We start from the raw sequence: 142636 nt of genomic DNA, 5'->3' as shown, positions 1-142636 counted from the left end.
GCCCACTTCTCCAGAGTCTTCAGGTCTTGTTGAATTTCACCGCTATCTTCTTGGGTGTTTGCCACTCCTCCCAATTTGATATCATCAGCAAATTTAATGAGCAGCCCCTCCACTCCTTCATCCAGATCATTGATAAAAATATTGAAAAGTACCGGGCCCAAAACTGAGCACTGTGGCACCCCACTGGACACCTCCCTCCAATCTGATGAAACGCCGTTGACCACCACTCTTTGAGTGTGGTCCTCCAACCAGTTCCCTATCCACCGAACTGTCCTATAGTCCAGTCCGCAGTCTTCCAGTTTGCCCATCAGAATGTCATGGGGGACCTTATCAAAAGCTTTGCTGATAAGGTTCCCCATGACATTCTAAGGTGGCTACCTACTTGAAACTTCGTTCTATGATTGGTCTGACAAGATCTGTTGGGAACAAAACCAAGTTGACTTCCCCAGATCACTAAGCAGTCCTTCAGATCTTTATAGATCGATCCCTTTAAAATATGCTCTAATATCTTCCCAGCAACAGAAGTCAGACTGACCGGCCTGTAGTCTCCCGGGTCATCCTTCCTCCCTTTCTTAAAGATTGGGATAACATTCGCTCTTCTCCAATCTTGTGGCACATCCCCAGTCCTCCAGGAGGCCTTGAAGATGATGGACAGGGGTTCTGCAAGTTCTCTGGAAAGTTCTTTCAGCACTCTTGGGTGCACCCCATCCGGCCCAGGGGATTTGTATTCATCCAGTGCAGCCAGATGCCTCTCCACTACCTCCACTACCTGAGTGTCAATTAGCCACTCAGGTGTCCTGCCACATTTTCTACTATCTCTAGATGTGCCTGAGTTCTTCAGGGAGAAAACAGAGGCAAAAAAGTCATTAAGCCTGCCTGCTTTTTCTCTGTCCTGCATCAGAGTTTCTCCATCTACTCCCAACAGTGGTCCAATTGCCTCTTTTACCTTGCGTTTGCTTCTCACATATCTGTAGAAGTTTTTCTTATTGTAGCAAGCCCTCCTGGCCAGACCCAGCTCGTACTGAGCTTTGGCCTCTCTGATGGCTGATCTGCAGTACCTAGTAACCCTCATAGATCCAGAGGAGTTACTTGATTCTCGAAAGCTTATGCTACAATAAAATTGGTTAGTCTTAAAGGTGCTACTGGACTCTTTTTGATTTTAGTAACCCTCATATACTCCTCTTTAGAGGTCTGTCCTTCTTTCCATTTCCTGAACATTTCCTTTTTCTCCCTTAGCTTATTCTGGAGCTCTCTGTGCATCCACATCGGTTTCTTGGAGCCCTTACCATGTTTCCGTCTTGCTGGGATAGTGAGGGCTTGAGCTTGCAAAAGCTCATGTTTGAAAAAGGCCCACCCTTCACCTGCTCCTTTCTCTTCCAGCACACTCCCCCACAGAACGACTCTCATCAAGCCTCTGAGTTCATCGAAGTTGGCCCTACGAAAATCTCACCTATGAGTCTGGCTACGAACTTCCTTGGCCCCCCACAGCAACTGGAATTCAAGAAGGACATGGTCACTTCCCCCTAAGGTCCCCACCACCTCACCTTCACCCAGCTGAGATCAAGAGAGGAGCAGGTCTCAATGCCCACCTCCCAACTTCACCCCCCAGAATCAAGAGTAGACATGGGCTTGATCGGGGGGAAACCCCCAAACACGCTGTTCATAGTTCGTTGCTGTCAATGAACACGAACAGACGAACAATAACAAACATGTCTCATTAACGAACATGTTTGGTGTTCGTTGTTTTTGGTGGCCAGAACGGCCCCTGTTGCACTTAGGAGCCCATATTCACAGGGAGTGTTCTGCAGGCTCTCCTCCAGCCATCACCCAAGTTTGGTCATGATTGCAATACGGATCTTGGACTTATACATTCCCAAATCTGACACCCCCAGGAAACTCCCATTTGATATAATTGGAGCCACCAGTTGACTTTGGCCCTGTGTACAAGCAGTGGACTTGAAGGCGGGCTGCCTCCCCTCTAGGGGGCGGGTGCTGTTGCCACTCGCCAGCAGCACCCCCCTTGCGCCCACCCACTAGGCCTCAGAGAGCTTGATATTTCTGGCGTAGGCCAGAAGGAGGGTGATGTCGGCGGCTGCCGGGCCTGGTGGGCTCGGGGAGGTGGTGGGATTCCACCTCCCCTCTAGGGGGCAGTGTGTGTGGCCGCTTGCTGACGGCACTCCCCATGTGCCTGCCCGCCAGGCCTCAGAGAGCTTGATATTTCTGGCATAGGCTAGAAGGAGGGTGATGTCGGCGGCTGCCGGGCCTGGCAGACTCGGGGAGGTGGTGGCATGCCACCTCCCCTCTAGGGGGCAAACAGTATTGCCGCTTGCCAGCAGCACTCCCTATGTGCCCGCCCACCAGGCCTCAGATAACTTGATATTTCTGGCGTAGGTTGGAATGAGGGTGATGTCGGTGGCCCCCAGGCCTGGAGGGCTCGGGGAGGTGGTGGTGTGCCACCTCCCCTCTAGGGGGTGGGGTGTGTGGCTGCTTGCCGGCGGCACCCCCATGTGCCCACCTGCCAGGCCTCCCCAAGGCTACTTTCCACCTCAGTATAAAGGTATGGTATCGACAGGTTTCTCAATAGACAGGTGCGTAGCTGTATATATGTATAGGATAGAGGGATGATTCGGTTTCGTTTTCTCAGCCATGCCGGACGCTCCTCTCGGCTGGTCCGGGAGGAAACAACCGGGCACCCTGACCGGGCGGCTGATCCGCAAGGATTAGCCCCCAGGACTCCCAGGGAGGGAGCCAGGGTCCGGGACGCGGCGGGAAGAACTCCCCGAAATCAATGCGGGGGGGGGAATTGCCCGTTTGTCCCTATGGAGGCCGGCAGATGTGCGCGGCGCCTCGAGTGCCGCCGGGCAACGAGAAACGGCAAGTAAAAGAAACAGGCGGAAGCCTGTAAACAAGCGAATCCCTTCTGTTCTACAAGCGTTTGTGAAGGAGAGGTTGATCTGAAGAAGACTCGCTCTTCCCCTTCGTGGAGTTCCAGAATTTTGTTGGTGCCCCCCCCCCCAAAATGGCAGCAAAGAAGCAAAGTCCCGCTCTCGGTAAGTCAATCTCGTCTACCTTGCAGAAAGGGGAGTCGCTCGAAGAGTTGGTGCGCAGGGCGGTGGTGGAAGCCATAAAACCCTTTGTTGACAAGCTGAACGAAACTGATCAAAGGGTGGGCTTAATTGAAAGCGAGGTGAAAACCATTAAGGCAGCAGCGGGGGGGGGCAGAAAAGTCTGCTCTGGAAAGTGCGTCACTTGTGAAGGCTACAAAAAAGGAGCTGAAGTTGGTGGAGAACCAGCTGATCGGGCTACAGGTGGAACGAACGCAGACAATTTTGCGTCTCCAAAACGTGAAAGAGGAGGAAAATGAGGATCTGTGGGATTTGGTCTCGGAACTACTGGCGACACCCGCGAGGACGACTAAAGAAGAGGTTAAAAGCGCCATTTTGGAGGTCCGTCGGGCTTCTTCAAAATATGCAACAAAGCGACAGTTGCCTCGTGAGATCATTATTGACTTTTCAACTAAAAAGATTCGGGACACCATCCTATATAACTCATACAATGCGGATTTGGACTTTATGGGTTTGAAAGTCAAGATTTTGAAGGACGTTCCATTTCTAGTCCGGAAACGGCGTTTTAAATATAAAAAGTTTGCAGCTCTTCTGAGGGACCATGGAATAAAGTACAAATGGTTATTCCCGGAAGGAATATGGTTCAGATATAAAGATCAGGCCTATAAGATATTATCAGAAGATCAACTAAAGGATTTTGAGAATAAAAACCCAGAACTCTGCTGCACCAAGAACGAAGAAAAGGAGGAGCCGGAGGGGGGGGGGGGAGGAGAGCATCGCAACAGCAGTTGCACAGAGAGAATTGCGTCCGGGACCTAGAAGGGGGAGGAAAGTTTAATCAGAATTTGAAATGTTTATTTTCTGTATGATTAACCACTCCATCATTATTCTATGGAGCTATTTTTGTATTATGACAGTATGAAGGGAAACATTGAAGTGTAGTGTTTAGTGTTTGTAGTTCATTCCCCCCCCTTTTTCTTTTTCCACCCCCCTTTGTCCCTTCCCTCTCCCCTTTCCTTGTGATAGTCTGGTGTAGTGTTTTGTAGTTATGAAAAATAAAAAAATTTATAAAAAAAAAAAAAAAGGATAGAGGGATGCATGGATACACTGAATACCTGTATTGGATTGACAGGAGAGACAGATACCGTGTACAGGGATATTGGGGACACAGGTGGATTGCATAAATATCTGCGTTATTCCATCATTAGAAAGTTGGAAGGAAAGAACCAAGGGTGGGAGGTGGGGTCCGCCCCTAACATGTAGAAGCGGAGGCTCACGTGCTGGCCATTGAGGTGGAGGAGGATGCCTTCCCCCATGCTGTGGGGGAGGCCTCGGTTCCCCTAGGAAAGGGGATTGTGGGCATACAGGTACGTGCCCTTGTAGGGAGCTGTTGGCTGCCCCCTGCATCACCCACCGACCTGCCTTCACACAGCAGTCTATTCAGCTTCAGCACCCTATGGAAGACGGCAGTCCCACAGAATCCACACCACTCAGTGACACCTCACCTGTGTAGGCAGTAAGCAGTGTAGGCTGCCGCCAGCATTACCCAGCATTACCCTCCTTCCTGCCTTCGTGGAAAGGATGGGATGGACAGGACAGGAGAAGTCGCAGGGCGGGGTCGGGGCTGTTCCAGAGAGGGAGAGGTCGAAAGGGACCGGGTACTTGTATGGGAGAGGAGGACAGAGGCTTCCTAGCCGCATTGCAAAGCAGGACCAGGAGGACCCCAAAATTTGTGAGCCATGAGCCGAGAAACCCACTGAGCTTCTCTTCGGCAGCAGTGAACATCACTCAACTTCCAGCCTTCGCGGAACGGATGGGATGGACAGGACAGGAGAGGTCGCAGGTTGGGGTTGGGGCAGTTCCAGAGAGGGAGAGGTCGAAAGAGGGACTGGGTACTTGTATGGGAGAGGAGGACAGAGGCTTCCTGGCCGCATTGTAAAGCAGGACCGGGAAGGAAGACCGCCAACATCCACCATGAAGGATTACGCAGACTGCTCCGGGAGAGGCTTGTCCGCCCCTCCTCTGTCGAAGTGGAGGATGTTGCCAGCATCACTCACCTTCCTGCCTTCGCGGAAAGGAAGTGGGACCCATTCCCCCCATGTACAGCAAGTTCTGGAGAATGGGGCGGACAGCCCGGTGGCAAGTATATGTGTGGAAATAAGAGGAGGAAGGACAAAGGGTATTGTGGTTGGAGTCTGCTACAGACCGCCTGACCAGCGAGAAGAAACGGATGCTGCCCTCCTTGAACAGATTGATAGAGTATCCAGACGTAAGAACCCTTTAATTATGGGTGACTTCAACTTCCCCGAAGTGTGCTGGGAGACAAGCTCAGCAAAGCGACAAGAATCATGCAACTTCCTGACCTGCCTGGACGATAACTTCCTTTTCCAAATGGTGGAGGAAGCTACAAGGGGCTCGGCCATACTAGACTTGATATTAACCAACAGGGAAGAATTGGTAGATGAGGAGAAGGTGGTGGGGACCTTAGGGGGAAGTGACCATGTCCTCCTTGAATTCCAGTTGCTGTGGGGAGCCAAGGAAGTTCATAGCCCGACTCGTAGGTTAGATTTTCGTAGGGCCAACTTCGATGAACTCACAGGCTTGATGAGAGTCATTCCGTGGGGGAGTGTGCTGGAAGGGAAAGGAGCGAGTGAAGGGTGGGCCATTCTCAAACACGAGCTTTTGCAAGCTCAAGCCCTCACTATCCCAGCAAGACGGAAACATGGTAAGGGCTCCAAGAAACCGATGTGGATGCACAGAGAGCTCCAGAATAAGCTAAGGGAGAAAAAGGAAATGTTCAGGAAATGGAAAGAAGGACAGACCTCTAAAGAGGAGTATATGAGGGTTACTAGGTACTGCAGATCAGCCATCAGAGAGGCCAAAGCTCAGTACGAGCTGGGTCTGGCCAGGAGGGCTCGCTACAACAAGAAAAACTTCTACAGATATGTGAGAAGCAAACGCAAGGTAAAAGAGGCAATTGGACCACTGTTGGGAGTAGATGGAGAAACTCTGATGCAGGACAGAGAAAAAGCAGACAGGCTTAATGACTTTTTTGCCTCTGTTTTCTCCCTGAAGAACTCAGGCACATCTAGAGATAGTAGAAAATGTGGCAGGACACCTGAGTGGCTAATTGACATTGACAGAGAGGTAGTGGAGAGGCATCAGGCTGCATTGGATGAATACAAATCCCCTGGGCCGGATGGGGTGCACCCAAGAGTGCTCAAAGAACTTTCTAGAGGACTTGCAGAGCCTCTGTCCATCATCTTCAAGGCCTCCTGGAGGACTGGGGATGTGCCACAAGATTGGAGAAGAGCGAATGTTGTCCCAATCTTTAAGAAAGGGAAGAAGGATGACCAGGGAAACTACAGACCAGTCAGTCTGACTTCTGTTGCTAGGAAGATATTAGAACAGATTTTAAAGGGATCAATCTGTAAGCATCTGAAGGACCACTCAGTGATCCGGGGAAGCCAACTTGGTTTTGTCTCTAACAGATCTTGCCAGACCAACCTGGTTTCCTTCTTTGATCGAGTGACCAGCTTACTGGATCGTGGGAACTCTGTCGACAGGATTTACCTGGATTTCAGTAAAGCTTTTGATAAGGTTCCCCATGACATTCTGATGGGTAAACTGGAAGACTGTGGACTGGACTATAGGACAGTTCGGTGGATAGGGAACTGGTTGGAAGACCACACCAAAGAGTGGTGGTCAATGGCGTTTCATCAGATTGGAGGGAGGTGTCCAGTGGTGTGCCAGAGGGCTCGGTTTTGGGCCCGGTACTTTTCAATATTTTTATCAGTGATCTGGATGAAGGGGTAAATGGGCTACTCACTAAATTTGCTGATGATATCAAATTGGGAGGAGTGGCAAACACCCAAGAAGATAGCGGTGAAATTCAACAAGACCTGAAGACTCTGGAGAAGTGGGCAGTTGTGAACAGGATGTGATTCAACAAAGACAAGTGCACAGTATTACATCTGGGCCACAAAAATGTGAAGCACAAATACAGGATGGGGGATACCCTTCTGTGTAGTAACGTATGCAAAAGAGATCTTGGAGTAAGAGTGGACTGTAAACTAAATTTGAGCAGCCAGTGTGATGAGGTGGCAAAAAAGACTCAGTCTTTAAAAGGGCCATTGCATTGAAATCGCAGGAGGATATGGTCCTTGTCTATACTGCCTTGGTTAGGCCGCACCTGGAGTATTGTGTGCAGTTCTGGAGGCCTCACTTCAAAAAGGATGTGGACAAAATCGAGAGGGTGCAGAGGAGAGCGACGAGGATGATCAGGGGTCTGGAGACTGAGCTCTACGAGGAAAGGCTGAGGGCCTTGGGAATGTTTCGTTTGGAGAAGAGGAGGTTGAGGGGGGACATGATTGCTCTCTTTAAATATTTGAAAGGCTGTCATTTGGAGGAGGGCAAAGAGCTGTTCCAGTTGGCAGCAGAGGGTAGGACGCGAAGCAATGGGCTAAAACTACATGCACAAAGGTACCGGCTGGATATTAGGAAAAACTTTTTCACGGTCAGAGTAGTTCAAAAGTGGAATCAGCTGCCTAGGGAGGTGGTGAGCTCCCCCTCACTGGCAGTTTTCAAGAAGAGGCTGGATGAATATTTGTCAGGGATGCTTTAGGCTCATCGTGCATTGGGAGGGGGTTGGACTAGATGGTCTGTATGGCCCCTTCCAACGCTGTGATTCTGTGATTCTGTAATACCCACTCCCTCTTCAACCTGCAGGAATCAGGCATGGAGCAGGTGGCAATGCCTGCCCCCCTTCACGCAGTCGGGATCAGACACTGAACAGGCAGCAATACCCACCCCCCATCACCCAAACAGAATCAGGCGCAGAGCAGGAGACAATGCCCACCCACCCACCCCCCTTCACCCAGCTGGGATCAGTCACAGAGGCGGCGGCAATGCTCGCTTCCCTGCTCTCCCCTGTCTAGAGCCTGTTGCATTTTTTCCCACTATGGGCTTTGTTACTAGTCAAATATAAACCAGCATCCCATAAAGCCCATTTCTATAAAAGCAACCGCAGTGTGTCAACAAAAGCTGTAAAAGCAAGAAAAACATAAGGAGCCAGTCAGAGCCACCAACCTTGACCCTGCATGCAAACATTTCAAGCTCCCATTGCTGGGAGACTGGGCTCAGGTTGCTGGCTCTGGAAACCCAAAGGGAAGAAGGGAGAGCATTGCCCTGGGAGCCTGAGATCATGTCATGTACTGCCCCCTCCAACTCTGGCACAGCGAGAAGTGCCAGTTATGAGGTATATGATTTGGGGCAGGACAGGAAATTGAGGAGGTACATTTTCTTGGACAGACTGCACAAGACTGCACATTGTTTCTCAAAAAGGACATGGTGGAGCCAGGGAAAAGTACAGAAGATGATGAAGATGTAAGGGTTCAGGGATCTCCACTTCTACTTGCATCTGACGAAGGGGGCTTGACTCCTGACAGTTTAGACCCTGGAAATCTCATTGGTCTTTAAGGTGCTACTGGACTCCCGTCTTGCTCTTCAAGATGATTACAAGGTTGGAGTACGTTTCCTATGAGGAGAGTCTGAAGAGTCGGGGACTTTTCAGTTTAGAAAAGAAATGACTAAGGAGAAACCTGGTAGAAGTTTATAAAATTATGCATGGGATAGAGAGGGTGGACAGAGAGAACTTTTTCTCCCTCTCCTGAAACATGAGAACTCAAGGGCACCCTGTGAAAGGCACTAGATTCAGGACAGACTAAATACTTCTTTACTCAATAAGTGATTAAAATCTGGAATTTGCTATATAATGATGGCCCCAGGAACAGAGGGCTTTCAAAAGGGAATAGACAGGTTCATGGAGCCACAGTGCCTAAAGGGAACGTCCGTATTCAGAGGCAGTACACCTCTGAATAGCCGTGCCGGGAGGAGGCAACTTCAGGGGAAAGGCTTTGGTTTCTCTGCCTTGTTGTTGGCTCTCCAGAGTAACTGAGTGACACGGGATGCTGGACTAAATGGACCACTGTTCTGATCCAGCAGGGCTCTTCAATGTTCATACCTCCAAAGGGAGAAGGGAAGTCTACGGAATGGTAGTTAATTATAGTAGGAAGTTCAAGATGGGTAGCCGCAGGGCTTTTTTTCAGCAGGAACGCAGTGGAACGGAGTTCTGGAACCTCTTGAGAATGGTCACATGGCTGGTGGCCCCGCCCCCTGATCTCCAGACAGAGGGGAGTTGAGATTGCCCTACGCGCCGCTTGGCGGCGCGTAGGGCAATCTCAACTCCCCTCTGTCTGGAGATCAGGGGGCGGGGCCACCAGCCATGTGACCATTTTCTCCGAGGGCAACCCCCTGAGTTCCACCACCTCTTTTCCCAGAAAAAAAGCCCTGGGTAGCCGTGTTAGTCTGTCTGTAGCAGTAGAAAAGAGCAGGAGTCCAGTAGCACTTATAAGGCTAACAAAATTCGTGGTAGGGTAGGAGCTTTCGTGAGTCACAGCTCCTTCACAAATTTTGTTAGTCTTGTAAGTGCTACTGGGCTCTTGCTCTTTTCTACAATTATAGTGGCAGTTACAATTCATTTTCACTTTTTAAATGTTCAGAGTTGTCCATACGTTCTCCACAGCCCTCCTGCAATGCAGGTCAGCGTTATTCAATGGAACACTGCGGAGAGGGGCAGAGGTGGGGGCTTCCTTAGAGGGTTCATTGGTGAGACGAACTTTGAATTGGGGACAAAGATCAGAGTGCTTTTGGTGTGGGGGGGGGACACATCTGGTTCCGCAGCATGTCTTGATTTCAAAATCTGGCCCCAGAACCAATCCTCTGGGCACTGCATGTAGCCCCTGGTACCAGTTCCGCTGAATGCCTGGGAGCACCATTCCTCCAGCCATGCTGAAGGGCTCATGCAGAAGAGCTCCGCTCTGGCCCCTTGTGATTAGTCACAGAGGCAGTGAAGGGGTGCAGTTATGCCCTCTCTCATGCAAAGCCTCACAGGCCTCGGTCCGCCTGGCAGGGGAGCTTTGGAAGCCTCCCTTCTGATCCCTTCCCTGAATTGCAGCACCACAAATAGCGAGCAGTCTGGGCTCTGTGCCGCCTCCTAATGTCCTGGTGAGGCCAGGCTTTCCTTTCTGGGTGCTGAGACTTCGGGCACAAAGAGCGAAGGAAGGATACGCTCTTGCTCCCGACAGAGCTGGCATGACGGAGGGGTCTGATTGCGGCCTCACTCTCTCCTTGTGAAGGCAGGCAAGGCACGCGATGCTGAGGCCTGGCACTGGATTGTAACCCACGGTTGGAACATAAGGCACCTGCTCCCCACCCCCCACCCCCCACGGTTTTTATAGAGTTATAATGGCTCTATTATCACCTTTCTTATGCAACTCAATAAAGTCTCTTTTTTGCACATAGTCATGAAAAGAAAACTGATCTACTCAGAATGGCACCAAAAATTTAAAGCATCTGGTAAATATCCTAATGAATGCTCCAAACACTTTACGCATGAAAAAAGTTAGCTCTCTCAAAGGCCTAATAAGCACGTTAAGAATACCTTTGATGTCAGCAACCTGAAAAATACTCCAGAGGTCCCTCAATGAATCCTCAGAGGCCCTCAATGAATCAAGCGCAATTCTGAGCAAGAAAGGTTCAACAAATAATTACAAATGTATAAAACCGAAAAGGGTGCCATTTTCAAAACAGACGCCTTAAGGTTTGACTCCTATAACAGTCTATGAAATTCTTCATCGGCAATGAATTAAAGACCTGCCCAGGTTACAATTCAGAATTAAATGCTACCGCTGTGATTGGCCTTCTGGAATGGGAGCTGCTGCCATCAGTGGCCCGTTCCTTTGATCCAAGGAGCTTGCTGCTGACACAAGAGGAGACCTGTCCTGTGCCACGGGGAGGATCCTGGCCCCAGGGATGCAGCTGGCAGGGCAGATACAAGCGGTGGAGCGTTTGAGATGGAGAAACCAATCCTCGTGGTTTAAATGTCTGTGCTTGATGTTTATCAATGCGTTGAAGTGTGCGCAGATAGAGAAAGCCCTTCTCTCCTGCCTGCAGTTACTTCCTGCTGGGGCCACAATGAGCTGAGAGAAGGAACTGGCCACTAAGGAAAGCATCAAATATATGGTTGTTGTGGATTTTCCGGGCTGTACAGCCGTGGTCCTGGCGTTGTAGTTCCTGACGTTCCGCCAGCAGCTGTGACTGGCATGCCTGTCTGTGACTGTCACAGCTGCCAGCAAAACGTCAGGAACTACAACGCCAGGACCACGGCTGTACAGCCCGGAAAATCCACAACAATCATCGTTCTCCGGCCGTGAAAGCCTTCGACAATACATCAAATATATGTTTAATACCAAGAATTTTCAGAATCATAGAATCATAGGGTTGGAAGGTACCTCTAGGGTCATCTAGTCCAACCCCCTGCACAATGCAGGAAATTCAAAACTATCTCCCCTCCCCACAGCCCTAGTGACCCCTGATCCATGCCCAGAAGATGACAAAACACCTCCAGGATCCCTAGCCAAACTGGCCTGGGGACAACTGCTTCCTGACCCCAGGGTGGTGATTGGCCTTACCCTGGGAATGTAAAAAGGGGCCATGAGAACTAAGCACTGATGCAACCCTTCCTGCCCTCCCCCTCGTGATCTGCCCAGGTTCACAGAATCAGCATTGCTGTCATGTGGCCATCTGGTCTCTGCCTAAAAACCTCCAAAGAAGGAGAGCCCACCACCTCCCGAGGAAGCCTGTTCCACTGAGGGACTGCTCTAACTGTCAGGAAGGTCTTCCTAAAGTTTAGGTGAAAACTTTGATTTAGTTTCAGTCCATTGGTTCTGGTCTGACCTTCTGGGGCAACGGAAAACAACTCTGTGCCATCCTCTATATGACAGCCCTTCAAATACTTCAAGATGGTTGTCATATCACCTCTCAGTCTCCTCCTCTCCAAGCTAAACATACCGAGCTCCTTCACTACCCAAATTTACATTTTATGCCCATCTCTCTCTATCTCTGTCTGAGAAAGTATTTAGTTAATGATCTCTTCAGCACATACCTCAAAAAGCAGAGGGTTTTATTGAAAATGAAGTGCCTCACGATGCCTGTCCTGCCCTTTAGCTTCCATAGGCCCAGGGAGCAAGCCATTGGTCAGGTGCTTGTATCACTGGCTAAAATACGTGGCCTGGTAATGGCTGGATTGTGCATGCCTGGTTGTCCGTCTTTCACTCCAGCACATTCCCAGGGTGATCATACTTATTTATGAGACATTACAGTAGTGCTTTTTATGCGGTCCCTATGAATTTCCAGAATTTTTCCAAATGACCTGAAGAGGGGCTGTGGCACAGTGGCAGAGCATCTGCTTGGCATTCAGAAGGTCCCAGGTTCAATTCCTGGCAGCATCTCCAGTTAACAGGATCTGGTAACAGGTGACGTGAAAGATCTCTGCCCGAGACCCTGGAAAGTGGCTGCCCGCCTGAGTACATAAGACTGGCTGCGATGGGCCAAGGGTCTGATTCAAGACAAGGAAGTTTTATGTGCCCGTGTGATACTGTCCCCATGGCCTCCGTTTCCACATCTGATCTCACTAGAAGATGCAGCAGGAAATGCCAAGGCATGCTACATTTTTAAGAGCAAGGATGCATTGAATGTGTTGAATATGACAAACTTTTTACACTTCTCTTCCTTGCCTGGAACAATCGTCCTTGCCTGGAACAATCGTCCTTCTCTGATCCTGGACTGACTCCAGTCTATCCCACGCTGCACTTCAAGGATAAAAAGAAGGGTCAGACAAATACCCCACACACTTGTGGAAAATTGGAGAGAAGTGACACAGACATTTTGAGACCGTGACAAGGAAACTCTAAAATGTTAGTAAAGCGCAGCATTGAATGCTCATCAAAGGCTCTGCAGATGTTGACAGTTTTGACGAGAGTTTTCAGCCGCTGAAGAATTAAAGCCAGTAGCGCAGGAACCCCAGCTCCATCCTTTGATTCCTTGCATCGAACTCTCCCCCTATGCGTTAATTTGTGATGTGTGTCTTTGTAAACTTGTAAATGTTCATTGCTTATCTGCCTCATCTAACCATTGTACTTTGGTCTTTCTTGAAAAGCTAGATTGATTCTTTCATAGAGTATTTAAGAGGAGTTTCTCCTCAAAACAGATTTGCTTGGGGAAATTACAAGTACCAATACTAACCACAACTTCTATCAGTGCCTAACAGTGAAAAGCTATGGACCATTTTAAAATAGAAGGGGGTGCCCCTACGCCTGATTGTTTTGATGCCCGACCTGCTCTCTGGATATGAGGCTACTGTTTGGACAGAATATGGGAAACAGAATGGTTTCCTACTGGCAAACATGTCAGACTAGTAACAAAGCCCGCTGTGGGGAAAAATTCAACAGGCTCTAGAAAGGGGAGGGCAGGCAGGCGGGCATTGCCTTCTCCTCTGTGACTGATCCCAGCCAGGTGAAGTATTGCCTCTTGCTCCAGGCTGGATTCCAGCCAGGTGAAAGGGTGCAGGCACTGCAACCTGCTCTGCACCTGATCCCGTCCAGGAGAAGGGGGGCAGGTATTCCATCTGCTCTGCTCCTGATCCCAGCTAGGTGAAGGTGTGGGGAGGGCACGGCCACCTGCTCCACACCTGATCCTGTTTGCGTGAAGGGGTGGGTGGGCATTGGCACCTGCTCCATGCTTGATCTTGGCCAGGTGAAGGGGGCAGGCATTGCCACCTGCTCCGCTCCTGATCCCACCTGGGTGAAGGGGGGGCATTACCTCCTGCTCTGCATTTGATCCCAGCTGGGTGAAGGGGGGCAGGCATTGCCAGCTGTTCCGAGCCAGGTGAAGGGGGGAGGGCATTGCCACCTGCTCCACACCAGAACCAGCTGGGTGAAGGGGGGCAAGCATTGCCAGCTGCTTTGGGTCTGATCCTGGCCGAGTGAAGGGGGGCATTGCTGCCTGCTCCAGACCTGATCCCAGCCAGGTGAAGGGGGGCATTGACGCCTACACCATGCCTGATCCTGGCCAGGTGAAGGCGGGGGTGGGCATTGCCCCCTCCTCTGTTCCTGATTCCTGCTGAGTGAAGGGGGTAGGCATTGCCTCCAGCTCCACGCCTGATGCAGGCCGAGTGAAGCTGGGGGGCAGGCTTTGCCATGTGCTCCATGTCTGATCCCAGCCGAGTGAAGGGGGGAAGGCATTGCCTCATGCTCTGCTCCTAATCCCGGCCGGTGAAGGGGAAAGCAGGCATTGCCTCCTGCTCCACATCTGATACAAGCTGGGTGAAGGGGGGGCAGGCATTACCACCTACTCTGCTCCTGATCCCGGCCAGGTGAAGGGGGCGGGCATTGCCTCCTTCTCCATGCCTGACTCCGGCTGAGTGAAGTGGGGGGGCAGGCTTTGCCATGTGCTCCATGTCTGATCCTGGCCGAGTGAAGGGGGGCAGGCATTGCCTCATGCTCTGCTCCTAATCCCGGCCGGTGAAGGGGAAAGCAGGCTGAAGGGGGGGACGGGCATTGCCACTTACTCCACTCCTGATCTCAGCTGGGTGAAGGGGGGTGGGCATTGCCACCTGCTTCGCTCCTGATCCCGGCCAGGTAAAGAGGGGTTGGACATTGCTTTCTGCTCCATACCTGATCCCGACTGGGTGAAGGTGGGGGGGGGGGCGGGCATTGCCATCTTCTCTGCTCCTGATCCTGTCCAGGTGAAGAGTGGGTGGTCATTGCCTCCTGCTTTGCGCCAGAATCCATCCAGGTGAAGGGGATGAGCATTGCTGCCTGCTCCATGTCTGTTGCTGTTGGGTTTTGACCGTGTCTGATCCTGGCTGAGTGAAGCGGTTGGGCATTGCGGCCTGCTCTGCACCTGATCCCTGCTGGGTGAACGGGGTAGTGTGCATTGCCTCCTGTTCCACGCATGATCCCAGCCTGGGGAAAGCAGCGGGTGGGCATTACCACCTGCTCCACTCCTGATGCCAGCTGGGTGAAAGGGGAGTGGGCATTGCCACCTGTTCCATGTCTGATACCTGCCTGGGCTTCCCACTGCAGCATGCTCTTGGTGGGATGGGCTGCCTCTTCTGGCCTTCCCTCTAGAGCACCACCCTCTGGTAGCACACCGGAGTAGGAAGTGAGTTGTCTGGAACATGGTTAGCCTTTTATATAGTAGGATAAGGTTGTATATTATCTGCCTGTCTATTCAATCTATATGCAAAATGTATCATGAGAAAATCTGAATTATATTTAGAGGAAAGTGGAGTGAAAATTGGTGGAAGGAATGTTAACAAATTGAGGCATGCAGATGACACCACATTACTGGCAGAAAATACAAATGAAGATTAAAGGAGAAAGTACCAGAGCAGGCTTACAGCTGAATATCAAGAAGACAAAAGTAAAGGCAGCTGACAATGAAGAAAGTGAAATTGTTAGAGAGTTTCTATTTCTGGGCTCAATTATCAACCAAAAGAGAGACTGCAACCACAAAATCAGAAGGAGATTAAGACTTGGAAGGGCAAAAACGAAGGAACTAGAAAAGACTCTTAAATGGCTGGGGATCAAGATCAAGATAATTCACACTGCAGTATTCTTTGTTACTATGTACTGATGTGAATGTTGGACAAAGAAGACAGCTGAGAGGCAGAAAATTGATTCATTTGAAATGTGGTGTTAGGGGACAGTTTTTTGATCTAGAACCCACAAATAAGTGGGTTCTAGATCAAATCAGGCCTGAATTCTCCCTAGAAGCTGAAATGACTAAACTGAGGCTATCATAGATCAGCCATTTTCACACAGCCATGTGCCTGGAAGATTGTGCGAAACTCATGGTATAAAAGCGTCTTCCTAGCGCAATTTCCTGGAATGATCCCATTTAATGGCGCTTTTGCTGATGTCATCGACTCATTAAACAGGATCGTGCTAGGAAGACGCTTCATGCCACGAGTTTGTGCAATCTCCTGGGGCGCGTGTGAAAACAGCCCATGAGAAGACAAGACTCTCTGGAAAAGTCAATAATGCATAGTGTGTGGGGTGGAATAGATGACACTTCCAGCTCTATATTTCTAAGGCAGACATTGATAAGTCGTCTTGGAGGTGAGTAGACATTGTCTGCATAGTTGATCATTGGTGTAATGGACCACACAACCGGTTATCAGACTAAATAGTTCTTTGTTTAATGTATGTCACTGCTGCATATGATATACGTGTGTATGTGTTTATTATAATCTTGGTATCTATTTCTGTTCATTCCGTTTACTTTTTGAGAGGCTCCCAGTGAATAAATATTAAACATGACATGTTAAACAATGCAAAGTACAGTGTTATGTGCATAGTACAGCTTCCTGGGCTAATCTGTTATGATGTAGCCCTATTTCCTTTATAAAAATGCACTCCTGAACAATTCTGTTTTACAAAGTATCTGTCCCAACCAGGGCTTTTTTTCAGCAGGAACGCGGTGGAACGGAGTTCTGGAACCTCTTGAAAATGGTCACATGGCTGGTGGCCCCGCCCCCTGATCTCCAGACAGAGGGGAGTTGAGATTGCGGAGGGCCATCTCAACTCCCCTCTGTCTGGAGATCAGGGGGTGGGGCCACCAGCCATGTGACCATTTTCTCCTAGGGCAACCCACTGAGTTCCACCACCTCTTTCCCCAGAAAAAAAGCCCTGGTCCCAACTAACCATACCCGGTTATGCAGTCCTCCCCCAGCACTGCACAGGTTGTTTCTGGAGGGGTTGCTTCAACTTGCTATTATCCTTCAACTTCTGCAAACTATCTGTACAAACTATAGCTGGTGTTGACTGTATGCTCCTCTCTTTGGGAACTAAGGATAGGCTGGGCATTCTACTTGTTTACTGGCTGCCCAGTTCCCCAGCAAAACCCTTTCTGAGCTGGCAGAGGAGGTTTCAGACACTGGACTGGAGACACCTAGGCTGACTGGAAGTGGGTGACTTCCACATCCATTATCTACTGATGGCAAGGGTGAATATGGCACCGCAGTTCTGCAATAAGGAGGGACCCATTACAATGGTTCACCCCCAGAAGCTCCAGGATCCTTCTGGATTCCAAAATGATCGGGGGAGGGGGGTTAGTATTCGAAACGCATGCTCTGCTGAGGCTGCAGTGGGAGCTTGGAAAGCAAGGCTCCTCAGAATCACTGACTTGGGGCGGGGTGGCGGGGCTGGCAGTGAATCATTGGAGTGGTTCCTCCAATCAAGTGAGCACTCCTGGACTCTGTCCAAGATGAGGACGGGACCAGGTTCTAGTTCCTTGAAGCTGCTGGTGTCTGACCTGGTAACCATGGTAATGCCAGCAGGATGGCTGGCAGGTTTGGCTTTGCTGGCTGGGCTCGGCAACAAGCAGTTGCAACAAACCCTTCGGTGCTCTTCCTCTTTTTCTTCTCAGGCTTGGAGGCTGCTGAATGAGCCTTTGTGCTACAACTTTTGCCTCCTGCAGAGATCTTTTGGGAACCAAAACCAATGCCTGACACTGGTTTCAAAAGAGATTGTATTGATACATTCAGCTTTGATCCTATCAGTACTGGTGTAACTGGTCTCCGTGCACTGGACCGGGAGAGACATGGTTGCCAATAACAATGTTCATTCCAAAAGTGACTCTCCAAAGCTGTGAGGAATAGTTTGTACGTGCTTATTTCATCCAATTTTGGTATTTTCATGCAGTGCACAGCACCACCTCAGGAGTCGTGGATGCCTGCCATACGGTGTTCCAATCGTGCCTACCCTCATCATCAGCTGCCACGAACCCTTTATTTGTTCTCTTTTATACACAGCCAAGGAGCACTGTGCATTTAATTGGAGTCCTCAGCCCCTTCCCTAGCTTTGGAGCCTATCTGTTGCCCCCACCTCACCTGGGGATCAACTGTCTGGACCTCCTCTCAGTGGCCTGGTGGGAGCATCTCTGCTCCTTCCTCAACTGAGCCACCTGCGGATAAGTCTTCCTGTGGCCATCCTCAGTAGCCACCTCTCCCTGCAGTCCTCCTTCCCCTCTCCTCTATCAGGTTGCAGTCTAGGGGAGGGGAGGATATGCTAGCCCAATACCACCGGCATTGTTGGTAAGATTCCACATGACATTTTCCTCTCGGGCACAGAGAAGTATGACTGTGTTGTAAAGTTTGCCACCACAAGGTCTCGCGGCCTTCCAAGGGGGAGGCTGCACTTTTTCAGAACTTCTGCTATGAAGGCCTGATCCACATACCTGCCTGCAGCCACAATGCTGCACTAGTTAGCCATGGTACAGGCTACAGTTCATTTTTAGACTAGGATTTTTTCTTCTTCTACAATAAAATGCTGTGAATGGAATCTACCTCAATAAACTGTAAATGCTATCTTTTCTACAATTTAATTGCCTGAGGATTAATTACTGCACGTTGGGAAAAACACTTCTGACTGGGTCAGTCTGCAACCAAATGTCTTCATTCAAACATATATAAGTATTTTATTAAATAGAAAATGATGCATATGACAACTATAAAGAAAAACTGAGATGTTATATTAAAAACAATCCTAGTTGCCTAACAGCCCAATCCTAAGCAGAGGTACTCCAGTCTAAGACCACTGATTTCAATGGAGTACCTCTGTTTAGGATTGGGCTGTAAGTCAATGATTTATAAAATAAAACAATTATTTCTAAAAAAAAATCAGATTACTAACTGTGAAGACTGAAGTACAAGAACAAAAACACAAGGCATATCTGTGAACAGTAACATGAACAAGAAGATAATTATCGCAAGGCGAGAGCCCGTTAATCTCTCCACCATTTGAATGGAATGTTTCTGTTTAGGTTCATTTAGTGCTTACCATCTCTTTTAAGAACATTGTAACAATTTTTTTACTTAAAATACTGCATCTACAATTCTGCTGTTATCCTCTTCTGGAAAAAGTCAAAGGAAAACATACCAGGAGAAATTAAATGTGTACCCCTAAAACAATCTCAGAGGGGGTTTTGCAGTCAAAAATATATTGTTAAAGAAATAAAAACATACAGTTAAACAACAACACTAAATTATTGTTCGTTTGTCTTCTTCTGTAAGAAAAAAACATCACCCCTCCGCCCACACTCCTCAAGGGCAGTGAAAGAGCTCCAGGTGCTTCTGGGATTTCCAGCAAGGACCTAGCCCAATTCTAACAGGTTTCCCAAACCACAACACCCTCCTTGGCCACGGCCCCTTCCCCTGAATGCTGGGTCCAACCTTTTATTTATTCAGTTGACTGCACATGAGAATAAGAGCAGGAATTTAAAAGACATTTAATACAGTCATTTGAGATGCTTTGGCATTTAGTTAAATTCCTGCACAGAGAGAGGTACCCAGTGGCACCTCACAAAAGATCTCTGTCACGGTGGGCAAGGGATTACTTCTGCCACTGGCAAGCCTGTAGGAAGCTAGTGGATCAAGGGAGCTGAGCCACAGGAAGAAGTTCCACCTCTGATGACCCACCCCTCGTATCCCATCCTACCTTCTCTCAAGGCTGGAAAAGGAAAGGAATGGGGACTACCTGTCCAGACCTCCAGTGAGGCTGGATGTGTGTCTGGGAATCCCAGTCCTAACTATGCTGACCTGTAAGGCCCCTACGCCTCATTATGCCTGTGCCCAAAGGCGTGTCACCAGACCCCAGTGGTCCCTTTCCCCCCCCCCGCCAAGAGGATGCAACTTTGCAAGGAAAAGTTGTTGCTTCTCCACTTCAAACTCAGCTCTTATTCAGCTCTTCTCCCCCTAGAGTTCTGAACACGTGTTAGCCTCATGAAAACTATTCTGCTGCAGGCATGCGCTTAAGATGAGCAGTTAGGTCTCAGGCCAAGGCCTTTCACTGGGGCTTCCATCAAAGTAAACACGTTGTACCCATAGGATGTTTCACTTGTTAATTTGTTTCACCATCAAAATCTGCGAGAGCTCTCTCTAACCAACTACAGGCAGCATTTTTCCTATTTTCCTATTTCATCAGTTGTTTTACTAGGTTTCCAGATTCAGGATCAAGCTAGGCAAAGGTGGAGATTATGGGTGTCCTAGTGTCTTTAAAATGCTAACTTTTAGGGCAGTGTGTATGTGTATGTGTGTGTGTGTGGGGGGGGGCATAATTGATCCACTGCACCATTTTACCTACAAAAATCATCCCCTCTCTCCAGGTGCCTTTTCCCCTTCTAACGGTAACAGAGGTATGGGCCCCAGGGGAGGTTCAGTATGCCAAAGGACGGAAGAATTAAATCCTCTTTCCCCTTCTCAGGTGGCTCCAATCCTGGCACCCAACTTTTAGCCTGACAACGTGCTAGGAAGGTCCCATCATCTCCCGGTCTGTTTTGACTGTCAGACTGGTTTTACATGTGATGAAATTAATCCAGAATCGATTCTGCTTGGTGGCTTGGCTTCCATAACTACATCTGTGAGGCCTAAAAGCAATGACCACAACAGGACTTTACGAGACCAGCCGGTCAAGTAATGATGACGCCCTTGAAACCTGAAAGGGGGTTGCTTCAGGCTTGTTGCTTTGATGCATCGCAGCTACTATTCTGTTGGCAAGACATGGATTTTTATTACATTATACCTATAATTTTTAAAAGGATGGGTGGCTATGTCAAAACTCTTTCTCTTCTGCATAGAGAGGGCAGGCAATGCTGCCATTCAGTCAGCCGCTCCAAGAAGCTTTCTTAACTCTGCTGCTCTGTCTTCCATGTGCTGAACGTTCCAATGGCCCTGCCTTTGGCTGGCCTGTAATTTATTCACCTGGCAATGCAAACGTTTTAGGATAGCTCCACACCTTTTATTCTCCACCTGTTAAAGTAAGAATAGAATAACTGAGAACAACTGAATACAAAATGTAACATTTTGAATTTCACAGACTATTAAAAACTTCAAATTAAAGCCACACATCTAAAATTTAAAGTGGAACAAAAATGGTATCAATACATGGACACATGCAGTTTATTAACAATGTGGGCAGTTGCTCCTTCAGTTTTTGTTCTGATACTAATAGTAGTTTGATGGGCTTGACATCTGGCATTACTAATTCTTCAGCGGCTGTCTTTAAATGGACTTTTCAGATTGATGTATCCCAATGAATTACTGTTATAAATAATTCTAGGATTTCTAAATATTTTCCAGTCACCTCTGTAGCCCCATAATGGGAATGCCAATGCTGGGAGGGGCCACAGGTGTTCACATGTAGGGACATGGCCCATGGATGAAGCTACCAAGGACCCAACCCCTGGCAGCTGTACAGGACATGGTGAGAGAAAAGGAAGCCAAGCGGTCTACGCATTCTAAGGACCTCTCACCCTTCATCTTCATCTCAGTCAGCAGCTTCCTGAACACACTGGCCTAAAAAGCTAAAAAAGCAGCTGGCATTCCAGAGTGGAGTCTTCAAAAGAAGATTTTTGGGAATCTCCCTACCGTCTCTGATCAGGGAAATGAAATCTCTTCAGCATGGCCTACAAGGCCTGTGCAGCATCAGACCAGCCCTCAAGGCTCCTAGGATTAAGGCTTCATGTTTAACTTTTTTAAAATATATATATTTGATTAAAATAGTTTTAAAAACAAGTAAAAATTAAAAAGAAACAAGAAGAAAGCAAAAAACAAAGAAGAAAAAAGAAAAGAAAACATGCACAGGAAAAACTTTCAAATTTCTCTATGACAAACATTGGCATAATTCACTCTTGTACTCTTGTTATCAGAATAAAGCTTCTCATTTTTCTATACTCCTCCCCCCCCCCTTATGCTTTATTTAAAAAAAAAGAGTACAAAGGTATCTGAATGTTTTTTCCTGCCCTTTAAGACTCCCTGTACAAATAAAAAATAAGAGTAAAGGTTTCCAGTGTTAAATGATAAGCAATGATAGGTGACTATCATGAACATGACTAGCAATGAACATGGTGACTATATTGTGCTGCACAACAGTTACCACAGTTTTCTTATATTTATGTCTGTGGGATAAGATTTATATTATTGGGGTTATGATTGATCACATGCAGAGACGAGTGTTTATAATGAATTGTCCATTTTTCACAATGCTGTACCAGGGCTGTATCAGCTGTACCAGGGCTAGGCACATGTTCTAGTCAACAAGCTGAAGCTCACCTCAATTTCCTTTCGTAGACAAACTTGAACATTTTTTTCATCTTGGAGTATATTCTCCTTTCCACTGACATCTTCTTTCAATGCATTAATTTCCTTTTCTAAACACACAATTTCATTCTATAAAAGATGAAAGAATAATAGACAATGATTATTTCTATGTATTGTCGAAGGCTTTCACGGCCGGAGAACGATGGTTGTTGTGGGTTTTCCGGGCTGTATTGCCGTGGTCTTGGCATTGTAGTTCCTGACGTTTCGCCAGCAGCTGTGGCTGGCATCTTCAGAGGTGTAGCACCAAAAGACAGAGATCTCTCAGTGTCACAGTGTGGAAAAGATGTAGGTCATTTGTATCTACTCAGGAGGGGTGGGGTTGAGCTGAGTCATCCTGTGTGAGTTTCCCAGGGTGTGGAATGCTAATAGCGGGAGGCTTCACTGTATCCTGAGGAGGTTCTTTTGCATATGGATTGGTACTTGATGTGCTAATCTTCTCTGCAGGGCTATTGTCGGGGATAGAATGTTTTGTTAGCCCGGTGTTTTTCAGAACTGGAAACCATGCTCTGTTCATTCTTAAGGTTTCTTCTTTCCTGTTGAAGTTTTGCTTATGCTTGTGAATTTCAATGGCTTCCCTGTGCAGTCTGACAAAGTAGTTGGAAGTGTTGTCCAGTATTTTGGTGTCCTGGAATAAGATACTGTGCCCTGTTTGAGTTAGGCTATGTTCAGCCACTGCTGATTTTTCAGGTTGTCCAAGTCTGCAGTGTCTTTCATGTTCTTTTATTCTCGTCTGGATGCTACGCTTTGTGGTCCCGATGTAAACTTGTCCACAGCTGCAGGGTATACGGTATACTCCTGCAGAGGTGAGGGGGTCTCTACTGTCTTTTGCTGATCGTAGCATCTGTTGTATTTTTCGGGTGGGTCTGAATACTGCTTGAAGGTTATGCTTTTTCATAAGTTTTCCCATCTGATCAGTAATTCCTTTGATATATGGCAAAAACACTTTTCCTGTAGGAGACTGTTTTTCCTTGGTTGTTTGATTCATCCTGGGTTTGATTGCTCTTCGGATTTCATTTCTGGAGTAGCCATTTGCCTGAAGTGCGTGGTTTAGATGGTTAATTTCCTCATTGAGAAAGTGCGGCTCACATATCCGTCTTGAACGATCCACTAATGTTTTCATTATGCCTCTTTTCTGTCGGGGGTGGTGAAAAAACAGCTCTAGAATCAGCACCCCACAAACCTAGTGTATGGTTCCGGTTTGTGGATGATACATTTATCATTTGGAGCCATGGGGAGGAAGAATTGATGGGGTTTTTGAATCATCTCAACAACATCCACCTGAACATACAATTCACAATGAAGAAAGAAATCGAGGGAAAACTCCCATTTCTGGATACCTTGGTCATCCGCAAAGCAAACTTTCAGTTAGGTCACAAGGTCTACAGGAAACCAACTCACACTGATCGGTACTCACACAAAAACTCCAATCACCACCCAAAACATCACCAAAATACTGGACAACACTTCCAACTACTTTGTCAGACTGCACAGGGAAGCCATTGAAATTCACAAGCATAAGCAAAACTTCAACAGGAAAGAAGAAACCTTAAGAATGAACAGAGCATGGTTTCCAGTTCTGAAAAACACCAGGCTAACAAAACAACAATAGCCCTGCAGAGAAGATTAGCACATCAAGTACCAATCCATATGCAAAAGAACCTCCTCAGGATACAGTGAAGCCTCCCGCCATTAGCATTCCACACCCTGGGAAACTCACACAGGATGACTCAGCTCAACCCCACCCCTCCTGAGAAGATACAAATGACCTACATCTTTTCCACACTGGGAAACTGAGAGATCTCTGTCTTTTGGTGCTACACCTCTGAAGATGCCAGCCACAGCTGCTGGCGAAACGTCAGGAACTACAATGCCAAGACCACGGCAATACAGCCCGGAAAACCCACAACAACCAATGATTATTTCTACAAACGTTTCTAAAAAAACTGATCATCTTTATTTAGGCAGAGGTTAGGGCTGGCCAAAAATAGCTTCAACTGTTTAAAAGACAAAAAAACACACTCCCAGGTGTTTCTCTAAAATGACAATAGAGAAGTGGGGGGGGGGAAGTAGAGAAAAAAGAAAAGTTATATTCCATACATCATAACCAAACACACAGCCCTGAAAGGAAACCTATTTTTGGCAAAAACAAGCACTGTAGCACATCCCTGCTGGTAATAAACACATCTGGTTTCTCTCTCGGCCCACCAGCCCAGAATCAGAAAGCAGAGCAAAGGAACACGTATCTGTGGGAGCCTCAGCTGCACTCATCCAGCATTCACCTGAGACCGTAGAAGAGGGGGAAGAGTGTCTGTTAGCCATTTTACTGGCGTTTCACTAATAAAAAGAAGTACAGATACAGAAATGCTGACAGGAGAACTATTTTGAAATTCATTCATTTATATATATAAATCAGATTTCCCCCCCTTTGTTCACAACTGCAAGAAGCTAATATGGAAGATGACTAGCAGTTAGAAAAGCTCATCAAATAGAATACAATAAAACATGCACCCTTTTCAGAATGGATGGACTCAATCCATGAAGGGGGGCGGGGACTGGGATAATGGCAACAGACAAAACTCCCCCTCTCCCATCAGGCTTTAGGACACTAAAATACTGGACAACACTTCCAACTACTTTGTCAGATTGCACAGGGAAGCCATTGAAATTCATAAGCATAAGCACAACTTCAACAGGAAAGAAGAGACTTTAAGAATGAATAGAGCATGGTTTCCAGTCCTGAAAAACACCAGGCTAACAAAATTCTCTACATCTTATAATAGCCCTGCAAATAAGATTAGCATATCAAGCACCAATCCATATGCAAAATAACAGGATACAGTGAAGCATTAGTATTCCATTAGCATTCCACACCCTGGGAAACTCTTACAGGATGACACAACCCAAACCCACCTTCCTGAGTAGATATAAATTACCTGCTAACATCATCTCCACAGTTGGACACGGAGAGATCTCTGTCTTTCGGTGCAACACCTCTGAAGATGCCAGTCACAGCTGCTGGCAAAACATCAGGAACTACAATGCCAAGACCACGGCGATACAGCCTGGAAAATCCACAACAACCATAGTTCTCCGGCTGTGAAAGCCTTTGACAAAATATGTGTACTCCTCCCTTCCTCTGAGGAGCTCAAGGCAGCATGCCTGCTGGTCTTTTCTCCATATTCTCAACTATGGCTGATGCAGCCAATGCCAGAGTTAACCAGGAAGCACCAAGGGGAATGGGTTGCCTTTAAATGGCTGTCAGTCTTAGGGTGGCAGCCCCTGGCAGGGCCGGATCTACGGTTGCCAGCACCCAGGGCAACCATAGTCAGGCTAGTTGTGCACGCGCATAGCATGCACGTGCTCCTGGCGCTGCGTGGTGACATCACTCCTGTGATGTCATCACGCTGGGGCACCCCCCCCCCACACGGCAAGCAGGCTGTCCCAGCGCACCGCAGAGCTGGCGGCAGCGCTGAAAATAAAGTTAATCAAACCATCCATTTGTTCTAAAGTCCTTTCAAAGTTCAAGCATCCGTGTAGTCCTTGCCGTGCTAAAAATAGACTGCACTTAAGAACTGCTTTGCCGTTCCTTGTTGAGTGACTCTGGTGGTATTTATTGTGGCCCCTGATGAAATTGTGGCTAGATGAAACAAGCTGAATGATCCCATCTTGCCGGCTGCTTGTTGGTTTAACCTGGGACCGGGCTGGCTCCTGGGATACATCTACGAATAAGAACTGATTCAGAGGATTATCGTCCACCTATTAGGCTCCACACTTCCTACTACTACGTTGTCAACAGCTTTTGGACTACATGGACGCTTGAACTTTGAAAGGACTTTAGAACAAATGGACCGTTTGATTAACTTTATTTTCAGTGCTGTGCTTTCAGTCTCGGGGGGCTCGGTCTTTTGAAATTGACTAAGACTGGTCTCTGTATTTATTCAACTACGATGGTTGTTTGATTTCTTGTTTGGAGTTATATTTCATTGTTTAGCAACTTAGAATTACACTGTGCTTTTTCATTTTGTTATTATTTCATTGGTTTATTTCCCCTGGGCTATTGTTGGTTGTCTGCTTCTAATACCAGCTGTGTTAAGGTGGGGTGGGCATTGCCACCTACTCTGCTCCCAATACCAGCTGGGTGATGGCAGGAGTGTGCATTGCCACCTGCTCCCATCCTGCTCCTGGCCTGGGCTTCCCACCATGGCATGTTTTCTGGAGGGACATGGTGCCTTGCCTAGACTTCCCCCCCATGGCAGCGCCCTCTGGTGGTGCACCAGGGTATAAAGAGAGTTGTCTGAAATACGCTTACTCAATTATATAGTAGGATGCATAAAATACAGTATTTAACTTTGGCATTATATCAGTATAAGATGTAGAACACAACAATGGCAATGGATGCTTATAACTCTCTCAGTATAAGATCCAGAACACAACAATGGCATGGATGCTTGCATATATGACAATGGCTGCAGAACTAATCCAAGCCAGTGACGAGCAGTGTGGCCTTACAGCAAGGGACTGCCGCACAGTCCTTTTGATCAGAATATCAGGTGGCAATTTAAGTCAACTTCTCCTGGGCTGCTGCACTCATATAAAATATTTCATCACCATCATCTACAGCATTTTCCACCTGATGCGGAGTTGCACCCTTCTAAGTTCTTTGGATCCCAGGGAAGATTTCCACTGGTGCAGCAAGTCCACATGTAAGTGCTAAAATAACTCCTCATCGCTATCTATTTGCAACAAGTAATTGTATTCCCACTATCTTTTCTGTGCACCAAGACCCAACAGAAGGAACTTCTTTCAATAATATTTCAAAAAGAAATTAAATAAAATCATGTTAACTGTCTGTTTTACATCCCACTGCTCCACAGAGGATCATGGAGTTGGAAGGGACCTCCAGGGTCATCTAGTCCAACCCCCTGCACAATGCAAGAAATTCAAAACTACCTCCCCTCTCCACAGCCCCAACTCCTGCTCCATGCCTCATAGGACTTGGTCTCCAGACCCCTCACCGTCTTCGTTGACCTGCTCTATGTCAGACTGTGGCTAGATAATGTCCTTCCTACAGATTCTCCTTTACAAGCAAACAAGAGTCCATTGTTTGAATAAGGAAACTTTACTGCAGAAATAGTTCATTATAGTCCACTGGCCTGAATAGAAGATTCAGGATGGTACAAGAGCATTGTTACCAATGAAGAGAAAAGCATGAGGTACAAAGTAACAGTTCCCAGCTGAACCAGCCTCCCCCCATAGTTCTCAAAACAACAGCTTTCAGACTTGGGAAGCTGGACATTTCCAAGGCCAATCTTGGGTGGAACGTTGATAGACAAAACATTCCCTTTCGGTGAGAAGTCTGCTTGGGAACATGTGCACCTGTGGAGAAAGCACTTAAACACTAGAAGCATTAGAAAATGGAGTCAGTACAGCTCATATACACACTGAACCTGACATTCTGCCCCCTTTAAAATAAATCCCCCCCAGGTTTATATGGGTAGCGAGTATGAAAAGCTTTAGTTAATCTAGGGGCATGAACATGTACAGAATTCACCCACTCATCGAACCCAGAGTCAAAGTCCTTCCATCTGATGAGGTAAAACAGCTGATTGCGTTTGATTTTAGAGTCCAAAATCTGTTGTACCTCGTAGTGTATTTGGTCATCTATCAAAGTAGGGATAGGTGGAGCTTTGACGTGCCATCTATCATCTGTTGGAGCTTTCTTCAGCAGGCTGACATGGAAGGTGTCGTGGACATGGCGAAGATTTTTGGGTAAATTTACAGCAACAGTCACTTTGTTAATTACTTTGCGTACTGGAAAAGGTCCGAGAAATTTCAATGCCAGTTTGCGGCTGAGTTGGGCTAGCTTTAAATTTTTGGTGGATATATAAACATGATCTCCTGGTTGCAAATCCCATTCGGCCGCACGATGGCGATCTGCGTATTTTTTGTAATCCTGCTTGGCTTTCTCTAGGTGTTGTTTAATGAGAGTCCATTGCTGGGTTGCCTCCTTCCACCATGAAGACACATCTGGCAAAGTCGGTGCGGAGGAAGGGGGGGCGTCTAATGGAAAAGGATTGAAATGGGCCCCATATACAACTTTAAACGGGGCTTCTCCTGTGGATGCATGTACACTGTTGTTGTATGAAAACTCTGCCAGAGGGAGGAGGTCTACCCAGTTGTCTTGTTGGAAATTGATGTAACAACGAAGGAATTGCTCTAGAATTTGATTAGTTTTTTCCGACTGCCCGTCGGTTTGTGAGTGGTGGCTTGAACTGATTCCCTGTTCAATATTCAACATCTGCAAAAGCTCCCGCCAGAAGTTGGCAACGAACTGTCCGCCGCGATCCGAAATCACCTTGGACGGAAAAGAATGTAATTTCACAATGTGTTTCAGAAATAGGTCTGCCAGTTTTCGAGCGGTGGGTATAGTGGTACATGGGATGAAATGAGCTTGCTTAGAAAATAGATCCACTACCACTAAAATGCAGTTGTGTCCCTTGGACACTGGTAAATCAGTGATAAAATCCATGGATATCGTTTCCCAGGGTCTACTGGGCGTTTCCAGGGGTTGTAACAGACCCGGCGGCTTTCCTTTTCGGGTTTTGGCGCTGAGGCAAATGGGGCAGGAGGCTACGTACTGGGAAATGTCTTTGCGCATGCCCGGCCACCAGAACTACCGTTGTATTAAATGTAGCGTTTTTAGGTAACCATAGTGTCCTGCGGTGGGGGCATCATGACACCGCTGTAAAACCTCTTTCCGCATACTGTCGGGTACATAAAAGCGATTTCCCGATAACCACTCCCCTTGCGGAGATTGATTTAGTTTGGATTTGGGTGCTTTCTCCCCCTCCTTCTCCACCTCAGCTTTAAGTTTCGATTTCCATTCTTGGGAGCTGTGCGGAAGGTGCTGAAGTGTGCGGCTGCGTGTAGTTACCACGCCTCCTAATTGCGTAGGCGAGAAGACTGTATCTATAGTCTCCTCCCGTTTGCTTTTGTGTTGGGGCATGCGCGATAGGGCGTCTGCAAGAAAATTGGTTTTGCCCGGTAGGTAGTTCAAAGTGAAATTGAATTTGGAGAAAAATTCGGCCCACCGTAATTGTTTGGCATTAAGTCGGCGGGGACTTCGGAGGGCTTCCAAATTTTTATGGTCTGTCCAAACTTCGAATGGGTGGCGTGCCCCCTCTAGCCAATGCCGCCAATTTGTGAGGGCTGCCTTTACTGCAAAGGCTTCCTTCTCCCACACATTCCAATTTCTTTCTGCCTCAGAAAACTTTCTCGATAGGAATGCACAAGGTCGAAGCTTCCCGTCCTCCCCCTTCTGCAATAATACGCCTCCAATTGCAGTATCGCTGGCGTCGACCTGCACTATGAAGGGGTAGTTTTCATTAGGGTGACGGAGAATGGGTTCTGTTATGAATTGCATCTACAGGCATTCAAAGGCCATTTGGCAATCGGGTGTCCACAGCAATTTGGAGCTGGGCCTTTTCGCCTGATCCCCTTTGTCTTTGGTTTTTAATAGTTCCGTCAGGGGAAGTGCTATTTGCGCAAAATTCGCAATGAATTCCCGGTAAAAATTGGCAAATCCCAAGAAAGATTACAGTTCTTTACGGGTAGTGGGAGTTTGCCATTCTCGGATCGCCTGTATTTCGGCTGGATCCATTTTCAAGCCGTCTTGGGATATACAGTAACCAAGGTAAGTGAGTTCCGTCTTATGGAATTCGCATTTAGACAATTTAATAGGCAGTTTATTATTCATTAGGGTTGCCAGGACTTTTTTGACCAATTGTATATGGTCTTCCTCCGATTCTGAATAAATTAACACATCATCTAAATACACCACCACTCCTTTATACAGAAATTCATGTAGCACTTCATTTATCATGGACATAAAGACAGACGGTGCTCCCGTTAAGCCAAAAGGCATAACTAAGTATTCATACTGTCCAAGGGATGTATTAAAAGCGGTTTTCCCCTCGTCCCCGGCTTTGATACGAACATGGAAGTAAGCATCTTTCAAATCTAATTTTGTAAAGATCTTACCTTGGGCCACGACGTTGAGAAGATCCTGGACGAGCGGGATGGGGTAGGCGTTGTTGGTTGCAACAGCATTAAGTCCTCTAAAGTCTGTGCATAGTCGGAGTCCTCCGTCTTTCTTCTTTACGAAGAGAACTGGTGCCGCATGGGGACTATTGGCTGGACGAATGAATCCTCTTTGGAGATTGGTGTCAATGAACTTTCTGAGTTCCTCTCTTTCCTGGAGACTCATAGGGTAGAGTTGGCCTTTGGGCAGCGAGGCTCCGGGTAAGATCTCTACCGCACAATCGGTCCGTCTGTGCGGGGGTAGGGTATCGGCTTCTTCTTCGGAGAAGGCCGGTAAGTAAGTCCAATAAGGTTCAGGTATCTGGTTTATTTTCTCCTGTGTAAGGAGGGCCTTTTCGGTGTGGGTCGGATTGGTACCCCAATTTTGATCCCAGCGATGGTTTTCGCAGTTGGTGTGACTGAAGGTGACGCTTCCTTCAGCCCAATTTATGTAGGGGTTGTGCTCGCATAGCCACTTACTGCCCAGGATTAACGGGTATTTGGCAGTGGTACTAATAACAAAAGATCTTCTTTCCCAGTGTTGGCCCATGCCCGTCACCACCGGGATTGTTTCAGTGGTGACAGGGTTCATATTGGTGCCATCCATTTGCTCGAAGATGACTGGGTTTTTCAACTCCCGCACTGGTAATACCAGTCCATTAACCAGGGCGGGGGCAATGATGTCTCTAGAGCAGCCTGAGTCAATGAGGGCTTGTACACGGATATGCATCTTCCTCTCAGGGTTCAACAAAGTCACTGGTATAAACAGTATGGACCCTTGTGGCCGGTCCCTTGTTGGGGCGGACCGAGGGTGGATCTGCCGTTTGGGTCCCTTTACGACAGATCCATTTCGTTTCCCGACTGGAGACTCTCTGGATTCTCCTCTCCATTCAAGGCAGTAGGGTCGTACTCCATGAGTTCCTCTACCTCTAACCCTCTGTCGGGGACATTTCGTTGAGAAGTGCCGCGACCCCTGCCCGATCTGGGAACGGGTGTTGGGCGTTGAGATGGGGGAAACGGAGCAGGGGTTGGACGCCGTAATTGGAGCGGAGGTCTCTGCACAGGCCGGTATGGACATTGCGCTGCGAAGTGACCGCCTTGCCCGCATTGCAAGCACAAGCCTTGTTGCCATCTAGCATCTCTCGCTCCTCGAGTAGCATATCCAGTGCCCCGTCCTCCCTTTTGCAAAGTTAGAGGTCGTCTTTGTGCCGATTGTTGTTGCTGTTCAACTAATCGGACTTCTAATATACGATTCTCAACCTCACAAATTAATTGAATCCATCCCAACAGCGTAGGAGGATTGTCTTGCATGAGTGCTCTGTCCAAAAGTTTCGGGTTTAGCCCTTGTTTGAACAACATTATTTTAGTGGATTCCTCACATCTGGGGCATTTGGCAGCTAGTTGTCGGAATTTTGTAACATAGTCTCTGGCCGACATGCCGCCCTGCTTAATAGCTTGTAGTTCAGTTCGGGCTCTAGTTTCTTCTAACGGGTCTTCGTATTGCGCCCTTATAGCATCCACCAACCCTTGTAAGGTATTAAGTTCGGGGGCCCCAACATTATACAGTCCTACATACCAGTCTGCTGCTTTGCCTTGAAGTCGGGATCCGAGATGTTCGATCTGGCTGGCCTCGTTTCCGAATAGATGTCCCCATCGATTGAAGAACTGCACCACTTGTACCAGAAAAAATCCCAACTTGGAGGGATCTCCGTCAAAAGTGGCTTCCAGTTTCACCCAGCCCATCGGGAGATCTTGCCGTGGAACTGGGGTGGTGGTGGGGTAGTAGTCCATCAGGATGGATAGTTGCGTCTGTGGCGTGATAGGAGGTTGCTGGGGAGGTGGGGGTGGTTGGGGCCAGGGTTGTGGCTGCGGCAATGGTTGCCCGGACCCCCCTGGCTGCGGATGTAGATGCGGGATCGATGGAATTGGTGGCGGTCTCACCGGCTGAACTGGCGGTGGCCGTATCGGTTGGGTTGGGGGTGGCCGAACAGGTTGGGCCGGAGGTGGTCGCTGGGGTGCGGGTCGGAGCGGTTGAAGTGGGAGAGGCCTTACCGGTTGATCTGGAGTTGGCCTTATAGGCTGCGGTGGCGGTATTTGTTGAGGTCGGAGCGGAAGGGGCCGCTGCGGTGAGGGCCTGATAGGTGCCGGACCACGCGGGCTTGCCCCTCCCGGCGTCGCCAGTCTCGGACCTGGAAGTAGTCCTCTGGGTATGGTCTGCAGAGGTTGATCCCCCCCCGGAGGATGTTGCACGGGGGTTGTTGTTGGCGTTGGGTGTGGCGTCCCCCCCTTTGGAGGAGCTGGCCGTTCTTCTTGCTGATCCGGTTGGAGAATTACCGGAGAAGCCGGGGGGGGGGGGTATTACCGAAGTAGTTGCTCCCGTCGGGCGGACTGGTTCATCTCCGCCCGCTCCCGGGACCTCTGTCGGAGTATCTCCAGGGCCGGAATCTTTAGGGACTTCTGTCGGAGTATCTCCAGGGCAGGAATCTTCCTCTTCCTCTGAGTCAGATGTAGACCCCTCAGGATCGTCTGGGCACAGGTTATCGGAGCAGGAATCCCCTTCACCTCCTGTCCCTTGTTCGTCCGTGGTGGCCGGTCGAGATGGGGCAGACTCCCGCGGGTTGGAGATAACACTTTGGAGGGTAGCTATTTGTAGAGCCATTTCTTCGGGTGATGGCCTCTCTCCATTCCCCGCTACCATTACTGAGAGTAAATGTATGGCATGAGCTAGGCTTTCTTCCATATCGGCTAACCTAGCTTCTAGTAATTGAACTCTACTTGGACCCTGTTGGTCCGTCGGTCTTTCACTCAGTGTCGTAGAGTCTCCTGCGGTGGTGGCCACCGGGGTACTCGGCCTCCATGGTGGAGGGTCTCCTTGATCGTCTTGCGACCTCGCTGCTAGAATTCCTTTGGCCAATCCCGTAACTGCGGAAATGCCGGAATCCACAGCCAGGGTACGACTTTGCATTTGTACCCAACGTTGTTCAGAAATCTCTGGTTGTCCCGTCCACGGGGTGACTTCCGAATAGTCCCAGCTTAGGACACCGCGGCGGGACGTTTCCCATTCCATCTGTTCGGTCGTCCTGTTCCAAAATAGCCATGGTTGGCTGCTGTCCTGCTCGGGGACAGTCTCTAGGCTTCGGCGCCCATCCAAAGTTAACGGATGAAACATCCCGCTGGCCCTGCGTTCTCTCGTTTCCCGAGGCCTGGGTCCCCACTCCGAGGGTGTAGGCGCCGAGAACAGTGGGATGGTGATGGCCTTCGGCTTTTCACCCTCACTGTCGAGATCGATGAGAGGAGGGGTGGTAGTCGAAGCTCCGGTCCCCTCCAGTGCAGGGCCTTGAGGTTGCAACTGTTGATCGCCGGGAGAAGCATACGGATCAAACAAAGGATCCCTGTCCGGGACTGCTTTGGATTCCGATGAGCCCGGCTTAGACATGATTGGTAACAAAAATGTCAGACTGTGGCTAGATAATGTCCTTCCTACAGATTCTCCTTTACAAGCAAACAAGAGTCCATTGTTTGAATAAGGAAACTTTACTGCAGAAATAGTTCATTATAGTCCACTGGCCTGAATAGAAGATTCAGGATGGTACAAGAGCATTGTTACCAATGAAGAGAAAAGCATGAGGTACAAAGTAACAGTTCCCAGCTGAACCAGCCTCCCCCCATAGTTCTCAAAACAACAGCTTTCAGACTTGGGAAGCTGGACATTTCCAAGGCCAATCTTGGGTGGAACGTTGATAGACAAAACATTCCCTTTCGGTGAGAAGTCTGCTTGGGAACATGTGCACCTGTGGAGAAAGCACTTAAACACTAGAAGCATTAGAAAATGGAGTCAGTACAGCTCATATACACACTGAACCTGACACTCTAGACGCGTTCTAGCTTTTCTATTGTGGTCTATTCTGAAATTGTGGTGCCCAAAACTGAACGCAATATTCTAAGTGAGGTCTAACCAGAGCAGAGTAGAGCTATACCATCACTTTGTGTGATCTGGACACTATGCTTCTGTTGATACAGCCCAAAAATGCATTTGCCTTTTTAGCTACCACATCCCACTGCTGACTCATGTTCAGTGTATGGTCTACTAAGACCCCTAGATCTTTTTCACACATACTATTGCCAAGACAATTCTCCCCCGTCCTATAATTATGCCCTTAGGACTTCGTTTCATTTAAAGAAACTAGGTGCCGATCCTAGGCTGTAACTTTCATCCCTCATCACGTTTTCTATTATTGCCATGTTGAGCACCATTTCCCTCACAGAAGACTGAGGAAAAGTAGGAATTGAGCAGTTCTGCCCTCTCTTCATTGCCTGTTACAATTTCACTTTCCTGTCCTTGCAAGGGGCCTACCATGTGCTTGCTCTTTTTCTTGCTTTGAACATAAGCAAAGAACCCTTTTTTGTTGTTTTTAGTATTTCTTGCTAGCCTAAGCTCATACTGAGCTTTAGGTTTCCCAACACTCTCCCTAGAAGCGCTGGTTATTTGTTTATATTCATCCTTGGTTATAATGCCCACCGTCCATTTCCTAAATAAGCCTTTTTTTGTTTCTCAACTCTTTAGAATCTGTTTATGGAGCCACCTTGGCTTCTTTAGGCTCCTCCAATTTTTCCTTCTCATAGAAATCGTTTCAATATTTCACCTTTAAGAAACTCCCACTCCTCTTGAACTCCCTTCTCTTTAAGTATTTCCTGACCACGGGATTCCACCCAACATAACTTTAAGTTTGTTAAAATTTGATTTTCTGAAGTTCAACCTGTATGTCTGACCACGTAAAGCTTTTCTCTCCCCCAAGACGGTAATTTCCAAAATTACACGGTCACCACCACCCCCCAGGGTGCCCATGACTTTCACCTCTTCAACTAGTTCTTCCCTGTTGGTGAGAATCAGGTCCCAGTTAGCAGAACCCCTTGGTTCTTTCTCCACTTTCTGAAAAATGAAGTTCTCAGCAAGACAAGTCGGGAATTTATTTGACCTTTCATTTTTAACAGAGTTAGGCTTCCAACAGATATCCAGGTAATTGAAATCTCCCGTGACCGCTGCGTCCCATCTCTTTGTGAACTTTGTCATTTGTTCCAGGAGTGTCTCACCCAAGTCCTCTGCTTGGTTTGGTGGTCCATAGCAGACCCCCCCCCACCATAGTATCACTATTATTTCTTATTCCTTTTATTTTTACCCAGAGACTCTCAACTCAACTTCCATGCTCAGATACACGTATTTCCTCACATGTATATACCTCCTTTACATACTCTTCCCCCCACCCCTTTTTATTTGTCTATCCCTTCTGAACAAGCTGTATCCCTCAATCCTAGTATTCCAATTGTGTCATCCCACCAAGTTTCAGTAATGCCTATTATGTCATAGTCCCCTTCCTGTATTAGGACTTCAAGTTCCTCCTGCTTGTTTCTCATGCTACATGCATTATTGTTGAAACATCGGAAGCCGTGAGTTATGTGCCCTGAGGTTTTTGTTTCTGGGCTTACCTGCGAGTTAATGTTTCTTAGCATATGCGCTGCTTCCCACAAGTCTTTAGTGTTCTCATATCCAGTTATAGGCTTTCAATTGTCTCTCCCCCCCATAGGATTTAGTTTAAAGCCCTCCTTACCTGGTTTGCAAGGCTCTTACCAAACACATCTTTTCCTACCCTCATGATGTGCAAACCATCTCTTGATACAACAACTTCACACATATGCACATGGCTGTTTCATTAAAAAGCTATATGCAGCCCTCGCCTTGTTGCTTGAGCAAGTGGGACTGCCCTAACTACATTTCCCTTTCTTCTCACGCACTGCTGGGTCCAGCCCCGTCAGCTGTACTACTGCTTAGGATTGCACTGTCAGTGTTTAGAGGGGTTCACAAACATTCCTACAGTACTCTGTCCTGCTATCAAATATATCTTCCAGTGAAGATGCTCTGGGACAACCAACATCTTGACACAAAAGATAAAAACAGTTGTAAAGGCAAACTCACTGTACCTGAACTGAGTCAAGAGAATTTCCTTCGGGATTCTGAAGAGCAGACATTAACTCCTCCTTCTTGGCAATCAGCTCTTTGACGGTGGCTCTTTTGTTAGCAACCTCAACCATAAGTGGCCATTTGCTTTCTACCTCCCCAAATCGGTCTTTGTGAGCTAAGATGTTCTTATTGTAGGCCTCATTTCTTAGCAACATAATTTTAAACTCTTCTTGCAACATTTCTGTGTCAAACTTCAGTGTTAAGTTCTCAGCATACAAGGCTTTAGTCTGAGTTTGCAGAGTTTCACAGTGATGGTTTGTAGCTGTTACGGCTTCATCTTGATGACAAATTTGGCTTTCTATTGCCTTTGTTTCTGCTACCAATGTATTTGTATGGGTCTCAAGGTCCCGAAGCTGAGCCTAGAAAGAAAACACAGGAACATTCAATGGGGTTTTTTGGGTACAGACCACCAACCTATTTACACAACATGGCTGATATTAAGTTAACAGGGTTTTAAAATATCGTAACAAAACAAAATTTTTACCCTATTGTTCTTAGCCTTTGGAAAGTTATAGCACAGTAGAAAGAAAGGTCATTTGGATCTACACACCCTCTACTGGAAAAGGTCTTGGCTCTCTGGAGCCCAGACTCTGGAGCTATAAAGTGTTTCAAAAGAATTGTAAAGAGTTTCAAAAAGGGAACATTATCGGTGCAGTTCTAAGCAGAGCTACACCCTTCGGAGCGCAGCGGCATTTGCAGCCAAAACAAACAGGAGTTTTGTGGCACTTTTTTTTTTTTGGAAACATCCAAATTTAATACAAGAAATTTAAAGACGCATTTTATTCCGCCAGAAGCTCCCGTAGGCGGGTGCAATGAGGGAATTCTCACTAGTCAGAAGTATGAATAAAAACAAAGAACAAAGTTGGGGGGTACGATATCCTGGAAGTACAAGTTTTCTTAAATACCTCCTGCACAGAGAGGATCTACATGGTGCATTTGAAAAATGAAGAGAGGCAGTGCAGTGTAGGGGTTAGAGTGCTGGGTTAGGGTCTGAGGTTAAGACCCATACTCTACTAGAGAATCTGAGGTTCTACTACGTGGTGGGTAACCTTGGGGCAGTCACACACTGTCAGTACAAACTACCTCACAGAGTGGTTGTTGTGAAGATAAAATGGAGCAGAGGAGAATGAAAGCTGCTTTGGGTCCCCCCACCCTACACACTGTGGGGAGAAAGGCAGGGTATAAATGAAACAAACAAGAATTGGGCCTTTTCCACAACAGCTTCTGCAGGAATAAAACGTTATTAGTCTTTAAGGCACCACCAGATTCCTGATTATTTTTGCTGCTGACTGTCTTGCGAAAGCCTGAGGGGAGTCTTCTAAGCAGCCTGCCACGGGGCACACACAGGCACCCGACGCTCCAAGGTGAAGAAGGAATTCCACTGGGCATTCCCAGCAGCTCTGAATAAACAGCCACGTCTCTGGGCTCTCATTGGGAAGTGGCTCTCAAAACAAAAGGCCTAGCATACAGGTTTCGGCCCGGGTCTTCCTTCTAATGACCAGCCTCAGGAACAAACTCACATTACCTGCAGCTGTCCAAGGATGGCCTTGCTTTTTCCTATCTCAGAGGCCTGTGTCTGCTGTTGCAATGCTACTTGCTTTACAACTTCAGCTAATGAGGAGGGGTCAGGCTTAGCCATGGCGAGAGACCAGGGCCCCAGGAATCGGCCTGGAGACACAGTATTACCAAATACTCGTGGTTAGGGCTCTTCCCCTTCAACCTCCAGTGTAAACACGGGAATTGTGTATTTGTCCCCAGCCAACTAATTTTTGATAATAAAAAGCTTTGTTTTTTAAAAAAGATCATGTAAGCCTTCAAAAATTGTGGGTTTTTTTCAGTCTTTGCCCTGTTTTCTCTTGTGCAGCAGTGAGGCCTGGCCTGGAAATGCTGCCCTCTAGAAAGAGGCCCATTTATGGTGAGAGGCCAGGTGAGGCGTTGCCTGGCAACAGGAGGAGAAAGGGGGAGAATGGCCTCCAGCGGGCGGGCGGGGGGGGGGCAGGCAGCGTTTTTCCCTGAGGGGAAGGAGGAATCTTGCTATGGGGGCTCCGCAGCTGACAGCCTGTGGAGCAGCCAGAAGGGCCATTGGCAGGAGAGAGGCCATCTTCCGGTGCCCCTTTGCCTTCCCCCAGGAGCCGCCATCTTCTCCCACTGCCTGTCACCCAATACCTCCTTTTCCCCATCCATGCGCAGGAAGATGGGGCAGGTATGGGGGGGTGCAAGAAGCTTTCCTTTGTGGGGTTTCTTCCACCCCTCATTTCTTAGAAACCGAGAATTGCCCCCATCTCTCCCTCAGCTGCATTTAATTTATTGGATTTATACTCCACCCTCCCCACAACGCGGGCTCAGGGCAGAACAGCCACAAGGACTGCGTAGACCAGCTTTCCGCATGGAGATGGCAGTGGTGGTCCTGACCAGCAATATCTTGTTGAGATTCTATTTTGGAAGAGATGGGTGTCGTCGTGTGGTGGCCGTTGCCTGGCATTTATGTGGCAGTGGCTGCAGGGAACACCTTGGGCAAGTCTTGTGTGGTCACCAGCAGGCAATTAGTGTGGAGGCTGCCCCTGGGCAAGCTGGGGGGGGGACCGCACAGCCCGCTCTGGGCAAAGCATATGGCAACCACTGCCAAGCCCAAACTGGGCAAGGCACGTAGTGGTTGCTCTCTGCCACAGCCCTGACAAGCCTTGCACTGGTGTGATGGCTGCTACAATGCCCAACTTTGGCAAGTCTTGCGGAGTTCCTCGCCAGGCACTTTGTATAGTTGCCACTGCCAGGCACAACCTGGGCAAGTTGTGCTGCAGCAGCCCTCTAGCAACTCCCTCCTCTTCCCAAACTCCACAAGCAGCCACTGAGTCAAGCCTGCGCAAAAGACCTTCTCAGCGTATCTCTAACAAACATGGGCCTGCCACAGGAACAGTAAACGTTGTCCGAAAGACAAGATTGGCAAAAGAAGTATTTTGGCACTACGGCTGCGTTTCATTCCATTGGTAGACTGGCCATTTCCAGTGGAAGCCACAAGGTGGCGCCCCTGCACTTGGTACTCTTCGCAAGCCCCGGGGGCCGCCCGATGACCGGCTCCTCGTAAGAGAAAGAACAGATACGACGGACGGCCCCAAAGACGAAGAAGCGGGTCTTCGAGCCAATCAGGCCGGAAACCTCCCTAGAAGCTAAAATGGAACCACTTGCAGCGCTTGGGTCGGACTTTGATAGCACGTTTCGGGAGTTGCGAATTCACGGGGGGGGGGGGGCAGTACATTGGAAACGGCAGCGGGCACACGCACCCCCCCCCCCACACACACAGACACCATCACCCGCACACGGAGAGGGGAGGGAGGGGAGCCGCTCTCCGCAGCCGGACCGGGGAAGGGGGGGGGGGCTGCTGCTCTCCACTGCCCGGCCTCAGAGGGCGCCTGGGCGGGGGCAGAGGGGGCGCGTCGCCCCGGCCGGCCCAGGGCAGCCCGCGCTCGTCGGCTCTGCGAAGCGAAGCGCGGCCGGGCTGCTTAGTCCTCGGAGGAAGGCCGGGCCAGGCCAGGCCAGGCGGAGGCGGCAGCGCCCGGGCCCCGCAGAGCCCAGCAGGGGCGGCCAGGCGGAGGCGGCGCCCGGACGGCGCTTCCGCACGCGCGGCTCGGCCCCCGCCTCTGCCCCGCGCAGTCCTCGGCCAGCCGCCGCCCGGGCGCACCCGCTGCACCCGCCCGCCCGCCCCGGGAGGGAGCCTCGTGGCGGCTCCGGCGCGCCCGGCGGCGCCTTCCGGGTTGGGCCGGGCTAGGCTGGGCGGCCAGAGGCGGGGAGTTCCGCTGGGGCCGAGAGCGGCGGCTGAGCGGGTGAGGACCGGGCCGGGCCGGGCCGCCTGCCGCTCGCGAGGCTGGAGGGGCGCCGCCACCCTTCCCGTTGCGGCCGGGCTCGGAGCGAGGGGGCGGCGGGGGCAGCTCGGCTGCTGGCCCGGAGGAAGGGAGCGGGCGGGGCGGGGCGGGGCGGGGGGGGGGCAAGGCGGCGGGCCGGCCCGAGAGGAACGTCGCTCCGTGCGCCGCCCCTCCGCCTGCGCTCAGGCCGGCCGGCCGGCCGGCCGTCTGGCTGCCTCCCGCCTGCCCCGCGCGGGCCTCGGCTGGGGCTTCCCCGCGAGCCGGCTGGACGCGCCTCCGCTCGGCCGGCAGCATTTCCCGCCGGGCGGCGCCGCGCGCAGGTGTGCCCACCTCAGGCCTGGGCGGCCCTTTTCGGCACGCGAAGCGCCTGGCAACGAGGAGCGGGCGCGCAAGTGGAGCCCCCTGGCTCTTTAAAAAGAATAGGAGAATTGCTGCCAGCGCGCGGAGGCGGAGGCGGAGGCGGCCTTCTTCGCTGAGAGCCAAGGCAGGTTACACCCTGCAAGGGAAGATACAATAACGAACCACGCTCCGGAGCTTCGGTGAAGCAGACAGAGAGACCGCAGGGTGATGGTCGCAGAAAATTCAAAAACGAGCATAAAGCCAAAGCAATCTCTCTCAACCCAGCAGCAGAACTGATTTGCATGGCTTGTAAATAGCGGGTTGGATCCTGTGACGCTCCTCTGCTACATTTTCCCCCCGAGAGAGAAAGGCTGCCCTATGGAAATGGGGGGCTCTTTTCCTCTTGGTGGAGAAAGGCTTCCTTTGGGGGGGGCGGGGAATCTTTATTAAAGGAAATCCTTCCGTGTTCAATGTTGGAGAAAGACTTCTCAGAAGACAGTCACGGGATACATATATGCAGAGGAGTTAGCCGTGTTAGTCTGTGGTAGCAAAATATAAAAGAGTCCAGTAGCACCTTTAAGACTAACCAATTTTATTGTAGCATAAGCTTTCGAGAATCACAGTTCTCTTCGTCAGATGCATGGTCCATATAGTTCACCTTTGGAAGTTGGCATTAATGAATGTCGGGGTGTGTGTGGAGGGGGTTGGTTTGCTTATTAATTAAAACACATTTACAAAACCGGATTACATGTGAGCTGTAATACAATATTGAGCAAAATTTCAATTGCATGTAAAGCAGATGTATTTTAAAAAATAACGCTAAACGGGTTTTCTGCTCTGAAAGGGGCAGTTAGCCCCCTCTAGCACTTCAGCGAAGAAAAATCCCACTGCAAGGACCGAGCAGGCCTCCGCTTCTTTAAGTGCATGATAGATATTTCAGAACTCCTGTATAGGAGCTTTGAAGTGTAATGGAAACAGTTTTGAGGCTTGCTGCTTCTCTTGGATTAAGATTTCCCCCTGTTGGAAGACTCAACAGTGCTTTAAAAATGAGCCTTTTTAGCGTCGGCTAGTAAAATTAATCTGTTTGGTACTTCTTCGATTTGCCTCTTGATTCTTTGCCTCGTGTAAGCAGGGTAACTCTGCTGGCATTTCATTGAAAACCATATAATATTTAGAAGATGCGTTCTTGTTCTTTTTTTCCTTGCAGAGGCTACTTGGACGTCTTCAAGTGTTTTTTCAGTGACTTAGAATATGGCAAAGGCAGTACTGATAGATCTGACGAGCGAAGAACCAGACCCTTGGAATAATTGGAGCCAGGAATCAGTGATCAAGACCCTGGAGGCTGTTAGGAAGGCGGACAACGGCCAAGTCCCATTTGTGTGCCTTATGTGTTGCCAACCCCTTCCCAGCGGAAGGAACGGCGAAGATGTGTTGCATTCGGTAGTGCAGGACCTCCATTGCCCAGAGCAAGGGCGGGAGGTTGTGTGTGCAGAGAGCACAGTGGCTGCTTTGTATGCTGTCAAACAAAAGCTGGATGAAAAAGACATCAGCCACGTTCAAGTGCTCTTGCCCTCACAACGAAAAGCCGTAATGAGAGCATTTGTTAATGAGCTTTTCACCAGCGTTTATCAGTTTGAGTTTGGTGATCTACACGTGAATTTTGAAGCAAGCAAAATCAGACAACCCTCAGGATCTCACGGTGAATTTCTGCCACCACTGACAGACCAAGATCTGGGAAGGATTCAGAGTGAAATCAAAATATACCTGCAGAGTCTTCCTGCTCTGAAAGGGGAACTGAGAATTCTCAGATCTGTGCTGATTCCAGGTAACGTGGCCATCGGAAAGATTATTAGTGCTTCATGCTCTTCTTCGGGGGGCTAATTTTTCAGTATTTGGCCCACGTTCAGATTGTACAACAAATCTGTCAAGACGGGTGCACCACCCTGGCACGACTCCCTCCCTCCTGCAGAGAGTGACTGAAAGCTTCCTGGTCTGGGGGGGGCGGGGTCATGGATCAAACTGCAGCTTGTTGAGTTGTCCAAATGCAGGCCCCCCCCCTCCCGGGCAGACTGGAGGGAGCTGCCGCCTCCTGCACCAGGATTCCAAGCCTGCCTCCCCCACCCCCAGTGGGCTGCTTGGGCTGGTGCCTGCATTTGGCTGTCACTGCAAACTGGAGCTGGATTCAGGGCTTCCTAAACAAGAACACTGAACGGAAGGAGGGACTCGTGTGGCCTGCCTCAACAAGCACTGAAGGCCCACCACAGGGACACAGAACTGTGTTGCGCTCTCTGAATGTGGCCAGAGATTGGCTGGTGTTGATGGCGAAGTGGAGGTGAAATCCTGAATACCAAGTTCAGGTGAAAGGCGGGGGCATGTGGCTTCCTTTGAAGCAATTGCTAAATGATGCCAGTTCAGTTCTTAAGCAGCATAAATGGTAAGAGCAGCGAACACATGTTAGGCACAGGCATGCTTGCACTCTGACTGTAACTACCCATGTCGGTAGAAAGCCATCTTAGAACTTGCCCTCGTTCCCACCCATGTGTCCTTGCTTGACTTACACGGTAGCTGAGGTCTGATAGAATTTGGTGTCTTTGGGCAAATACTGTGATTAGAGCGGGCTGAGAAAGGCAATGGCTCTGATTGCAGAGGAGCCAAAGGCGTAAGAGGATTCTTGCTCCAAAACGGGCCATGTTTCCTTCCATCCCTCTTTTCTGAGAAAAATAAAGGTGACCCTTTCTTGGCCAAAGAATGGGGAATGCTGGGCAAAGTTTTATGTTCCGCAACTGCTGTTCTGCCTCAGTGATTTTTCTTTAAACTTGTGCTGGCAGTAACGTTCGGTCGGTGCATGTTTTGTTTTTTTTTATTTCCCCCAGATCATATCTTCCTGCATGGGTTCACTACAAGAACAGGCGGCATCTCATATATCCCAACTCTGAGCTCTTTCAATCTTTTCAGTAGTTCCAAGAGGCGTGACCCACCAGTTGTGGTCCAGGAGAACCTTCGCAGGTTAGCGGTTGCTGCTGGATTCGACCCCAAGGTGTATCATAGTGTTAAGGTAAAACAAAGAGTACTTACCTGTGTGGCTCTTAAAAGCTTCAGGAGCCTTTCAGGTCCGGAATGGCTAGCCGACTTGCAGCCTCAGTGAGAGCCCTGCTCCTTTCAGGGGTTGAGGGCTTTGTGGAATGACAGGCCCCCGAGGCCATGGCATCCTTCCCTTCTGACCTTTAGCAAGCACAGTCCATCCCATGGCCGCCAACGCCATTTTAAAAGCAGTTGTAGTCGGGGCTTTTTTTCTGGGGAAAGAGGTGGTGGAACTCAGTGGGTTGCCCTCGGAGAAAATGGCCACATGGCTGGTGGCCCCGCCCCCTGATCTCCAGACAGAGGGGAGTTGAGATTGCCTTCCGCGCCACTGGAGCAGCGCAGAAGGAAATCTCAACTCTCCTCTGTCTGGAGATCAGGGAGCGGGGCCACCAGCCATGTGACCATTTTCAAGAGGTGCAGGAACTCCGTCCCCCCACGTTCCAGCTGAAAAAAAGCCCTGGTTGTAGTTATCAGGATCTCGTTTGAGTGCAACACCTCTTGTTCCCACCTGCAACATTTCAGGTGACAAAACGCAGAGGGGGGGGGCTAGTTTGGCATCTGAAAAGACACGGGGAGAGCAAGAGCTCCTGGGGCCACTGCAGAATCTGCAGGTGAGCTGGATCAGGGCCCCGCAGAAATGTTTGGCACCTCCTTGTTTTGGAACTGGAATGTCGAAGGAGCATTTCCAGTCTGTGGATCGTTGTTTCGTTTTCCGTACTAGTTGACATACTCTGATTAAGAGCTTGGTGGACTCAGTTTTTGTGGTCTGAAATAGCTCTGTTGATACTTGGTCTGCTCCAGGAGATTTGTTTCTCCCAGTTGCTTTCAGTGTCACTTTCACTTTTTAAGATTTCAGGTTCTTTGCCCAAAGATTCTCCTTTGAAGGAATTTGCCACCCTGTCATCTCTACAGTTCTTCAGTATGTTGCTTCTATCTTTCTTTGTTCCTTGACCATGCGTGCTTACATTTCAGGGTGAATGAAATAGTTCACCAAGAAACCATGGATTGTAGCATTTCAGTGTGTCTCAGCAGGGACTGTCCCAGCAGTGGCATTCTCCTAGGTGAGAGAAGAGGATAAGATATTTCTGCCAAGGTAGAACTGACCACCAGTGTGTTTTGTAGGTTCTTGTATAAAGAAAAGATATCCCCCCCTCCCAAATCTTCCCAATTTAATTGGGGCGTACAGTTGGTCAAGATTTGAGTAGCTAAGTTTGAGTAGCCTAAATAATTCAGGACTGAAAACTGTTGGTGAAAGAATATGGAAGATTTTGAGGCATACGGAACAATAAGGCAGCTGATTCTTAGCTCCCTGAACAGCACCGTTGCATAGTAAAGGACAGGAATCTTTCAGAGCAGTAGCAGGCAGATCACAAAACATTTAGCACCTGTGCATGGGACAGAAACTTCAGTGCGGAGAGACTTACAGGAATTACTGAAGAAGCCAAACATCTCCTGGTCTTCTGACACCCAGTCGTGACGGACCTTTCTTGCCACCCCTCCAGAGAGTGGCAGCCCAGCTGCCCCAGGCTTGCCTCTCTGTGCGAAGGCCTTTTTTTCTTGAAGGACTGGAGGGAGGAGGTGGTTTTTACCCTTGAAGAAACAGCGAAGGGCAGGGGGGGGGGTCAGAAATGGGCTGGCTTTGTCAGTGAATTCTGTAAGATCCACTGACCAGGCCTAACCATCGGGGATGCAGAAGGGCAGCGGCGGCCTTTGTGCTGGGTGCACCAACGTGGTCTAGGCTGCTATGGGGGAGGGCTATTAGTGTGTACAGGAGAGTCCTTCCTCCTATGAGAGCCAGTTTGGTGCAGTGGTTAAGAGTGCGGGACTGTAATCTGGAGAACCGGGTTTGATTCCCCACTCCTCCGCTTGAAGCCAGCTGGGTGACCTTGGGTCAGTCACAGCGCTCTCAGAGCTCTCTCAGCCCCAACCACCCCACAGGGTGTTCATTGTTGTGGGGATAATAGTGACATACTTTGTTAACCGCTCTGAGTGGGTGTTAAGTCACCCTGAAGGGCAGTATATAAATTGAATGTTGTTGTTGTTATTAATATTATTATATGTGGCAGTGACACGGTGGTGAGGTGGGGAGAGGAGAAGTGGGCGTTTCCTGGCTCACACTGCTGCTGTTCTGCTCCGTCAGCCCCTGTAACTACTTGAGAGAGAGTTCAAGTCCGTTGGTGCCGAGCAGAGGCTCCATAGATCAAGTGCCATCCAACAGAATGTGTCGTTCGTTCACACTTTTAATCTGTTTTGCACCTCAGGAGCGCAGCCACTCTCTGCCCTGCCAGCCCCTAGAGGCACCCACTGCCTCCTGGGGCTGACACAGCCTGTTGGAGCTGAGGAAGAGTCTTCCCTTGGGGGGCAGGACTGAAATAGTGAATTTCCTGTCCTGATGCTGCCCGATCCACCACAGGGAGGAGGAAATGCCACTCTTGCGGTTTGTGGCTTTGCATGGCATGCTGGGGCACATGCACAGCTCAGCAACTGCAGCCAGTCCTTAACACCCCGATCCCGGAAGAGATTTTTCTCCTGGATGCTGAACTCCCAGATTTCTAAATTAATGACTAGAGGCAGTTTTATCCATATGGAATGCCATCTGTGTAACACTTACAAATGGTGCCAGTTACAAGAAGTTGTGCGTGCTCATCATCGCGTCTGATGTCGTTAACACGACAGCAAATGTAACCCTTCTTACTATCCCGAGAAGCAGCTGCCTGCGCCCTCTGACTTCCCGTCCCTTGACAGTTGACTGGGCCCCCACCTGCTTTGGTTGTCTGTGGGTGAGCATTTCTTCTGGTTTTAAGAACACACCGGAGAGGCTTTCTGGGTAGGAGTTTGAGGCGCCCTGTGCTCGGCAGAGCTCTCGGCTTGCCGGTGGTGTTGCATAGGGTGTGTTAAATCTTGGCTTGATCTCAACAGGTCAACCATGCCAGCGATGTTTGGGTCATGGGGAAAGCCCAGCCGAAGAGCTATGATGGGATAGTGACGGATCAGAGAGGGGTGGCCATTGCCGCTCCTGGAGCCGACTGCATCCCCGTGCTTTGTGCTGATCCTGTCAGAAAAGCCTGCGGTGCTGCTCATTCAGGTAACGTCCCTCGGTTTTGCAAAGGATCAATTGCCACCCGTTTCCTTGGATTGTCTCTCCTTTCACAATGCTGCCTTCAGTTAGGTATGCCGTTGTCCTTTCTGTCAAGCGCGGCATCCTCTGTCCTGTTTCCCACCCACTTCTCTGCCCCTGCTGCAGGTCTCTCTCTCTGCTCATGCTTTTCCTGGGGGTCCCCGGCATTCTGGGGGGTCGCTCCGGGCTGCAGCAGGAGAAAGCAAAGAAATGCTGTTCCGCGGATGGAAATCCCTTCCATCAGTGGAGATTTCTCGTGGCCTCTGAAAGTGCCAGCGCTTGGGGATACCCGCCCTTGTCCCTCTCCGTAACTAAGATCAGCCATTGGGGAGGGAGGCGCTTACCCCTCTGTGGCTGCTTTTCAGTCTGAGGAAAACCTTGCGAGTGCCAGCTATGGGCCTCCCATGGAGAAGGCCATTTCTCTCCAATCCTAGGCGTGTGCGAACTCTTTCAAGTCCCATTGAAGTCAGTGCCAGGAGACGACCTCAGGCATTGCTTGGCTCTCTCCTATTGACTTCCTGGGGCTGAAACAAGCTGCGCTTTGGCTGGATGGCGTCTAGTTAATTGAGGAACTAAAACAGTTCCATCGCTTAGGCCTGGGTAAGTCCTCCAGGAAGTTGTGGCCTCAACCGGGAGGCAGAGAAAAGGCCCACACTTGGGTGTAACAGGCACAGAAGGGCTGCACAAGCCGTTTCTCTCCCTGGCTGACCTGTGGGAAGGGGGCCCAGGCAGGCGGCCCCCTGTGCTCGTTTTCACAGCAGGAGTGCGGCAGAGCCAGCGGGCAGCGTGGGTGCCAGGGTGCCAGGGCTGTGCCCAGTGGCCCTGAACTGCAGAATACCCACGCAGGACAGCTAGCTGTTAGAGATATGATGCTTGCTTTCCTATCAATCCTAAATTTCCTTCACTGTTTTAAAAAATATATCTGTAACTATAATTTAGCATATAAAATTAAGTTGTGTGGCATCCTCATGAAATTTAGAAGCCTTTAGAAGCATAAGTGCCTTTGTTTTCTGCAAGCAAAAAATATTACCCAGTTTTGATTGAAGGAGAAAGACAGCTGAGTGAAGAAGAGCAAAAATGAGGAGGAGGGGGGGGAATTCCCCTTCCCCCAGGATTCCTGGCAGTTGTTGCTTGTAATTACGCAATGATGTAAAAATGCCATGCTGCACATTTTGAGTAAAACTTTTATCTTAAAAAGCATTTTATTGATCCCACTAGAAAATGTTTCACAGGAGTTTTTTTTTTAGTGCTCCTCAAAATTTCCTGATTTTCCCACTGGAACGGTTCAACAAAAGTCTTGGGGGAGGGCTGTGTTTGGGCCCTTTCATCTCTGTGCCTAAATCCCTTGAAGTTGTACAGTTTATCCCAGCATACCCTGAAGCGAGAACTGCTCCGCCTGTGGTTTTGTATTTGGTTGTTAAACCCTAGAAACCATCCGGTTCTTTTTCTCCCCTGCTTCTCAGGCTGGCAAGGCACGTTGCTGGGCGTCTCTGTGGCTACTGTTAACGCCATGGTGGCGGAGTACGGCTGTCAGGTGAAAGATATACTTGTAGTATTGGGGCCATCGGTTGGTCCCTGTTGTTTTACACTACCGCAAGAATCGGCAAAAGAATTTCACAGGATTGATCCAAAATGTGTAAGACATTTGGAATCCCCCAAACCCTCCGTTGACATCAGAAGGGCAACACGGTAAGGCTGGTGTGTTTGAAAATGCAGTTTATTACTCAAAGTGCTGTAGAATGTGGGGAGGTGCCTAACCATCTGGGGCGGGGGGGGCGACCGAGGAAGGGGGATCTGGAGGCTGCCTTCCCCGGATGATTCTGTGCCTGGGGGGGAACAGGGCTCTCTGCTGGTGGGAACGGCTGGGAGCAACACGGAAGAGGGTTTCTGCTACTCCTGTGTTCCATCACGGCCCTCGGGAGAGCCAGTTTGGTGTAGTGGTTAGGAGTAGCAGGACTCTAGCCTGGAGAACCGGGTTTGATTCCCCACTCCTCCTCCACTTGAAGCCAGCTGGGTGGCCTTGGATTGGTAAGAGCTCCTCCAAAGCGCTCTCAGCCCCACACGCCTCACAGGGTGATTGTTGTGAGGATAATAATACTAATAACAACACACTTTGTAAACTGCTGAGTGTGGCATTAAGTTGTCCTGAAGGGTGGTATATAAATCACGTGTTGTTAGAGCTGACTAGAGAAACCTCTCAGATTTAACATTTCGGTGCCAAGGTACAGCCATAGGGACGCTCTCATGTGCTGCCCCCGCCCCCCCCCCCCCCCGGTAAGGAACATCCTCCCACTGGAGATGGACAGTCCAGAGCCGTGGAAGAGTTTGTTTCATTCTCCTGAAGCCTGCTTAGTTCTCCTCAGGTTCTTAGGGGGTGGGGCAGGGGTGTTCATTTCGGTTAATTTACACGTATGTCTGTCTCCATGTACATGGGGAGTTCCCCGGGTAGAGGAGACCCCCCCCCTGTCTACGAGTGATCTGATTTCGTTGCTTTCATTATCATAAAAGGGAGGGACGGCCATTTAACTGTTCTCTCCAGTGGGATGGATCCTTCCAGCTTTCCATTGGCCCAGAAGAGAGAAGGAGCCGCTTTGGACCTTTAGAAGGGCTGTGCCGGGGAGGGGGGACAAAAGGTCACAGGGGGGGATGACACTGTGGTCATGGGTGGAGGGACCACCCCTCTTCCCTCTTAGGCCAGTGAAAAACCTTGTCGGATTTAACACATTGATGATAATTGTTTTCACCCAAGAGTTGACCTGTGAAATTTTGATTCTTAACTCTCTAATCTCTTCGCTGGGGACCTGGAGTGATCTCTTCTTGTCAGGTGACTGGCAGAGCTTTTTTCTAGTGGCTTCTCTCAAAGCCCCTCAAAGCATTTTGTTGTGTGTTTCCAAGACTGCAAGTTATAAAGTATTGAGCAAGGTGTGGACAGAAGCAGTATTTCAGCATAGAGAACCGTTCTGGGCTGGTGGTTGAGACCGCCTCAGTTTAAATCCTCATTCTGCCACAAAGCTCCTAGGGTGACACGTGGAATAATCTTCCTCAGAGGGATGCTCAAATAAAACTGGGGAGGAAAAACCATGTATGCCCCCCCCTTCAGTTCCCCAAGGGAGGGGTGGCATCAAAGGTGGGACAGATAGAAGACAGTCATGAGAGACGCTGACACGGCCCGGCCTTCTCCTCCCCCCCCCCCTCTTTAGGGTCCTCCTGGAGGCTGGAGGGATTCTGCCTCAGAACATTCAAGACGGTTCTGTGACGGACCCGAAACGAAACCTCACACTCTGCACGGCCTGCCACCCTGAAAAGTTCTACTCGCATGTACGTGACGGTGAAAACTTTGGGACGCAGATTGGTTTTATTTCCATTAAAGACTGATTGTTCTCCATAGCCTTGTATATTAATCTGCAGAAACCGGGGGGGGGGGGGAGAGAGGGGGTGCTGGGTCTCTCTGCGTGTGCTGGGGACTCTCTGAGGATCACTTAAGGTTCCCAGCAAAAATCCTCCACTGACTCTCAGGAAATCACAGGCCCCCTAGTTGCAGAAAGGCCCTTAGCTGGAAGCCACAGCCCACCCAGCCTCCAGCGCTGGGAGCCGAGGGCGGCCACTCCCTTGGGTGGTTTGGACAGCTCTGCTGCTGGGCGAGTGGCAGGAGCCACTTTTGTGAAGAAGAGGGATGCGAGGACAGAGGAACTGCAGTTTTCAGTCGGTTTAGCCTGAGACTCGATCTGGGTAAAGAAGAGTTTCCCCTGAAGCTCATTTGTATCCACACCAGCACTCGCCTGGGTCTTCCCACTGTCTCTGGACAGATCATTGCCGCTTGCCAGTTCACTGTCCTGTATTGAGTGAAGTCTGTTCTTGTTCATGAGTGCTCCTGTCGCAAAAAGTCTTTGGGGGGGGCCCCCCGCTGGAACACATCTGCGTGTACAGAGCAGCTCCCCCCAAGGCCTCTCCTTCCTGCTCCCTCTGCAGTAAAGTTTGTTTGAAAGGGACCCACTATTGGTTATTAGTTAGCGGAGTGCAGAATTTGCGCAGTGGACATAGTAAGCACACATCCCCATGTTTAGCTCTGCAGAAATACTTGGTTACATTGGCAAGAAAATAAAGAGCAGCCGTCTCACTGCATCTTGCTGGTGAGACCCGGAGCTGACAGAGAGAGCCGAGCTGAACGCAGATGGTCACATCGTGGACTGCAATACAGAACTGAACCAAGAGCAATAAACCTGAGTGGATGTTTCTAGCTCATTGCCCCCCCCCCCAAATAAACTGGTTGCCCAATAGTGAATCTCACATCATCTTCATTTAGCATCAAGATTCCCCTTTCTATGCTGGGAAACTTAACTAGGCAGCTAAATGGCCCTATGCAAATAAGTTTACGAAGTATCCCAATAACAGTTTAACACTTTCATGACTGAACGAAGAATACTTGCTAATTCCCAACATAAACACGCTGGAGCAGTGTTCTGCAGCATGCTCTTTCCAGGCCCTTGAAGTCACCTTGGAAACTCCAGTTGGTATGTAATGCCAGCTGGGTGGGATGTGTGTCTAGGACACCCATTCTGCAATTATCACCCCCCCCCCCCCCCGGGTTTTGGTTTTGTGTATTTGTATTACGTTTTTATTGAATTGTTTTAAATGCTGTTTTCATGTTTTCATATTTGCTGCCTTGGGAACCTATTACATTGATTACTGATCAGTTACTGGGATCAGTTCACGTTCCTGGTTATCATGTACAGAGCCTTCCAGAGGTGCCAAACTGCAAATGGGCACAGATGCATTCTCTGTGCATTCACTTCTGTCAAGTTGCAGATTGGGTAAAACACAATTGTTCAGGAATACAGAGATCAGAATGGCAGCATAAGGGAGATTGTTTTTATAAGGGAATACTGCATTGTCTTGTACATTTGTAATTTGCTTGCTGCAGTGTTTATGGTATGTCATACCATAAGAGAGATTTCTGTTTGCACATGTCTGTAATCCTAGTCCTCTTTCATTCTTACTGGATGTCTTGTGCTGTTCACTGAATTGTTTTCTCTATTTTTTGTAATCCTCATGAAGTTATAAATGAAGTTAATAAAATGGTGGAGAGCTGGCTTCTGATGAATGGCAGCCATGCCACTCCTTTGGGAAGGTTGGGGTCTGGAGCCAAGCAGCAGCATCTCTTCCTAGGGAATTCTTAAACCGGTATGTTCTTCCAGAGGAGCAGTTGTGCGGTACGGCTTTTCTGGGTATCTGCATAGCATTCTTATTAAACTGCGGTGTGGAATATTACCAAAGCTGTAAAGGTGCAAGCACCGAGTCATTACTGACCCATGGGGTAATGACGCATCACGACGTTTTCTTGGCAGACTTTTGTTACAGGGTGGTTTGCCGTTGCCTTCCCCAGTCCTCTACACTTTACCGACTTCAGAAGGATGGGAGGCTGAGAGCCGAAACAGACGTGATGAGAAACCTAGGTTCAACTCATGTTCTCTTACCTCAAGGTTTGTCGGGAAGTGTAGGCGTCCTTGCAGCTTAACATTTGACATTTACAGAGCAGCAGGGAGGGAAGTGCAGGCGACGGCGAGCTATGCAGCTCCGAGCTGCGCGGCTTCAGGTGGGGGCCAGGCGAGCGAGGGGGAAGATGCAGCGATGCCCTCGCCCAGCCCCCGCAGAGCAATGCCAGGCTGCACAGGGAGAGCAGGAGGAAAGGCTCCCAGAGCATTGCTGCATCTCTCCCCCTCCCTGCTTGCCTGGCCCCCACCTGAAGCTGCGTGGCTCGGAGCGGCATAGCTCGCCGTCGCTCTGCGGGGACTGGGCAAGGGGTGGGTGGAGCGATGGTCCATGCGATCGGGGTAAAGGCAGAGCACGCCGGGCTATGCAGCTCTGGGCCATGTGGCTTTGGGCAGGGGCCAGGCGAGCGAGGGGGGGAGATGCTCTGGGCGCCTTTCCTCCCGGCTCTCCCAGTGCAGCCAGGTGTCGCTCTGCAGGGGCCAGGCCGGGTGAGGGGGGGAGATGAAGCGATACTCCATGTAAGCAGGGAAGGGAAGATGCTGCAATGCACCTCGAGAGCAGGAGGAAAGGCGCCCCACGCTTGTACTTCTCTCCCTGCTGCTCTGTAAATGCTAAACTTTAACCTGCAAGGACGCCTACACTTCCCGACAAACCTTGGGGTAAGAGAACACGAGTTGAACCTAGGTTTCTCATCACGTCTGTTTTGGCTCTGACTCAACCTTGAGCTGGTTATCTGAGCCTGGCTTCCGCCAGGCTCAAACTCAGGTCATAAGCAGAGCTTGGGCTGCAGTACTGCATCTTACCACTCTGCGCGACAGGGCTCTAACCTGGACTTAACTAAAATAATATGAATTGCACCTCTGTAACTGGAAGATTTTAAAGAAAAAGGGACTGACAATTCCATGGGTCTCCACATACCTGCGTTCCCTACCCCCCCCCCCAACATGGAACATCCCGGACCCTACCGCAGCAGCAGCCCTGGCTGCCCAGCTCACCTGCTGTGTCCTCCACCACCACTGCTTCTGTTTTAGCAACAGCTGGTTGCACCTTCCAGTAATGGCACTGCCAGGGGCACCTGCCTGGACCCAGATCATGCCACCCATATTTTGATGTAGACTTTGATTTGCCTTGTTCCTGCCCTTTATTGCCACTTCTTTATTGATGACATTTTTGTTAGCTAGCAACAAGGGGAGGAAGCTCTTGAGAGATCCCCAGGATCTCCCCAGCTTTCACTCCACCCTCAGCTTGACCGTGGATCAATCCATGCAGCAAGTACATTTTCTGGCTGCTTCTGCACAAACGCTTGGATGCAGGCATCACTTCACAAGGGGAACCCCCTGGCTGCCTTCGACGTCTGCGTGCCTCCAGCTACCCTCTGAAGGGTGCCCAGCAATCCCTTGTCTCTGGTACATTCTCGTCTGTTCCAGTTCTCAGAGTCTCCCTGGGAGGAGTTCTAAGAGGTATCCTTGGGGTAACGATGTGCATGCAAAGCAGCAGAAAGGAAATCACAACAGACCTCCCCAGGGCTTGTGATGAGACAAGCCTTGCCAGGGCCTTCCTCCGTTATGATGGGGAATGTGGACCCTGGCATTTGGGGGCAGCCCAGCCTTCCTCCGGACCATGTGCTCATAGCCGCCCTCCTGAGCAGCGCTAGAAAAACATGACCCTTTTCCTCAACCAACTCCTGAAGGTTTTTCCCCCTGTGCTTTGCCTCTCCCTGCAGGACCCCCCCCCCTTTTCCTGGCTTCAGGAGGGTCTACGTTCCCCTTGGCCACCTGAGGCCCTGCGGCTTAGGAGTGGCACCGGGCTGCCCAGGGTCATGTGTGTTTCTGGGAGGGAGTGGCCTAAACCAGCTCATTTCTCGGCTTCCCTTCTGTCCACCAAGGAGCACCGTACAGCCTCTGTGCCTGCACAGAGTGCAAATTCAGCAATTACTCTGGCGTTATATTTTGGTTCTAGATTCTGGGGATAAAAGGCTTTTCACTACAGCAGGCGCACACACCTCACTGCTCAGCCCAGCGCAGCCCGTCATGCACGACCGTCAGCCTCTCCTGGAGAAGGGTGTTTCTCTCAGCCTTTGGGTGGGGGTCTTTCCTTGCTCACAGGCAGCCCCCAACCTAAAGTGCATCACTGAACACATGCACTCGGGGACCTGGCAGCAATCCCTGGTCAAATTTTACCCCTGAGGAACATGATCACAGGCCCTAATCAGCTATACTATCTCAGACTCATCCACTTGCTTACCAAACAGGGCCGATTCCAGACGGCCCTCCGCATCCCGAAACGTTGCACAAAACTCGCGCGAGAAAACGCGATATTTCACAACGCGCAACATTTCGGGATGCAGAGGGCCGTCTGAAATCGGCCCAGGGTAAGATACGGTGTCAGCGTTGGGCAAACCGTCTGAACGCAAAAGGATAATAAAATCTGACGTTTAAAAGATCGCAGTCCTCAAAACCAGTGGGTGTAACTTGCTCCCTGCTTAATAGGGGCCTGAGGTTCCTAACTTCCTGTAGCTGCTATCTTACATATCCCACCCACCCCTTACAGATGTTAATTAATCACTTCTATATCTCTGTAACTTACTAGTGTATCTGCTTAGCTCGTTTCATCCCACATTAGGTTTTACATTTTGCTCACAGTGTGTCATACCTATTTTGAAACATTCTTGGATTGGACCATATTTTCTACTGGCTCCTTTGTACCATCCTGTGCTCCTTTTCTTTGTGTACATAAATCAGCTTGATGGATTTTACACTCTGATGCACCTGATGAAGTGAGCTCTAACTTGTGAATGGCTAATTCTGGAATCAGTATTGTTAGTCTTTAAGGCAAGACTAATGAGGCTCCTGTTTTATTCATTCCATTTTGTTCTTGATCCAATCATGCTTGGAGTTAATCCACTGAGTGTTACTATGTAATTAAAAATGCTATCTACGTAATGCTAGCTGGACAAAAAAGGCCTTCTGTGCCTTCAAATGATTGCTGTCTTATGGTTTGAGTCCTGTTGCACCTTAGAGAGCAACAAGATTTCCAGGGTATGAGCTTTTGAGAGTCAGAACTCCCTCGAATCCTGCTGTTTTACTGAAGAACAAACATGGCTATCCACCTAAAACCAGCCTACATTGTGTAGTCTATTTACTCGGGTACAATCTTCCATGGAAGTTTGCGGGGTGACCTTGGGCGAGCCTCACCCTCTCAGTCTAACCTACCTGACAGGGTGTATTGTCGAAGGCTTTCACGGCCGGAGAACGATGGTTGTTGGGGGTTTTCCGGGCTGTATTGCCGTGGTCTTGGCATTGTAGTTCCTGACGTTTCGCCAGCAGCTGTGGCTGGCATCTTCAGAGGTGTAGCACCAAAAGACAGAGATCTCTCAGTGTCACAGCGTGGAAAAGATGTTGGCAGGTCATTTGTATCTACTCAGGAGGGGTGGGGTTGAGCTGAGTCATCCTGTAAGAGTTTCCCAGGGTGTGGAATGCTAATGGCGGGAGGCTTCCCTGTATCCTGAGGAGGTCCTTTTGCATATGGATTGGTGCTTGATGTGCTAATCTTCTCTGCAGGGCTATTGTCGGGTGTGGAGTGTTTTGTTGGCCTGGTGTTTTTCAGAACTGGAGCCCATGCTCTGTTCATTCTTAAGGTTTCTTCTTTCCTGTTGAAGTTTTGCTTATGCTTGTGAATTTCAATGGCTTCCCTGTGCAGTCTGACAAAGTAGTTGGAAGTGTTGTCCAGTATTTTGGTGTCCTGGAATAAGATACCTGTGCCCTGTTTGAGTTAGGCTATGTTCAGCCACTGCTGATTTTTCAGGCTGTCCAAGTCTGCAGTGTCTTTCATGTTCTTTTATTCTTGTCTGGATGCTACGCTTTGTGGTCCCGATGTAAACTTGTCCACAGCTGCAGAGTATACGGTATACTCCTGCAGAGGTGAGGGGGTCTCTGCTGTCTTTTGCTGATCGTAGCATCTGTTGTATTTTTTGGGTGGGTCTGAATACTGCTTGAAGGTTGTGCTTTTTCATAAGCTTTCCCATCTGATCAGTAATTCCTTTGATATATGGCAAAAACACTTTTCCTGTAGGTGACTGTTTTTCCTTGGTTGTTTGATTCATCCTGGGTTTGATTGCTCTTCGGATTTCATTTCTGGAGTAGCCATTTGCCTGAAGTGCGTGGTTTAGATGATTAATTTCCTCATTGAGAAAGCACGGCTCACATATCCGTCTTGCACGATCCACTAATGTTTTCATTATGCCTCTTTTCTGTCGGGGGTGGTGATTGGAGTTTTTGTGTAAGTACCGATCAGTATGAGTTGGTTTCCTGTAGACCTTGTGACCTAACTGAAAGTTTGCTTTGCGGATGACCAAGGTATCCAGGAATGAGAGTTTTCCCTCACTTTCTTTCTCCATTGTGAATTGTATGTTCAGGTGGATGTTGTTGAGATGATTCAAAAACTCCATCAATTCTTCCTCCCCATGGCTCCAAATGATGAATGTATCATCCACAAACCGGAACCATACACTGGGTTTGTGGGGTGCTGATTCTAGAGCTGTTTTTTCAAAATGTTCCATGTAGAAGTTTGCTATAACTGGGCTGAGTGGGCTCCCCATGGCCACCCCATCCATCTGTTCATAGAATTCGTTGTCCCATTGGAAGAAACTGGTTGTCAGACAATGATGGAATAAGGCTGTTACATCCTCTGGGAAAATCTGATTAATCAGTGCAATAGTGTCTTTTACTGGAACCTTGGTAAACAGGGATACGACATCAACACCCTGACAGGGATACGACATCAACACCCTGACAGGGTGTTGATGTGAGGATAAAATGGAGGAGCGGAGAATGATGTAGGCTGATTTGGGCCCCCGGGAGGGAGAAAGGCAGGGTATAAATGCAATAAATACATACATTCCAAATTAGGCGTTCAGAAGATGATAAAGAGCAGGTTGTGAAAGCTTCCCCATGCGGTCAACTAGAAGCAATTCTTACATGCCACAGGTGACCAGGAGGATGAGAATGGCAAATCTTGGTTTTGCAAAGCTTTAGCAGGCCTTGAGATCAGTCGCTTGTAACACCCTGGTAGTGAAATAAGCAACAAAGTCTGGTGATTTTTGAACTTCAGATTAATTGGTTTGGGTCAACATACCTTCAATTTTATTTTAATTTTATGAGAAAGAGAGAAAACCTCCAAACTCGTGTTATCTTTTAAATATTTTCTGTTCAATCACTGGGCCTAGAAAATTATTAAAGAAAAAAAGCATTGATCAGGGTCCACGCAAGAGCCACTGGCCTACAAAGTAGTCAGGTTTCCCACGGCTAGGCAGGGCACAAGAGGCCGTGTCTTCTGCAACTAAATTAGGCTCGATTTTTTTTTTGAAGCTCTGAAGTAAAATAGTCATAGGAGTACCAACAATATTTTTGTCTGTAAATATAGCAAGTTCGCTAGGCCAGACGGGATGCAGACACGTGGTCTGGGTATGTGCGTAGTCTCAGGCACAGAAATGGATTTCATGTGGTGCTGCTCTGTAAATCAATTTAGCTGAGCTTAGTAATGACATCATTTGAAAGTCGTCGATTTTACAACCCGTTTTTATTAAGCTCCCTCTTTTCTTAGTAGGTCCCCCAAGTGTGTGTGTGTGTGTATTTGAATATTGATCAAAATGGGTCGCTGTGTTCATCTGTCTAGCAGTAGAAAAGGCACAACACTCAATAAATGAGCTTGGACCAATGCATTATTCCTAAACACAGATGAGAGATTTCAGAATCAAATGGAAGATGGCATAAATATTGGCCAGGAAGAAGAGTCTTGAAACCAGCGGATTTCAAGCTGGCAAGCTCGTAGTCTTCACGTCAATTGCCTTCATGTTAATTGCTGCTGCTCTACTTTGAAGATGCCGGAAGACTGACGGTGGCGTTCTTCTTGTTCCTGATCAAAGAAAAGACTGAGTCAGGATTATAAATTCTATGTATTGGTTTATGAATGTTGAAATGAAATGACTATTATTTTCACACTGTGCGCTTATCACTTGTAATAATTGTATAACTAATAATGAATAATTGATTGTCTATGACTGTCTCCCTGGGGATTTCCCTCTTCTAATCTTCTAGCAGTAGTAAAGAGCAAGAGTCCAGTAGCACCTATAACACTAACGAACAGGGCTTTTTTTCAGCGGGAACGCGGTGGAACGGAGTTCCGGAACCTCTTGAAAATGGTCACATGGCCGGTGGCCCCGCCTCCTGATCTCCAGACAGAGGGGAGTTTAGACTGGCGCGGAGGGCAATCTAAACTCTGTCTGGAGATCAGGGGGCGGGGCCACCAGCCATGTGACCCTTTTCACCAAGGGCGATTTAAACTTTAAAAAACTCCCCCCCTTGTTCCTGCTGACCCAAAGTGATATCATTGTGCAGTCTTGAGTTCCACCACTGAGTTCCACCACCTCTTTTCCCAGAAAAAAAGCCCTGCTAATAAAACTTGTGGTAGGAGCTTTTGTGAGCCACAGCTCACTTCTTCAGATGTCTGAAGATATCCTACCACAAGAGAGCAGTGGCTCACGTCTCATACTCTACCACAAATGTTGTTAGTCTTATAAGTGCTTCTGGATTCTTGCTCTTTTTCTGTGTGAATATTGCAGCTGTATTGCCGGTGGCTGATGTCAGACTTATGAGACAATATGACTCCATGTCTCCCTGGTGCTGAATTTGCTGCTATCAGTCATAGGGGACTCCTTTGGCTCCTTATCTTGTTCCTCCCTTTTGGGAAGAAACCACCATTGGTACCACAGTGGTGGTTTCTGTTTTGCACCTGGGTCATGTGGAGGAAGCCCAGGGATCTCTTGACTGAGCTGGGATTTGAATCTGGCACTCTTTCTCCCCCGATGCCTGCTTTGCACTTACTGGTCCAGAATGGTTTTAGAAACTGGAGACCAAGGAGAGGCAACGAGATCTGTCGTGGTCATGACTCACGGAGCCGTGACTTCCGTATGTCCCCATCTGGAATGACATCCTGGTGAAAAGGCCGATACCCAAGAGTCACTTCCTGCAGGAGAGGCCCCGCAAGAGGGAAAAAAGGCCAGTCGTCATCACTTGTAGCCCAAACACTCCTCATTCCCCTCTTCCAAGGGGCAGAGATCTCTTTGTCGCAGTCTTGTACACATGACAGTTGGTTCATCTACCTCCAGTCTACCACGCTGGACAGATACCCAATACCCAAATCCAACTTGTGAAGAGCCCGTTCTAGATCCGTAGAGAGATTGGGGAAGAACACTGGGAGGACTGCCTTTTGTTGCAAATGAAATTTGGAGACAACTTTCGGTAAAAACTCTAAATTAGTATAGAATGACCTTGTCGAAAAACTGAAGGAATGGAGGGTCTGAACAGAGAGTTCCTATCTCTCCTACCCTCCTCAGGGAGGTTATCGCAACCAGTACAGCTACCTTCCAGTGCCTCCAAATTGAGTTGTCGAAACCGGTGCCGGCCTAGGTGGTGTTTCAGGAGGAGATCGAAGGAATGACTGCCGCTGCATGGAGCTAGACCGCGAAGAGGGAGTAGGGGGTGTGCTGGAGACAGGGAGAGTCCCTGGTGTTTCTGATGCAGAGGACTGGGATGATGCTCCAAACCCCACCCATTCCTCCTCAGATCCCTCCGCAAACAGTTTCATCAGGTCCACTCCTGGCAGCGTAGGAGAGACCACTTCTGCCTCCGCCACAGCCTCCGGGGACGGATCAGTAGTGCGAGACTCTGCTGCTGGACAGACCTCCCCCCCCCCAGGACTGCTGCTGCCGGCCTCCAACAGGCCACACATTCTGCCCTTTTTCCCACCACGATTAGTCTTGCCTAGCAAGGAAAACGTCATAGTGGTGTAGTAAAACAAAGGCCAAAACGGAGAGGAACCACTGTGGACAATGGAGGACAAACTCGACAGTGAGAGAGTGAGGCAGTAAGAAGCGGCCCTGATGCTGGGGTTGGGTGTGTTGAGCCCCAAAACCACCTCCACTCAGTCACTGTCCCCAGCTGGACAAGGGCTCTAAATAAAAAAACAACAGTGTGGGTGCTGATGGTGTGTGCAGCAGAGACAGTGGAGTGACACTGTGCAGGTGTGTGAATTTGCAAGCAGAAAAGACTCCTGCCCCCCCAAAGCACCTCCAACAGGCACTGTCCCCAGCTGGAAAGGGGCTCCAAATAAATAAAACTGTGTGTGTGCTGATGGTGTGCGTGTGCACAGTAAAGGTGAGCTGCACTGTCAACGCGTGCAAGTGGGGAGCCTGCAGGCAGTAAAGCTACCCGTGCAGATGTGAGTCAGCGGGCAGCCCCCCAAACCACCTCCACTAGACACTGTCCCCAGCTGGAAAGAGACTCACAATAAATTAAAACAGTATGTGCGCTGATGGTGTGCACAGCAGAGTCAGTGGAGCAACCCTGTGCAGGTGTGAGACAGAGCACCAGAGCCCCCCAAAACACCACCCAGTCACTGGCACTGGCTGCAGAGGTGCACAAAAGAAAACTAAAGGGCACTAAAGGGGTGTGCAGAAAAAGGGAAAACTGCACTACACTCACACAAGTGCACAGAGAGCTAACAGAAAAGTCAGGCACCCTGGGGCGGGGGGACCCGCAAGACAAACCAGAAGTGAGACCCTCCAATAAGCAGAGAAAAAGTGAAATAAAAGCAGATAAAGTGAAGCGCCCTGGGTGGGGGAGGCCACAAACCCCCAGAAACCAAAGCCTCCAAAAAGCCGAGGAGAAAAATAAAAGCAAATAGAAACCTTGGTCAAGCAAGACCACAGTTCTACCCAAAGGCCTAACACTAGGCTGGTGGGCGGGGGGGAGGTGAAAAGCTAAGACTAGGATGGGGGAGGAAGAAAGGAAAAAAGCACCCTTTCCCCAAACATCCCCCCTGTCCCCAGTAAGAAAGGCAGCAAGAGAAAAGAAAAGAGGCTTTTCAGCCCCTTTTCCAGCAGCCAGAAGTGCAGGCCAAAGATCCCTCCCAGTTCCCTACACTACAGCCAGCAAGCTCTCCGTCCTCTCCCTCTCCCACTCTGGAGAAACGGATACCAGGAATCACATGGCTTCCCCTATTAATGGAAAAAGCCAAGAAGATTGAACAACACAGTAGTACTCTGGTTGGCAGAAAAACCTGCCTAACATGGTTTTGGAAGGAAGAGATTGTTGTTACCATGGCTGCTGAAGGCCCAGCTCCTCAGTTGCCTTAGAGATTCAAACCCTCCCTCCCCTTTCCCTGGTTGGATGGGCCAGAGTGGGAGCTCTCTAGTTGGCAGGAACAGCTGCCAATCAAGCCTGGAGGCCTCAGATTGGGGGCAACCCAAAGACTGCCACTGTTGCCTGGGTGAGGGAGTGTTTTGGCACCAAAAGTGTCCGAACCGCCCACGGAATGGTAAGAAAAGTCCGTTTGGTTCAGAAAAATGTGATCCCACGGAACGCGTGGTTCTTTGAATACGAACCAGCCGTTCCATCCGGAATTTTGTTCTGTGGTTCGTTTTGTGCCCATCTCTAGTAGAGATTGATGCCCAAGAGTCCACAAAGAGGGCCAGCCTGTCCCTAAATAGACAGTGTTGATGGGTGGTTAGTCAAAAGAGAGGTTTCTGGCTCTGTCCTGGATTTGGGGAGCTCAGTTGCGGCTGTCTCGTTTGGTGTTTCCACGAGGGTAGTTGGAACACAGCTTATGTTGGTAGGATGGGTAGGGTTGATATAAGTACCTCAAGCGGTGCTGGTAAGACTGGCGACCCTAGTAGCGTTGCTTGAAGGGGTACTGCCACAGCTCATTTGGAGGGGGAACGCACAGGAACAGCGTTCTGGTAGAGCTAAAAAGTGGTCACGTGAGTTTTAGCCCCACCCACGATTCCTTTTCCTCCCCTCTGCCTCCCCTCGAAAGGAGGGTAAGCTGCTTCAATTCATTCTGCTGCTTTATTTTCATTCGTGACTCGAGAGAGAGAGAGTGAATGAGTGAGTGCAAGCTGGGCTACTCAGCCTGGATCTCCAAAAGAGGGTAAACTGCTTCAATTCATTCTGCTGCTTTATTTTCATTCGTGACTCATGAGAGAGAGAGAGTGAATGAGTGAGTGTAAGCTGGGCTACTCGGCCTGGATCTCCAAAAGAGGGTAAGCTGCTTCAATTCATTCTGCTGCTTTATTTTCATTCGTGACTCGAGAGAGAGAGAGTGAATGAGTGAGTGCAAGCTGGGCTACTCGGCCTGGATCTCCAAAAGAGGGTAAGCTGCTTCAATTCATTCTGCTGCTTTATTTTCATTCGTGACTCGAGAGAGAGAGAGTGAATGAGTGAGTGCAAGCTGGGCTACTCGGCCTGGATCTCCAAAAGAGGGTAAGCTGCTTCAATTCATTCTGCTGCTTTATTTTCATTCGTGACTCGAGAGAGAGAGAGTGAATGAGTGAGTGTAAGCTTGGCTACTGGGCTTGGATCTCCAAAAGAGGGTAAGCTGCTTCAATTCATTCTGCTGCTTTATTTTCATTTGTGACTAGTGAGTGCGTCGGTGCAGGTAGGGCTGTTGGGGCTGGCACTCCAGAGGAGGGTAAGCTGCTTTGAGTTCATTCTGCTTTATTTTCAGGAAATATTTGGAGATTTTTGGGGAAAGGGGCCTGAGGGTTGGGTGTTGCCTTCTGACATACTTCCGGTGATGGCAGGGTGTGTGGCAAATGCTAATGAGATATGCTAATGAGTTATGCTAATGAGTTCCTGCAGGGTTTTTTTTACGAAATGACCCCTGGGTACTGTTGTTGTTGCTGGTGTTCGGGGGCAATGAACCCTAGTGATTGTGCCATTTGCTGACTTTTTCGTCATTTGCTGAAGGGATTCATCAGTACGCTTGGAGAACAGTGATGACCCTTCAGAAGGGAAATCCTCAATTTTGTTATGTTTCTCCTGAGGCAGGGCTGTTGAACGTAATCATGATTGGCGATGAAGGACTATAGCTGAGGCCATCGCCCTGGCCGAGCAGTCTGCGACATGCTTGCCCACAGACATCTGCTGCTTGGCAAGCCTCGTGGCCTCCCCTTGAAGCGCCTTAATGAGTGCCCTTCTTTCTGCTGGTAGGTCCTGGGTATAATTCAACAGGCGGTCCCACAGGAAAAGGTTGTACAAACCCATGATGGCTTGATAGTTCACGATTCGCAACTCTAGGGCTGCAGAGGAATACATTTTTCATCCAAGAGCATCTAGCTTGCACCCCTCCTTATTCACTGGGGATGAGTGCGAACTGTAGTGGTGTCTAGATTGCACCTCCTCAGTGACGAGAGATGAAGGGCGTGGATGCGTGGATAGGAAAGCACAATCCTTCTGCTGCAGCTTGTATGCATTTTCAATCTTGCATGATGTAGCAGGGAATGAAGCTGGTTTGTCCCAAACTGTGTGCGCAATGTCCAGGAGATCTTCCCCAGGTGAAAATGCAACTGAGGCTGGAGAGTTGGAATAGAGCGCTTGGAACATTTTGCTCTTGGGTTTCAGAGTGGCAGAAGTCACATCCAGATAGTACACGTCATCTGGAGCATTTGTTCAGAAAATGCAAGAATCTTCATTTGGGGAGACAGATGTGGTGTCTCCTACTGCCTCCTCTGGGGAAGGAGCTGATGCTGGATCCAACACCACCTCGGAGTGGTGAGAAGCTGCAGCCTCACCTTCATCAAAGTACTTAGACAGGGCAGGGGAACGACCACGGAACCGAGAAGAACCTGTTCCGATTCGGGAGCAGTGGAACCGGTGTTGTGCTCATCGGAACCGAAGACAGAACCGATGGGGCAAAGAGCAGCGCAAACTGTAGCCATACGAGGAAGTCCTGCCAATTTGGGATCTGCTGAGGAGGCGCACTCTGAAAGGCAGGGAACGAAGTTTGAGTAGCTGAAGGCGGGTGACAGGTCGAGGACGAGAAAGCTATCGGTTCTGAAGAGATTGCGCCCAGAGTTGACAGCGGGCACGGAACCAAGCCCAGATCCAGCGAGAAAGATTGGTGAATCTCCCTGGTAGGGCTCACACTCTCCTCCTCCCTGTGCAGCGGGGGGAGGGGTAAGTGGAGGTGATGGTGTCGCTAGTGGTTGAAGAATCTCTTCCTCAATAATAAGTGATGGAGCAGAAGACGAGGAATGGGGTGACAGTGCGAAGGCATCGATGCTGACTTCCGAAGATGCTTCATCTTAGCTTTGCATTTTTTTGCCGGGGATTCCGACATAGCTCGATCCCCGTGGAAGGATGAGCGGCGTTTCTTAGATTCTGATTTTGACTGTGCACCCTGGGATGGAACCAAGGGCCTCGTAGGGTCTGATGTGGGCTCGGGTGTCAGATCTTGTGTAGCGATCTTAGAGCTGGGATGGTCGTGCCCGGAGTGCAACTTCGGATGCTGCTCGGCTGACTGGGATGTATTCGTCTTGTCAGAGGCTGTAAGGGACAATTCCCATAGTGCCGCTTTTAAACATGCAGCCCGATTGTTTCTGGCCTTGGGGGTAAACTGCTTACAGTGCTGGCAGGCCCTCACATTATGGCCCTCACCAAGGCAACGCAGGCAAAGTTCGTGCTCATCCGAGCGCAGCATTTTCATCCCACAGGGAGTACATTTTTTGAATAAAGCTTTCTGAGATGTTGTAGACATCGCAATCTTGATAAAAGACAGAGAAATGGAGAGAAACTGGGGAGAGAGAGAGAGAGAGAGACAGACAGACAGACAGACAGAAGAACCTTTTTCAGCGGTGGCAAGAAAGGTACTGAAGGAAGAAGGTGTCAGGACTGTGGCCCACAGCACTTCCATCTTGCATTCTCGTTTGCTGTACTTTTCCAGTATTGTCTTTCTGCGCAGGTTCACAGGAGCAGCTTTGGTCCCCAAGACAGCCTTATCTGGGATGGCTGGCCGCGGCGACCTTGGAGCAGTTACTTTCGCATTCCCAGTGTCTGTACTAACTGGGCAGGCAAGGGCGGAGGTGGACTGGAGGGTTTGATATACTGCGACAAGCCATTAACACGTCATTCTCAACAAGAGTTCTGCGTACAGCCAACGCTTCTTTCAGCCTTCGGATTATCTATGGACACTTGTACCTACTGAATGTATATGCTCTCAATAAAGAACCTTTGACTCAAGAGACCTTGGATTTCTTGCTGCAAGGGGTGGGAGATGAAATCAGGGTATCCTGCTTTCCCTAGACTGACAGAAGGATCGCTCCGCCCAGCAACACTGTTTTCGGCTGGAATGCTCCGCGCAGGCGTGTTGCTGTGGAGGAGCACCCTCTAGCATCCGAGAGCTTGAAAAATCTTTCCAACGGCTGGCCTGCGCTGTCCCAATGTGGGACTGCACTGAAGACCGACGACGAACATGAATTTAACAAGACAAATTGATTAAAATTGTAATGCAAACTGAATTTTCTGGACTTCATTTATTTTATTTTTATTTATTTTCTATTCTTATTCCACCCTCCCCACATTTCCAGCAGGCTCAGGGCGGATTACAAAATTTGACATCTTTAAAATACCATCCGTGTTCTGAGGTTTAGTTTGCTTTTTAAATTCCAACAGCTCTTGAATAAAAACACAATTGAAAAGGTTTTGTTTAGCAAGAGGAATTACATTCTCATTCCTACGGCAGCCACTTATTGCCCATGAGATTTCATTATGTCAAGTATTATGAATATTAGGGGCAATGTTGTGTAGCGGTTAGAGTGTTGGACTGAGGTCTGGGGGCTCAGGTTCAGTCCCCACCCTGCTGTGGAAACTCACTGGGTGGCCTTTGGCCAGTCACGCTCTTACTCTAACCTACATCATAGGGTTTCTGTGAGGATAACAACAACATTCAATTTATATACCGCCCTTCAGGATGATTTAACACCCACTCTGAGCAGTTTACAAAGTATGTCATTATTATCCCCACAACAATCACCCTGTGAGGTGGGCGGGGCTGAGAGAGCTAGAAGCTGTGACTGACTCAAGGTCACCCAGCTGGCTTCAAGCGGAGGAGTAGTGGGGAATCAAACCCGGTTCTCCATATTAAGAGTCTCACACTCTTAACCACTACACCAAACTGGGTAAGTGGAAGAAAGGAGAATGATGTAAGCCATGTTGGGTCCCCATTGGGAAGTAATTTTTTTTACAAAGCCAACAGAAGCTAGGTCTCAGCCTATCTGCTAAGCACATGACCTGGTTCACAGCTGCAAATGTTGTGCTGGATCAAACTAAGGTTCTTCTAATCCAGAAATGTATTTCCCACCCTGGCTGGGCAGCCAGCTGACTCTGGGAGCTCACACCCTCCCCCTTTGGCTTCCAGGAGGCACAGAATTTTGAGAGAGCTAAGAGTTGAAGGCGGAGGAGAAATTGGCCCCCACAAGCCTGAGACCTTCCAGAAAGGGGCAATTACAGGAAAGGGGGGGCGAGCGATGATTTCAGTGCCTAGATCCCCTGGCTGACGCTTAGCTTATCATCAGTAACAACCATTGTAAGATCCATCACCCATGAATTATCTGATTTCTAAAGGTGGTGGGCACCCCAGTTTATGACAATGAACAAATGGGGATCAGCAAGGCTTTGAGGGGTGGAGGAAGGCCTTCTTGGTCATGACACCGAAACTCTGGCACTCTCCCCCCAGGGAGATTTGGCTCTTCCACAGCCATCTTCTGCCAGCAGGTGAAGACCTTTTTGTTTCGTTCAGCATTCCCTCTGCGATCCCTCCTCCCTGTTCAGTGTTTAAAAGTGTTGTTTTTATATCTTTGTATGTATTTTCGTGCTGGTTTTAATTATTTGTTCATTTTAATGGCTCTAAAATGTGGTTTTATTATGCATGTTTTAATTTGTAAGCCTCCTTACAATTTATGATGTGTGTCATGTGCCATCAATGAATTAAAGTTTGTATCTATTATTTATATACTTTATATATGTACTGCCTTTTTCCACAATGGGAAGCCAGAAGCAGTTTACATCATTCTCCTTGTCTCCATATTAACATCACAACAACCCTGAGAGGTGGGTTAGGTTGAGCGTGTGTGACTGGATCAAAGACTAAGTAAGCTTCCATAGTACAGTGATGATTTGAACCTGGGTCTCCCATATCCTACTCTGGAACTCTAACCACTACACTACACTGGCTTTTATGGGAAAGGATACTGTTGAACAGTGGCAAACAGCCAAGCCTGGGTGAGTCATGCAAGTCATGTAGTACCAAGTGACCCAGTAGCTGCTTCTAAGCCTGGACCCGAAGAGTCCTCTCTCAAAGCTCTGGAATGGCCCCTGACCCCTCCCCCTGCCTTTTCCTGACAGAAACCAACCTTGGAATACTGGCTAAACTGTCATGGTTGCAAAACATCAACTACTGAGGGTATCTAGTTAAAAGCTGCAGATGCTCAGTTGAGTTTTTAAAAACTATTTTTGTGTGGGGAGGTACCATTTCAGATTTTTCTGCAAAAGGGCAATTTTCAGGTATGTCAGAACTGTCTTGTTCATTCATGGTTCCCATTTCTGGCCTTAAGCATCCACAGATCAGTCTTACTTGGCTATTAGTATATGTACCACCAGTGAATTATGCATCAAGTGAAGTTGTGCTCTTCTTTTGAACCCACCACTGCCAGTTATAGCAAATTAATGTCAACAATTTAACTTGAGTATATTTTACTATTGTGCCTTTCTCTAGTGTAAGAGATTATGGTAAATGTATTAGGCACATTAATCTGTTTTGGTCTACTGTCTTTTGACAGTTCTGGTCAAGTCAAACAATATTGCTGGCATCCCACTTCCTTTCGACTTGCTGTTTGGGGGAAATTCCTATACAGTTCTCATGTTCATTGAGGATATAGATTTAGGTGATCTCTCACACGTGCCTTCTCCATCATTAGGACCATTCATTCAATGTTGGTTCCACACCTACCTGGAACGGCCACTCCACTTTAATGAAGAATTGGACCATTATGGGGAGCGGGGCCAGTTGTGGACCATTTGCTATGGTTGGAGAAGAATCCATGGCGCCCCCCCACCCCCCCCGTCTTCAAAAAATGTTCTCCACCTGAGATCTTGGAGAGTTGCTATCAGGCAGAGAAGACAAGACTGACCTTAAGAGGCAGCGGCTTCACCTGTTCCCTGCTAACTCATCCTTCTTCCTGGACTGGTCCCCTATAAAATGCTGGCGCAACTCCAGGATCTTCAAGGCGCACAGTGAATGTGTTTTTTTTGCGATTGTGCTCTTATTCCTCTCAGTGTAATTCTCCTGTGCTCATAAATCAATTTAATCCACACACCAATAATTGTATAGCCACTTTGCAGTGAAAAGCCATTTTCCTTTTTATGGTATAATTGCAACTGTGCTCTTACAAAAAAAATGCTGCAGGTGGAATTGCCAGTGGGGCTCCCACAACAATACAACCCTGTCTGTTCCCTATGGAATATTTCTGTTCCTCTCTGTGGCTCTATCAAGGATGGGGCTCTAAGAGAGCTAGCTCCTTTCCTGGACAGAAGCAGGGTGGAGGAGGAGGTGCCCGCCCCCCCTTTCCTCTCCTTGGTGCAGCCACCTGTGCTTTTCATGCAGCTGCCCACTGGGGGAACAAGTAGGCAAGAAAAAGCAGTCTTCTGCTCAGTGTCAGACTCGTGTGGGGGTGTGGAGGTGTGTGGGGGGTTTGGCAGGGAAAACTAAAGTGCTCCTTTTCACTTTGCAGTAAAATTGAACTTATAATTAATTTTTACTGTCACAGGTGCTAGTGGACGTCATCTGTTTTACACTGTATGCATACATAAAGGATAGACGTGTCAATAGCTTTTAGATAGAGCAGCTAAGCAGAATTTTCATGTCCACTGACAGTATACCTTTCATGCTAGAGGCAGAGGCTGGTCACAGCTGGAAAAGGAACGCTGGATGTTTCTGTATTGACAACCCAAATCTGGAGAAATTCAGATGTTTTCCCAACTAGAAAGCCTGCCTTTAAACACAGTGTTATAGGCAAGATAGTTACCTCTACTGTTCCCTATTAATACAACTGCTCTGTGCGTGTGCGCACATGCACTCTGTGGGGCTCTATATTCCCAATGCAGCGCTACTGTACTGAGCAAGGATCTTTTACATGCATAGGAAGTATAGTAGTAGTACAGGACTTTGCAACTTTCCCTATCCCAATGGGTATCAAAATTACGTTTTGTGTTTTTGGAAAACTGGTAGGTTTAGTGCCCTGACCTGGATAGCTCAGGTGAGCCTGATCTTGTCAGATCTCAGAAGTTACTATAAAACAAAAGGAAGCTCCCTTAGCAACAACCTGAGTAATCAAAGTGGAAACCCACAACTAAGGGATACAGTCAGTCAGGTTCTGAAATTCTAGTGCATTAAAGTGGCGCAGTGCAATGAATAAATAGCAATACTGTTATAAGCATATCAAATCACATAAACAAGCCATGTGCAATAAACAGCTCAAAATCGGCCAATCTCTGCTTTGAACTCTGATATGAACTTGATTGCACCATTGGATATTTCTGTATTGGCCGATTTTGAGCTGTTTATTGCACATTGATTATGTGATTTGATATGCTTATAACAGTATTGTTAATTATTTATTCATTGCACTGCGCCACTTTAATGCACTAGAATTTCAGAACCTGACTGACTGTATCCCTTAGTTGTGGGTTTCCACTTTGATTACTCAGATCTCAGAAGTTAAGCAGGATTGGCGTGGGGGGACCTCCAACAAGTGACCCAGAAGCTGCTTCTAAGCCTGGACCCGATGGGTCCTCTCTCAAAGCTCTGGAAAGGCCCCTGACACCTCTCCCTGCCTTTTCCTGACAGAAACCAACCCTGGAATACTGGCTAAACTGTCATGGTTGCATAACAACTGGGAGACCTCCAAGAGAGACTAGGATTGCAGAGGCAGGCAATGGCAAACCACCTGTGTTAGTCTCTTGCCATGAAAACCCCGCCAGGAGTCGTCGTAAATCAGCTATGAATTGAGGGCACTCTCAAACCCCAGCAGTTTTCCTATTACAATCCCCTGGCTCTGCAAGGAATGCTTCCCTAATCGGATCCTAAGATTTATGCCAGCATAAACACTCAGATAGGCGTGTGCTAAAACAAAGGTCTTACTCTGGCAATGGTGAGTAGTAATACTAGCTTATGTTGTGGAGTTGAGTGACCTCAAAGCTTTCAAACATGAGTACCAAAAGCACTGACATTTTGGAATTTTGTGTGTGTGCAAAAACTCCCTTCTTTACCATCTCTTTTCCTGAGCCCCACCCCACCCCTCCCCGATCAGAGGAGTTCATGGCCATTTTTGCAAGGCTGTATTTCCACCGCATTCTACAGGTTTTCGGCATCCTCTGCCACAGAAAGCCGGCCGCTGCAATGGCGACACCTGGAACCCTTGGCAACCTGTCTCCACCCCATGGCTTGTTGTTTCAAGGGTTGCACCAAAGGAATGTACATCAAGTTCTTTGAACACTCCAAAGCACTATGCAAAAGCTAAACATTGTTTATTATTACTTCCATTACCTGAAACCTAATCCATGTATACACCTGAATGATGCATTCGCAAGATGTAGCAGCCAATCTGTTTGGGGCCACTGAGCTCAAAGGGGTCCACCTGAGAACTAAGACTTTTTGGTTGAGAAGGAACAGCTGCAGCTGGGGAGGGTAGTTTCCTAGCAGCGGAAAGCTGCGATTTACATGACAGGGCTAAAGAAGGCAGCAAGATTTCAGAAAGACTGCTAGTGGCGGCACTGGCCGTTCTGGTTTTATTCACATTCTGCGTCCAATCCAGTAAAATGTGCTCCTTTGTTTATAAAAGCAACAATGTTTGAATATTCTCCAACCATGGCATAGAGCAGAAAGTAGCAGTTGTCTTCAAACTATTTCTAATCAACATATGATGCTTTATTGGGACTCAAGAAGTGCAATAGTTAAATATACCGATGTTTTACAATTTATTTCTTCCTCAAAGAACATGCGCAGAAATGTATGCATACTACTATACAGATGATATGCAAAAAATTCATAGCAAGAAAACATTTTTGAAGTTTGCTCATGTAGACCGATTATTTCCTGGAGTGTTTGGTCAGCCCAGCTTGAATTTGAACTGGTTCTGACAGCAAGGTATTCAGTTCCAAGACAGTTTTCAGAGCTTGCACAAACAACCATCAGCCAGTTTCTTCAGAGCTGTGTGGGTGCAAATCTAATTCACGTAGCATCAAAAATAAAATAAAAAACCCTCCCCAAACTTGTTCAGTTCACCCTTTGGAATCCACTCTATACAATTTACGGAGTAGTTACAATCCCTATTTTACAAAGTAATTACACTAAATACACAAATATACATTAAGCAAAGAAACCTTCATTTTGATGCTCCTATATATGTCACAGTCAAGGCGTCACCTACCTGCTCTCCTCCTAGGAATACAATCCTGGCGCACAGCCTTAGCTACCGGAAACTATTCAAGCACCGCCGCACGTTCAGGTGGCAGGAGGCGCGCCTCCGCTCCTCTCCTCCCCCCCCCCCCCCCGCCCTTCTCAAGGTCCATCTCAGCAGCTGCCGCCCGGAGGCTCCTTGCGGGGGTGCCGAGGGGGGTCTTCATGCCCAGCCCCAGCCTTCTTCCTTCCACCGCTCCGGGAGAGGCAGCGGGAGGCGGGTCCGGGCTCCCGCAGCGCCGGCAGACCCCGCCGCCCCCGCCCCCGCCGGCGCAGCTGCCACGCCGGGCAGGGCAGGGCAGGGCAAGGCAGGGCATCCAGGGCGGGAGGCCATGCAGCAAGGCGGCGTCGGCTTAGGCGGAGGGCCCGGGGGGCTGGGGGGCGGGCGGCGAGGGGGCGGCCTGGAGCTGGGCCTGGAGCTGGGCCAGCTGCTCGGGGCTGGCCAGGGTCTTCAGCAGCGCGTTCTCCTGCTCCAGCTGGCTGTTCTTCTCCACCAGCTCCTTGATCTGCTCCTTCAGCACCTCCACCTCCTCGCGCACGGCGTACATCAGGTGGCTCTTCACCAGGTCCTGCCGGAGGGAGGGGGGGGAGGGGGGGAGAGGCCCCCGCAGCGTTAGGGGAGCCGCCGCACGCCACGCCCCGCCCCGCCTGCCCGCCCTGCGCTGCACCGCTCGAGGGACGCCGGCCGGGCCGGGCCGGGCGGGGCTGCCGCAGTGCCCGGTGACGTCAGGCGGGCCCGGCCAATCGGCGGCCGCGCTATTTCTGGCCGGCGCGGGTTTGCCTAGCAACAGCGGGGAGGGCGGCCGCCCCCGCCCCAGGAGCCCCCCGCCCGCCCGCCCGCGCGCCCCACCTACCATGGCCTGCTCGATCTTGTTGTCGATGGCGACGACGCTGGCGGCGGAGGAGCTGCAAGACACAAGCGGGAGAGAAGGGCGTTAGCGGCCGGCGGACAAAGGCGGGGGCGGCGGCGGGGCACCTGCGCCGCGCCCGCCTTTACCTCCCGTCGCCGAGCCTCGGGGCGGAGCTGTCGGCGCCCAGCAGGGCGGACAGGAAGGAGATGGGGAAGTGCCGCAGCCGGCAGACGCCCAGCTCCATCGCCCCGCCGCCGGCGCCGCGGCCCGGGATGCAGGGCCGGCAGGGAGCGCGCCAGCCAGCCAGCCAGCCAGCGAGCGGGGCCGGGCGGGGCGGGGCTGCGGCGGCCGCGCGGTCTCCGCCCAGCCCGGCGCCCGCGGCGCCCCAGCCGGCTGCAAGAGGCACGCGGAGAGCGGCGCCCGCGCCCATTGGCTGCCGCCGCCGCCGCCTGGCCCCGCCCCCCGCCCTCCTCCCGGCCGCGCAGGGCGCACAAGGCGGCGGGTCCGCCGCCGCAGCAGCAGCAGCAGCGCCGCGCCCCTCCCCGGGCAGCCCCTGCTCCGCCACGGCCGCGCAGGGCCCAGGCCGGACATCGCCGCAATGACCGGATTCCTCTCCGCTCCCGCAGCAGCAGCAGCAGCAGCAGCAGGCGGCTCGCAAGGCGCTTGTTCTGCTGCCCGGCCCGAAAGCCCAGCTGCTCCCACCAGGACAGCGCTGCGGCCAAGCCAGCCCCTGCTCCGGCCCAAGGCGAGCCAGCAGCACCAACCTTTAGGCGTTACATCGAAGGCTGCGTCTCTTGAGGGTATGTCTAGTGCAGGCAAGACCTGCCAATCGTCTACAGCTCACTACCCAGAACTTGCTTTGTAAATCACCCACAGGATCTCCTTCAGAGACCAGAACTGTCCAAAGGGTTCGCAACAAAGTTCTCCTGCTTTGGGAAATAGCCGCACTCCCCACCAGCGGGCGAGCACCGACCACACCTGTCAAAAGAGGCCCCAACCTCGTCTATCCAGACATCTGGCCTCAACCAGGCACAATTCAGCCACAGGCAAGCCCCTCCGGTCCAGCAGTCTAACCAGGCACGCTTAGGAATAAGCCCCACAGAACTCAACACTCATGGCTTCCGATTAAGCCTGCACTGGAGGTGAAGGGGAGACATGCCACCACCCAGCAAGCCCATTCACAAGAATGCAGACATCTGGAAACGAAATTGTGGAATCACTAATGCTGCAACCCCTTCATTTATATCCCTGCTGGGGACCCAAGGCAGTTTACGCCGTTCGCCTCCCATTTATCCTCACAACCACCCTGGGAGGTTGGTTAAGCTGGGAGTGTGCAACTGGCCCAGGGTCACCCAGCAACCTTCCACAGTAGACTGGGATTCAAACCCAGATCTCTCAGATCCGAGTCCAGCACCTGAACTGCCACTTTATGGGTGGGACTCTCAACAGAAAAGCACAAAAGAAAACAAAGGCACAGAGCAAAGGGTGCGTTGCAATCCAGCAGCTCCAATGTGGATAGGGAGCGGCCAGCTTGCAACATAGTTCAGAACCATCAGTTTACCTGAGACCCAGTAGCACTGGTTAAGAGGTACCACCTAAGAGGGTGCCCTCCCACAGCGCTGGCTCAGCAGCTGCAGAAAAGCCTCCATCGCAGGCCTGGTGGCGGTAGACTCCGTGCATCCTTTTCAAGCCCCACTTGTGATCCCTAAGCAATTCCCAATCCTCATTTTAGATCCCCGACAGCAGGGAAAGTGCATGGCTTTGCAGACCAGATGGACTGGATTCATATCCCAGGTCAGCCAATCCTGTACACTTGATGGCTGCCTCAGCTTTTCTTCTATAAAATGGAAGTCTGCCTTCCAGAGATGCTCTGAAGGGAACAGACAATATGGACACTGCCAGGAATTCATGCAAATCACAGCCAGATGCTTCCTAGCAGCACGACAACAGTGTGCAGTGGGGTTGCGCAGCTCAGCATTAGCACAGTGATGTACTCCAAGGACGGCCTTCATTCTCTTGTGGGAACTCAGCCAGACAGGCCCAGAAGTGAGCCACAGCTGCCTCTCCCCTCCCACCCCTACGGGACCACTTTTATAGCCTTTTATCCTGAATCTTCTGTAGCGGACATTGCAGTAGAAGTGGGGAGATCTCCAGTCTGATCTACAAGGAGACTTGTGGGGTGCTGAAGGCTTTTCTGGAAAACATCATCCAGGATGCTGTAAATGAGCACACCGAGAGGAAAACCACAACTGCCATGGATGCGGTCTATGCTTTGAAGCGCCAAGGCCCAACTCTGCAAGGGCCAAATCTTTTTGCTACAAAGTGTAACGGCAACAGGAGTCTTTTGTTTAGCCCTGCAGAGAGAGGGGGGGTGTACCTTTCCTGGCCCCAGGAAGGCAGGAAACTCCCTGTCCAGATGTGCACTGGAAGGGCAACCCCCCCCTCTTTTCTAATCCCCATGTACACACCATGGTAGCAAAGGACAAGGAAATACAGGCTGAAAGGAGGGGCGAGCAGACACACGGCGTCCTGCATCTCTGTTAACAGAATAAAGGAATCAAGGCAATGAGGAAAAGAGAAAGTAACCAACAGGCACCGCTTGCACGCATACTCCATTCTAGATGGGACCTCTGGTTGTACACCGGATGCTATGCGGTGGTTCGAGTTGCATGGGCAGTTCTAAATGCTGCTAATAACAGGGATGAATGCTGGGGCACGGAATTACATAACATCTGTGAGAAACTGTCAGGCTTAAAAAAAGACATCCAGGGGAATTGCACCCAACTCTCCACAATTCTCCCTGGACACACAGGAACTCCTCTGGAAGCATCCCCGCAGTCAAGAAAGCCAAAATACCCACGGGTGCAATGCCAGGCGTAGTCCGAGGCACCAGGTCTTCCCCTCCCCTGTAGACAACCCCAAATTCAGCCAACTTTATCCTCTGCCCAATTAGCAGTTCTGCACACCTTGAAAATGACAGGACTGAAGGCCAAGTAAAAGACTGCCTAGTTTTGAATCAAGAAAGTGTTGTCTTCTCATACACCCCTCCAATTTATACTACAGTGACCAGTACAGGCTATTTTTAATGGTTCGATTGGGGCAGGAGGAGAGACGAGCTGTGGCTAACTTCTGTGCCTATCTGTCTGGGTTCCCACCACAACAGAATCTCTCATGCCTGTGGTGGCAACATAGTTAATGCGAGTGGCATTTAAACAGGATTGGAACACAAAAGTGGATAGCGACTCTCCTACAAGGGAGGAAGAGGAAGAGAATGAGAGCTGGGAAGCACAAGAGCCAGTTTGGTGTAGCAGTTAAGAGCACGGAACTCTAATCTGGAGAGCCGGGTTTGATTCCCCACTCCTCCCCTTGAAGCCAGCTGGGTGACCTTGGGCTAGTCATGGCTCTCTCGCAGCTCTCTCAGCCCCACCCACCTCACAGGGTGATTGTTGTTGTGGGGATAACAACAACATACTTTGTAAACTGCTCTGCATGGGAGTTAAGTCATCCTGAGGGTGGTATATAAATCAAATGTTATTATTAAGAGCAAGCCTCTGCGTAAGGAGCAAAATGGCCCTGAGTGTGTTGCTCAGTAAGGCCATGCAAAAAAAGAGTGAACATGTTGTATTAACTGTTCAGGCACCTGTGTTTTGTGGTCGCGTGAGGTTACTTTGCAAGAGGCTCCTGAAAAGCATACCAAGTTTAGCAGAGGATCCTGCTTCCGAAGGCCTGAGAGCCACTGCCAGATGGACTATGGCTGCAACTGACCTTGCTGCAGTAGAACTGTCAGGCAATCCTGTGGCCACCAGGGAGACCCCTGAAGGAGAAGCAGAACCTACCTGGAACACACCTGCGACACAGGGACATAGGGGAAAGCTCAGTTTTACGGGATGTGGGCTAGACAAGTTAATTACGAGCATCATTCACCACCTCTTCCCTCAACAGTCCATTCCTCCTCCCTGTGCCTGGGCTTCCAGAGCAACACCAAGGGAAGCCCCTTCATCGCTCTCCACTCTTGCCTCTAAGCTGCTGCCCATTCCCCCAGAGAAAGGACCCCTCCTCTCCCGATCCATCACGGCCAGCTGCCCCTCCTTCAAGGCATCCCGGAGCCACCACAGCTGCTTCATGGCCTACTTCGTGACCCTTCCTCTTCCACAACCGTGAGTTCTCCAAGGGCTTGGCAGGCTGCTAGCCAGCAGAAGCTTCCACCTCAAGGTGAAAGGTCACTCATGGTATAGCCAGAAAATCAACGTATGCACCTCCTTAAAAGCAAACCACCCCACAAAACAGGGGTGCCTTTCTGAGCCCCGCTCTCCAGTTAGCCGCATATAAGCAAGCCCCCCGGTTTGCCAGCTGCCCGCCTCATCCAGGTGAGACCAGCGACAGCCTCGCAGGGAAGCTACCAAGGCACATGCATCTCAGCTGAAGGCTGGGACCGGCTCCCCCCCATGTCACACGGCTGTGCCTCGACTCGCGCAGGGACGGGTCTGTTTAACAAGAAGCCTCAGCTGTGGGCCAGAACGGAGGCGGTTGCAGACAAGAACAATCCTCTGCTACGGACTGCCTGGGCTTCTCGCATCTGGGAACGAAAGCACTGGGGGCAGCTCCCAAGCCCCCCTCCCCGCTTTCTAAGCACCAGCAGCTCCCCTCCTGCAGGAAGTGCCCGCAACAACGGACTTCCCTGGGCTTCAGTGGCCGGGCAGCACAAAAAAAAAAGAGCAGCTGTGATGGCGAGTGACCGCCCCAGCCCCTCCCTCTGTAGGGGCGGCCGTGAGGCAGGACTGGGGGAGGGGGACTCCCAGACACACGCACGCACACACACACACACTGACGCCGGACTCCTTGCCCGGCTTTAAGCCCACGGGAGACACTCTAAGACGTCTGTCCGCAGATCTGCGTTTACAGCTTCCCACCCACTCTGCTGATTCTTCCCCACTGGCGTGCCTGGAAGAACAAGTGCTCGGGAGCCCAGTAAGCAACTCCACCGTAGGAAAGGAGAACGTTGCAGAGAGAGACGACGCGCTCAGAATGACAGTAATCGGTGCTTAAGATTTAGCAATTTTACTTCTCACAACGAAGAAGGGAAACTAGCAACCTCATGTCTACTGTATAGGTGAGATTCAGAAAGAGGGCCGGTGATCACCAAAAATCCATTCTACAAGGGTTGTGGGTCAAAGCTGCAGTTTGGACTAGAACTCTTTGCATATTCGTGCCTATTGCTTGCTAGAGGTAAATTATTTCCTTGCTAGAGACAAATTATACAGCATTAGAATTGTAATCTATACCATTAAAACATGCATGATTTATAGCTTCGTCAATTCAGCCATTATTCTCCTTGAAAATTTTAAAAGTGCAAACTTGGCTCCAGCTAGTTATTTCCTCTGCTAAAGGGAGCAACTCCAGACAGACATTGTTTTAACAAAATGATGCTGCTGGCCTTACTTTCAACGGACAACATTAACTGGGTTCTTTTAAGGACCGCCTAGCATTCAACAGACATGGTTTTACAGTTAGTTACCTCTTAAGATGCTGCTCCAGCTCCAAAAAGACTTTCATGGCTCTTTGCGGAGGCCTTCTCCCTGGAGGGCTGCTGGCTACATTGAGCTCCCTTCCGTATTTATCAATTAATTCTTGCCCAACCAGGCACAAAAAGAAACATGGAAGAGTTTTCAGAAAGAACACATTTAACATTAGCAGTACAACCTTAATAAGACAGCACTTTTAGAAGCCTGGTTTTATTAAAGAAAAACAATAATAAAACAATCGCAGCTGGCAGCTGAGCTGGTGCTTCTCTTCAAAGTTTGCCAAGCGTAATACCGGAGGGTTATAGACAACACAAGTAAGAACAGGCAATGACATCACAGAGTCTGAGATCATGTGATGTCCTGTTACATAAAGCATCAAAAGAGATTAAAATCTTCCTGTTCAGGATTTCACCTCCCCTTAGCTACATGTAGAATCTCACTGAAGTACCAATTCTCACCTCCCATTGTGACGAGTCATTTTGTTCTCTCTCCAATGCAAAAAACAAATGCTAACCATTCGTGGTTGCCGTATTCCATGGAATGGGGAGGTCTCTCTCCAGAGCACTGCTGATGCTCCCCTTTGAACAGAGTCGCCCCCAATTTCAGAGTTCTTCAGCCGTCCAACGTTAATCTTCAGTCAGCCACAGGGAGCTGGAGGAATGCAGAGCGCTGGGCCCGCTGTGCAGGGAAGGGTCAGGGCCTTGCTCTCAGCTAAAAAGACAAGGCAGCCTCCTCGGATCCGATGCCCATCTCAGTCAACTCAAAGACAGGCAAGATTCCCCCGCCAACATTTCTCCTATAATAATTAGCAGAGTGTCCACCTTAAAGCAGTTTCAGAAACTTCAGACCAGAAGCAGCAAACGACGACGTTTATTTTCACAGATTCCCTGCTGACAGTAAGATTTGTTTGTAGTTTACTAATCAGTTAACGATCCAATTAAAATGTGTTCCACTGAAGCTTTCATACCATCTCCCCAATGAATATGGCAGGTATCAGTTGGGACCTCATCTTAATGCACTTTGCCTAAAACTGGAACTAGAGAACCCCAAGAGGAACCACGGGGTAAGGACGAATGTGCAAGAGGGTGCCCTTTCATCTGAAGTGTCCCAGGTTTCAGAGCAGCACAAAAACATGCAATGTGATGCACTCCTTTTCGCTATTATGTTCTATTTAGGGGGAAGAGAGCCATGGGGCCCGCTTTCTACAGCAGATGCACTGCTGTGCCGGGCTGTGCCATGTAAACCTAAGTCTAAATCAAATCATATCCACGCTGGAAAGTGGTAACAAGCTGCATTAACAAAAAAACAGGGCTGCACTTATGTGTAACTGTTGTTCATGGAGGTCTTCTGTGCAGGCACACATGGGGGACTGCCGATTTTGGAGGTTTTATAGCTGAAATACCACCAGGGGTGCTCCCGCCTCCTACTGCACCTGCGCAGCCATTTCCCCATCAAAATGGCCCCTCAGGAGGCGGGGTGCCCCCTGCTACCCTCAGCCCTCTTTCACCACTGTACTCTCAAGATAACATAAGAGCTTTAGCGGGGAAGGAGGGAGGGTGTGTGCGCCTGCACAGAAGACCTCAATGAACAATTACAGGGAAGCGCAACCCTGTTTTTCATCTTCAGTCTTCTGTGCAGTCCCACACGGGAGTTTACCAAGCTATTCACGTAGGCAGCGGAGCCTGCTTTCCTTCATAGGAAGATCGACTGGAGCGCTGCCGTACCCACTGCCACTTCCTTTCTATCAAGAATATCCAAGGTGTAATGCTTGACAAATGTGTCTGCTGACGACCACGCTGCTGCCCTGCAGATGTCTTGAATAGGTACACCTCTGAGCGGGGCTGCCAAAGATGCCTGCAACTTGGTGGAATGCGTATGCATTTCTAAAGGGCAAGGCGAGTCAGCGTTCTTGCGGCAGTCCTATGGCCTGTACCACCCTGTTTCGCCATTGGTTTGGGCGCTGGCCTTTTCTCCCTTACTGGGACCAGCAAACACAAACAAAAAGTTGGGAATCCACCCTAAACGATTTGGTATGATCCAAATAAAACACTGCTGCCCTTCTGATGTCTAGAGTACGTAGGGCCTTTTCTGCCTCGGCACTGGTAAGATTATCTCCTGTGACACATGGAATTTTGAAGCAACTTTTGGCAAAAAAATCCAATTTAGTCCTCAAGACCACCTTTTCTGAGTGGACCTTCAGGGAAGGGGGTTCCACGCTTAACGCTGCCAGTTCGCTTACCCTCCCAGCTGATGTGACAGCCACCAGCAAAGAATTCTCAGGAGGGCAGGTTGCCAGGGGCTCGAAGGGTTTTGTGACTAGTTTTGTCCGTACCAATTGTAATGACCATTGAGGGACTACACGATTGGCAACTGGAAACATGTTATTCAAACCTTTTAGAAACATCTTAGAAGTAAAATGGGAGAAAACTGGCTTATTTTCTACAGGCGCGTGAAAGGGCGGTATGGCTGCTAAATACACTTTAACTGACGAGTTTGATAGGCCTTTCTTCTTAAGTTCTAATAAAAATTCTAGAACGTTAGACAGTGCAAAATCAGTGGCGTTCAAATTTCTTTCTTCTGTCCATGACCTGAATTTCTCCTATTTCAGCCCATAGGACTATCTGGTAGACTACCTTCTGGCGTTCAAGATGACTTGTGCTCCTCCCTCGGAGAATGACCTGTCGGAAGTATTAGCCAAGCAGTCAGTCTGAGTCTCCCTATATCATGGTCAGGGCTCATTTGGAGGGGGAACACGCTGGAACGATGTTCCTGTAGATCTGAAAAGAGGTCACGTAGGTTTTGGCCCCGCCCACATGATTCCTTTTCCTCCCCACTGCCTCCCCTCCAAAGGAGGGTAAGCTGCTGCTTTAAATTAATTCTGCTGCTTTATTTTCATTCGTGACTCATGAGACAGAGAGAGAGACTGAGTGCAAGCTGGGTTACTGGGCCTGGATCTCCAAAGGAGGGTAAGCTGCTTTAAATTCATTCTGCTACTTAATTTTCATTCATGACTAGTGATTGAGTGAGTGCGTGCATGCGTGCGTGCAAGCAGGGCTGCTGGGGCTGGCTCTCCAGAGGAGGGTAAGCTGCTTTGAATTCATTCTGCTTTATTTTCAGGAAATACCTGGAGATTTGGGGAGAAAGGGGCCTGAGGGGTGGGTGTTGCCTTCTGACACACTTCTGGCGATGGCAGGGGTGTGTGGCATATGCTAATGTGATATGCTAATGAGTTATGCTAATGAGTTCCTGCAGTTCTTTTTTCTACAAAATGACCCCTGGTCATGGTGGAGAATTCCCCTCCACAACAGGAGGTCTGGTTCCTTGGGTAAGTGGTAAAACCGCTAGTCTCATTAGTCCGTGGAACCAGGGCTGCCAGGGCCAAAACGGAACTATCAGAATCGCACTCGATCCCTCTGTTTGGATTTGGCTTATCACCCTGTCTAATAAAGGGATAGGCGAAAATACATAGTGGAAGCATTGAGATTGTGAAAGCTGGAATACGCCTCCCAGGGATTTGTACCCTAGACCTCCCCTTGAACAGAAGAGGTCTGCTTTCCGGTTTTCCCTTGTAGCAAATAAATCTGTATCTGGGAAACCTCATTGGCAGAAAACATAGCTTATACTATCCTTTATCGACCACTCATGGGGGTTGTCTTCCAACATGCTGAGGTGATCTGCTATAACGTTTCCCACCCCTGGTATATGTACTGCGCTTGAGTGTAGTCCATTTTGTATTGCCCAAGTCCATATTACAATGGCTTCCCTGCACAAGCGTCTGGATATGGTTCCTCCCTGCTTGCTGATGTAAAACATCACTGTGGAATTGTCTGTAAGTATTCATACTGATTTGTTTTTTATCACATCTGAAAAGGATGTTAAGGCATTATGTATAGCTTTTAGTTCAAGGAGGTTAATGGGAGACTCCTTCTCTAGGCCACCCCACCTTCGTGAGCATAGGGGTCTCCACAATGTGCCCCCCAACCCCGACTGGAGGTGTCAGTAGTGATAGATCAGTCGGATGTTCTATGTCCAAAAGGGACCCCAGTCAACAAATGTGCATCTTCTAGCCACCATCGTAACAATCTTATTACCTTTTTAGGTATATTGAGTTTCAGTTCTTAGGAATCACTTTCATTATGAAAGGCCGATATGAACCACAATTTGAGCTCTCTCATCTTAAGTCTGGCGTGAGGCACTACTCCCATGGTTGCCTCCATGAATCCCAATAGGATCTGTATTTTCATGCTGCCTGAAAACTACAGCGTTGGAACATCCTAACCATACTCTTTATTTTCTCCATAAAGTCTACAGGTAAGAAAGTCCTGTCTACACTACTGTCGAGAATCGCTCCTATGAACTGTACCCTCCTCGCCGGAGTCAGTTTTGACTTCTTCTGATTGACAAATAAGCCCAGTTTCAGATAGGTAAATAGAGTTAATTGTACCTGTCTATTCACATCCTCCTCTGAATGACGAGTGATTAACCAGTCATATAGGTATGGATAAATTTAAGGTTCTCAAATGGGTTATGACAACTGCCACACATTTCATGAAAACACGGGGCACAGTGGACAACCCAAAGGTATTGATAAACTTTCCGATTATAAATAAATCTTAGGAACTTCCTATGTGCCACATGAATGGAAACATGGAAGTATGCATCCTTCAGATCCAATACTACGAACCAGCAGCTGGGTGCTAACAGTGACATGCGTAAGGTAGTCATGCAGAATTTACGAGTGACAATTAACTTATTTAGATTTCTTAAATCTAGGATCGGCCTACACCCTTCATCCCTTTTGTCTACTAGAAAAAATCTGGATTAGAACCCCAATTTAGATGCCCCTTCTGGCAATTCTTGCACTGCACCTTTATCCAACAGCATCTTAAGTTCTAGTCCTAATTCAGGATACTTCAAAGAGTTTGAAATTTTAGGAAGAACCAGATGTGGGGAACTTTTGAACTCAATTTTATATCCACTGTAAACAATTTTCAGCACCCAAACATTGGATGTAATATTAAGCCAAACTGAATAATAACCATGAAGCCTTTCCCCAGAAACTGGGTCCGGCCTCTGTTCTAGTCAGAAGTGTTTGGAAGTGTGTGCCTGCTCCTTAGAGTGTTGCGATTGAGACCCATGTCTCTCTCTCTGATTTTGTTTCCATCTGGAAAAGTTGCCTTGGGTGTTCTGGAATTGGCACTGAGCAGGATACAAGTATCCCTGATAAGTTTGGTAACAACATGACCTTACTCTGTAACTGGACTGTTGCCAATATTGGCTCCTTCCCCCCTGCTGAGTCACAGGAAGAATCCCATACAAATGGGCTGTGAGCCTGTCTTTGTGCTTTTGTGAGAGATACTCATTCGTCTTTTCAGAAAAAAGCGTCTTTCCCTCAAAGGGGAGATCTTCCACTTTATTCCATGTTTCTGTTGGCAACACTGTTGTTCGCAGCCAAGCGCTGTCATCTCAACACTATGGCTGAGGCCGCTGTCCTCGCTGAGGTTTCAGCAACATTCTGGCCCGCATTTATTTGATGCCTAGCTAAATGTATAACTTCCTCCTGAAGGATCTTTATCAGGGGTCTCTGATACTCAGGTAGCTTATAAAAAAAACCTGACACCTTATTCCATAAACACAACTGATAGGCACCCACCATCATGGCCTAGTTAGCGATCTTAATGTTTAATGCTGCATATGAATAAACTTTTCGTCCCAAGGCATCAAGCTTTTTGCCTTCCTTGTCAGCCGGAGCTGAATAGGATCCTTGCCTCTCTCTGCTTAGATTGCAGTTCTTCTGTAACTAATGATGACGGTGGTGGGTGAATAGACAAATAAGGACATGACTTGTCCTTTGTCTTGTAGAGGCCTTCCTTTTTCTGTTGTGACGGTAGCCGATGCTGGTTTCTGGTAGAGCGCAGCCATCATGTCCACAAACCCTTCAATTACAGTAAAGGCCACGCTGGAAGTAGACCCAGAATACAAGGGCTATAGTATCTTGATCTTCGGCTTAGGTTCAGCCGACGAGATATCTATTTCCAGCACTTAGAATCATAGAATCATGGAGTTGGAAGGGGCCATACAGACCATCTAGTCCAGTGATGGAGAACCTTTTTGAGCCCGAGTGCCCAAACTGCAACACAAAACCAACTTATTATTTCAAAGTGCCAGCACTGAAATTAAACCTGAATACTAAGGTTTTAGTTAAGGAAAAACAACTCATACAGTTGTCTCAACTAATTAACATCTCTCTCTCTCACTCAGGAGCCACGACTGAAAGTAAAGCAAGTTAAATCAAAGCAGTCTGCCCTTCTTTAGACCAGCAGCCCTGCTTGCAAGCACTCTCTCTCTCTTTCTCTCTCTCACTCGCTCAAGAGCCACGACTGAAAGTAAAGCAAGTTAAATCAAAGCAGCTTACTCTTCTTTAGAAAGCCAGCCCCAGCAGCCTTGCTGCTGCCTTCGCTTCCTGCTGCTAAAGAGATGGGCAGCAGAGAGGCAGCCTTGAGGAAAAGGAATCACGTGGGCAGGGCCAAAACCCATGTGATGTCTGCTCAGAGCTACTGGAACGCCGTTGTAGGCGTTCCCCTTCCAAATGAGCCTTGGACCTAGCGATCGGCGACTTGGCTCGCGTGCCCACAGAGAGGGCTCTGCGTGCCAGCTGTGGCACGCGTGCCATAGATTTGCCATCGCTGATCTAGTCCAACCCCCTGCCCAGTGCAGGATCAGCCTAAAACATCTCTGACAAATATTCACCCAGCCACTTCTTGAAAACTGCCAGTGAGGGGGAGCTCACCACCTCCCTAGGCAGCTGATTCCACCTTTGAACTACTCTGACCGTGAAAAAGTTTTTCCTAATATCCAGCCGGTACCTTTGTGCATGTAATTTAAGCCCATTGCTTCGGGACCTACCCTCTGCTGCCAACTGGAACAGCTCCTTGCCCTCCTCCAAATGACAGCCTTTCAAATATTTAAAGAGAGCGATCATGTTCCCCCTCAACCTCCTCTTCTCCAAACTAAACATTCCCAAGGCCCTCAGCCTTTCCTCGTAGGGCTCAGTCTCCAGACCCCTGATCATCCTCGTCGCTCTCCTCTGCACCCTCTCGATTTTGTCCACATCTTTTTTGAAGTGAGGCCTCCAGAACTGCACACAATACTCCAGGTGTGGCCTGACGAAGGCAGTATAGAGAGGGCTATGACCTGCGATTTTGACGCTACGGCCCCTTTGATACAACCCAAGATTGAATTAGCCTTTTTTGCCACCGCATCACACTGACTGCTCATATTTAGTTTACAGTCCACTCTTACCCCAAGATCCCTTTCACATATACTACTGCCCAGAAGTGTATCCCCCATCCAGTATTTGTGCTTCCCATTTTTGTGGCCCAGATGTAATACTGTGCACTTGTCTTTGTTGAATTGCCTCCTATTCACAGCTGCCCACTTCTCCAGAGTATTCAGGTCTTGTTGAATTTTAATTCTATCTTCTTGGGTATTTGCTACTCCTCCCAATTTGGTATCACCAGCAAATTTAATGAGCAGCCCTTCCACTCCTTCATCCAGATCATTGATAAAAATATTGAAAAGTACTGGGCCCAAAACCGAGCCCTGCGACACTTTGGCCATCCTGATTAATTGCTCCGTATAGGAGCCGAAGTTATCTGTGGGTGATACTTCTCCAGATTCTCCCACAGCCTGCTGGTGAGAGTTCCGAAAGTGGGGTAGGGCTAAGCCTCTCTTGATACGGATCCGGCCCCATATCTGCCTTTGACAGCAGGAAGGCCACCCGTGAGCTGGAGAACGAATGGTGCTTCCTCAAGGGTGCTAGTGATAGTTCTCTGGCAAGGACATCAGTATGATAGGTCTTCCCCAGCTCAGTCTCATAAAGTGGGTGACCAGTGAAATACCACTCTTCTCCCTCATGATAGCCGGAGTCTCCCTGTGGAGACCTGCGGGAGAGGTGTCTCCTATAAGGAAGCTCCTCTTCTTCCTCAGAGGATAAGGTCGACCTCGATCTGGAGTGCAGAGAAGGGGACCTGGAGCGTAGAGATGGTGTCGGAGGTTGCTACAGAAGTATCACCTCTTCTTCCATCAGTTCTTGACTTGGAGACAGTCTGGGAAGTTCCTTGGAGGAGAGATGTTTAGGTTTTTTGCCAGATTCCTGGGCAGTTCATCCCGGGTCATCTCCTTGCCAATCAGATCCGCCAATGATTTCTTTGCCTTGGGAGTGGGTCCTGCCACCGCTATGGCTTTCTCCTGCAGCACCATTTTAAGCAGATTGGCTCTCTCTGCACGGCCTTTGGTGTGAAGTTCTGGCAGTGCTTACAAGTCTGCATGTTGTGTCCTTCACGGAAACACATTAAGCAGAGCGAATGCCCATCCATTTTCATCATCTTAGTGTTGCATTTTACACAACGTTTGAACAGAGCCTTCTCCGACGTTTCTTAAGATATAAGACAGTAAGAGAAACAACTCCACAAAAAGGCTAGAACCTCTCTACACAGCGGCAAAAGAGGAACTGAGGGTAGCAGGGGGCACCCTGCCTCCTAAGGGGCTGTTCTGACAGGAAAACGGCTGCACAGGCACAGTAGGAGGCAGGAGCGCCCCCGGTGGTATTTTAGCCATAAAACTTCCAAAATTGGCAGGCCTGCGCATGCCAACCCATGTGGGTTGCACAGAAGATCGAAGATGAACAACAGATTTTGAGTGTGCTCAAAACATTTCACCAAACTATATACATCCTGACAACTGTGAGAGACGAAACTGTGCTGCCTGCCTGCTTCTAGAGCCAAGTCAAGGTCAAGCCCTTCATGACCAGTGACTGTCTCTCCCTACCCCAGCTCTGATGCCAATTTTCTTCTTTGGATCAGGCCCTGCTTCATCTTCTATCCTGATGTGAGAGATGATCACAAAGCAGGTTCTTCACCACAGAGCCTCCAAGGCAATGGAACAGCTCCTAAAAATCCCTGGTTCTTTCCCCCTTTTCAGAGGTGGTGAGAGTCTGCCTTCCTTTGACTATCCCCCCCCCCCAAGTTTCGCTGTTGGGACGCTGCATGCTGTTTTATACTGAGGGGGAATGCTTAGGGTTTAGTCTCTAGGAATCGTACTCCCACATTTGTAAGCCACCTCAACCTTTGGCAAGGCAGCAGATAAATGCTTAAAGTCATTTTTATTTTATCTTCTTGTAATCCTTAACCAAACACCTGTAAAACAGGTATTCAGTTGAAGCTCAGGGAGAAGGTGGGATTATCTAAGGAAGCCAAAGGAGTTCAAGGCAGAAGTGCTATTCAAACCTGGGACTTCTGGCATTGTAGCTCCTTCTTTAGCCTCCCTTTGTACAAAGTCTTCAAAATGTATGTAACTGGAGGGCGGGGAGGAATCTCCAGGGTTCAGCTCCTTATAACTTGCTCAAAACAAATGTAAACATTTCTACTTGAAATCGTCTTGCCAATGATCTGTCCGCTCACTTTGTTCACTAATTGATGCTGAGCCCTGTCTTGTGTCAACAGCAATCCCTGGGAGCCTGAAGCCTTTCTAAGCCAGTGCCCATCAACATACCTTGTGAGAGCAGATTTCCTACGAATTCTGTCCTGTCCTGTTTTGGTCTGTTCTGACTCTATTACTGGGCAGTTTTGGTGTGACAAGGGCACGGCAGGGAGGTAGCCCAGACAGGCCCCCCCTCCCCCCGAGTCAAGCATCCTCATCCAGCCTGGCTTTTCACAATGGGCATTAAAGTCTGCGCTGTGGAGCAGACTTTCAAGCAGACACGCATGATGCTTTCTTCACTCTGCTCGTCACAAATCCTTCTCCCTCTCCCTTGAAAGAGGAATTCCCACAGGGAGTCACTGGACAGACCAACAGAGTCTTTCAGCGCAGAGGGTTTACTGCTTGCCACAGACAAGCAAAATGCCCCATGGCTTTCATTCAACCTGAAAAACGTGTCACAGGAATGTTGCAAGTTGTGGGAAAGCCCAGTGTTTAAAACGCCGGAGGGCAGTTCTAGTTATCCAGTGCTTATTGGGGTGCAACACACAGGATAGAGGAGGAAAGGACCTTGTGTGGCCCCCTTAAATTCCCTGAGTGAAAGGCAGGATGAAAGTGCACGGAACAAACAGGACTGAGCTATGAATCTGGAGGCCCCGTTTAAATCTCTCCTCCGCCAATGACTCAGAGAGCAGACCCAGGACCAAGCCAGAGGTGACTCAGCGGAGCCACAACTGGAGCTTGGAACGAAACCTTTTCAAGGGCTAAAAGCATCCACAATGGAGGACCAAGCCTGAGGAAAAGAGCCAGGGAAGAGTTCCCTCTCCCCATGCCAAAGCCCCTCTCTCATGGGGATTTTTAACCCTTTGGAAAAAACCAGCCATCAAGGGCACACCTCCCCTGGGGCTCCTGGTAAGCCGTAAGCCATTTGCTCTCCGCCTCAGACCCCCAGCCTGCAAGATGGGTATCGAACGCCAGCCCGTCCATCACACAGAAGCACTGCACAGATGCAGTGTGATGATGACAACGGCTGGGCCTCTTTCCATACAGGGCCCCTCCCGTGAGGCACTCAGATTCGTGGGTTCTCTCTTTCCTTACACGTCTACATTCAAGCATCTGAAGCGCAGCACACTTGACAAAAATTAAATTTTCAAAAACAAAATTTGCAGCTTTCACACTTGGTAAAAATTAAGCAAATTGCACAAATATCCTTTTTGTGCAAGTCTCATAATTCAGTTTTTCTGAGGGCAAAATGTGGTCATTTTCAGAGTGCAAAGAGTTTGTTTCCACTCCCAAAAGCGGTTTGTTGGACCTCAGATGCGCAGCAGAGTGCATCAAGGGGCCCTGCGGGCTGCAGCCGTTCGGCCAGCCAATGTCTAGCAGGAGAGAATTCTAGCTTTTTTAAAAAAAACCTGAGGCTATTGTTCTAATACTCAAGAAACAGTGAGGTCTCCAGGCCCTTCCTCAGCAATGTAAAGAATCACTGAAAACCTGATTAAGGGGGGGTGGGGGGGGAGAGATCAACAAACCCCCTGCACCTGGTCGCCATGGCGCCTAGAAATTTCATTGTGGCCCCTAGTACTTTCGGCAATGGTTTTACTGTAGCTTCTCTTAGCCATTTCCAGTGGAACCACAAAAGGCTGTATCTCATCCAGTTCTTCCAATGGTGAAAAAAGCAAGGAAGGCGTTCCCTTTGGCAAACAAAAAGGATATGCTTCTGGGATCAGGAGGCCTGCCACGTGAAACGGGGGGGGGGGGGGGACTGGCCGAGCAGAAGGGCTGACTGGATCAAACCCAACAGTTATCATTTCATGACATGAAAATAAATGAAGTTCTTATCATTGCTTCTTTATATATAAACTGATCAGGATAGTCCAGGCAAGCCCGATCTCGTTAGATCTCGGAAGCCTTGCTTAGTAACTGCATAGGAGACCTCCAAGGAAGACCAGGGTTGATCGGCAGGGGCAGGCAAAGGCAAACCGCCTCTGTCCTGTCTCTTGCCGTGAAAATCCTAGCAGGGGCTGCCATGAGTCAGCTATGACTTGACAGCACTTTCCTCCACTACCATGTATGAACTTAACTGTACACCATCCAATGGTGCTGGATAAAGTGATTTCCTAACCAACTGTGTTCTAAACTGGCTCCAAAATTAAGTTTAATGGAACTTTTTAAAGCAATCATGGGGAGTAGTTAAGCTAGGGATAGAGATTTAATGTTTTGATGTGGTGATGGCAACCGCAATTACTCCATATTTATGTCTATAGTACAGCACTTTCAACAAGACCCTTTGCGGTCTAGGACCCACATAAACTACAGAATCGATTCTCTCGATGTGTCTCACTGGGTCAACTTCTTCCATCTACTCCAGCTCTTCTGAAGGAGCCCCCTGCACAGGGGCCCGGACTGCACGCTGGCACTCTCTACTGCGGCCCCCGCTTTGTGGAATGGCATGCCTAGGCAGGCCAGGAAGGCCCTCGTGCTTTTAGCATTCTGCAAAATGTGTAAGCGTGTAAAATAGAACTATTCAGGAGGGGATTTTTTAAATAAAGGAAATAAGGTTCTAGCTATTTTTTGTAAGTTTTCCTTGCTTTTGTTCCACCTACAAAGTACACTATTTATCACACAGTTTGCCAATTTTACAACTCAGCCCTATTACATTATTTGTATAACTCCTACAGTTTTTAGTAAATTGTTCTCTAATTTTGTTTTATTCACTGCAGGTTGCATGTTTTCTATTGTTCTTATTGAATTATTTCAAACTGTGTAACCCACCTAGAGTCTTGGTGAGGAAGGCAGACTGTAAATGTAGTAGATAAATAAATACATTTGTCATAGGTTCAATAAAATTATGAGAAACTGAAGGCTAAGCTTTGCGTACCAGTAAGTAAAAAATTTAGTTATTAAAATACAAAACCCTGAAGGCTAAAAAATGAGTCCAGCTCCTACAGCCAAAGATCATTTCTCATGGCCTGCATCAGAAATCCTTCTGGGGACCAAATGCCGTGGCAAAAGGGCGCCTGGATACCAAACGCGACTGGAAGCTGTGGCCAAGGAGCTGGTGCCATGTGCTGGCTAGAGATGCTCTTCTGCTTACAAAGCTAGAGATCTAGACTCGCCTTCAGACCTTTTGCTGATTCCAACAAGGAGTTAATGCCGTTCTATGGATTAGTCCATGGGGTGTGGATCAGCAGTTTAGCTGGTAATAACTTAACTGATGAACATTTCTACTGCTCTGAAAAGAGCCTCTGGCTATAACTGAAAATGCCTGAAGCGCACTCGTCGCTTTTCTTTTCCTGTCAGCCTCCCAAGTGCAGCACCAAGGCAGGCTCTCTCTTCTTTGGTCCACAATGCCCTGATCATTATAACTTGTGACAGGGCATACACAGATGAATCGTCACAATGGGGATCTAACAAAGTCAGATACAGACAAGTTTAAGCTTCAATGGAACAAAAATAACCGGATTTCATACATGGTAGAACTTCAGGAGCCTGTTGTTTCTCTTTGCCTCAGTGGAAATCAGACCTCACTAACACAAATTTTGTTTATTTCTGCACTATCTTCCCTGTCCATACCATCTGAGTATGAAAGGAGAAATATGGATTTTTTAAATTTGGTGAGTAAATTCACATCCAGATACAAAGCTTTGAAGTTTGCAACTGTCAGGAAAAAAATTATATCAGTATAAAATAGTTCAGATATTTCACTGATCTAACTGGTACAAGGTTTCAGGTCATACTGAAGTGCTTAGGCAAGAGTAAGAACGGAAAGACCAAAGTGTTCACACACCAGGACATGGCTGGAGCTGACAAGAGAACGTGTCAAGAAAAATGGCACGCAGAATGGCCGTTTCAGACTTCACATCTTGCTGCTCTTGAACACGGGTCAACATAAGGCCCTCCTCAAATGTACTTTTGCAAGGAATCATGGGCAGGGTTTTTTGCTCAGCATGTAATAATACATGTGAAGGATTGCAGAGGCCCCCTTGGGGAGGTGTGCAAACCTCCCGTGTGTTTAGAGGGCAGCTGCCAGTTCCCAAGCTGCAAAGTCAAGGCAAACTCCCAGCATCAACCTCCAGAGAAAGGCACCTTTCCTAGACCATATTCTTCTGTCTCATACACAGTTGCAAGAAACAGACACCCTCCTAAATGACTCTTGCAAAAGTACCCAATACCCTTTGTTCTAAAGTCATGCAAATCCAGTTTGAGAGCCCTGCAAATAGCATTTAGATAAGAAAGGTTCAAAGATGCTAACAGCTGATGGTCAGGTAGACCTGGCCTCTACCCACAGCCCTTTACGTTTTAAAAGGGAAAGGACCAAACTGGCCCCAGACTTACCATGCAGACACTCAGTACATGAAGAAGGGGGCGATGACGCGCAAAAGCTCATACCCTGAACATCTTGTTGGTCTCTGGGGTGCCACTGGACTTAAATCCTGTCCTATTGCAGACCAACACAGCTACCCAACTGAAACCACACAGGCGTTGTCTTTGCTGTCGGTTTCTCCCTGCCACCAGCACTGGAGGCGGCAGAGCCTGCCCCACACCCAGAAAGTGGCAGGTGGGCTGCCTGGCCCCTACACGCTCCCAGCAGCTGAGCTGTCATGGCGGCCATCCCCCCGCCCCCCGCCTGACAGGATTTTTACATTGGCAATTGAATAGCTTTTAATCAATGTAACAGGATAGCTACAGTTTTCTGAATTCCCAGCTTTCATTTTTAACCATACTCTAACCCCTTTGGTTGCAGAGACATAAATAATAACGATGATGGTAACAGTAACAGCAACATTCAATTTATGTACCGCCCTTCAAGACAACTTAATGCCACACTCAGAGTGGTTTACAAAGTGTGTTACTATTATCCTCCTAACAATCACCCTATGAGGTGGGTGGGGCTGAGAGAGCTCCAAGAAGCTGTGATTGATCCAAGGTCACCCAGCTGGCTTCAAGCAGAGGAGTGGGGAATTAAACCTGGTTCTGCAGATTAGAGTCCTGCAAAAAGAAAGGGACACCTCTGCAACCAAAGTGGCTAGAGTCTTACAAGGAAGGAAGGAATATGGAGAATGCACACATTGCTATGTTGTTATATTGATGTAATGGTATAATGGAAAAGGGCTAAGTATCGTAGACTACGCTACTGTGTACTGTCTGCTGTTGTATGTATGATCCCACTGGATAGTTTCTGCGTCATTATAAGTCATTTTGCTTATGTTTTGTCTCAGCCTTGATTTCAGTTCTGTGTTGCATTTCTGCTTGTTTTCAAATGTCTGCAGTCCTTGCCCTATTGCATTACGTACTGAATGTCCCAGCTGGCTTACGCTACGCAATCCACCCTGAATCTCAGTGAGAGAGGCGGACTGTAAACAATGTAAATAAATAGTTCTTTAAAAGCCTGCTGGTGGCAGGTAGAGGAAACAGCTGCTGCAGCAGCCAAGTCTTGCGATGTCCCAGAGCCTGCCTGCCATTTCCCAGCTATGATGTGGGCTCTGCAACATCTGGTACCTGCAGTGGAGAGAAGGTGTCCGATGAGGATGATGCTAGAGAGGTGAATCCGGGGCTGGCTTCCTCTTTCCCTCCCCTTCTTCCTGCTGCCTCTGGGTGGGGAGGGGGGAAACAGATGACAAAAGTAAAGGTCTAAGAGTTTTAGGACCTGATACCCCCTCCTCAAATAATGGCCTAGCGGTTACACTCCTGAAAAATCAAGGCATTGAAAACAGTGTCCTTTCTGAAATCCCAATCCAAAACTGATATGCAAGTTTTTGAAGTGCAAACATCTCGTTGCAGCCATGCTGAGCATCCGTGAACCTGCCCCTGGACCTCAAAAGGTCCTTTGTGCAGAGGGAAAAGCACCGGGGGCGGGGGGGGGGGAAGAGAGCATCTGGTGGCAACTGAAGCAGTGGCCCATGTTACATTGTTCCACTCCAGTTATAATAATTTATTTCAGCCACTGGCCATAACAAACTAATAAAACCAAAGATTAAGCCAACCCATCTGTCTATCTTTCATACATGTACTCACATGACATCCTAGAGACACTCTTCATTCACCCTTATTGGTTCACATCATATTTAAAATAAAATATAAAAACAGCACACTGATAATAAATGTGCTTAGAGGCACAGCAACAGTGGGGGAGGGGGAACTAATCCCATCTAGAAGATCTATCTATAAATTTTTTTCAAGTGACAAATTCACTTTAATTATAAAAAATGTGACAAATGTATAATATGTATTGTCGAAGGCTTTCACGGACGGAGAACGATGGCTGTTGTGGGTTTTCCGGGCTGTATTGCCGTGGTCTTGGCATTGTAGTTCCTGACGTTTTGCCAGCAGCTGTGGCTGGCATCTTCAGAGGTGTAGCACCAAAAGACAGAGATCTCTCAGTGTCACAGTGTGGAAAAGATGTAGGTCATTTGTATCTACTCAGGAGGGGTGGGGTTGAGCTGAGTAGGATGACTATGCCTTGAAAAATTCTATATTCAATTTAACAGAATTTGGCTGAATGGTTTAACTAATTTTGCTAACACAGGTTAATTCACTTTTACATCATCAAGGGATTCCAGTGTGAACAACTATATCTTGACTTCCCCTGCATTTAGGATTTATGTTGTAGACTATTATTATATTACTAAATGATCATCTTCCTTTAATTTTGACTGTTAAGCTTGAATCTCTTTCAGGATCGTTTTTGGTCATACCACCCTTAGATGATAAATTTGACTTCTTGCCAAGATTTTACTCTCAATTCAAAAGACTCGCCTGAAGTTTTAAAACTGGACCCAGATTTGTGGGCTTCTCCCTTAGCTGCTCTCTTTACGGTAGGAGGTAAGACCGGCTTAATCCCTTAGGCTTGGATGAATGTAATAGTGGCACCCATTTATAAAAAAAGGTGACCACATGATTGCATCAAACTACAGACTCATATGTCTCCTCTGTATAATTGGGAAATTATATGCTAAGCAGTTATTATTCAAACATTCTTTCGATATCACAACAGAGAATTCTGGTGCCAGAACAAGTGGGGTTTTGTCAGGGAAAAACTACATTAGATCACTGTTTTACTTTATTCCATCTGGTTAATAAATACACTAGGAAAGCTAGTCTCAAACTATATACTGCGTTCTTAGATCTTAAAGGAGCCTTTGATTCTACAGAGAACTACTCTGGGACAAATTGAACAAAATTAACATTGACAAGAGGATACTTTTGCTTATTAAGTAGTTATATACCTCCACAACCTATCAAGTAGGTAGTTAAACAGGGCTGCATCTCAGCTGCTACTTTATTTAACCATTAATCTTAATGATATGGCCCCATATTTGGCAGGTGTGGATGGTCACAGTCCTAAACTTGGCTCCATACATGTACCGCTGTTACTATACCGACGATGCAGTACTAGTGTCTTGCTCACGAGTGGGCCTGAATCGATGTCTTGAATTTTTTGTATCTAATAGGTTTCAAATGAATTACGAAAAATCAAAAATAATGTTTTTTCCCCAGAATGTGGAAACCGCGTTAAGTGGGAAATAAATGAAAATAGAAAAGGTTGAACAGTTCAAATACTTAGGTCCATTTGTACCTGCTGCTCTAAAGATTTTTAAGGCTCAAGTGGGCCTGCAACTGCTATATGGTACCCCACTTTGGATTGGTGCATTCGATTATTCTTTGGAACATACGCAGCCCCAAGTTTTTTCATAAAATTTTGGGAATGCCGCATTGTGTGCCTTATGCAGCACTTTGTTTGGAAACCGGACAAATCTTAGTAGAAACATGGCTCGCAACTATTAAATTCTGGCTGCAACTGCTTTATAATGCTGAGCCCTCCAGTCGTATTTACCAAATGCTTTTAGAATCTGAGTCCTCTAACTGGTTAGCTTGCATTGAAAAGTGTTATTGGTTTGTCCTTGGATTCAATATCTATGCTTTCTCCAACTGGATGCATCCCATAGGATTCAATGCAGAATTCTGGACACTGAATCACAAAATCTTAATAGTCCAGCTAACAATTCTTGCTCCCCGGTGAGCTTGGAGATTCCATTAAAAGCAGGCCACGTGGCTTCCTATCTCCTTTTCCTGCAAATTCCACAACAACGCAGAGCCTGTCCTTTGGCCAGATTTAATTCTATGCCATCTGCAATCCTATATGGAAGATTTCAAAAAGTACCATACTGAGCTAGGTATTGTCCCTGTGAGCCAAGTTGTATTGAAACAATTTCACATATCCTTTTTATTGTCCTCTTTATGTAGAAATTCATACTAAATATTTAAATTCTATTTTGGTAAATAAGATGCGACTCTGACCCCATTAAGATTCGTTTTCTCTTGAATGACTCCTCTCCAGATATAACTGAGAAGGTGGCTATATTTTTACAATACACTGTAAAGTTGTGCTGCGATTAGATATAAAGAGTCAATTTGATGATATATTTATTCAATTGTTATCCTATAGCAACTTGTACGTTATGCTCCATCTTATCTATTTTTACTCCACTAAAGGATTGATTGACTTATTGATTGAGATGAGATGCTGAGTAGAAGCCTGAGGTCGTCTGCAGCAGAGGATCACAAACTCTACTGGAGAAAGGCCAGGTGGTGATGGGATGCCCTCCTCACTAAAATGGAAAATGATGGAATTTCACCAGCCTGAAAATCACCTCCTCCCAACTCAGAAAGTCACCCCTACTACCAAGTGTGTGGTTACTGTGGACAGAGAGAGGGGCGTTCTTCATATGCCCAGGAGTACACTGGTCATTTGTTTCCAGCCTTGACTTGGAAAGCAGCAGGGATTATCCTAGGCTCAAATGTATTTAGATCCTTGCTAAAAACTTTCTTCTCACGAAAGGCTCTGGTATTTAAACCAGTTGTTTAAGATCTAGGCTGAGCTTGTCACCCTCCTGGGCACAGCTGAAGCCATGAGCCGAAAGGATCTTAGCCCACAGCCTTGATAGACTGTCTTGGGGGAGACCAGACTGCCCACCAGGGCATTTTGTAAACCTTTTCCCTGTTTATCTAAATTGTATTTTATTTAAATTGTACTGGCATTTTTGTAAGCTGTTTTGGGTCCGTGATGGGGAGAAAAGTGGACAAGAAAAGACCTAAACAAAATACCCTTTGGGAGCATTAAATTGAAAGGGGCATAATGGATATTAGTCACTGGTGAGTAAAAACCACTCTGCGCAAGCTCAGAGAGACACAGCCACAGTGGCTTGCAATTACTGCTGAGTAAGGTCAGTTGGGTGCAGCCATCCCCCTTCCCCATCTAACCTAGTGCTGAAGCCAATTACCCACTTGCAAACAGATGGAGCGCCCAAAATTAAAATGGGGTTCTTTGGGACAACTGCTCTCACTGGTCCCATGGAAGAGAGTAGGTTATGGAACATGGTAGATGAGAACAAGCTCAATCAACTAGGAATCAACAGAGTCAATTGGGTGGAAAACTCCTTACACCTTCTCTCCTTAGATCTCCATAAGGAAAAGGGTTAACTTGTTTTTAAAATGAACGTTGGAAATTCAGAGAGGGGATTAGTGCATTGATGTGGGCTATTTTAAATCCCCTAATAACCATGGGCCTGATCTAGAGCAATGGACTGTGGGGACAGGAAAGGACCAGAACGGGAAAGTTCAGCGCCCTGCTCCCTGCACGCCAGAGAAGGGTGTGCTGACTCCAACCAGAATGCAGACCCCCATTTGTGAACCTCAGAGAGTGAACTAAACCAGGTAGATTAGGAAGCATGTGGCGAGCTTTAGGAATCACTGGTGTTCTGGTGCCTCACCTGCCAAGGCTGCTGCGATTAGACCAAGGCAGGGAGCTACCTAGAGGGAAGGGGGACCATTCAGCAGGCCTGTCCCACGCCTCATCCTCCCCTATGTACGTTTGCATGACAGCTGTCATGCCTGGTCGAGCTCCTCAATAGCCTTAGAAAATGGTACCGATGAGCAAAAATATAGCCCTTCTCAGCCCCTTTACAGTTGAGACTCTCTTTTAGCAACAATCTGACAGCACTGGACTGGAACAAACCCCTCAAAGATTCACGTCAGGCCTTCCTGTGGCGACAATAACCACCCTCTAAAGTCGAGAAGAAACAGGCTAATAATACTGCCAGATCAATACTGAGAAATAGCTCAGCACAAAAGGCGGGCCTGAAAGAACATGCCTGGCTGCCACCTCTGCCTCCCAGCTCAAACCAACCCAATGCATCATTAATTAACTGCAGCCCACCCTGGGTACTGACCCCTCTCACACACAGGCCTTCTCTTGCTCTCCACCCCCAACACCGCAATGAACCCTGAAGCCAACTTGTTCCCCTTATCCACTGAAGGACCGAATAAGGTCAGCCGAAGTATTCGGGGCTAGCTCACCTTCTCGTCCTCTTCTCCGGTGCTGACCGGTCAGGCAGGCAGGTTCATGCAGGGGAGGCACAACAGGAGGCCCAGAGGCCGTATGCAGCCCACTCTCGTTTGCTGACTCGGCAGGCCTTGCCCCTGACTGGCTGTAGCTTGGAGGAGGTGCCGGAGCAGCACCCATGAAACGAAGCAGCCCCACAAGAGGTGAGCAGCAAGTATTAGGCAAGCTGCCCAGGCACCAACACCACTTTAAAAACACAAAATGAAGCAGCAGGGAGCCCGCTTTCAAACTGAAGCATAGTGCAGAATTTACTCACGCAAAACAACAACAGCATTCAATTTATATACTGCCCTTCAGGACAACTTAACACCCACTCAGAGCAGTTTACACAGTATATTATTATCCCCACAACAGCAAACACCCTGTGAGGTGGTTGGGGTTGAGAGAGCTCTGAGAGAGCTGTGACTGCCCCAAGGTCACCCAGCTGGCTTCAAGGGGAGGACTGGGGACTCAAACCCGGTTCTCCAGATTAGAGTCCTGCCCTTCTTCAGTGACTGCCCCAAGGTCACCCAGCTGGCTTCAAGGGGAGGACTGGGGACTCAAACCCGGTTCTCCAGATTAGAGTCCTGCCCTTCTTCAGTGACTGCCCCAAGGTCACCCAGTTGGCTTCAAGGGGAGGACTGGGGACTCAAACCTGGTTCTCCAGATTAGAGTCCTGCCCTTCTTAAGTGACTGCCCCAAGGTCACCCAGCTGGCTTCAAGGGGAGGACTGGGGACTCAAACCTGGTTCTCCAGATTAGAGTCCTGCCCTTCTTAAGTGACTGCCCCAAGGTCACCCAGCTGGCTTCAAGGGGAGGACTGGGGACTCAAACCTGGTTCTCCAGATTAGAGTCCTGCCCTTCTTAAGTGACTGCCCCAAGGTCACCCAGCTGGCTTCAAGGGGAGGACTGGGGACTCAAACCCGGTTCTCCAGATTAGAGTCCTGCCCTTCTTAAGTGACTGCCCCAAGGTCACCCAGCTGGCTTCAAGGGGAGGACTGGGGACTCAAACCCAGTTCTCCAGATTAGAGTCCTGCCCTTCTTCAGTGACTACCCCAAGGTCACCCAGCTGGCTTCAAGGGGAGGACTGGGGACTCAAACCCGGTTCTCCAGATTAGAGTCCTGCCCTTCTTAAGTGACTGCCCCAAGGTCACCCAGCTGGCTTCAAGGGGAGGACTGGGGACTCAAACCCGGTTCTCCAGATTAGAGTCCTGCCCTTCTTAAGTGACTGCCCCAAGGTCACCCAGCTGGCTTCAAGGGGAGGACTGGGGACTCAAACCCGGTTCTCCAGATTAGAGTCCAGTCACTCTTAACCACTACACCCTCACCAAAACGGGGGGTAGGTGGGTGGGTGTCAACCCAGAGTATTAGATAATGGGAATTCCTATGTATACTCTGCAGGTTTTTTTTTTAAATGGTGATACTCACTAAGTACTGGCACCTTTTGGGGGAGTGCACTTCCAAGTCTTGAGGGGGGTACTAATGGAAATCCGTGCAGCCTTAAACAAAAAAAGCACTGACTCCATGTATATACAATGTAGTTTCAAGGTTACATTGATTCAATATGAATAGTTTTGGCAACAGTTGATATGCTGTAAGGTGTATAAAAATTCATTATTAAAAAGTTCAGTGTTTAAAAGTTTTACTTAATATCCAGATATGCTGGCAGTCCTACCTATTGTGACTGTATGAGAGTCTAACATGTCTTCCTTGTGAAAAAATATATTTTCTAATTTTAACTTCCTCCACCCCCCAGCTAGCAAAAACTAAGGCAGTAGATGGTGACTGCCCTTTGCAGCTCTCTTCTCACACAAATGTTGGGAATATTTGCAATTTTGCTTGCTGAAAAATAAAGCATTCATACTTCTAAATTCCATAAATATGCCTATCCTATATGAAAAGTTATAATGATGCTTTTTATATAAGCAGCGACAAAAGCAATATAAGATAGGATTAATAGGAAAGTAACAAAGAAACCAAAAATCGAATGTTATCAAATTTTAATTAGTTATTAAAGTATTAAGTGCAATAATAGTAACCATTCATAAAGTTCATAAATATGCTACTAAATATTCAGAGATACAAAACAATCAATGAATATAAATACATCATAACATGTCCAATCACAGTCCAACTGAACAGTTCATGAAATATACTGTTTCACTTCACTTTAAAGAACGTTGTTTTCCATTGTAGCTCAATCATGAAAAAGACCTTCTGGGATCCGCTGTTTAGCAGAAGAGCACCGAGGCTGAACGTTACATTCAATATACAGCAATGTGTGGTGGGGGTTTCATGACAAGAGACTAACAGAGTTGGTTTACCATTGCCTACCTTCTTTGCAACCCTGGTCTTTGTTGGAGGTCTCCCATCCACTTATTAACCAAGGCCAACCCTGCTTAGCTTCTGAGATCTGACAAGATCAGGCTCACCTGGGCTACCTAGGTCAGGGCTAACCTCATATATAAACCACTATAATTTGTCTGATGAAATGGGCTCTATCTAGTGCTGATATGTTTTTTAAAAAATTATAGATAGATACAAGTGAAAAAATGCACAGGGCTGTACATATCCCAAGAACTTTAACTTCAAGCATACTACCTGTGCTTCATGTTATCTGATGTCAGTCCTAGAACTGATTATGTTCTGTTTCAGCAGTTCTTCAACCCTGTATTGGATCCTTGCTAATGTGATGTCTCTGTAAACTTGTATTTATTTACCCTATGGCATTGTTTATGCAAATCTCCTTGATACTGCTGGCTGTACTAATCTCACACTATGCAATGTGCCTTGAGTATCAGTGAGAAAGGTAGACTATAAATGACACAAATAAATAAATAAAGTTCCAATATCCAATGAATGAAATCCAATTTCACACATTTGTTTGCCTCCTTTTTATAATAAGTTACGCTGAAATAAAATCTATTTACAACAGAACCAGAATTACTTTAAACAGATGGATGGGGGGGAAATGTGGATAGTCACTGTTAAGCGGGAGTGAACTGCAGCGTGTGATCAGCAGAACAGCCTCCTTTCGTGATACGTGCAGGAGAAATGCATGAAGTACACAAAAGCAGACCAATATAGAATCATCCACAATCTGCAAAAAGTAGAAGAAGCGTTACCAACGCTAGCTCTAACTGTTTCATCCTACTGCACAGATTAGTATAGCAGGCAGCTGTTTGAAAAAATTAACTTCAATTCAATATGTTTTCTGAAAAGGAGGAAATTGGGTTCCTTGTTCATCTGAAGCATATCAGCTGCGTATAACAGAAGAGGAACATACATAAAATATTTCTTGATGCAAATAATTCAGGAAGCAATGCCAAGACATGACAGGATAAAACAACACTGCCTCCTTGTGGAACAAAGGACGTTTCTCATGACATCTCTGAAGAAAAAAAATCCGAATCAAGTGTTGAACATATTCTTGCTCCTTTTTAGGGAGAAACCTCAACTCCAATGAACTGTATTCAGTTTTCACATTGCTTATTATAAAGAGCTCCCCCCACCCCCACTCCCAGCTACTGTGTTCCATAGGGAGTTTCAGGAGAGGAAACAAAATTTGTGAAGCACATTAATGTGTACAAAACCATTTTAACAGCCAGCAAGCAAATGTGTGTGTGTGTTATGTGCCATTAAATCATCTCCAACCTATAGCAACCCTATGAATGAAAGACCTCCAAAATGTCCTATCATTAACAGACTTACTCAGATCCTGCAAACTGGAGGACGTGTCTTCTTTTATTGAGTCCAGCCACCTCATTTTAGGTCTTCCTCTTTTCCTGCTGCCTTCCACTTTTCCTAGCATTATTGACTTTTCCAGAGAATCTTGTCTTCTCATGATGTGACCAAAGTATGAAAGCTTTAGTCTTGTCATTTTAGCTTCTAGGGAGAATCCAGGCTTCATTTGATCTAGAACCCACCTATTTGTCTTTCTGGCTGTCCATAGTCTCGGCAAAACTCTCCTCCAGCACCACATTTCAAAAGAATCAATTTTCTTCCCGTCAGCTTTCTTCACTGTCCAACATCCACATCCATACATAGTAATGGGGAATACAACAGTTCGGACTATCTTGATCTTGGTTCCCAGAGAGGCATCTTTACCTTTATAGATCTTCTCTAGCTCCCTCACAACTGCTCTTCCAAGTCTCAGTCTTCTTCTGAGAAGACCAAGAGAGATATGATCTCATCCTCAAGCTCAGCCATGGTATTATTCACAGCCCTTAATGGTGAGATACACCTAGGCAGTTCAGTGAATTCCAGCCCATATCCTTTGTTCACAATCGTTAAGACCCATGAGTCAGATGTTATTGACTCCCATTCAAATAGGAAAGGCTTCATTCAGCCTGTCCGAGAAAGTCAGGGCTGTGACTGGTTCATCCCGTCAGAATTGCCTCCCTGCTCCTTGCGGATCTTTTTGCTGAGCAGGAGGCTGAGATGGACGGGGCTTGAAAGGCCTACGCCTCTTGGGTTGCTGCGCAGGAGTGTAATGGTGCTGAGTAGCAGGATAGTGCGGGAAGTAAGGACATTGCTGGTATCTTCCATGGTACTGGTACGGGTTGTATCTCATAGGGTACCGTGGCTTAAAAGAAGACCTGTCCGCCGAGGTCACTCTCAACGACCGAGACGTCTGCCTATCCTCCTTCTTCTTCTTCAGCGCCTCATCCGTGGTGCTCGAGAAGAGGGAATCCCCTTCAAAGGGCAGATTTTCAATTTTGGTCTTCACCTCCTGCGGGAGAGCCGTCAACCGGAGCCAAGAGTGCCGTCTCAGGATCACCGCTGATGACATACCACGGGCCACAGTATCAGCTGCATGGCTCCCCGCATTCATCTGCTGCTTTGAAAGGCGAATGGCTTCGTTTTGCAGCAGGGACACCACCGCCTTCTTATCTGCAGGCAAGTCAGCGACATAAGATGTCAGCTTCTCCCACAGGTACAGCTGACAGCCAGCCATGATGGTTTGGTAGTTGGCTATACGGAGGGCTAGGGCCGAGATGGAGTATTGGCGTCTGCCCAGGGTGTCCATCTTCTTCCCCTCCTTGTCCGGCGGGATGGAAGAGGAACCTGACCGTCGGTGCTGGATTTCCTCGGCAATCAGGGATGAAGGTGGAGGATGTTTGACAAGCGACTGCCACGTGCCTTGCTTGATTTTGTACATCTGCTCAATCCGCTTCGATGTAGCTGGCAGATCTGAAGGCACCTTCCACAACTTCTCCACGCCCTCCAACATAGGGAAACCCACCGTAGCTGGGTTGTCACCATAGATGCGACACAGGAGCTTGTCCTTCGTCTTAGGCGTGGCCGAAGAAATATCAATCTCCAACGCCTTTGCCATACAGGCCATCTGGTCGGCGTAGATACGGAGGTCCTCATAAGAGGAACTCGTACTGGGAGCCACATTGTCATCTGGAGACGGTTCCGACAAGGAATCAGAGCGATACTCGTAGTCAACAGCAGCCTCCTCCTCATCAGAAGCAGGAGCCGACACCTCATCAGCTGGAAAGAGTGGAGGTAGCCACTCACGCTGCCTGGATGTTGATGGCCTCGGATCAGAGGAGTCATACCCCGCAGGGGCCCCCTTCGATTGGCAATGGTATGCAGGTGGAATATAGGAGGCCTGCCGGTGTCGTGATGGAAAGGAACGTTCGGAACCGACACTTTCCACATCGGAGAAAGGGAGTCGACTCCGAATGGGGGAAGCTGGCGACGCGGACGAGCGCTCTCTGGGTGTGCGTCGGATCCGACGAGGGGCAGCCGGGCTCGGTTCCGGTGACGGGGAACGATGCTCACTCGAGACCATGACATACGCACCCGGATCCGGCACTTCCTCCGGAGCAGAACGGTCTGGTGAGTTCAGATGAGGGGAAGGTGTGCGTGGAGATACTAGCACCACCGCATCAGCAGACTTGCGCCGTGGGGACCGAGAGTGTCGATGTTTGGACTTCTTCGGCTTCCTTGACGGCGGCTCCGAGCTGGCTCTTGGATCTGACGCCCTCTTGGTGGAAGACTTCTTGCCAGCGGAGTGTGGTCTCGGAACCGCAGTAGTCTTCGGATCCGGCGTCGGAGTCGGCAGGCAGGTAGGATCTGACCCCATCGGATCCGATCCTGAAACCGACTTCTTCGGATCCGACTTCGACGACGCCCTCTCTCTCGGCGATTTCGGAGACATCGCCACTTGTGAACCCGCTTTTGATACTGCTATACTCGCCGGTCGAGATGTCGACACCGACTTAGCAGAGGCCACAGAGCCCGCTCGTGAATGCCGTTCGGCCGAGGAGCTAAGGGCAGCCTTTGGGGAGGACAACGGAGTTTTTCCCGCCACCGAAGGGGTCTGGGAGTCTCCTCTCCATCCAACACTTTCTGCCACAGCGATGCCTTCAAGCGCGCAGACCTCTCCTGTCTGGCCTTATGGGTAAACTTCTGGCAGATTTTACACACTGGGACATTATGACCCTCCCCAAGGCAAAAAAGGCACAGATCATGCCCATCTGTTTGGGCCATCTTCTTCTGGCACTGAGCACAGTGCTTGAATAAGGCCTTAGAGGTCATGTTTAAGGGGTTCAGCAATATGCGTCGTCGAATAACAGTCCGAATCAATACACACCGAGTCCAAAGTCCGTCCAAATCAGTCAGAAGAAGAGTAAGTCAAGTCCGAAATCCAAGTCAATACCGAAATAATCAATCACGAAGCAAGCAATCACTATAAAGCGCGGAGTTGCGAAGCAGACGTTCCCTTCTAGCGGCGGCAAGAAGAGAACTGAGGGAAGGGGCCGTTGGTCGCTGTTGGGACATGTGACCGTTTGGGCGGGAAACGGTCACTGCGGCGCGCGCCCAACGGCCCCTTCGGAGCTGAGGAAAAAGATGAAAAATCTTCCGGCGGCTGGCCTGCGCCTGCGCAGTCCCATGTGTGGAGGCACAGAAGAATGAAGATGAACTTTACGTCATCTTATGTGGTAAGGTTTTAGTAGCCAAGATGGGCAGGACTGGCCCGCTATGCTTTTCCGTGACACTTATGTGAGCCGAACCTTCCTGAAGTGCCACCCTGCAAATGGGCAAAAAACCCATTCCCCACTCATGTGTATTCTCTGTGGTGGCACCAGCCTCACAGAGGTCAGAAGCCCCTTCCCACTGGCATCAGTCGGCAGAATGTGCAATATAGAAATGTCCAGGGGGCATTTTACAAAGGGATTACAACAGGATCAGTTCCGGAGGTCATTTTTATAAGGAGTGGAACTGTAGGTTATTGCAATGCTTATTGCATGTATCACCTTCCTTTTACTGCATTGTCTTCTGCCTCTGTTAATCAGTTTCTATATTATGGGATGCCATGTCTCAAAGAAGACTTTTTTGTTTGCTTGCACTGCTGTCCAATTCCATAATCCCAGTCCTGCTGCACCCGGACCTGCATGATCTAGGCTAGCTTGATCTTGCCAGATCTCAGAAGCTAACAACAGAGTGGAGAACCACCCGGGTATTTTATATATGAGGTTTTAACAAGAAAATAATCACAGTGCTATATCTAAATCAAAAAGAGTCCAGTAGCACCTTTAAGACTAACCAATTTTATTGTAGCATAAGCTTTCGAGAATCACAGTTCTCTTCGTCAGATGCATGGAGGGCAAAAAGAAACTGGTCAGATATAGAGGAGGGGAGGGGAGGGCGGAGTTGATGCAAACAGCTCCTTCTGATATGGAGATGCAAACAGCTCCTTCTGATATGGAGATCAGTTTGCTTCTGTAGAGGAAATCAGTTACCTCTGATAATGAGATAACCATTCATAGTCCCTATTCAGTCCCAGCTTGACAGAGTCAAATTTACATATGAATTCCAATTCAGCAGCTTCCCGTTGGATTTTGTTTTTGAAAGGTTTCTGTTGGACTACAGTGACCTTTAAGTCTTTGATGGAGTGTCCTGGTAGATTGAAGTGTTCTCCCACTGGTTTCTGGACGTTGCCATTTCTCATGTCAGATTTGTGTCCATTTATTCTTTTGCGTAGAGGTTGGCTGGTTTGTCCAATGTACAGAGCAGATGGACATTGTTGGCACATGAGGGCATATATCACATTGGAAGATGAGCAGCTGTAGCAGAGGTAACTGATTTCCTCAACAGAAGCAAACTGTTCTCTTTATCAGAAGGAGCTGTTTGCATCTACTCTGCCCTCCCCTCTCCTCCTCTATATCTGACCAGTTTCTTTTTGCCCTCCATGCATCTGATGAAGAGAACTGTGATTCTCGAAAGCTTATGCTACAATAAAATTGGTTAGTCTTAAAGGTGCTACTGGACTCTTGTTGATTTTGCTACTACAGACTCACACGGCTAACTCCTCTGGATCTAGTGCTATATCTGTGAGTATTTGTACAATGTGCATAAAGTGCATTCATACATTCATCATATAATTACAATTTTCCTTTTCCCACAGTCCAATCCCAGCAGGGGACTCCATGCCCCGTCCCAATCCATCGTTCTCCGGCCGTGAAAGCCTTCGACAATAAATAATCACATTACTATATCTGTGTGAGTATTTGTACTATGTGCATAAAGTGCATTCATGCATTCATCATATAATTACAATTTTCCTTTTCCCACAGTCCAATCCCAGCAGGGGACTCCATGCCCCGTCCCAATCCTTTTAAGAACAAGGCAAGTACTCCATGGGTAAATGAGATGGTAAGTATGAGTCAACTTGTAATCATTAGCGGAGTTTATCTTTTCTTTTCTTGCAGATGTCTTTCAGGGTGTCGTTCGTGGGATCCAACCACAAGCAGCCCTAACTGCAGCCGGCTAAGCGGCAGATTTCGTCCTCAAGACTTCCTCAGGGGCTGGAGGATCACCTGATTAGTTCGACTCATTCGTCAAGACCCAAAGAGTGACGCAAAAGACTGTGCAAAAGAATGACGCAAAAGACTGCTTAGCCGGCTGCAGTTAGGGCTGCTTGTGGTTGGATCCCACGAACAACATCCTGAAAGACATCTGCAAGAAAAGAAAAGAAAAGAAAAGAAAAGAAAAGAAAAGAAAAGAAAAGAAAAGAAAAGAAAAGAAAAGAAAAGAAAAGAAAGATAAAATCCGCTAGTGATTACAAGTTGACTCATACTTACCATCTCATTTACTCATGGAGTACTTGCCTTGTTCTTAAAAGGATTGGGACGGGGCATGGAGTCCCCTGCTGGGATTGGACTGTGGGAAAAGGAAAATTGTAATTATATGATGAATGCATGAATGCACTTTATGCACATAGTACAAATACTCACACAGATATAGTAATGTGATTATTTATTGTCGAAGGCTTTCACGGCCGGAGAACGATGGTTGTTGGGGGTTTTCCGGGCTGTATTGCCGTGGTCTTGGCATTGTAGTTCCTGACGTTTCGCCAGCAGCTGTGGCTGGCATCTTCAGAGGTGTAGCACCAAAAGACAGAGATCTCTCAGTGTCACAGTGTGGAAAAGATGTAGGACATGTAGGACATCTTTTCCACACTGTGACACTGAGAGATCTCTGTCTTTTGGTGCTACACCTCTGAAGATGCCAGCCACAGCTGCTGGCGAAACGTCAGGAACTACAATGCCAAGACCACGGCAATACAGCCCGGAAAACCCACAACAACCAATGTGATTATTTTCTTGTTAAAACCTCATATATAAAAACGGATATATTTTCTTAGTGCCCGGGTGGTTCTCCGCTCTGTTTGTTGTTGGTCTCGACCGGGTATTGCCTTGTTGTTTCACAGATCTCAGAAGCTAAGCACGGTCAGCCCTGGTTAGTACTTAGTTGGAAGACCAAGCAAGGGCAAACCACCTCGGAATGTCTCTTGCCTTGAAAACCCCACGAGGTTGGCATAGGCTGTGACTTAATGGCACCACACACCCACACCCAGACACAGTCCTACTGGACTGTTAAGTAGAGTTCTCTTCTGCCTGGTTGTTTTCTTGTTTTATCTGCCTTGAGTCTCTGCAAGAAAGGCGGGCTATAAAACAAACAAACAAACAAATATGCTGGATTTGTAGTCTAGTGGTTGTTTCTATTCAAATAATACACTTTTGTTTACTACAAAATTCATTTTCTATTCATTTCTTTCCTACCTATCAGATGGCACAGGTCAAAATGCAAATGCTGCGGTACCACAGAGAGTAGCAGTTTGAAGGTCTCTCAATTATCAGTATGTTCACAATTTTATTTGTAAAAAACTAAGGCATTCATATTTTTAAAATTTCATAAACATGCAAAATAGGACAATGTTATATGCAAAATTATAGGTGATGCACTTCATGTTGTTGAAACAGTAAAATAAGTTTAGGTTTGACTTTAAAATGTATTGCAGACAGAAATACTGAACTTTTTCCTTTGGAAAAAAAACATTGTTCCCGAATTGCTTCAAAATTTCCGGAAATGTTACATCTTTAATTGAGGCTACCTACGCCTGCAAGAACCAGCCACCAACATATTTCTAAAGTTTGTCAGAGATTATATCTCACTAGTAAAAAAAAGCCCGTTGTGGGAAAAAATACAACATGCTCTAGACGCTGTGACTAATTGGCGGCTTCACTGAGAGAGTATGCGAAACTGTTCCACAGGGATCTAACTACATGTGCCTGCTGAAGAAGTGATCCATTCACGAAATGGGCTAATACTACGTATGCTGGCAAATCCCGTCCTGTGGCTGATGAGGAGGCTGAATTTGCTGACTGGGCGTTGGACCCCTTCAGCTCTTTCTTCACAGCCTCTTTTCTTCAATTGCAGCTTGATGTTATTGGACATTTTCGCCCTTTAAATGTTTTTGCTGTGGACGGTATCCCTTGTAAACCGTTCCATGGCTGCCTAAGTGAATGGTAGTGCCAGTGTGCCCCCTTGTATATTTGTAATTGAGTGCTGCTGCCTTTGGGTTGTATAATTCTTAGGAGGTGCCTGCGTGCACCCCCCCCCTTTACTGTTTTGTGCCAGTGAGCACTTTTGTGATGTATTTACTGGGATGGTTGTTGTAATACTCACATCTTGATTACTTCAGTATTTGGATTATTTTGTATATACACATTATAACTATATTTTTGATAATTTGAGTGTTCTTAATGTGTATTCATTGAGTTTTCACTTCAAAGAGCTGGTTTCGTCTGTAATTTTGCTTGTGCTTGCACCGGGGTGGTCCCTATTTTTGCTTTCCGCGCCTGATTCTGGCAGGTTGGGGGGGGGGCAGGTATTGCTACCTGCTTCGCTCCTGATCCCAGCTGGGTGAAGGCGTGTGTAACGTGTGTAACGTGTGTACACTGTTATTATAGGAGAACTCTGCTAACAGGAGCAAATCAACCCAATTGTCTTGTTGGAAGTTGATGTAGCATCTTAGAAATTGTTCTAATATCTGGTTAGTTTTTTCGGATTGTCCGTCTGTTTCTGGGTGATGGCTTGAACTGAGCCCTTGTTCAATTCCAAGTAGTTGCAAAAGCTCCCACCAGAAGTTGGCAACGAATTGCCCGCCGCGATCCGAAATCACCTTGGATGGAAAAGAATGTATTTTCACAATGTTTTTTATAAAAATATCAGCTAGTTTTCTAGCGGAGGGAATGGTGGTGCACGGTATAAAGTGCGCTTGCTTGGAAAACAAATCGACCACGACCAAAATACAATTATGTCCCTTAGAGGGAGGGAGGTCAGTAATAAAGTCCATAGAAATAATCTCCCATGGTCGACTTGGCGTTTCTAAGGGTTGCAAAAGCCCCGGCGGTTTGCCTTTTCGGGATTTGGCGCTGAGACAGATGGGGCAAGAGGCTACGTATTGGGAAATGTCCTTGCGCATGCCTGACCACCAAAATTGGCGTTGCACCAAGTGGAGTGTTTTTAAGTAACCGTAGTGTCCCGCTGTGGGGGCATCGTGACATCGTTGTAAAACATCCTTTCTCAGACATTTGGGCACATAAAAACAGTCTCCCCAAAGCCATTCCCCCGTGGTGGATTGTTGCAGTTTGTCTTTGGGCGCCTCCCCCCCTCCTTCTCCACTTCAGCTCTCAGTTTTTCTCTCCACCCCTGATCGGGTGACGGGGAGGGCTTAGCGCGGCTGCGCGTAGTCATCACACCCCCTAATTGCGTAGGCGAAAACACCGTGTCGACTGTCTCCTCCCTTTTGCTTTTATGTTGGGGCATGCGTGATAGAGCGTCAGCGAGGAAGTTAGTTTTGCCTGGTAGGAAGTTTAAGGTAAAATTGAACTTCGAGAAGAATTCCGCCCACCGCAATTGCTTGGCGTTTAGTTTGCGAGGGCTACGCAGGGCCTCTAAATTTTTGTGATCCGTCCAGACTTCGAACGGATGTCGGGCTCCTTCTAACCAATGTCTCCAATTTGTGAGCGCCGCTTTAACAGCGAAGACTTCCTTTTCCCACACATTCCAGCAGGCAGTCCATTGCTGCCTGCTTCGTGCCTGATCCCGGCCTGGGCTTCCTGCCACGGCGCTCTCCCTGGAGGGACGGGCTGCCTTGTCTGGGCTTCCCTTCACGGCAGCGCTCGCTGCAGGCGCACCAGGGGAAGAAGTGAGTTGTCAGGAACGCAGCCTTTTATAGAGTAGGATGGCCTCCTCCCAGGGTGTGTTAAGGTGGTTTTCCTGCTTGAAGCCCCTCCCAATCAGTGCTCCTATAGGTTGATGTCACTAATGTTTTCACGCTGTTTTTTATGCTGCAATTTCCCCTTTCTGTATACTACGCCGATGTCATTCTTTCCAAAGAAAGGCAGGATATAATTCTTTTTAAAAATGAATTATATTCTTTAGGCTTCATTTTAACTGGGTGAAAACTGGGAGGCTAAACAAAAGTTTTCACATTACAGGTTGGTTTTAAGTTTATCACAGAGAGGGTCTCCCCAAATGAAGTCTAAACTATGATATGTCTAGTAGTAACCAATAGCTACTTTATCAAACTTCCTATAACATACATCAATTACTGCCACTTACAAATTAGAATATTTATCAACCATATTGAATATGTTATAAAATCCAAACAGTCAACCATAAACAAGTCAATAGTAAACTACTTGTAGAAAGCACACTCCAACCAATACATTACAATTCCTCTATTCGTATTTCCACATGTAGTCCATCAATAGTCCTTTCGTCCGAAAGATGTTCCAACCTTGTAATTAAACGTTCTTAATAGGGGGAGATAAGCGCTCCTCCAAGTGGGGATGAAATAACAGATGTGTACTATTGCTGTACAACAGCATATCTGCCTCAAAGTCACCTCTGCCGATGTATCGAGGGGATCTCCTCTCCTCCAAATGGGTCAACGCGTTCTAGGTTGGAGTCTGTCCCCCGGAGCAGCAAGGAGATCGCTGCTCCCAGTTCGCCCGCCTGACAAAACGCTAGCAAATTTTGTTTTGTGTGGAAAAGCTTTCTCGGGGGTTTCACTGCTATGCAAATGAACACACAAACTTAAACAGGTGGACCAACTCGGGAGAGGCGACTTTGAGGCAACACGTACTATTGACTTGTTTATGGTTGACTGTTTGGATTTTGTAACGTATTCAATATTGTAGATAAACATTTTAATTTGTAAGTGGCAGTAATTGATGTATGTCATAGGAAGTTTGATATAGTAGCTATTGGTTACTACTAGACATACCATAGTTTAGACTTCATTTGGGGAGACCCTCTCTGTGGCTGCTTTCTACAGTCTTTCCCTTTGTCTCCGTGATGTCAGTGGTTTTAAGTTTAGGCAACAGAAATGCTAGCATGAATGCGAGCAGGGGAGGAAATTCAAGGCATAAGGGCATCTACTTTCACACAGACATATGCAAATGATTCTGGCATCTACCTATAATTAAGTTTGCTGGTCAGGTGTTCTCAGCCATGTAGGGCAATGGAGGGTTTTCTAAACCTTCTCCTTCCAGACACTGGAAGCAACATGCAGCAAGGGACGAAATGTTCTGGGGGCTGATGGGCTCAGTCTGAACCCGAACAACAAGTCCTACAAACAACAGACATGGAATTTTCTTGCTTTCTCAGGACTGCATTGTAGACCAGCACCTTTTTGCAAGAATTGCAGTGCTGGCGATTCTGCAGAAAGCGACGCCTGCAGATACGGGAGCAAACAAACAACTGCTGAAGTGCAATCGATTTCTCATGAAGTTGGCTGGAAAAATAACTAGAGCTCAGTTCATTAGTTTTAAACAATTGTATGCTGTTTTACATTATTGTTAAACCATCTACAGCAAGTTGCTTGCAGAGGTAGCACAGACATTTCTAAATAAATAAATAGTGTGAAGACAAGGCTAGTTATTAATCCAAAATAATCCAGACACTGCAGATATACAAGAGCACAACTGTGAAATGCAAAAGTGAGAAAATGCATCATTAGTCAACATATCAACAAGCTGAGTTCAGACAACATGCTTAAGTAATTACTTTGTCAAATTCATTGGAAGGATAAACATAGCTGCTTCCACCAAATCGGCTGGCAGAGCTTTTTGGCTCTTTGTTTGGAAGAAGCCCTTTATCCTCCTCTAATGTGAATTCCCTTCCTCCTCAATGGTTACAGCAGCAACCAATATGGCACCAAGCAACCCCATGGGTGCCAGAGCACAGTCTTTTATTCATCTAAAAAAGTGACATCAGCACAGCATGGTACGCAAATTTATGCTCCATCTGCAAAGACAGAATAAATCTTTCGGGCAGTGCAATTCTAACAGGGGCGGGGAAAGTGAATAGGAACCGAACTAAGGCTTGCGCCGGCGGATCTGGCTCCCACGTGCACGTAAATGGTCTTCTGCCAGCGGTGGGACAAGGCGCTGCACCGCCGGCAGGCTGGCGCCAGCGCAAGCAACAAGCGGCCGGGCGGAGGCGGAAGAGTGGCGTAGAGCCCTGCGCCAGTGTAGGGGGGGCGGGGAGGAGGCCGGGACCAGAGTGCGTTCGCTCCCTAAGCCCCTCCAGAAGCGGGAACGCCCACAGCGGCGCAAAATAGCTACGCCACAGAAGAAGAAGGCGTAGCCCATAGGCGCCCATGGAACGGCGAAAACTCGGATCCCTCTCCAAGCGCCCAGCCCCGCCCCTGTGGCCCGAAGGAGCATAGGATGAGAACTATCCCGGGGGCCAATCAGTGTGCGCGCCCGGCGTGGACGAGCCCTCCTCCCCGCACCCAATCACCCGCGAAGGCGCCCTATAAAACATCCGGCCAGCGCCGCCCACACCCCTCAGGTAAGTGAGCACATAGCAGGAATCTCTGCCCGTTTGCTGTGTGCCGTGGCCACTTTGAGGCGGGGGAGAGGGTCGCACAGTGGCAGACACTGGGCGCACTTTGGGGACTTTGCAAGAAAAGAAGGAGAACTGCACTCGCTGAAGGGAAGAAGGGCACAGTCTGGAATATCTGGCTAACTAACAGCAGCCCCTCCTGTTTCCTTGCAGGTGTCCTGACTCTGAAGTTCCAGCTCGTTAAGCAACAAGGGAACGCTGACAGGTACGGAGGAGATGAGGTGACGGCGGACCTGTCCCGCTGATTAGTGCTAACTGCCCCTTCCCCTGAACCCACCTGACCACTAGCCACTTCAGATGAGGCCCAGCAGGGGAGGGGGCGATGGTGCCCGTCCCTGCCCGCCCCAAAGGCAGTTGCCCAGAAAGCTACTTTTGACCAGGTGTTTGTAACTACCAGCTTGTTTCCTCCCTTAAAGGTAAAAGCACCCCTAGGCAGAGTGCATCCTCGCCAGACGGTCTGGCATCAGCTGGTCGCTGCCGCTGTCTACTATGTGCATCTTCTCAGATTTTGGAGTGTGGGGTTTGCCTTGGCCGAGGACCGAGGCAAAGCCCACATGTGTGTCTTTCTCTTGCAGGCACGTCCCAAGCATGTCTGCTCCTCCCTGCCCCGCCCCCCCAATCCTCTGCGAGTGACATTCAGATCCAGCCCAGGAAGCAATATCTCACCGCAGCCCGCATCTCAACCTCGCCCCTGGGAGCAAGACTGAGGGCTGTGTGAAATGCCTTGGCTCCCTTTCCAGCCTAGAAACAATGGCGCTTGTTCCAGTTTAATAAAACGAGTCGGAAAAAAACAACTTCTGTGTTTGCGTGTCTGACTTTGTCCTTAACCCCTCCCCCAACAACCCCCTTACATATTTCCACTCGCACATCCCTACAAATGTATCAAGCGGACCCCGTTCAGCCTCCCCACCCCCCTCCACCCCCTAATGTAACGTCAGGCAGAGGGGTGGGATTTGAACTGTGGCCCAGGAATGTCTGTGAGGAGGGGGGAGGCACCGAGGACTTTCATTCTCTGGTAGGCTGAGCGGCTGGCATCTGATAAGCCAGGAAGACGGGGTGCAGATGGAAAGCTGCTGCCAGGGGGTGGGGGTTGTGTTTGCGGAGGCAGGGATGGGCTTGGCATGGGGAGAGTCTCTCAGTTCACTCTGGGGGGGGCATGGCTGTCAGGGCCCAGCCCCCGCTCTCGCTTTGTAGAGATGCAGTGATGTGTTCCCGTTGCGCGGCAGCAAGTCTGAGCGCGCTTTTCATTCCCCTCATTTCCAAACGGCCTTCCGGCCTCCCACATGGTTCCCAATGGGCGTTCCTGTCACTCATTGCCGGCCCCGCTTCCCTCTCACCGGCTTCTCCGGAACCTGGGGACTGATTAGGGTTGCCGGTCTCCAGGTGGTAGCTGGAGATCTCCCGGAAGTACAACTGCTCTCCAGGCAACAGAGATCAGCTCCCTACTGTCTGGCCCTACTTTTCAGGGGAGGGGGGAAACCTTTTTCTTTTGGTGGTAGCAGTGGAAGTGGGTATGTGCAGGCGCACTGAGCTGCAGCTACTGGCCTGGCCCTCATCAGAAATGGGGGCTGGACAGGCGAGGGGGTGTGTGTTCGATCTGGACCCTCACTGTCACCTCTACCTCCTCCCTGGCAGGGATGCCTGCCCTCTGATGGGGGCCTATTGGCGGCGGCAATCGCAGCCTCCCCATTGGCTGCGCCGCTGCTGTTCTCTCGCCGGGATGTGAGGGGAGGGGTGTGGCCATTGGCTGGTGTGAGCGGGGTTGTCAGGGGAACGGTGGGCAGGACCTCCCAGGGGCCACTGCATTTTGCCTTGCCATGCTCGGGCGCTGGCGGGACTGTCCTGCGAAAGTCATTAGGGTGCCGTCCAGCGCCGCTCCATTTGCACTGGCGCACAAGCGACGGTGCAGCCTGAGGGGTTAGGATTGCACTAAGTTACCTGTTAATGAAATTAGTTTCATTTCTCTCTGCTAGAACAAAACTTCACACAGTCAATACAGAGATCACCTTCCACAAGCTATCGAAGTGAAACGAAAACAACAAAACAAAGCAAAACAAAACAAGCCACCCGCCAGTAAGTCACATTCAGTGTTCTTGGAAAAGTGACCACAATGGAACTGAGCACGGTAAGGACACGCTCTGCTAGAGCAAGCCTAATACAGTCGAACACTGGCAGCAGCTGGAAACGGAATGGAAATTTCCCAAAGTCATCAAGTCACCATCAATATGGGCAGGCTATTCAATTAATTTGCTAAAGAGACACACATCGCTACACTCTAGTTAACAACTGTGCTTGGCAACTCAGAGAAGCCACAGGCTCAGAGGTTCAGCCTCTGAGTCACACGTACAGCCACAAACAGCTCCCAACAATAAACATGGTCACAATCGCTTCCCACGTGTCACTACCTCCCGACCAGTGGCATATTGATACCTCTTTCCCACATATAGACGTGCTGTACATGCACTGGGAAGTATATGGTGCCATAATAAAACAGACATGCGCACCATCATGCAAGAGAGTATACCTCATTTTCCAAACAAGCAGCAATCCCTTTATGGCTTACCCTCCTGTGATGTGACAGAACCACTACACAGGTTTAAGCTTGGAATGCTACAAGGAAAAACTGAAGTGTGTTTTCAGAATATTAGCATCAAATCAGGCAAGTCCACAAACATTTCTCAAATCAGTAGTCCACCAATCGAGTACCTACGCTGAGCCATTTTACTTACCACCCGTTATAATATCCAATACCCCTTAAATTGTCCTTCAAGCTGATGGTATAGATGCAAAGCTACTTGTCACATTATTATCTGGTTAAAAGATTTTTTTTACTCCATGTGCTCACCATCTATGGCTCTTAAAGTGACATACAAAACAGCTCAAAACTCAGCAACGCCTCCCCACAGCTGCAAGCAAGCATTTCCGTGGCATTTCCCCACCCCCACCCCGTCTGCTGCCCAAAGGGAGGCTCTCAGGATGTCGCCCTTCACCTCCCCAGGGAGGTTCACTTCTGCTGAAACCATGTTGTTGGCCCACAGGAATATTACTCTGTGGGAAATAAAGAACCGTGGGTGTTTTTAAGGCAGCCAAAAATGCTCCAGAGCCCCTTTCTTAATGTCACTTACATGCGTTTAGCACATGGGTTCATGGACAGCCCCATTAGAATCAGCTGGAATCACCAATGAACGAATGACCTCCCCGCACTGGGGCATCAGCTGGGGGGGGGGGTCTCAAGTTGAACCCTTGCTGGAGGGATAGATGGTATAAAACCTAGGCAGAGATTTCCTGTGAACTGGCACTGCACACTCTATCATCAGAAGACTCTGGAAAGGGCAGAGAGAGGCTCTGAAGAAAGCTCTCTCTGACCCCTTGAGCTTGGCCTCACACACCTTCTTTTGTCTCCTTTTGATCTTCTGACAACTGCAGCAGCTTAATGAGTTTGGAAGTTTGGGAAGCCGATTCTGGGCAAAGAATCCTGGAGAAGACTTTCTCATTATTCCTTTTCCAGGAACTCCCTCTTTCCTGGGATTGATACTTCAACGTGAGGCGAGAAAAAAATCTCTCCATTAATGGGCTGGGTCCTCATCCCCCACTCAGTAGGCTTCAATACAAGCGTTACCTTATGTACTATACAACTGCGGGAAGAAGATGGAGGATCACACTGCCGAAACTGTAAAATATAGTACCAAGGAACTATATCGAATTCGATGCATTGTCAAAGGCTTTCACAGCCAGAGAACGATGGTTGTTGTCGATTTTCCGGGCTGTATAGCCATGGTCTTGGCGTTGTAGTTCCTGACGTTTCGCCAGCAGCTGTGGCTGGCATCTTCAGAGGTGTAGCACCAAAAGACAGAGATCTCTCAGTGTCACAGTGTGGAAAAGGTGTTGGCAGGTCATTTATATCTACTCAGGAAGGTAGGGTTGGGCTGAGTCATCCTGTAAGAGTTTCCCAGGGTGTGGAATGCTAATGGAGGGAGGCTTCACTGTTTCCTGAGGAGGTTCTTTTGCATATGAATTGGTGCTTGATATGCTAATCTTATCTGCCGGGCTATTGTCGGGTATAGAGTATTTTGTTAGCCTGCTGTTTTTCAGGACTGGAAACCATGCTCTATTCATTCTTAAGGTCTCTTCTTTCCTGATGAAATTGTGCTTATGCTTATGAATTTCAATGGCTTCCCTGTGCAATCTGACGAAGTAGTTAGAAGTGTTGTCCAGTATTTTAGTGTCCTGGAATAGGATACTGTGTCTTGTTTGAGTTAGGCTGTGTTCAGCCACTGCTGATTTTTCCGGATGGCCAAGTCTGCAGTGTCGTTCATGTTCTTTTACTCTTGTCTGGATGCTATGCTGTGTGGTCCCGATGTAAACTTGTCCACAGCTGCAGGGTATGAACCTCCTCAGGATACAGTGTAAGGATACAGGATACAGGTAAGAACCTCCTCAGGATACAGTGAAGCCTCCCTCCATTAGCATTCCACACCCTGGGAAACTCTTACAGAATGACTCAGCCCAACCCTACCTTCCTGAGTAGATATAAATGACCTGCCAACGTCTTTTCCACACTGTGACACTGAGAGATCTCTGTCTTTTGGTGCTACACCTCTGAAGATGCCAGCCACAGCTGCTGGCAAACATCAGGAACTACAACGCTAAGACCACGGCTATACAGCCCGGAAAATCCACAACAACCATATACTGAATTCCACCCCCAACCCCACACACACAAATTGCAACACGATAATAACAATATCCCATGGTACATTTTGGAACTGTTCTAAATGTACACTAGCATACTTGTCTTGGCACTTAAAAAATTATGAAACTACTTACAAGGAATGCTTACTTTACTCAAATCCTTTGGTTGAATTTTTTTAAAAAAATATGTTGTCAAGTTACGGCTGACTTATGGTGACCCCACAAGATTTTCAAGGCAAGAGACATTCAGAAGTAGTCTGTCATTGCTTGTCTCTGGATAGCAACCCTGGCCTGTCTTCATGGTGTCCCATCCAAATACTGACCGGTGCCAACCCTGCTTAGCTTCCAAGATCTGACCAGCTCAAGCTACCTGGACCAACCAGGTCAGAGCAACTGCTGCTAGCCTTTGGGTGAAATCAAGAAAGCATCTTAGTCTGGATATTTCTCTTTAGTATATTTTGGTTTTGATTCAAAATTTAGAGTCTCTGATCACTGCACTAGTTGGCTAAGGTTTACTGATATTGTGGTGGATAAACAACGTATGTCATTGGCAGATCTGATGATAAAACATTAATGTGAAAGAGGAGCTGTATTTTCAGATGTGCAATTTAAATGGAGCTATCATCAATTTCACACTATTCCAAGTTTGAACATTTAAAATATTTTTAAAAGAAGACAAACAGTGCATCCTATACAACGTTACCTTAGCCTAAGTCCATTGGCTCCAAGGGGCTTAGATTGAAGTAACTGCATAGGATCGCAATGAAGAAATCTTACCATGAATACATGTACATTTATTAAATAGAACATCTCTGATTAAAGCTTTGCCAATGCAATTTTATACATAAGGTTGCTGACCAATGTCTCAGGAACAGAACAGGATCTCCAGGGTTATGTACTCTGAAATGTGGAACTTTGCTGATCTTATACATATGTGGTGGACATGTCTAGTTACAAGAATTTTTTAGAAAAGACATCTGCCAAATTAATCAGTCTTTCAAATTCCAACTGACCCATATGTCACTGTAATGAGTATTTAAAAGAGCATGTTGGAAGCAAATACAAGCACATTTTTTAAAAGGGCTAGACACGTTTTTTAAGTCTAACATATTTTTGCAGAATACTAAATGTGATTTTGGTAAGACGTAAAGCCAATAATTCAATTCACTTCAGTGTACTGCAAGTGGCCTCCAGGAGAGAGAGAGACACCCTCCAGCTGGTTTTCCTCCATGCCATACCAGGATGTCAAGGGGTTTCCGTTGTTACCTTATATTTTGTATTCCCCCTCCCGCCCAGCCCCAAGCGGCAAGACAGGCAACATTCTAAGTACTGCTCGAGAGCAAAAGCCAGTAATTCTATCTGCTTTCTTCAGATTCACTAATGACTGCATCCATTTTTGGTTCTTCCTGACGTCTTCTGAAGTTTACAGTCTACAGAAAACTCAGACATAGTGGAAGAAATGAACAACTTCACCAAATCTTCACTAACACTAACAGACCGCACATATTTATTGAATGTCCTGGTTAATATCTGTTAGAGTATAAACCATCATGCTCTGACCGGTGTACTAAGTTGAAGCCATATAAAGAGGCGGCATTGTAACAAAAAAATATTTCGAAATTGCTTGGCACTTCATCAGATCCTACTCAACAGGCACAAGGGAGCCTCCTTTACCAGCATTAAACACTCCGAAGCCAAACCACAGCAGTGAATAGATGCATTATTTAAAGCAATCAAAGTATCTGTGGCTCAAGTGGATGGACCCAATACTGCTGAGCCACAAAGCTGAATGTTTTTCTACCAAAATATTTTTAAGACTGGAAAATAAAAGACTTCATATGAATCCTCAGCAACACTCTGGATTGATCCATCCAGCTTCGTCACTCAATTTTGCCCAACTCTCCTCCTTAATTCAGCTTGTCCCACGTAGATCTCGTCAGCGTAGTCCCACGTTCCCCAACACAGCCATTCTGGGTGCTAAAAGGGGCTCTCGATTCCTTTTTTCACCAGCAGAAAATCCGGTTTGATCCAACAGTGTGCTGTTTTTAAGAGCAGCGGCTGAATGTCTGATGGTTTAAGATGACTTCGCTATTTATCACTTCTCAAACTACTACAGAAGTTCATATTATAGAATCATTTCATCAAATGGTCCCTAACTGATCACACAACACAAATGTTGGCGTGGTTGTTCTTATGCACAGAGTTTCTGGTCTCCAGCTACAGCCTCAAAGTGGAGTGATCAGCAACCATTCACCACAGATTCCTGAATGCTTTCTACTCTTTGAATTAAAGTGATCCTGGCAGCTGGGCCCTATTTATTGTTAAAGCATATAGAAATGCACTCTATGTCAACTAGTTTGCAACGTCTGCAAGAAAGTTAACCACGGCTGTTGGAAATGCTGCTAAGCATACTAGCAAAGGCAGACAAATTATAACAGCTCTAATTATGGCTCCTTGATCCTAAAGGCTTGTCAAAATGGGGAAGCCAGTATACCACTGTGGTACAACAGGTGTTGTTGTTTTTTAAAGGAAAGTACAAGTACAGTTTCAACAACATCAAGTGCCAAATGCAAGCCTAATAAACTATGTCCTGAAGGAATCACCTCCGGAAGAATTTCTGTATAGTCTTGCAGGACCAGAAATCTAATAGGTTGTGTTATAAACACAGCACAAATGTATTTCCAGTCTAGCTCTGCTGGATCTTGGGACGGGAGGCTGGGGGGAGAGGGATCCAGGAGCAACCCAAACACTCTGCTGCTCCCCCCTCCCCCTCCCCAATTCTTCCACATACGAAGCATCAGCACCTACCTGTTGGGCTCAGTCAGACCTCCCAGCTTTTGCACTAGACATAGTTAACTTTGACAGTGCCTCTTCACAGGCATACTACTGCGCAATGTTAGACTCAGTCATTCTGTATCTGTTGAAATATCAGCATTCATTTTAGACCACTTAAATTACAGAAGAAGGTCAAGAAAAATCAGAAGGGAACAAAATGAGAGAAACACGGAAAGGACGAGATGCCTAGAGGTTGACTAATCCCACGAGGCATTCCACCCAAGTCAGGGGCCACTGAGGGCATCGGATGCGGGTACTCTGGAATCAAATCCCCCTGCAGTCGTGAAACACATGGACAGCTTCACTGATCTCTCCCTCTAGCCTATTTCCAAAGAGCTGCTGAGAGGGTGAAGTGGGGTGACACCACACAGGCCCCTTGAGCTCTTTGGAGAAAGGCAGCCATGAAAACTAACCACTGGCTTAGCAGCCTAAGAGCTTGATGTGGACTCTAGAGTTTGATCAGCTACAGAAATTAAATGTTTTCTTTGAAGTCTTTCTTCCAGGAGAGGGAAGAGAAAAACAATTCATCTGTACCCACACATTATGGTCTGGACATAAAAAACAGTCTTTGTTGACAAATTCTTGAGATATAGCCACGTTAAGGCTATTGCTGCAAACTCACAGGCTGTACCTTCTTAAAAAACAACGCATTTATTCTGATGAGAACCTCTCTCATCAGGCTTATCTCAGACCCATGAAAGCTCATGCCACAATCAATCCGCCAGTCTAAGACACCACAAGACGCTCCATGGCCTTTGCTTGTTCACAAAACCTGGCCAGTCTCCAGGGAACTAAAGCAGTTGACCCAAGGGCCACACTTCTTCCGGTCTGCCCTTTGCCTGCCTTTGCCACCATTTCTCATGAGACAACTTTGGTTTGTACTTATTTGTAACTCACCTTTTCAGCAAAACAAATTTATAAGGGCTGATAACTACAACAGCAAAACATGGCACTATGATGAGAATCCCCACCACGATTTTTCCGACGGAGGCCACAGCATGGAGTCATGCGGGCCCATCTAGGCTCTGAGGCCAGGAGGTGAGAAAGAGACTCTCAGTCAGGTGCTCTTGGAACATCTGAAAGGTTTCAGGCCAAATACATCAGCTTTATTTTTATGACATTACTTATTTGGGGTTCTTAAAACACAAAACAATTTTGCCTCATGGAAACAATAGTTTGAAATTTGCAACTGGTTAAGAATTGCAGCCTCTTCTCCCCATACCCAGCTCACACAGCAAATTGTGCTTTATCACTGAATATCCACATAAACTACTGTAAATGCCATACACTTTCTTTTGAACCAAATTCCCGGGTCAATTGTGCTTGCTGAATTTCTTCTTCAATTTCAGTCCCCTCACTTATTCCTTAAAATCAGACATTTCAGAACATACATCCCCATATACTTAATGCAAGATCCAAATGTGAAAGTTTTGGAAGGAGATCGAGAGTCATGAAAAAAATTAAGAGAAGGCCCTTTTTATTGCTGATATATCAATGGAGGAAGCTCACCTGGATTAGTAATGTCAACTCATACAAGTCATGGCTAAGGATTACACTTCATGGCCACTAAAGGAGCACAGCCACACTAGACTCTTCTTCTATGAGCAAATACCAACACCGCTCAGGACTTTTCCAGTTGGCTACATGGGTGCACCATCCCCAGGCATGCTAGTAGGAAAGGCAGAATCACTGGGAGGGCCCATCTTGCTCCAAAGGGAAGAGCCATCGACAGCCTTTCCCACCTACCAGCTCTGGAAGCTCCCTGAAACACAACATGCAAGTACTGACCATTCTGCTTATTCCAGCCAAAGCCCCTCCTTTCGCCACGAGTTCTGTCTTCCTGCTCAATGCATTAATAAACTAAACCTGGGTACTACAGGCTGCTGCTACTCAAGAACAGGCTATTCATGACGATGCAGACTTGTGTTCTGACACACTTGCACATGGAAGAGACTGTAGTCAGACTGCATTCATAACCAGGGAAAACTGCACATCTAGGGAAAACTAAGAAAAAGCTGGCCAGTCCGGGGAGGCGCTACGGCTGAAGAACTGCTGACTGACCTTTTTTTTTTTTTTGAGAAAACACTGGACTTCAGATGATATTGGAAAACCTCTGAACTGGACCACCCTCATCCAGAAACACCCACACTGGGCCACAGCGAGCCTTTGGGTGCTGTGCGCCTAGCTGTAACTGGGCAAACGAAGGAGCTCAACGAAGACCAGCAGGAAGAAAGAAGCCCCTCTGGGGGAGCCACACTTCTAAAGGAACTAAGCGGACATTTCCTCAGCGGGGGAAAGGGGGGGGGCGGGTGTTGGGGGAAATTGTCTACGTGGGCAGGCAGCTGGATTAGGCCAGACGAGAGCAGGGAGGCCTCTTGTGCGGAGCAGTGCCCCTACGAGGCTCTCATCTCCTAATTCTGCCCTCCCGAGACCAAAAGCCCCCAAAGGGCCAGTCATGTAACAGTCCCCAGACCCGCCTGGCACAACAGCAAAATGAACACTGAGTTGAGTCGGCAGCTTCCCCTTACTGAACCCTAAGCACTTGCTTCAAGGGTTTCCCAACCCCTCTACTATGTTTCTGGATTCATATCCCAATACTAATACGCTTGTGTTGAGTTTTTTTAGCACCTGCGAACTATTCCATTTCAGACTACGGAATCAACAGTGTTCATTTGTCTTGTGCAACCACTATTCAACCTGTGTTTATTCTCAAACTTAAACAGTTTGGTGCACACACCTGTATGCTGGAGTGCTCTGCTCCTCTTTGTACTTAAGTTATGGGATGCATCCTTCATGGCAGTCTCTAAGAGTGGGGGAGAAAGTGTTGTCTGGTGCTTCTGAAGAAGTCATTTCTCCATTCATTTCTCCCGTCAGAGGTTAAGAGAGTTTTAGAATTAGAAGAAACAACTACAAAAGAAAAATGCAGCAGAAACATAAAGCTATTTCAAAGGGTGTTGTGTTTTCTGCACTTTATTTTTTATTGAAACAAAATAGAAATGCAAGTAGTTCTTTTTAAACCCACGTGCCAGGCTCACATTCACAGTATGCATTAAAAACTACATACATTTTAAAGAGGACATCATGGCTGAATCCAAGACTAGAGACTGAAACGCATGGGCCGAGGAGGACACAAACGGGCAACCTCACTGCAAAAAAAGAATTGCAGGCAGCAAACAAGGAACACAGAGGCCTATTCCATGCCCAGGCGCTCTCCCCTCTCCACACCATTTTCTTTTCTTTTCTTTTAAGCAGCAAGAGCAGCACAAGCTCCTGCTCCACAGCCGAACAGAGTCCTTCTGCAGGAATGCCACCAGGCAGCGAGATACTGGGAAGGAAACCATCTCCTCACGCAGCTTCTCAAATACACCTGACCTGCTCGGTCCTCCGTTTCCTTTGTAAGCACTGAGAACTCGTCACCATTACAAACACTGCAGTAGGAGCCACTATGGAGGGCACCCTCCTTCCAGAGAAGGTCTGATCACTACTAGGAGGGTAGGCAGAAAGGCCCGTCCCAGAAGCTCCGTTGCTGCAAACACCAAGGAAGGGGATGATTCTGGTCTATTGGTCAGTGGAACAGGGTGATCAAGCCCAGCTCATGTTCAGACAAGGAAGCCACCACAAAGGAAAAATCTCACCCAGCCTCTGGAAAGCCAAAGACATTCGAGGATTTCCAAAAACCCCACTGGTTTAAATGAAGTGCTGAGCTACTGACCAGCTGACCCATGCTTCAAAAGGAGTTTTCTGTGCCACACAATCTGAAAAGCACAGCGCCCAGCCTTGCATACTGGGCTTGCTTAGCGCCGAGTTTCCTGCACCCAACCGAGAAGTGACCACAACACGCAAAACCGCACAACAGTCACGCTGCTTATATGGCACAGGACAGAGCTGATCAGTCATACGGGCGTATAAATAAACAAGAGCCAGGTGGCACCTTAAAAAGTATACCAGATCTAATCACAGGTCCAGATCTAATCACAAAAAAAATATCATTCACTTAATAACTGTAATTGCTCTTCCTAAGAAGCAGTGGTGCCGCAGTCAAGAGTGTTGGACCAGCATCTGGAAAACCCAGGTTTGCATCTCACTCCACCATAAAGGTTTGCTGGGTGACTGCAGACCCATCACTAGGGTAACCAGGCTGAGCTTAGTGGGTGGGGGGTGGGGAGAGGAATAAATAAAAATAAGGCACTGGCACGCTACTCCTGGGGTACAATCCAGAAATGACAGTGGGTAGCTCAATTGGTAGAATGTGGTAAAATGATAAAATATTATACCTGGAAGAGGTGTGCCAGCGACTATGCTATCTGGGCAACCAGGACTAGAGATTGCAACCAAATAATGAGGAGGAGGAGGAGACCTGGAAGGGCAGCCATGAAGGAACTAGAAAAAAAAAACTGTAAGCAGAGGAACCAGATCAAGATAATGTACACTATGGTACTCCACATTACTATGTATGAATGGGAGAACTGAAGAAAGCTGACAGGAAGAAAATGGATTCATTTGAAATGTGGTACTGGAGAAGAGTTTTATGGATACCATGGATGGCCAAAAAAGTGGGTTCTAGATCAAATCATACCTAAAAATATTTAGAATAAATCTTAACAAGTAAATCCGCAGAAGAATCATAGAATCACAGAGTCGGGAGGGGCCATACAGACCATCTAGTCCAACCCCCTGCCCAGTGCAGGATCAGGAAACATTGTTATTTAGCACAACGTCAAAGTAAGCCAGAGCGCGCCTTGCACTGCAGCTTTAGATTCTTTATTACAGCTGGTTTATATTAGTCAGTGTTCTAATTCCTGAATGGATTCACCAAGCTGCATAACCCTGGCCTGAGGCACCAGAGTTTCAGGGCACAGTTCTAATGTAACAAGTCTATTACAGCTTTACAAAATGTATTGCCAGAAGTATGACTGTGCCACTAAGTGCCTAAATTTTAACACCCTCCCAATAATACATGTCACACGAGCGCACTTTCAGAATTTTGAGAAAGGGTAGCAGGCACTGCCACAAAATGGCCGCACTTCACTAGATTTGTTTCTCTGGAGGTGAGAGGAACCTAAAATAAATGGGAGCTTTCAGGCAACACTGCCCAAACTTGTTAATATTCAGTTGAAATAAACTGTGCTGAGTGGCCTTAGCTAGTACCCCAGGAAGCCTTCACAGGATCAGGTGCTCTGACAGGGAAATCCAGTTGAAGTCAGTATTGGGGAGACTATGAGCCCGTGCGCAATGGACTCCATTGGGTGAGTATAGACATTCAGGAGGCAGCCAGGACCACAGAGTCTTTTGACACAGCTTGGGGAGGACACTTCATTTTATCTTGTTCCTCTCCCACACAACTCCTTCATTCCTTCTTCCTGGCAGCCCCCATCTCTTGTACCCTTTCCCTGCTTCCTTCTCTCCTTCCCACTCCCAACCTACTTTTTACCTGTCCCTCATCTTTATTGATATTATTTACATCATTTATAACCCAACTCTCTCCCCAATGGGGAGCAAAAGCAGCTTACACACAGTAAGCCTCCACAGTATCCTCAAAATGACCCTTTGAGGTAGATCAGACTGAGAGAGGGTTTCTGGCTCAAGGTCGCCCAGCAAGTGTCCATGGCAGAGTGGGGGGGGTGGATTCCAGCCCAGGTTTTCCAGATCCTAGTCTGACACCCAAACAGCTACACCACCACGGCTCCCAGCTTTCCCTCCCACTCCCTAGGAAAAGTCTAACCAAGTTGCAAAAGTCAGGTGGTTACAAACCATTGAGGTGAGTTGCGTGGTGGCCACTGCTAGGCTCTGCCAAGCTGCACAAGTTGATCAGTGGCTGCTTTACGCCCCAGGCAAGTGGTATGGCATCAAGTCAGCTAGTAGCCATCAGTGGACCTGGGCGAGTCCTGCAAACTGCATGGTGGTGAGCCGCCCAGGCGAGTCATGCAGTGGCTGCTGTTGCATAGTTGGAAGTAGCCAGGCGGCTGCTGCCTGCTCAGGCCCGGGTGAGTCACACCATTTGCATGGTAGTGAGTTGCCCACGGAATGCTCTGGGCCTGGCCACAGGGGGGACGGGAGCAGGGGTGGCCTAGGAGGCCAAAACAGCGCTGGAAAGGGCCCCCACCTCTCCCATACCGCTAACAGGAATCAAAGTTGGCAATACTAGAGTAGTTGCCTAGGAACCCTCCCACATGGCCACTGAAACCTCAGGCCGTTCCACCTCTCAAAGCTAAAGGTGCTGCTTTTAGGACTGACGGGTAAACCCCCCCAATTTCTGTTTAAATATTTCACGGATTTCTGCAAAATGAGAGCTTTTCTCAGAATTGTAGGAAGATCTGTCTTGTGTCAGCTTGAAAATCTAGATATTGGTAAAATACATAACAATATGATGTTTTTAAGACCAAAATATTTCAAACTGGGGGGAGGGGAGAGCCAGAAAATTCTTGACCTTGAAAACAAAGGAAAAAACAGACAACTATTATCTGTTTTGAATGGAAAATGTCAGTTGGCAACACAGCCATTTGAGATTGTATATTTATTAAGTTTTATGATGATTTGTACGTTTCTGAGATGTTTTATTTTTTGAGGTGTGTACAGATACCACAACTGACTAATAAAGACTGGGAAAATATTGCAGAAAGGATAACTCTACAAGAAGTCATTGCTGCTATAAGGAAGCTCATAAATCATAAATCCCCTTGACTGGATGGGCTAACCCCAGAATTTTATAAGTCCTTTTCTGAGCCTCTCTGTTTTCCTTTATGGAAAGCCATCAATAAGACATATGATACAAGACAACTGCCGTGAACTTAGGTGACCAGTAAATTAATCCTCATACCTAAAGAATGCCAGGACAATAAAGCTGTTGGCTCTTATCACCTGATTTCTTTATTAAATTATGATTATAAAACACTGACTACAATTCTGGCCAAAAAGACTTAACTCAATACTGCATAAATATGTTCATCAAGACCCAACTGGATTCATTTCTGGTGGGGGGGGGGATGACCTATAACGTACAAGTGTGATGGACTCTGCTAACAAGAATAAGTTGAAATCAACCATTGTTTCGAGCTGCAAAGAAAGCCTTAGACAGGCTGAAAAGTAAATTATCTTCTAGCCTGTTTTAAAGCATTCCAGTCCATGAACCCTCCCTCTCCCCCCTAATTGCATCTTCTCTCTCCTCCCCTCCTCTTCTATGTTTGACCAGTTTCTGTTCCATGCATCTGACGAAGAGAACTTGATTCTCGAAAGCTTATGCCACAATCAAGTTGGTTAGTCTTAAAGGTGCTACTGGACTCTTCTTGATTTTGCTACTACAGACTAACACGGCTCACTCCCCTGGATCTCAGTCCACGAAGCAATCTCTTCAGCAGGCTAATATATGCTGGCTCTTTGGCAAGACTGTTTGGGACACTTTCCAACCCATTTGAAACCTGGAGAGGGAGTCAGCGGGGTTGTCCCTCGTCTGCCCTTCTGTTTACACCTGCATTACAACCATTGACTATTTTCATTAGACAAGAGGAGGAAAAAGTACTAAGGAAGGTCCACCTGAATTTCAAACCAATCTTTATGTGGATAATGTAGCACTTTTTGTAACTGACATTGAGAGAACTTGTGTAGACTGAAAGGAATTAGTTGATAACGTATCCTATAACATAACTGAGTAAGAATATTCCCGACGACTCACTTCGATTCCCCTGAGCAGGCACGGTAGTGCGCCCCTAGCAGGGAAAAGAAGAAAGTCGCTCCCCTCCTGCAGCAGCCCTATCCCGTGCCGATGGGCCAGAACGGGCTGCCGAGCACACTTAGCTCCACCTCCCTCGGTCCTCACCACCTGTAGCACCCAGGCAGCAGCCTGAACGGGCTGCTGCTGGGTGCAGGAGCTGGGTGCCTGGCGCACCCCCAAGCCTCCAGCCCTGGATCCTGAAGATGAGCAAACACACCTGTAGCTCTTTGCAGCTGCGACTGTGGCTGGGAAGCGTGGCCACTCGCCTGCCAAGCCTCCAGCCCCAGAGCCTGGAGACAGACGGTTGTGCCTGCAGCCATTCACGGCCACGATCGTGGCTGTGAAGGGCTGGGAGGCATGCCCGCCCACCAAGCTTCCAGCCCCTGAGCATACCCTCCTCCCCCCAACCCAGATTGGGGCACTTGGGAGTGGGCAATGCCTGGCCCCATTGCCCTGCCCTCCTCCCCTCAACCCAGACTGGGGTGCTGGGGAGGGGGGCAGTGCCCAGCCAGACCACCCTGCCCTCCTCCCCCCTGCCCCATATCGGGGTGTTGGGGAGGGGGCAATGGCTGGCCCAGCCCCACTGCTCTTTCTAGAGCCCGTATGTTTTTGCCACAACAGACTTTGTTGCTAGTAGACAGATATTTGGCTACAAGTTGAATGTCCAGAAAAGAGAGATATTATTATTAAATCTGAATGTGGACAAGACAACTAAAGGCTGCTGGATTACCAAGATTTAAAAAATGCATCTGATAAAATACTTGGGAATACAGTGTACAATTTTGCTAATTATCCCAGGTTAACTTTGAGGCTATATTGAAGATGACAAGATCCTTTCAATCTTTATGGGCATTCTCTCAGATGTAGTACCTGGTATGTTTTGAAACAAGAAAAATTAATTTAGGTAGTAGGACTATCTTTATAGCATTAATTCCATCTAACATAGTCCTACTACCTAAATTAATTTTTCTTGTTTCAAAGCATACCAGGTACTACATCTGAGAAAATGTTGAAGTAACGGCAGTTCTGGGAGAGAGAGAAAAAGAATGTAATGGCGAATGGCACAAGAAAAATGGAATAGAGATGGCTTCTCAATTCCAAATATTCTTCTGCACTATCATGCTACAAACTTAAAATTGGTTATCAGCATGGTCTGCAGAGACTAGACTATTGGATGGAACCACGGTAGCACAAGGCTTGTGTTGTCAGGTCTAAGGGGCTCCTTTATGCTGAGATGATTGGAAAGGGATGAGAAAAAAACCAACTGTTTCATTCAGTGTATAAAGGAAGCTTGTAAACAAGCTCAGAAAGAAACTAGTCCCCCAGATCTCACCTTCAGCATCAGCAATAAGAGAACTACCCACCAGAGCTGGTTGGTCTAAAAGGAATTAAGACAGAAATGTGCTGGCTTGGATTGCTGCTATGACCGGAAGAAAAATAAGACTAATTTTATACAGTATAATCTTTGCAAGTGGTTAATCGCAATATATCAGGAGGACTTAACAGTGGCAAGGATGTGCTACGGTAGAGTCTGTACTCAAACTAAGGCATTTTTGAGACATTTTAGGATTCTAATGAAAGAAGTACCCTGACCTGGAGAGCCCAAGACAAGCCTGATCTCATCAGAGCTCAGAAGCTAAGGAGGGTCAACGCTGGTGAGGAACTGGATGGGAGAAGACCAGGGTGGCAGAGGCAGGCAATGGCAAACCACCCCTGCTAGTTTCTTGCCTTGAAAACCCCAGCAGGAGCGGCCGTAAGTCAGCTATGACCTGATGGCACTCTCCAACTCCACCATTACTACCAATGAAAAAAGCACGTTACCAGCGTTTAAAAATATCCTAAAAGCAAGTATATGTAAACCCACTTACATGTATTGGAGGAAATACAATCCCAATGCCTGTATTTGGCACTGGGATACAAGCCTGATCCCAAAATTTGGTCCTCTTTACTGGCTTTCTCAGCGAGTTTCAATCTAAGGAAGAACTCCCTTGAAATGTTACATCAGTGGCATCTTTTTCTAGTCTGGCTGGCTAGAATATATAAGAGTGTTTCTGACCATTGCTGGTTCTATGATAAGCCCCTGCTGATTTTATTCACATGTAGTGGAAATGTAGCACAGAAGTAAAATACTGAAAAATGAGCAAGATGGGAAGCCATATTAGTCTGTCTGCAGCAGTAGAAGAGAGCAAGAATCTAACAGCACCTATAAGACTTTTGTGAGTCACAGTTCACGGCTTATCTGAAGAAGTGGAAACCAAAACAGAGAGTGGATAACCACCAATCGAGAGGAGAAAAATACACAGTAAATATAAGAAAGTATTTATATATCTAACACAGTGCAATAGTGATAATGTGCTTAATATAAATATATTGTATTTATTATATATATATATAAATAATATAAAGTAATATAAATACAATAAATACAGTAGATAAATTACTATCAACATCCCAATCACAACCTGAAAAGTATATGGACAGCTGAAAAGTCCCAAATTAATCATATGTTCATATTTTGTCTATTTGCTGGTGTACAGAAAGGCAACATTGGGTCCAGAATCACAGGTAAGTGAGGACTAATTTATGCTAATAGTTTTTCATATGTTATCTACCCTTTCCTTTGGATAGAAAAACACTGAGAGGAAAAGTCCAAATAACCCTGTGCCCGGAATCCACGGTACGGAAAGACCGGCCCCCACAAACAGTTGCTCATATGCTGTTCCTTTCTGCTTCTTGCATTAGGTGGAGAAGCACTGCAGGAAAGAGGTCCTGACAACCCAACAAGGAATCGGTTAAATTTCAACTTGTTTCAAAAGGAACTTCATCAAGGGTCGATGCTGACACACAAATTCTCTTAGGTGTTGGTATAAGGCAAACTGCAAAGAAACGGCTGTTAGCCATGTTGTTAGCAGAGGAGGATAGTTTTAAAAGACAGAGCCAGCGGAGACTGCTCCCAGGAGGGAGGGTTTGTTAATTTCATCTTTGCCTCCCCTAAGGCTCTGTCAATTTCAACACCCAGGCAATGGGATTTTTTGAGGGACTAGGCAAGGCTCTCCAATTCCTAGGCACTGCTGCCATTTTCCAGGGTGCCCAAATGACAGCCACATGGCTTACTTTCCCCAATGTAATCCCATGATTGAAGACTGCTAGACAAGGAGTATGCCAGCATCAGTCAGTATTTCAGTAGCGGTCACTCAGCTTCTAAACTTGTGCCAGACAGGGACATTAAGATTTTAAAAAACCCTGAAGCAGAACAGAGGCCTTGCTTATACCAAGACCTTCTCATAAAACATTAACAAAATGTGAAGGTTTTAATACAGCCCCATCTGCCACTAATGGGAGGGATTCCGCAGCTAGAATCTGATATGGCCAATTACAAGTTACACAAGTTTAAGAATTTAATTCATTCTCAAAAAAAGTGCACTAGTAGGACATGTTTGGATTCTGTTAAGATAAAGTCACATTTGATTCTTGCTGATATTAAAACTTTCCAAAGCTTTGTGATTGTAAAGAGATCATGAGAGCCACAGGTTTAAGACAGGAATTAATAGACTCCCAGTTTGCTAGCATCTTCATTTTGTTATATGCTCCATAAATAATTACACAACTGCTAAAATTTGTTAGTCCATATTGAGGTCATTTATTATCTTGATTTCAGTATATCTTCTATGCATGTGTAATTATATTCTCACATGCATTTTATTATACAAATTTTTACTTGCTTCATTTCCTAAGTAATTCAAACAATTTACAAAACACTGAATTGTGAGTATTATCCATCTCTTAAAAGACTCACCTTTGCAAATTCTGGCAAGGCTGATAAGCAGAATTATCAGACTTTCAAATTATTCAGGCGATTATATCTGCAAATTGTGGTGGTGCATTTTTACTGTCAGCTCTTCATATGTAAAAATGGTAAGATTAATATATCTAAAGAACTCAGATTTATTCCAAATCCCAGCTGGCTCTACGTTTCCGCAGCAGTTCAGTGTTTACTGCAGATAAATTATGCAACTGGTGTTTCTTCTACATATTTATTTCATATGCTAAATGTGATTTAGAAATGTGTTGACTTAGAAATTTACCACCATAAAGTTTGCAGATTTGAGCTTCAAAGGTTTTGTCGGTACTTGATATATACTTGGAACCTGTTCTATTATTCTAATAACAACATCATCATAATAACATTCAATTTATATACCGCCCTTCAGGACAACTTAATGCCCACTCAGAGTGGTTTACAAAGTATGTCATTATTATCCCCACAACAAAACACCCTGTGAGGTGGGTGGGGCTGAGAGAGCTCCAGAGAACTGTGACTCGCCCAAGGTCACCCAGCTGGCTTCAAGCAGAGGAGTGGGGAATCAAACCCGGCTCTCCTGATGAGAGTCCACTACACCAAACTGGCTCTTGTATTCTAGTCAATACAAAGAGCATAACATTAAAGCTGATTTTTTATACTGTAAACCACATCATTTTTCTTTTTCCTGCACTGCTTTGTTATAGATTCTGCACTTCCCTTTGTTCTTTAGGGAAAAGAATGTCAATTCTGAAACAAATGAAATTAATTTCCTCCAAATTTTTAATGGAAATGATAAAAAGTTTAAAATATTTATCTATTCGTCTCATTTTTACAAATGTGATAACTCCTAGGAAATACTTAAATTAATAGTCTCTATATTATTTATAGATGCAGAGGAGTTAGCCGTGTTAGTCTGTAGTAGCATCTGACGAAGAGAACTGAGATTCTCGAAAGCTTATGCTACAATAAAGTTGGTCAGTCTTAAAGGTGCTACTGGACTCTTTTTGTTTATATTATTTATATTAAATATTGTTTTTATTGATATTACTTTTATATTTGACCATTATAACACTGCTTTTTCACTCTGAGAGCTGAAAAATGGAGGGGGGCTCTATATGGAAAAAATTCTAAACGCTCCTCAGCCTCTATATATAATCAAAGAAACATTTGACTTCCCATTTTTTTCATTTTGTTGACACAAAGTAATGGAAAAAGTTTCACATCTAGGATCTTTAATTTATTTTTCAACTTCTTTGTTTCAACTTATTACACACTAGTTTTATCTTTAGTGAAAGCGGAATTAAGAAGATAACGACTTTTTTTGTCGTAACAGGGAAGCAAAAAGTAAAAAAAAAAAAGCAACTGCCAACATATGAAGAATGCTACATAAAAACTGCATGTTTGGTTTTTTTAAATATACATCTCTTCCCTCTCTGCTCCCTTCAGCACTTGTACGAGCATACCCAAGCCGAATGTAATTGTATTTCACCGATGCAAATATGCTTCAGAGAGCAATCCGAAGCATGTGTACTGAGGTATCTACACAGCCAGCTGAAGGAGGGAGCTCTGACTCCTGAAACTCTTGCTGGTCTCTGAGGTGCCCCTGGACTCAAATCCTGCAGGTCTTCTCAGAATCCTAGTGAAACTCTATTCAAGAGGGGTTACTGCAAGGAAAGCGTGCTTAGGAGAACATGGTTACTGCACCAGCACAATGTCACAGAGAAGCAGCAAACCTAAGTTGGTTGGCTGGGGAGAAGCTGAACCCCGGAGGAATCTGCAGGCATCAAGTGAGCAGGACGGACCAAGAGGAACACTAGTTGGGTCCTTATCAAGGATTAAAGATTTTCTGCTGGGTTCCCCCCACCCCATATCTCATACACTTAACAATATCAAAGAGTGCTCATGAAGAGTTCAGTTGGTTGACCCAGCAGAGAGGCAGATGGGAGGGCCAAGACGCAGCATTGGCACCCTGACAGCTCTCTTGCCAGGCAGCGGAGGAGGAAGAGCACAGGATCAAAATCAAAAAGGCCCCAAGTGGCTTGCTTCCTCACTCGATGCTGGCAACGAACACTTGGGATCTTTGGAAGAGTGCCTCTCTCACCAAGGGCCAAGCAGTGCTGATGTGGACCCACAAGGGGCGGCATCCTGTAAAATGTTTCCCAGAAGGGCATTCTTTTCCCCGTAAACTGAGGTTTTCACCAGCAACCTGACCTAAAGCAACAACTGGCCAGGAAAGTGGAAAAGTGGATCGTGGGCAGTGTAGGACTGTGGGAAGGGGCAGCTGACCTTACACAGCCTGACTGGCTATGAAGTTCACCTGATGACCTTGGACTGATCCAGTTTTCTCAGTGGGGGGAAGGGGACAGGATAACTCTTGCATTCTGCCCTGCAGTCTGGCAGAAGGTCTGAGAATAGGCAGGACATCAAGATCCATACGAGTCCATTATTTCTCCCCCACTGACTAGTTCAGAACCCCCTACACCACTTACCCTGGTTGCCTAAGATCTCACAGGCTCCTCAATTCTGGCCTAACCAGTACTGGGATTTCTCCTATTCAAAAACAACGAAAGAAAAACAGCACGGGCATCAAGGCTGAAAATGTCAACTCAGGTTGAAGATGGTTCCTGACACTGAAGGGAAAAATCATGAAATTTTAGTTTTTGTGCTTTCATTCCTAGGACATGGAAAACCTTGACACCCGTAATTATACTTCACTCACTTCTCTTTATGGGAAAAATAACACATCTAAGTAAAAGGCAGGACATGCATGCACCACAAGCATTCACCAGGACCAGGCTACTCCAGCTGTGCAGAATGCGCATTTGTTCTGAAGTCTCCCGCCAGCCTCCTCACCTCCACGTCCCTCTTCCAGTCTCTAGCTGTCTGCCCGCATCCTGCCCCTGAGCACCCTCCACCTTGACCTCCCACAGTTTACTGGCTCTTCTCCCCCGCCCCGCCGCCCCTCCAAAAGCCAGCCTGGTTATCCACACTTGTACTGGGAAAGCAGTCATAGGGCACACAGGGCCTCACAGTGCCCTATTTTCCTCTTCTGCAGTGCTGCTGAGGGAGGGAGGGGGTGCAGCAGACCAGGCAGGGGAACAGAAGCAGCCTCCCTCCCTGCCGCTCTCTGGCTCTCTTTCAGCCTCAGGACTCTTCAGATCAAGTTTTACTAGCAAGCCCAGTGCTCCGATGTCCTGGGCTCCAGACCCCCAGGGACACGACCAGGTGAGTCAAAATGCAGATCATGGTGATGGCTGAACCATTCCCCAAACACTGCTGTTCCACAGTTGTCTTCCTCCAAGCAGAACTTACTTTGCATCCTGAAGCCCCAGGAACAAAAGAGCAGGTGGAGGGATGGAGGAAAACAAGGCCGGGTTCAACACGCACGCCCCTTCGGATTACACCCCAAGCCTAGGCTTTGTAAGAAATCTGCAGCAAACGAACTCTTACATGTGTGTCTGCCGCCTCAGAGCATCATCGCAAGCAGGTTCAAGCAGCGCTATCAAGTTCACAGACCTAGGACTTCAGCCTAAGACAAGGTGTGAAGCCTGGGACATCCCAAGCTCCGAACAAGAAGAGGACGCAAGGGGAACAAATAATAGATACGTTTGGCTAAGCTTCTGTCTCTCTTAAAAGTGCTGGCCCAGAGCAAAAAGGCAGCAGCATGCAGAAGCGTGTTCTGTTGGAAATACGTTGTTTGGTTCCAGCTCGATACCAACAGCTTCAAGCTCACAGCTGAGAAGAAAACAGACTTGATCTGCAAATGTACTCCACAAATACTTTCACAAAACGGGGTCTTTCCACTGCCTTTCCCCACTGGTCATTTCTAACCTCTTGAAAATTAGACAGCCACAATATCCAGCCCATCTTAAGGGCCCTATAACTACTACAGCTATGACCACTGCTCCCACTACTACTCTACATAAAATTCCTCATAAAATCAGGAGTGAAACTGTGAAGTCTAAGACCAAGTTAGCTCAATTACAGAAAAAGAAAAAAGAGAAATCCAAAAGAGCTGTGTTGCTACACTCCAATTTTCAAAAAGTTTGAGATATTTGCCCCCACTTGTTCAATATCTGTTTCAGAAGAATTTCTTCCTCACAGAACAAACTGATGTTCTGAAGTCTTTCTAAAGATGAAAGACAATGAACCACCACTTTCTAAAACCTCCTAAATTTGGCACTACAGAGTAGCAAGAACATTTGGAGGAGAGCGAGAAAGGAAACAGTGAAGGACCACGTATGAGCCAAACTAGAAAGATGCAACGTCAGACGCGACGCTTCCTTGTTCACACACACCCTTCCCATAAGCGAAGTGGAAATATTTGGAAAATACACCCTTGGACAAGTTTCTGGAGACAAGTTCATCTCAATATGCAAGTCAAGAAACGGGGCAGGCCTGACCTGGACCAGAAACTTGCAGCACTGTTATCCCTGCACAGCCAATGACCGTTTCTCACTCAGCACTAACCCTAACCCTTCCAAAGAGGACAACAGCCAGGACCACACATGCTGCTGCTTCTGGGAACTGCCCTCCTAATCCAAAGCCCAGTTACTTCCCGAACCCCCAAATCTCCCTTCAATCCTTCCAGAGCGATCTTACCCTTCATCCTCACCATCCATGAGCTGTGCAGTCAGTGGAAGGGCCTTCAAGGGGAAGAGAGAGGATGCCATGCTGCCAGACCCATCCAAAAGAGCCGAGGGGACTCCGGCACTGCTTTCCAGGCCTACCAAAAGAGGCTCTGTGGAGCGCCTGGCTTCTTCGCCTCGGCTGGCTGACGACTGAGCGAGGGCTTGTACAGAGAACTGGGCACAGTTCAGCGGCGGTAGATTTTGGGGTACGGATAAACTGATGCTAGTGGATGTCAACGAAGACTGGAGAACCTTTTGAACCACGTTCTCATTCTGTGCACCTGAAGATGGTGCTATGTTCTTTGAGGGTGCCAAGCTGCCAGGAGGAGGGGGCACGTTTGCAGCAGAGGGGCCTGAAAGGGGCACAGGACCGACAGCAGGCCCAGGACTAACGGCAGGCACCTGCTGCCCAGCCACGCCTGGGGCCAGGGGTTCTCCAGCTTGCAACAGTGGCTGGGCTGGTAACAGAGTCGTCTGTGGAGCAATAACTAGTGGCTGCGGAAGGCTGGACATGCCGGCTTGCGACCCTGGTGGAATCACCCCTGTGGGAACAGGTGGCACTGCCTGGGAAGGGGCAACGTTAGGGGGCATCACTGATGAGGTCATCTGATTGGCAACAAGGGGCTGCTGCACTACAGGAGGCACGGGGCCTTGTTGTGCAGCACTCATCATTGGAATGCCAGCTCCTGCCGCCGGCATTGGGGTTTGGACACATGCAACAGGTTGAGCGGGGGCCACCGGCAGGTGTGCTGGGCCAGAAGACTGCATGCTCGGTGCTTGAGCAGCCGGCACGGGGGCTCCTGTTCCTGCCATGACAGGGCTGGGTTGTACAGAAGGGGCTGGAGCCTGAAACACCTGCTGATGCTGCACGTAATCTGGCCCAGGGAGGGAGTTCAGATTTGCAGCTTTAACATGCCCAGGGGCCATCTGTACAGGAAACTGCTGGGCCTGCCCTGGTCCATAGGTCAGCTGGTGCGCTTGTGGCAGGGCTGGCGCAGGCTGGGTATAGGGCGGCTGCTTCTGCGGGGCCCCCACTGCTGGGATGGCAGGGTGCGGAGGGCCCCCGACCACACTCACTGCGGGGGGCAGGAGGGCCACGCCGGCGGAGGAGGCGGGCGGCGGGGCTCCCGCCTTGTGCGGAGGGTAGCCGGCCTCGTGGTGCAGCTGGGGCTGAGAGGCACTCTGGGGCAGGCCGGCAGGGGCGAGCAGGGGCTGGGGGCCGGGCCCGCCGAACTCGGCCTGCTGCGCGCCCCCCTCGCCGCTGCCCACGCTTTCCGTGTAGTGGCTCAGGGTGCTCAGGCCGCTGCTGACCGAGCTGCCGCTGGTGCTCTCCCGTTCCGAGGCGGCGGCGGCGGCGGCCTCCGGCGGGGCCTGGCGCAGCGCCTCCAGGGCCTTGTGGAGGGCCGCCCCGTCGGGCCCCGGCGCCGGGCTCTCCTTGTCGTAGAACTCGGTGCAGGTCCAGCGGCCCTTCTTGAAGGGCTCCGAGGTGGAGTCCAGCTTGACCACGCGGAAGCGGGAGGCGGCGGCGGTGGCGGCGGCGGGCGGAGGGGGGGCGGCGGCGGCGGCGGCGGGCCCGTTGCCAGCGGGCGGCTTGGCGGGGGCGCGCGGCGGCGGCGGCGGCGGCGGGGCGCGGGCGGGGGGCGGCGGGGTCGGGAGGGGCGCGCCGTTGAGGTGGGGCGGCGGGCGCGGCTGGTTGGGCGAGAGCGCGCCGGGCGAGTCGGCCTCCTGGAAGTTGCTGAGGGTCTCCTCGGAGGAGCTGCGCTCGGGCGCGCCCAGGTCGGTGGCGCGCGAGAGGGAGGCGTCGAGCAGTTCGGAGGAGGAGAGGTCCTCGGTGTGCGACTCGTCCAGGTCGTCGTAGCTCTCCGTGTCCTCCGCCACGCTGTTGTTGGAGCTCAGGCTGGCCGAGATCTGCGCCGGCGTCACGCTGGTGATCTGGAAGCCGCTCTTCTTCTTCAGCTGCGCGCCCGGCGGGCCCAGGCCCGGCGCCGGGGGGTCCTCCAGGCCGCCGCCGCCGCCGCCGCCCGCCCGCGGGAGCAGCGCCGGGTGCGCCATCTTCCTGGGCCCGGCCTCGGCCGCCGCTGAGTCAGGCTGCTGCTGCTGCTGCTGCTGCTGCATGGGCCGCGCCGGGCCCCGCGGAGGGAGGCAGGCGGGCCGGGCGGCGCGCACGCACGCACTCGCCCGCTCACACGCGCTCCGGCCCGGCGCCCGCCGCCAGCGCCGCCCCGGCCGCGGCCATGCACTTCCTCGCCGCCCGGGAGGGGCTCTGGCGCCGGCCGCCGCCCGAGGGAGCCCGAGAGGGGCCTACGCTGCTGCTGCTGCTGCCGCCGCCGCCTCCCGTGCGCCAGGGGGGCCTGCGGGCAGCGCCGGGCGCCTCCCCATCGAGGGCCGCGGGCGGGCGGGCGGGCGGGCGGGCGAGGGCCGGGGCGGCTGCTGCGGCTCTGCTGGGCTGCCGGCTTCCCCGCTCCTCAGCCTCCTCAGGGAGGCGGAAAATGGCGCCGCCCGCGCAGGCGCACCGGCATAAAGGCTGGGCGGGCCGGAGGGAGCCGAAGCCTGCCGGAAAGTGCCGAGCCGCGGGAGAGGGCGGGGCTCCGAGGCCGCCGCCTGCCCTGCCTTCGGGGCGCCCTCCCTGCGGCGGCTGCCTGGCCCCGCCCCCTTCCTCGCCCCGCCCCGCCCCGCCCCGCCCCGGCTGCGTTTGCTGGGCCGGTCTCGTCGCAGCTGCTGGGCCGGTGAACGCGGCGCCGGCGCCTCCAGGACACAAGACCCGCCCCCCGGCCCCGCCCCGCCCGCCTGCCGCAGCCCCGGGAATAAGGAGTCGAGCGGTTGTCTTATTCCGCTTGTATCCGAGGAAGTGAGCGCTGACTCGCAAAAGCTGCCCCCGGAATCGACCGCGCTAGTCCTGGAGGCGCCGCCGGGCTTGCCTTGTGCTTCCCCTCCGCTGGGGCCTGGCCTCGCCTCCTGGGCTGGCCTCGCTGGACTCCTGTTTTCGTGCACGTTTTAAAAAAATGGAAACGGGACTTCTGCGAAAGCTTTTGGGAAGGAAGCTGGCGTGGGAGCTGCCGAGGGCCCCGCTGCAGAGCCGCCCGCAGGAGAGGCCTGGAGGCCAAGCAGCCCTGGCCGCCTCCCCCCTGCTGCGTCCCTGCACATGGCGAGCCCCCAGCCGGGCCCCTGCCATGCCGGCGCCCCCCGTGGAAGGGCTGCTGGGGCCCCTCTCCTCCGCCTTGGGTGTGCCCAGTGGGGAAGGACCCTGCGCGGGGGGGGGGGGAGAAGCGGCAGCAAAGTCACGCCCTGGGGCGGGGCCTGAGGCCTTGGGCACAGACCCAGCGCTGCAGTGCCCCATCCCACGTTGGCCATGCCCCTCCAGTCGGCATTCGGGGTCAGTGCCAAATCTGTCCAGTCTTTCAAGTGCAAATTGTCCATGTAAAGGAAAATGAAGGACTTGAGGTGTGACTCCTGCCATAAATCTCCCACATGCGAATGCAGAAAATGGTAGAAAGAAATAAGAGCAAGATGCAGCAAACATCATATACTTAACGTACAGTGGTGTAGTCCACAGTCCTGCTCCCTTTATGAAAACAACTTTCTGACCCAGTCCATGGTAGCAGTGGGCCCGTTTCCTTTACAGAAACACCCTCCTGAACAATCCTGTTTGACGTTCCACGAGGCTGGGATCATGACAGAAAATGTGTCTTTTTTTTTTAAATAAAATTTTTATTGGAATTAGAATCATTTGATTTCACATTACAATCAATTCCCGTTTCCCAATTTCTAACCCCCTCCCTTTCCCCCCTTTTTTGTAGACTTCCAACAGTTTTCCAACCCTTTGTCCCTTTTCCCTTACTCATTTTAAATTCTTCTATCTAACAAACATATACTTTCCCTTTAATCTAAGCAATAATTCTTTAACTATTTTTAACACTCTGTATCCTATCTTTAAGTCCCTTCTTCCGTATTAGACAAACAATTTGTCCCTGTTTCCATAATTTCATAATTTCCTGGTTTCAAATATTTCTATAAACCATATACCATATAAACCATATAATCCATGCGTTCATATAAGTCAACCAATTTAACTTATATTCTGTATATTACTTTTTCTACATATCTTGTCTTCATTCTACTTTAGTTATATTTAATTATATTATTAATTTCCTCTTTCTTTAATTATACATCTATATAACTATCGTCAAAAGTTATCAATCAATTTGATCCATATGTTTCTTCCGGTAGACTTATTCAGTTTAACATGTTACACGTTTATACCAGAAACAGTATTAATTAGTCGGTCCTTATAATTAGTTATTTTCTATCCATATTTTATATATTTTTCTATATATAACAATCTAACAAGATAACTGTTCGATGTATTGTCGAAGGCTTTCACGGCCGGAGAACGATGGTTGTTGGGGGTTTTCCGGGCTGTATTGCCGTGGTCTTGGCATTGTCAAGACCACGGCAATACAGCCCGGAAAACCCCCAACAACTAACAAGATAACTGCTTAGACATTTTCATTTCTCTCTCTACCCTCCGGTAAAGTCACCCCCCTCTACATTTTGTCATGTTTCAATAGTTCTCAAACTGCCACAGTTCTCCTCCCACCTCCCATTTCTTCAACACATATTGCTTCAGCTTCTCCCAGTCTGTGTTGAACTGTCCTGGGTCCAGATTTCTCAATTTTCTTGTCATTTTGTCCATTTCAGCCATATACAGCAATTTGTAAGTCCAGTCCTCAATAGTTGGCACTTCTTGTACTTTCCATTTTTGCGCATACAAAAGTCTGGCCGCTGCTGTCATGTAAAATATCAATGTTCTATATTGGGCTGGAATGTTCTCCATTCCCAAGTTCAGTAGCAGGAGTTCTGGGTTCTTATTGATTTGAAATTGTAGGATCTCACTTATTACTTTTATTATTTCTCCCCAGTACTGCCTAGCTACCTCACACGTCCACCACATATGGTACAGAGAGCCCTCATGTTTTTTACATTTCCAGCATTTATTAGAAGTGTTCAAATTCCCTAGCGCAGTCTTCTTTGGTGTCATGTACCAACGATAGATCATTTTGTAAATGTTCTCTTTAATATTAGTACACGTTGCAGTCTTCATTGTGTTTTTCCACAGGTGTTCCCATGCCTCCATTGTTATTTCTTTGTTAAAATTTATGGCCCACTTCACCATTTGTACTTTAACTATTTCATCTTCAGTATACCATTTCAACAGTACTTGGTATACCTTGGAAATTTCCTTCTTATCCTCTTTTAAAAGTGTCTGCTCTAGTTTGACTTCCGGTTTGGGATTCATGGAGGTCTGACGCAGCTCCAACTGTGGAGCTGACCGGACTGCCATTTTAAGCGGCCGGCGGGGGCAAAATAGCCCGCGGCCGACTGCTCTCAGGCGGAGAGCAGGCAAAGAACGCTCAAGACCTCAGGGCGCGTTGATCTCGGGCAAGGGGGGGCTCTACGTGACGGGCCCCCTCATGACCCTTGAGGTCCCACCCTGTGACAGGTCGGCTATGATCTCTGCGGCAGTTTCGGGGCCAATGCGGTTGGCATAAGACCTACGTACCCAAACTTCAACAGGGGAAAGAGGAGTAGAGGAGAAACGAAGATTGAAACAGTGATTACAACCCACGGAAAGTGAATGGGAAGGTAAAGATCACTATCTTCTGATACGGGACAGGTTGTTAAAAGTAAAGAAGATTAAAAGTAGATTTTAAAACTGCAACAGGCTAACTATAAGGAGGAAAAGACTCGGCAAGAGTCGAAATAGAAAAAAGACTAAGTTTAAAGAAGTTATTAAAGAATTTGGACTATTGTTTTGAATACTTGCGGTTATGGAGCTGTGAGAAAATTTTACCATCGCGAGAGCTACTGCGGGAAGTCGGGAGACAGGAAGTACGTAATAACAATAGAGTTGCTGGAGAGAAGCGGCCCCTGCCGGAGGGCAGGAAGAAGGGAATCGCCATCTTTGAAACGGGAAAAGCCGTGGCTTCAGCGGAAGAGGAAGTAAGCCATTTTGGATTACAAAAACCGTAGAAGAACCATAGAGAAAAGACGCCCGACATTTTGG

General features: G+C 48.3%; 3 protein-coding genes across 7 annotated transcripts; 1 reads left to right on the top strand and 2 right to left on the bottom strand.

Moving 5' to 3' along the window:
* Positions 1-18614: 18614 nt before the first annotated feature.
* CCDC122 (coiled-coil domain containing 122) lies at positions 18615-37859 on the bottom strand. The gene is made up of 4 exons (XM_054973464.1): positions 37746-37859; positions 36181-36579; positions 22078-22194; positions 18615-20775 (listed from the first exon to the last, which is right to left on the bottom strand). The coding sequence occupies exons 1-4, from the start codon at positions 37857-37859 to the stop codon at positions 20626-20628; spliced, it is 780 nt and encodes a 259-aa protein (XP_054829439.1). The 3' UTR covers positions 18615-20625.
* Positions 37860-39967: 2108 nt separating this feature from the next.
* LACC1 (laccase domain containing 1) lies at positions 39968-50002 on the top strand. Of its 2 annotated transcripts, none has more exons than XM_054974893.1 (6): positions 39968-40038; positions 41624-42241; positions 43290-43471; positions 46417-46582; positions 48079-48304; positions 49816-50002. In XM_054974893.1, the coding sequence occupies exons 2-6, from the start codon at positions 41668-41670 to the stop codon at positions 49988-49990; spliced, it is 1323 nt and encodes a 440-aa protein (XP_054830868.1). In that variant the 5' UTR covers positions 39968-40038; positions 41624-41667; the 3' UTR covers positions 49991-50002. The 2 variants fall into 2 exon arrangements, with proteins under 2 accessions (XP_054830868.1, XP_054830867.1); XM_054974892.1 differs by lacking the exon at positions 39968-40038 and adding an exon at positions 40341-40641.
* A 20900-nt stretch (positions 50003-70902) lies between these two features.
* TSC22D1 (TSC22 domain family member 1) lies at positions 70903-138925 on the bottom strand. Of its 4 annotated transcripts, none has more exons than XM_054973246.1 (3): positions 136544-138925; positions 72310-72361; positions 70903-72024 (listed from the first exon to the last, which is right to left on the bottom strand). In XM_054973246.1, the coding sequence occupies exons 1-3, from the start codon at positions 138685-138687 to the stop codon at positions 71809-71811; spliced, it is 2412 nt and encodes an 803-aa protein (XP_054829221.1). In that variant the 5' UTR covers positions 138688-138925; the 3' UTR covers positions 70903-71808. The 4 variants fall into 4 exon arrangements, 3 of the variants coding, with proteins under 3 accessions (XP_054829221.1, XP_054829222.1, XP_054829223.1); XM_054973247.1 differs by having other exon boundaries at positions 71886-72024; positions 136557-138925; XR_008596644.1 differs by lacking the exons at positions 70903-72024; positions 72310-72361 and adding exons at positions 122112-122193; positions 123169-123338.
* Positions 138926-142636: the final 3711 nt, after the last annotated feature.

The sequence above is a fragment of the Eublepharis macularius genome, chromosome 3, assembly GCF_028583425.1.
Source record: "Eublepharis macularius isolate TG4126 chromosome 3, MPM_Emac_v1.0, whole genome shotgun sequence".
Classification (NCBI taxonomy): Eukaryota; Metazoa; Chordata; class Lepidosauria; order Squamata; family Eublepharidae; genus Eublepharis; species Eublepharis macularius.
This window is presented reverse-complemented; position numbering and strand designations above follow the sequence as displayed.

Excerpts from the sequence above, each read along its gene's own strand:
- CCDC122 (XM_054973464.1), bottom strand. The coding sequence starts at position 37,859 with ATGGCTAAGCCTGACCCCTCCTCATTAGCTGAAGTTGTAAAGCAAGTA. Across the intron at positions 36,580-37,745 it reads CCATCCTTGGACAGCTGCAG|GCTCAGCTTCGGGACCTTGA; the intron begins GTAATGTGAGTT and ends TTTTCTTTCTAG. Across the intron at positions 20,776-22,077 it reads GTCTACGAAAGGAAATTGAG|GTGGAGAATAAAAGGTGTGG; the intron begins GTGAGCTTCAGC and ends TTACTTTAACAG.
- LACC1 (XM_054974893.1), top strand. The coding sequence starts at position 41,668 with ATGGCAAAGGCAGTACTGATAGATCTGACGAGCGAAGAACCAGACCCT. Across the intron at positions 42,242-43,289 it reads CAGATCTGTGCTGATTCCAG|ATCATATCTTCCTGCATGGG; the intron begins GTAACGTGGCCA and ends TATTTCCCCCAG. Across the intron at positions 46,583-48,078 it reads CTGCGGTGCTGCTCATTCAG|GCTGGCAAGGCACGTTGCTG; the intron begins GTAACGTCCCTC and ends CCTGCTTCTCAG.
- TSC22D1 (XM_054973246.1), bottom strand. The coding sequence starts at position 138,687 with ATGCAGCAGCAGCAGCAGCAGCAGCAGCCTGACTCAGCGGCGGCCGAG. Across the intron at positions 72,362-136,543 it reads ATGGATGGTGAGGATGAAGG|CTCCTCCGCCGCCAGCGTCG; the intron begins GTAAGATCGCTC and ends TGTGTCTTGCAG. Across the intron at positions 72,025-72,309 it reads ACAAGATCGAGCAGGCCATG|GACCTGGTGAAGAGCCACCT; the intron begins GTAGGTGGGGCG and ends TCCCTCCGGCAG.